Below are 144179 nucleotides of genomic sequence, written 5' to 3' on the forward strand. Positions count from 1 at the left end.
ACTGGAAATCATGTTAGGGATATTAGAATCCTAACAGTGTAACCACTGCACTTCACTCCCATGCAAGGCAGCAAACATTACTGTTGGCTTTCAGCCTCAAATTCTTCCCTCAAGGCATCCCTAATCCTTGTAGCCCTGTGCTGGGCCTCTCTAGTAGCCCTGCTCTCTGGCTGTGCGAATTCAGCCTCCAGGACTTGAACCTCGGTGGTCCATGCCTGACTGAATGTTTCACCCTTCCCTTCACAAATATTATGGAGGGTACAGCACGCGGATATAACCGCGGGGATGCTGCTTTCCCCCAAGTCTAGCTTCCCATACAGGGACCTCCAGCGGGCTTTTAAACACCCAAAAGCACACTCCACAGTCATTCGGCACCGGCTCAGCCTGTAGTTGAACCGGTCCTTGCTCCTGTCAAGCTTCCCTGTATAGGGTTTCATGAGCCAAGGCAGTAACGGGTAAGCGGGGTCTCCAAGGATCACAATGGGCATTTCGACGTCCCCTACTGTGATCTTCCTGTCTAGGAAATAAGTCCCTGCCTGCATCTTCCTGAACAGGCCACTGTTCCGAAAGATGCGTGCATCATGCACCTTTCCAGGCCAGCCTGTGTAAATATCAATGAAACGCCCACGGTGATCCACAAGCGCCTGGAGAACCATTGAGAAATACCCCTTCCGATTAACATACTCTGATGCTAGGTGGGGGGGAGTGCCAGAATAGGAATATGCGTCCCATCTATCGCCCCTCCACAGTTAGGGAAACCCATTTGTGCAAAGCCATCCACAATGTCCTGCACGTTCCCCAGAGTCACGGTCCTTCTTAGCAGGATGCGATTAATTGCCCTGCAAACTTGCATCAACACGATTCCAACGGTCGACTTTCCCACTCCAAACTGGTTCCCGACCGACCGGTAGCTGTCTGGAGTTGCCAGCTTCCAGATTGCAATAGCCACCCGCTTTTCCACCATCAGGGCAGCTCTCAATCTTGTGTCCTTGCGCCGCAGGGTGGGGGCAAGCTCAGCACACAGTCCCATCAAAGTGGCTTTTCTCATACGAAAGTTCTGCAGCCACTGCTCGTCATCCCAGACTTCCATGACGATGTGATCCCACCACTCAGTGCTTGTTTCCCGAGCCCAAAAGCGGCGTTCAACGGTGCTGAGCATTTCCGTGAATGCCACAAGCACTGTAGTGTCACACGCGGCAGGCGACTCGATATCATCGATATCATCGTCGGACTCCTCACTGTCACTTTGGAGCTGAAGGAATAGCTCAACTGCCAAACATCTTGTGCTGACGACACTCATCATCACAGTCCTCAGCAGCTCAGGCTCCATTTCCCACAGAAATCGCGATTCACAGAGAGTAAAAAACAGCAAGCGACTCACAATGGCGCCAAACGTGGCCGGAAAAACTGTGAATGCTGGGATGCGAAGCGATGCACCATGAGGCGTTGGGACAGGAAGCGGAATGACCCGCACCCTTCCGTCCTCTTCCCACAACCCACAGTGCAAAAATGGTACGAGGTGCTCTGTGGGATAGCTGCCCACAATGCAACTCTCAATACAGCGCTGCAAATGCTGCAAGTGTGGCCACACTGCAGCACTGGTAGCTGTCAGTGTGGCCACACTCCAGCGCTGGCCCTGCACAGCTGGACGACCAGCGCTGCAAACTACCAGCGCTGCAACTTGCAAGTGTAGCCAAGCCCTTATTCTGCTATTTTGATTGCCTGAATGGCACGCCCCCTCCTGTAATCTGCAGTAAATGCAGTTTCACGCCTCCATTTATTTATTTTTAGAATGGTATTTTCATTACTCTTTTTTTTCTTGTCATGCCATTATTTACCTTGGTTAACATTATGCCAACTATGCTACTTATATGTACGGTTTTATAGTGAATAATCACAGAAAACAATAACTGATGCTAGTAGCTAAGCAATCGCCTCACATAATGGTTTATAGTACAACATTGCCTATACTTTTATTGTGATTTTGTTTTAATGTACAATTTTGATTTCAAAATGTTTGTTCTTCCAGTAGCAAGTTTTTTTATGACTTCAAGGCTGCCATTAAAAACTTCTTCCATTTCTTTTGACCCACCAAGGAGGACTGCCTTTCTCAGCTATTATTTTGCCTCTCTCTCTCCAGCATCTTAGGGCTTGTCTATGCTAGAAAGTTTTACCAGTTATACGGGTGTATCTATACCAATCTAATTCCCCATATGGGCATTCTTATTACAATATAAGAGTGCCTTTCTTTGGATTAATCTAGGGCTGTCAATTAACTGCAGTTAAGTCACATGATTAACTCAAAAAATTAATCACAATTAATCAGTTTTAATCACACTGTTAAACAATAGAATAGCAATTCAAATTTATTAAATATTTGGGATGTTTTTCTACATTTTCAAATATTTGATTTCAATTTGCAATACAGAATACAAAGTGTATAGTGCTCACTTTATATTTTTTATTACAAATATTTGCACTATAAAAATGATAAACAGAAGAAACAGTATTTTTCAATTCACCTCATACAAGTACGTAATGCAATCTGTATCGTGAAAGTGCAACTTACAAATGTAGATTTTTTTTGTTACGTAACTGCACTCAAAAACAAAACAACAAAACAATATAAAACTTTAGTGCCTACATGTCCACTCAGTACTACTTCTTGTTCAGCCAATCATTAAAACAAACAAGTTTGTTTACATTTGCAGGAGATGCTGCTGCCCATTTATTTACAATGTCACCTGAGAGTGAAAACAGGCATTCGCGTGGCACCGTTGTAGCTGACATTGCTAGGTATTTAAGTGCCAGATATGCTAAACATTTGTATGCACCTTCATGCTTTAGCTACCACTCCAGTGGCAGTCTCGGATGACAACCAAGCACGTTTGATTTAAGAACACTTTCACTGCAGATCTGTCAAAACACAAAGAAGGTACCATCTCACAAAGAAGGTGAGATTTCTAGAGATAGCTACAGCACTTGACCCAAGGTTTAAGAATCTGAAGTGCCTTCCAAAATCTGAGAGAGATGAGAGGTGGAGCATGTTTGCAGCAGTCTTAAAAGAGCAACATTCCAATGTGGAAACTACAGAACTTGAACCACCAAAAAAGAAAATCAACCTTTTGTTGGTGGCATCTGACTCAGATGATGAAAATGAATATGCATCAGTCCGCACTGCTTTGGATTGTGATTGAGCAGAACCCTTCATCAGCATGGAATGGTGGGCAAAGGATGAAGGGACATATGAATCTTTACCATATCTGGCACATAAATATCTTGTGATGCTGGCTACAACAGTACTATGTGAATGCCTGTTCTCACTTTGAGGTGACATTGTAAATAAGAAGTGGGCAGCATTATCTCCTGCAAATGTAAACAAACTTGTTTTTCTGAGTGATTGGCTGAACAAGAAGTAGGACAGTGTGGACTTGTAGGGTCTAAAGTTTTACATTGTTTTTGAGTGTAGTTATTTTTTATACATAATTCTAATTTGTAAGTTCAACTTTCATGATAGAGATTGCACTACAGTACTTAGGTGATTTGAAAAATACTATTTCTTTTTTCTTTTTTAGAGTGCAAATATTTGTAATAAAAATAAATATAAAGTGAGTACTGTACACTTTGTGTTCTGTGTTGTAATTGAAATCAATATATTTGAAAATGTAGAAAACATCCAAAATATTTAAATAAATGGTGTTCTATTATTGTTTAATGGAGCGATTAATCACGATTAATTTTTTTAATTTGACAGTCCTAGTTTAATGCCCTTTCAAAGTGACATAAAGCAAACCAAAGAAAGAAACCCTGATACCAGAATAACACACAGCAAACTATATTGGAATAAAGAACGTTGGCTTCAACCCACACCTTAAGCTCAGTGGTCCTTAACCAGGGGTACGCAGAGATCTTCCATGGGGTACATCAACTCATCTAGATATTTGCCTAGTTTTACAGCAGGCTACATGAAAAGCATTAGCAAAGTGAGTACAAACTAAAATTTCATACAGACAACGACCTGTTTATACTGCTTTATATACTATATGTTGAAATAGAAGTAAAATATTTATATTCCAATTGATTTATTTTATAATTATATGGTAAAAACAAGAAAGTCAGCAATTTTGCAATATCAGTGTGTTGTGACTCTTTTGTACTTTTATGTCTGATTTTGTAAGCAAGTAGTTTTTAAGGCAGATGAAACTTTGGGGTAGGCAAGACAAATCAGACTCCTGAAAGGGGTATAGTATTTTGGAAAGGTTGAGAACTACTGCCTTATCTTATTCTGATATAAATTTCCGTTATAGACTAGCCCTTAAGAGCTTTTTCATATCATCACTTGTGTGTAGAACTTACTTCCCAAATATTCATCAAGGGCACTATATGATCTTGTTTGAAATACTCACACTATAAAGCAGGTTTTCCAGACCTTGAATCATTGTTGTAGCTCTTGTCTGAACTGTTCTGAACAATATCCTTTCGAAGTGTGAACAGAATTGGATGCACTGTTCCTGTATTGGTCTCATTCATGCCATACACACCTCCTCCTTGTTCCTATTCACCTATCCCTTCTTTATACATTCCAGGATCACATTAGACCTTTTGGCCACAGCCACATTTCATACTGGGATCCCATGTTGAGTTACTTTTCAGGAGCACCTGTCTCCAGTGTACAGCCCCCCGTCCCCATTCTGTAGGTAGGGCCTGAATTCTTTGGGGCAGACTTGGGACTTTCAAATGCACCTAAGCTGGTGAAATCAGAGTTAGGCAAATAACCCACTTAGGTGCTTTTGAAAACCATAGAAATGTAAAATTGGATGGGACATTGAGAGGTCCTCTAGTCCATCCCCCCATGCTGAGGCAGGACTTAGCAAACCTAGTCCATCCCTGACAAGTGTTCTTGAAAACCTTCAATGATGGGGTTTTCACAGCCTCCTTTAGAAGCCTCTTCCAGACCTTAACTACCCTTTTAGTTAGAAAGTTATTCATAATATCTAATCTCCTGGGTTGCAGATTAAGCCAATGACTTCTTGTCCTGCCTTCAATGGATATGGAGAACAATTGTTCACCATCCTCTTTATAACACTCTTAACATATTTGAAGATTATCAGGTCCCCACTCAATCTTCTGCTCTCAATACTAAATATTTTGAGGTTTTTTTTTTTAACCTTTCCTCATAGGTCAGAGAAAAAACTAAGGTTTAGAAAATATCTTCCGAACTCTTTCCAATTTGTTTACATATTTCTTGAAGTGTGGTGCCCAGCTCTGGACACAATACTCCAGCTGAAGCCTCACCAGTGCCAAATGGAATGGGAACATTGTCTCCCATGTCTTACATATGACACTCCTGTTTAACGCACCCCAGAATAGTATTAGCCTTTTTTGCAACTGCACCACAGTGTTGGCTCATATTGAATTTTTGATCCACTATAACCCCCAGATCCTTTTCAGGAGTATTACCACTATCCTAACCAGTTAGTCCCCATTTTGTATTTGTGCATTTGATATATTTTTTTTCTTCCTAAGCACTGATTTCAGATCAATTCTCTAATTTTTCAAGGTCATTTTCAATCCTAATCCTGTCCTCCAAAGTGCTTGGGACTCTTCCCAGTTTTGTGTCATCTGCAAATTTAATAAGCACACTCACTCCATTATCCAAGTCATTAAATGCCACTAGGCAACTGAGTCTTTAGGCACCTAAATGGACATTTGAAAATCTGTCCCTTTGTTCTTAGGCATAGGACCTTGTATTTGACTGTATTAAAACACATTTTGGTTTGACTGAGCCCAATCTATCAAGCAATCCAGATCGCTCAGCAGGGCTGCCCTGACCTCATTACTATTTACCACTCCTCCAGCCTTTCTGTCACAACATTATATAATTTGTGGATATTTGCTTCCAGATCACTGATAAATATGAAATAGCATCAGGCCGAGTACCAATCTCAGTGGAACCCACCTAAAAATATGCCCATCTAATGATGATTCCCCATTAACTACTGGATTTCATAAAGCAATTGTCAACGGAGGTTGGTTTTCTGCAGCAGGCAGAGATACACTCAAGGGAGAGCATGGACAAAGGAAACGACATGCAATAGATGATGCTGAACAGGATGCAAAGGCAAACAGCTGTGCTGGAGATCACTGTGGTACTATATTCATGGCCAGCACCCCAACCTTGCCATGTCCTGCAGTCTGTGAACACAGATACTGAGAGCCCCCTAAATCACAGTCCTTGCCCATGTCATTTCACCCACCAAGACAAGAACAGGGAGTGGGGAGCATTCAGATGATAATGGCCACACACTTCTCCAAGCTGATGGGAGCTCTGATGTTGGTGCTGTTGCTGCAGGTCTGGGGTGAGCCCTGCACATCTCTCTAAGAAAGAAACCTTCTGCATCCTGACATTCTGGCCCACCCTCTTCCACCTATAGACATAGGCGCCGACTCCATGGGTGCTCCAAATTGGTGGGTGCTGAGCACCCACCGGCAGCTCCCCATGGCCCCCTCCACCTCCCTGCTCCAGCTCACCTCTGCCTCCTCCACGAGTGCCCCGCCACGTCCTGCTTCTCCCCCCTTCCTCTAAGCGCTTGCGCCGCGACACAGCTGATTCGCGGGGCAGGGAGGGAGGGGGGAGGAGGGGGAACGCTGTGCGCTGGGGAAAGATGCGGGGCCGGGGTGGGGATTTGGGGAAGGGATCCAATAGGGGCAGGGAGGGGGCGGAGTTAGGGCGGGGACTTTGGGGATGGGGTTGGAATGGGGGCAGGGTCAGGGGCGCGGATGGGGTGGAGTCGGGGTGGGGTCAGAGGTGGGGGCGTGCGGGCACCCACCAGCGCCGGAGAAAATTGGCGCCGCTGCCTAAAGATATATCACCATAGCATCCCTGTGGCTATCTCCCAACCCTTTGGATCCTGGCACTTGATAGCGTTTCCTCCATGTTGCTTGACAAACAATTTGAAAAATGTTTCTGACTTGCAAAAATCAGATGAATTATGGGATTCCAGAAGATGGGAGTTTGTTAGTTTGACTAAGTCATAGAATCATAGAATATCAGGGTTAGAAGGGACCTCAGGAGGCCATCTGCTCCAACCCCCTGCTCAAAGCAGGACCAATTCCCAACTAAATCATCCCAGCCAGGGCTTTGTCAGGCCTGACCTTAAAAACCTCTAAGGAAGGAGATTCCACCACCTCCCTAAGTAACCTATTCCAGTGTTTCACCACCCTCCTACTGAAAATTTTTTCCTAATATCCAACCTAAACCTCCCCCACTAAAACTTGAGACCATTACTCCTTGTCCTTGTCCCAGAATTCCTATAGGTTCTGGTAGACATCTCACTATGGGCCACAAGAAAAATACCTCAGTACATAGAGTGTAGCAGCAAATATTGCATCAAGGGATATCTGTCCACAATGCTGTTCTGTTATTTCAAAAAAGTGCAGCACTGTGTGAATGCAACGATTCACAAGGGTCATAGCTTAAACTGGCATAACAAAGCAGTGTACCAGTACTTTTCCCCCCTATAGTTATGCCAGTACAGTTACAGAAGAAACACATGTATCAGAAAATCTTTTCCATGTTCATGGATTCTATCACTTTCCAATTCCAGTTACACAAACTGGATTCCCTTTGCAGCCAGTGGCTTTAATTGCACTGTGATCTCCTTTTCACCCATCCTTACCACTGGTTTGTGCAGATTAACTTTATTATGGAATCTCTTGTTGCTATTGCTTTTGCTCCACACTCAGGCAAACAGAGGTCCCATTTCATTACACAGAGGCCCATCTTCACATTCTTGACATCTCCTGATAAAGGTCTCAGAGTTTGAGAAACTGAGATCCACTCCTCTTCATTCAAAGCAAGAAAGTCACAAATAAACCATCATCCCAACTCAGTGCCCAGAGCCCAGGTATCATTGCATTTCTGACCTGAGTCCATCTCTGCTCCTGAATGTATCAATTAACTAAAACAGTATCAAAAATAGAACAAAGTCACAGCACATAAGATAAAGATGGTTCTAGGTCTGTATCAACAAACTTCAGTAAAGGAGCTGATCAAAGGACGTTCAGAGCTTCTTGAGATGTAATAATCAAATCTCATCACAACATGGAAATCTTATCTCTGCCTCTTGCTTTGCACGACTCTGTTCTAGGAATGTGATTTCATTATCTACTTTATAGCTATTGCATGTCCTCATTAGATGGCCAGTACTGTCTTACCTGACCCTCCGATATTCGTGGGAATCAGCCACGTTGTTGTTCACTTCACCCATCTTCTAGGGTTTCTCTTCTGTGTGGATTCTCTGATGCCTGATGAGGGATGAGCTGTCACGAAAGCTGTTCCCACAGTCCAAGCATTTAAAGGGTCTCTCTCCTGTGTGGATTGTCTGGTGTCTATTAAGGTGTGAGAGACGACCGAAGCTTTTCCTGCACTCAGGGCATTTGTAGGGCTTCTCTCCTGTGTGGATCCTTTGATGCATAATAAGGTTTGAGCTGTCACTGAAGCTTTTCCCACAGTTGGGGCATATATAAGGTTTCTCTCCCTTATGGGTTTTTTTGTGTGAAATAAGGTGGGAGCTCAGACTAAAGCTTTTCCCACACTCATTGCATTTGTAGGGTCTCTCCCCCGTATGGGTTCTCTGGTGTTTAGTGAGGTCTGAGCTCTGGCTAAATATTTTCTCACAGTCAAGACACTTATAGGGCTTCTCTCCAGTGTGCATTTTATGATGTGTCATAAGGACTGAGTTGTAACTGAAGCTTTTCCCACAGTTGGGGCATTTATAGGGCCGCTCTCCTGTGTGGATTCTCTGATGTATAAGAAGATTGGACTGCTGATTGAAGCTTTTTCCACACTCAGAGCATCTATATGGTTTCTCCTCCGTGTGGGTTCTCTGATGTGAAACAAGGTGTGAGCTGCGGCTGAAACTTTTCTCACAGTCTAGACACTTATAGGGTTTCTCTCCTGTGTGGATTCTCTGGTGAGTAATAAGGACTGATTTCCAAAGGAAGCTTCTCCCACAGTCACTGCATAAATTCAGTTCCTCTCCAGAGGCGATTCTCTGTAGTACAGGCTCTTTGGTTTCTTTGAACCCCCTGCTCCTGTTAGTGGATCCACGCTGGATCTCCCCTGCTTGGTTTCCCAGCTGCTCCTCTGGCCTGCGCTGATTCTGACGGGCTTCTCCCTGCTCAGTACTCTGGAAAACTTTCCCTGTGGCTCTACCTGATAATGTCACCTGTGGTCCCACCTGCTCAGGATCTTCCTTCTTTTTCTCACTCACTGTCCCATCACCTGCTGGGATAGAAAGAGAAACCAGACAGGAATCAACCACTGTGCGGAGGGGGAAGGGAACAGCAAAGGGATGGAAAAAACTAACCAATTACTGGGGACTTAAAAGAAATCAGGAAGAAAAAATCCCCACCCACCACAACTCTATTTCAAAGGAGGGAGAGGAAGGGACCAATTCAACCTCCTGAATATAGCTGAGGATTGGTGAAAACTCATCAGTGATGTCTGCCAACGGGATATAAGTAAATTGGTTTTGGGTCAGTTTCACCAATTCCTCTCCTGTATGGGTGTCTTTTAAAATCCCCTTTTCCTTGTAGCCCTGGAGATTGGGAACCACAGGCACCAGCTTCTGATTTTCACTTAGCCCTGGCCCCACCCCCACTCCACTCTTCCCCCAAGGTCCCATCCCTGACCCGCCTCTTCCTGCCCCACCCCAGGCCTTGCCCCCCTCCTTTCCCCAAGGCTCCACCCCCACCATGCCTCTTTATGCCCCCTCCCCTGAGCCCACCTCATCCCCATGCCTCCCCCCTCCCTCCCAGTGCCTCCTGTACACCACAGAACAGCTGTTCCGCAATGTTCAGGAGGCACTGGAAGGGAGGGAGAGGAGTTGGCGGGGCTGCCCGTGGGTTGGCGGGAGTGGGGAGCTTGGCTGCTGGTGGGTACTAAGCACCTGCTAATTTTTCTCCGTGGATGCTCCTGCCCTGAAGCATCCATGGAGTCAGCACCTGTGTCGGGGACCCATGGCTCCTGCCCTCGTTCCAGCTGGGAGATCAGGTCAGGTATGAAAAATGGAAATCCTGCACAGGGGGTCAAGGGAACAAGTGTTTGATCTTGTTCATTAAGCTCAGTGCTGTTACTGCTTCCAGAGCGAGGAGTTGAGTAACCTACCCTGAAAGAATCCTTCCTTTTCCCAATCCCAGTCTACAGGGACTGAGCTATAAATTATACAAGATCACATGACGCACTGATCTGAAGCAAGGGTTCATCCACTCTGTCTAGGAAATGGCCCCAACTTACTCTCTGGGAAGTAGAGCAGAGTTGCTACCCTTTCCGGGTATCTGGCATAGGCACCGACTCCGTTGTTACTCCGGGGCTGGAGCACCCACAAGGAAAAATTGGTAGGTGATCTGCACCCACCGGCAGCTCCCTGCCCTACCTCCCCAACCCCAGCTCACCTCCGCCTCCATCTCCTCCTCTGAGCGCGCTGCGTGCCCACTTTTCCCCCCTAGTTCCCAGTGCTTGCTGCTGCGAAACAGCTGTTTTGCACGACAAACATTGGGAGGAAGCGGGGAGGAGGGGGAACACGGCGCGCTCAGGGGGGGAGGTGGGGCTGGGCTGGGGATTTGGGGGAGGGGTCCAATAGGGGCAGGGAGGGGGCGGAGTAGGGGCAGGGACTTTGGGGAAGGGGTTGGAATGGGGGCAGGGCAGGGGTGGAGTCAGGGCAGGGGGGGGGGGTCGATCACCCACCGGCGCAAGGAAAAGTTGGCACCTATGATCTGAGGTACAACTAAGTCTCCATCACTGCCAATTAACCCCCGTTCTGTTTCAGCATTTTGCTGAGTAGGCGTGGTTTGCTGAACTTGGTCGTGAGTCCAGAGACACGATTAACTGGATATCTGGCTAATGTAGAAACCTGCAAACAAAGATTAACAGATTTCAAGGCCAAAAGGGACCATTATCATCTAGTCTGATCTCCTTCATAAGAGAACCAAGGATTCCTGTATCAACCCATCTCTTGTGGCTGAGTTAGACTGTGGATTTTTTTTAAAAAGGCATCCAGTGTTGATTTAAAGACCTCAAATGATGGAAAGTCCACCATATCGCTGCGAAATATAATGCAGTGATTAATTACCATAATGACTGTTAAACATATTTACAACCTGAATTTATCTAGACAAATTTTCCAGCCACTGGGCATCTTCCTGCTTTTGTTTACTAGATTAAAGAACCTTCTGCTCTCAGAAATCTCCTTGCTATGATCCAGTCACTTAACCTCCTCTTTGATAAGCTAAATAGATTGAGCTTCTTAAGTCTCTCATTACAAAGCAGGATTTCCATCATTCTCTTATCCAAACCCCATCGAATTTGTCAGCATCTCTTTTTTGACACAATATCCAGTAATGGTCTCCTTAATGCTGTATAGTGAAGTACTACCACCTCTCTATTCCTACTCGACATTCCCCTGCTTATACTGCCATGGCTCATGTTAGCTGTCATACCTACAGCATCCTAGTGGGAGATCATGTTCAGTTACTTTCCATCATGACCCCCTAAGTCAGGTTCAGAGTCACTGCAGTCCAAAGTCTCTCCAGAGCGGCAAGTACAGATGCTATCTAATACACAATCAGAAATTTAGGGCTAGATGGAACCTCGAGAGGTCATGAAGTCCAATCCCCTACACTGAGTCAGGACCAAGTTACCAAGACCATCCCTGACAGGTGTTTGTCTAACCTGTTCTTAAGAATCTTAAATTACAGGGAATCCACAACCTACCATGGAAACATTTTTCAATATTTTACTATCCTTTTAGTTAGAAAGTTTCTCCTAATATCTACCTTAAACGTCCATTGTTGCAGATTAAGCCCCTTTCTACTTGTCCTACCTTAAGCGGACATGAAGAACAACTGATCACTGTCCTCTTTAAAACAACCCTTAAAATATTTGAAGACCATTATCAGGCTCTCACTCAATCTCCTTTGCTTAAGATTAAAAATACCCAGTTTTTTTAACCTTTACTCATAATTCAGGTTTTCTAAATCATTTATAATTTTTGTTGCTCTCTTCTGGACTCTTTCCAATTTGTCCACATGGGCCTGGACACACATAAGGAGTTAGGCCATTATTTATCATTCTGTTATCCTCTCAATGATTACCACATGATTGTTTAATAATTTGTTCCACTATCTTTCCAGGTATCAAAGTTAGTCTGGGTGCTCTTTGTTACTGTTTTAAAGATACATTTGCCTTTTTCCTGTTGTCTGGGACATCACCCTTCCTCCATCAATTCTCAAAGATCACTACTGTTTCTGAGATTGCTTCAGCTATTTTCTTATCTACCACAGGGTGAATTTCATCAGGCCTTTCCAACTTGAATACATCTAACTTATCTAAATACACCTCTACCTCGATATAACGCTGTCCTCAGGAGCCAAAAAATCTTACCGTGTTATAGGTGAAACTGCATTATATTGAACTTGCTTTGATCCATCGGAGTGCGCAGCCCCACCCGCCCCGGAGCACTGCTTTAGCGCATTATATCCGAATTCATGTTTTGTCGGGTCCCATTATATCGGGGTAGAGATGTATTCTTTAACCTGATCTTTACTTATTCTAGCTCGTCTTTTTCCCCCTTCTCTTCAATATTAGTTATGTTAAGCATCTGGTCACAATTAACTTTATTTTTTAGTGCAGACTGAAACAAAATAGGCATTAAACACCCTAGCCACATAGCCCTAGTCTACACTATGAGTTTAGGTCGAATTTAGCAGCGTTAGGTCGATTTAACCCTGCACCCATCAACACAACCAAGCCTGTTTTGTCGACTTAAAGGGCTCTTAAAATCGATTTCTGTACTCCTCCCTGGCGAGGGGTTTAGCACTAAAATCGACCTCGCTGGGTCGAATTTGGGGTACTGTGGATGCAATTTGACGGTATTGGTGTCTGGGAGCTATCCCAGAGTGCTCCATTGTGACCGCTCTGGACAGCACTCAACTCAGATGCACAGGATAGGTAGACAGGAAAAGCCCTGGGAACATTTGAATTTCATTTCCTGTTTGGCTTGCATGGCAAGCCGATCAGCACAGGTGACCATGGAGTCCCAGAATAGCAAAAGAGCTCCAACATGGACCGAACGGGAGGTACTGGATCTGATTGCTGTATGGGGAGAAGAATCCATGCAGGCAGAACTCCGTTCCAAAAGACGAAATGAGCAGTGCTGCGTGAAAGTTAAGGATCTGAGGCAAGCCTACCAAAAAACAAAGGATGCAAACAGCCGCTCCGGGTCAGAGCCCCATACATGCCACTTCTATGATGTGCTGCATGCAATTCTAGGGGGGCCCCCTACCACTACCCCATCACTGTCTGTGGACACCTGCAAGGAAGGAGTCTCATGCAACAGGGATGAGGATTTTGTGGATGAGGAAGAAGAGGAGGAGGTTGAGGATAGCGCACAGCAGGCAAGCAGAGAATCCCTGCTCCCTGGCAGCCAGGAACTGTTCATCACCCTGGAGCCAATACCCTCCCAACCTTCCCAAGGCGGGCTCCCGGTCCCATGAAGCCAGAGAAGGCAAAGGTGAGTGTACCTTTGTAAATATAATACAGGGTTTAAAAGCAAGCGTGTTTAATGATTAATTTGCCCTGAAGACTTGGGATGCATTTGCGGCCAGTATAGCTACTGGGAAAGTCTGTTAACATGTCTGGGGATGGAGCAAAAATCCTCCAGGGACATCTCCATGAAGCTCTCCTGGATGTACTCTAAAAGCCTTTGCAGAAGGTTTCTGGGTAGTGCAGCCTTATTCCATCCTCCATGGTAGGACCAAGCCAGTAGGGAGAATCAAGTAGTCTGGAATCATTGCAGAACAAAACATTGCAGCGAATGGGCCCAGGCTTTGGTAGCATTCAAGAAACATCCGGTCTTTATCCCTCTGTGTTAGCCTCAGGAGAGCGATATCATTCATGGTCACCTGGTTGAAATACGGGACATTTGTTTAAAGGGATATTCAGAGGTGCTCAATCCTGCTGGGCTGTTTGCCTTTGGCTGAAAAGAAATCATCCCTGCTGTGTGCCACGCGGTGGGGAGAGGCCCGTTCATGCTGACAGGGATCTTTGGCTGACAGGGATCTTCCCTGATACTAGCCACGTGGGGAGTGGGCGGGGGTGAAGTGATCATCCCAGAGAATTGGGGGGGGTGTTGGATTGTGCTGCACATTCACCCTAAAACCACAGCCCCTCCTTTTAAATGGCCAATGCAATGGGCTTTGCTTGGTATGGGAAAGGAAGGCACTGCTGTTTGAAACCGTTCCCACGTTATGAAGCTTGAAAAAGCCGAAACCCTTTGCCTTACCATGGCTGCCTGCAAGCCAAATTCTATTACCCAGCCGAACATGTGTGATGTCTCAGACCAACCCGGCAGGCACTCAATATAAGAGGCAAAATGTGACCTTGTTCCAAAAGCACGTGCTATGTAATGTGAATCGCTTGACTCAGTGTGAAATAGTCTTCCCTTTGTTCTCTAAAATGTATCTTTTTAAATTACTACTCTCCCTTTTTTACCTCCTGCAGTTGCAAATGTTTCTACGCTCCCCCTATCATCGCCGTCCCAGAGGCTAGAGCAGATTAGAAGACAAAAAAAACGCATTCGCGACAAGATGTTCTCAGAGCTCATGCAGTCCTCCCGCACTGAAAGAGCTCAGCAGAATGCGTAGAGGCAAACAATGGAAGAGTCCAGGAAAGCATTAAATGAACGCGATGAGAGGAGGGAGAAGCGCAACGAGAGGAGGCAGGATGCAATGCTGAGGTTAATGGGGGAGCAAACTGACATGCTTAGGATGGAGCTGCAGGAAAGGCAGCAGGAGCACAGACCGCCACTGCAGCCCCTGTATAACCACCTGCCCTCTTCCCCAAGTTCATTATCCTCCTCACCCAGATGCCCAAGAATGCGGGTGGGGGAGGCTATGGGCACCCAGCCACTCCACCCCAGAGGATTGCCCAAGCAACAGAAGGCTGGCATTCAATAAGTTTTGAACTGTAGCATGGCCTTGTCATTCCCTCCTCCCATCATCCACCAACCCACACGGTGCTTCCCAGCTCACCTACCCCTCCCGGGCTACCTTGCAAGTTTTCCCCCTATTTGTGTGATGAATTAATAAAGAATGCATGATTTTGAAACACTAATGACTTTATTGCCTCTGAAAGTGGTGATCGAAGGGGGAAGGCTGGTTGGCTTACAGGGAAGTAGAGTCAACCAAGGGGGCGGGTTTTCATCAAGGAGAAACAAACAGAACTGTCACACTGTAGCCTGGCCAGTCATGAAACTGGTTTTCAAAGCTTTTCTGATGTGCATGGTGCCCAGCTGTGCTCTTCTAATTGCCTCGGTGTCTGGCTGCGCAAAATCAGCCACCAGGCAATTTGCCTCAACCTCCCACCCTGCCATAAACATCTCCCCCTTACTCTCACAGATATTGTGGAGCACACAGCAAGCAGCAATAACAATGGGAATATTGGTTTCGCTGAGGTCTAACCTAGTCAGTAAACTGTGCCAGCGCACTTTTAAATGTCCAAATGGCACATTCTACCACCATTCTGCACTTGCTCAGCCTATAGTTGAACTGCTTCTTACTACTGTCCAGGGCACCTGCGTATGACATTAATGGGTAGGCTGGGTCCCCAAGGATAACTATAGGCATTTCAACATCCCTAACAGTAATTTTCTGGTCTGGGAAGTAAGTTCCTTCCTGCAGCTGTTCAAACAGACCAGAGTTCCTGAAAATGCGAGCATTATGCACCTTTCCTGGCCACCCCATGTTGATGTCGGTGAAACGTCCCTTGTGATCCACCAGTGCTTGCAGCACCATTGAAAAGTACCCCTTTAGGTCTATGTACTGGCTGCCCTGGTGCTCTAGTGCCAAGATAGGGATATGGGTTCCATCTATCGCCCCACCACAGGTAGGGAACCCCATTGCAGCAAAGCTATCCACTATGACCTGCACATTTCCCAGAGTCACTACCCTTGATAGCAGCAGCTCAGTGATTGTGTTGCCTACTTGGATCACAGCAGCCCCCACAGTAGATTTGCCCACTCCAAATTGATTTCCGACTGACTGGTAGCTGTTTGGCGTTGCAAGCTTCCAGAGGGCTGTCGCTACTCACTTCTCAACTGTGAGGGCTGCTCTCATCTTGGTATTCTTGCACTTCAGGGCAGGGGAAAGCAAGTCACAAAGTACAGAGGATAGAGAGGGACCTAGAAAAATTAGAGGATCGGGCCAAAAGAAACCTGATGAAGTTCACCAAGGACAAGTGCAGAGTCCTGCACTTAGGACGGAAGAATCCCATGCACTGCTACAGACTAGGGACCGAATGGCTAGGCAGAAGTTCTGCAGAAAAGACCTAGGGGCTACAGTGGATGAGAAACTGGATACGAGTCAACAGAGTGCCCTTGTTGCCAGAAGGCTAATGGCATTTTGGGCTGTATAAGTAGGGGCATTTCCAGCAGATCGAGGGATGTGATCATTCCCCTCTATTTGACATTGGTGAGGCCTCATCTGGAGTAGTGTGTCCAGTTTGGGGCCCCACACTACAAGAAGGATGTGGAAAAATTGGAGAGTCCAGCAGAGGGCAACAAAAATGATTAGGGGGCTGGAGCACATGACTTATGAGGAGAGGCTGATGGAACTGGGATTATTTAGTCTGCAGAAGAGAAGAATGAGGGGGGATTTGATATCTGCTTTCAACTACCTGAAAGAGGGTTCCAAAGAGGATGGATCTAGACTGTTCTCAGTGGTAGCAGATGACAGAACAAGGAGTAATGGTCTCAAGTTGCAGTGGGGGAGGTTTAGGTTGGATATTAGGAAAAACTTTTTCACTAGTAGGGTGGTGAAGCACTGGAATGGGTTACCTAGGGAGGTGGTAGAATCTCTTTCCTTAGAGGTTTTTAAGGTCAGGCTTGACAAAGCCCTGGCTGGTATGATTTAGTTGAGGACTGATCCTGCTTTGAGCCGGGGATTGCACTAGATGACCTCCTGAGGTCCCTTCAAACCCTGATATTCTATGAAGTTCCATGAAAGTTCCCTTATGCTTGCAAAAGTTTCTCAGACACTGGGAATCATCTCAGACCTGCAACACTATGCGGTCCCACCAGTCTGTGCTTGTTTCCTGGGCCCAGAATCGGTGTTCCATGGCATGAACCGGCCCCATTACCATCATGATGTCCAAACTGTTATTGCCCATGCTTTGAGAGAAGTCTGTGTACATGTCCTCATCACTATCGTGATCGCGCTGTTGTCACCTCCTTGCCTGCTTTTGCAGATTCTGCACATACTGCAGGACAATGCGTGAGGTGTTTACAATGCTTACAACAGCTGCGGTGAGCTGAGCGGGCTCCATGCTTGCCGTGGTATGGCTTCTGCAGGAGAGCAGAGTTGCAGCAGAAGCAGTGGATGACGACAGATGCCATGAGAATAGATATTTATACAGAACGACGAGAGGATCTGCGAGGTGGATTCATGGCACCAGGAGATCAGAGTTGCAGCGGAAGCGGTGGATGACGACGGTTAGCAGTCCTACTGCAACGTTTGCTGACAGCAGTATGATGTCTGCATGGAAAAAAGGCACAAAACGATTGTCTGCCGTTGCTTTCACGGAGGGAGGGGCGACTGACGACATGTACCCCAAACCACCTGCGACAATGTTTTTGCCCCATCAGGCATTGGGAGCTCAACCCAGAATTCCAATAGGCAGCAGAGACTGCAGGAACTGTGGGATAGCTACCCAGAGTGCAACACTCCGAAAGTCCATGCTAGCCATGGTACTGTGGATGCTCTCCGCCGACTTAATGTGCTTAGTAGGGACACACACAATCGACAGTATAAAATCGCTTCCTAAAAATCGACGTCTATAAATTCAACCTAATTTCGTAGCGTAGACATTCCTTAGTGTCCATTAATTATTAGCTCTCCTTCCCCACTCAGTAGTGGACCTACACTTCCCTTTGTTTTAATTTTGCTCCTAATGTATTTATACAAAACTCTTCTTATTGCCTTTTATGTCTCCTGCTAGATGTAACTCATGTTGTGCCTTAGCCTTTCTGATTTTGTTCCTCCATGCTTGTGCTTATTCTTTTGCATTCACCGTTAGCAATTTATCCATGTTTCCACTTTTTGTAGAATTCTTTTTTGAATTTTTCAGATCATTAAAGAACTCCTGAAACAGCCATATTGGCCTCCTACTTTTCTTCCTATCTTTCATGTTGAGATAGTTTGTTGTGCCTTTAATATTGTCTCATTGGGAAACTGCCAGCTCTCCTAAACTCCTTTTTTCCCTTTGATCTTCTTTCCATGGGACTCTACTTCCCAGTTCTCTGAGTTTGTTAAAGTCTTCTTTATTTTTAAGTCCATTGTCCTTACTCTGCTGCTCACTCCTTCCCTTTCTTAGAGTCATGAAATTTATCATTTCATGATCAGATTCACAACCAAGTTCCTCCCTGTTAAATCCTATCTCAAATGGCTGACCCCTGCTTACTTCCCCCACATTCTAAAACAAGAAGTTGTCCCCAGTGGTGATAAACAAGGCTGACTTTGTTGGGGGTCTACTTCAGGCAGAAATGAGAACTCTCCATTTTGCAAGGATCGCTCAACTCATCCTCTCGTGTTACTCTGTGCAACAAAGACCCATAAAGATAGAGTAACCATTCTTGTCCCTTCTCAGTTCAAACATAGACCCATGAAGAAGGATCAGCAGCCACCATCATATTCCATCCTTGGAAACTCAGGAATGTCATTGTCACAACTACAGGGTTACCTCCATTTTTGTCCCCTTTCTGAGTTCACCCACCTCACATCTTGGGCCTCCAAGGGAAGTTAGGCACCTAAGCACTTATCCACATCTTTAAGCTCCTGAACACCTTTTAAAAATGTGACTAAGTGACTTGTACAACATCACGGAGGAAGTCTTTCGCATACCATGAATCAACAATGTGATGCAGTTGCGCCCCCCAAAAAGTGCTAATTATCATTCTGGGAAGCATTAATTGGAGTGTCATATCAGAAACGGGAGATAATTGTCCCACTCTTCTCAACACTGGTGAGGCCACAGCTGGATAGTGTGTCCAATTCTGGGCATCTCACTTCAGGAAAGATGTGGAAAAATTGAAGAGTCCATAGAAGAGGAAAAAAAATCATAAATGGTTTAGAAAATCTGACCTGTGAGGAAAGATTTAAAAAAAAACTAATCATGTTTAATCTTGAGAAAAGATACCTAATGGGAAACCTGACATCATATGAGAAGACTGTTACGGGCTGTTTACAGAACCATAGAATCTCAGGGTTGGAAGGGACCTCAGGAGGTCATCTAGTCCAACTCCTGCTCAAAGCAGGACCAACCCCAACTAAATCTATAAAGAGGATGGTGACCAATTGTTCTCCGTGTCTACTGAAGGCAGGATGAAAAGTAATCCATCTTAATATGCAGCAAGGGACATTTTGTATTATATATTAGGAAAACTAACTAACTATCAGGATAATTAAGATCTGAAACAGGCTTCCAAGGGAGGCTGTGGAATCCTCATCATTGGAGGTTTTTAAGAACAGGTTGGACAAACACCTGTCAGGGACAGTCTAAGTTTACTTGGTCCTGCCTCAGTGCAGGGGGCTGGACTTGATGACCTTGCAAGATCCTTCTAGCTTTACATTTCTATGATTCTATAGCAGGAAATTGAACTCACATCTCCCAAGTTTCAGTTGAAAGCCCTATCCACTGGATCATCTTTTCTCTTCTACAAGGTACCAGATACTCCTAGTGAGGGAGAGACCCTTCTCAAAAGAGCTTTTAAACTAAGCAGACAAGACAGCAAAGAGTGGATTGTTCTCTCCACTTGACAGAGAGAGAACTAAGGCCTAAATGGCTTAAAACAGGGACTTTTGAAGAAATCCAGACACCCAAGTCACTGCACGATGGGCACCTCACTCATTTGGGACCCTTTGAGAACATAAGCCTACAGTGGCTTACATGAGCTCAGACTGGAGTTCTAGATAGAAGTTTGAGCACAGGTCTCCCACATGACCCAGTGCAGTGCCTGAATCACAAGACCAGCTTTTCTCATTTGTTTTCCTACTGTATTAGTACATCCCACAGAATTCCTCCAGCCCATAAATTACTTCATAAACTCTCCCCCAGAACTCAGCCCCTTTCACTGTGAGGAACTATTTCACAGAGATAAACCACAGCCAGAAAAGGATACCAGGAACAATACCCTCCTTCCAAGAGTTCAGCATCGGGTCACCATATTTCCCAAAGGAAAAATGGGACACTATGTGAGGCTGGCCCAAGCCATCCCACCCACCCCTCTGCATGGGGTTGGCCTGAGCCACTCGCCCAAACCCTGCCAACTCGCACCCCCCATGTGGGGTTGGGGTTGTTGCTTGCCCAAGTCCTGTCTGCCCCCTGCGTGAGGCTGGGGCTGGCATCGCTGCCTGTCCAAGCACTGCCTGTCCGCACGTTCCGCTGCACCCCACTTTTTTTGACAAAAGTGGACATTTGTCCAATTTTCTCTTATCAACTGATCAAGATGGCAAGAGCAAACAGCGCAAATGCCATCTTTTGCCAAAAAAGTTGTGATGGCCGGAACAGGGCTTAAAAAAGGGACTGTCCTGGCCAAAATGGGACATATGGTCACCCTGAGCATACGGGTAGAAGAGATAGTCCTGGAGGAGCTAATGGCAACCAGTCCCAGCCCTGTGACTTTGATCAATGCCCTTCCTGGGTGGTGGAAGAGAGTCGAACATCTGGGGCCTTCCACTAATGCAGCTGGCTGAGGCAGATCACAGATAAGATGAAGGTGAAGAACATTTGACAATCTGGCCACTGGGGACTTAAGCAGAGCTGAGTCATGAGCCATTTGTCCATCTATGAGACAAAAGAGGGGTCAGATGCCCCAGAGGACCTGCTTGGGGAAGTGGTGGTGGGGAAGATGACAAAGGCTTTGACATAGGACAAACTCATCATCAGGAAAAGTAGCACTATCATGATGCCCCTGAATTGACTGTCCCTTGAAGACAGTGTCTTGCACACAGAATCTGATAACTATAGGGGCTGAACCCCCTGACATATGAGGGATGAGTGAAGAACCCTGCACAGAAGCTGACCCAGATGCTTCAGAGACCTCCCAGCTTGTAATGCCCGAGGGGACAGGAATCCTTACCCAGTGAGGTTAAAACCTCATAATTCTCCTGCATAATGATCCTGTAGCGGGCTCTCTGGCTGGGGTCCGGTGAAGTTCGCTCACTCTCTCAGTGAAATACACAGCCACCTCTTCAAAGGTCACCAGCTCCACTTCAGACATTTCCCTTCTCCATCCCCCAGAATGATGGGACAATCTAGAATCAGGCTGCAAAATAACATTCACATTTATCCACGAGAGCAGGGTGACTAGGGAAGTTTCAGAAGAGGCTTTAATCTATTGCACACTCTGATTCCCAATAGGTTCTTTCTCTAAAGACAAGTTCTAGACCGGGGTGGGCAAACTACAGCCCACGGGACCGTCCTGCCTGACCCCCGAGCTCCTGGCCCCTGGAGGATAGCCCCTGGCCCCTCCCCTGCTGTCCTCCCTCCCCCGCAGCCTCAGCTCGCTCACTCCGCTGCCTACACAATACTCTGGGCGGTGGAGCTGTGAGCTCCTGGGGAAGCACAGCTGCAGAGCCCAGCCTGACCTGGTGCTCTGTGCCACGTGGTGGCAGCGGCGGCGGCAGCGTGGCCCGGCTCCAGCCAGGCAACATGGCTGTAGCACCGCCAGCCACCAGTGCTCCAGGCAGCACGGTAAGGGGGCAGAAGGGGTGGGATAGAGGGCAGGGGAGTTTGAGGTGGTGGTCAGGAGGCGGGGGTGATGGTTGTGGGGGGAAACAGGGTTGAATGGGGGCAGAGGTCCCGGGGGCAGTCAGGAAGGAGTGGGGGTTGGATGGGGTGGCAGGGGTCTGGGGGCAGTCAGGGAACAGGGAGCGGGGGTGTGTGGATGGGGCAGGGGTCCCAGAGGGGCCGTCCAGGAACAGGGAGGCTGGGTGGGGCAGAAGTCCTGGGGGGGTGGTCAGACAGGAGGTGGGGGCCAGCCCACGACCCCCTCCCCTAAACGGCCCGCCATACAATTTACGAAACCCGATGCGTCCTTCAGGCCAAAAAGTTTGCCCACCCCTGTTCTAGATTCTGCCAGGCCAAATACTGGAGGCAAGATACTAAAAAAGAGCAACCAAAAGTTAAGCTCTTAAATCCATATTCATTCATCTCAGTAAGTTGCTTGACTTTTAAGACCGTGAGCATGTAACATTGGGGTTTAATTCTGAGTGCCCAGCAATTTTGCAATCAGGTGCCTGAATATAAAAAAACCTTAATTTTAGACTCCTCTATTTAAAGATCTTGGCCTTGGTCTCTTTATTGTGGAATCTCCATCATCGGAGATTTTTTAAGAGCAGGTTAGACAAACACCTGCCCGGGGGGGTCTAGATAATACTTAGTCCTGCCATGCGTGCAGGAGACGGGACTAGATGACCTCTTGAGGTCCCTTCCAGCCCTATGATTCTATTGCAGGGCAGAGCCTGACAGCCCTTCCCAGGAGGATTAAGTCTACTGAGACAATGTTAAATCCTCCCAGTAACAGAAATAAACGAAGCTGGTAATACCACTCACATGTTCAAAGGCAAGCAGGTGTGTAAATGCTGGTAGAAGTGGATCCCAAGTAAGTAAAACAAATTGTATTGAATAAAAATGAAATCAGTGAGTATGCACAATGGAGAGTTATTCAACCCTCCTAAAATACTGACGTCATAACAGATTTTTACCAGACTAGAGATGACAGTGTCTGACCTTAGGAATTCTTTCCAACAACTGTAAAATTTCTAGAAAAACTGTTTAAGATTTTAAAGCTCTTCAAAAAATGATAACGCTTTCAAAAACAAACGTTTTTAATTTCCTCCCACCCCATCCAACAAAAACGGGCTAAGTGGTTCTTCTGAAAGTTCATAAAATAAATTCAGCCCTAAAGATGAAAATAAAAATTTCCAAAATGGATCGGACACGAGGTCCATCTAGCAACTTTGAGCATTTTATAAGAAACCGAAAAGGTCCTTTTAGAATGAAATTGTGCAGCCAACACTGTCAGTGTCAGTGTGCTCCAGCTATACCGAAAGAGCAGAACCAAAGGAGCCGCTTTGGGAATCCCCCGACACTGTCCCCAGGGCAGCGCATCCCCCCAGCAGCGCGGGGACCAGGCAGAGGCAGGAACTGGCTTTTCCTCTCCCTGCCCCTCCCCTTCTCCCCCGGAAAGTCACTGTGCCCCGGGGTGCTGCAGGGAATGGGGCTGGGCAGGGCTGGGAACCGGGAACCTCCCTCCCCACTGATCGCTCCTGCTGCCCCTGCCAGTCTCTGCCCCTGTCTCCCTCCCGCCCCCTCCCCTCGGGCTGGGAGACTCGGTCCCTGTCCCGGCCTGGGGCGTTCGCTCCCCGGAGCTGGCTCGGCTCCTGCGGGCGCTCAGGGGGGCAGAGCCGGGGGGTGGGGAGGGTCAGGGCGGGCAGCAGCTCTGGGACTCGCAGACCCCCGCCCCCCCGGGAGCAGAGCTGGGGCGAGGAGGGGCCGGTGGTGCAGAGTCACTTTCCTGCCCGGCCCCAGCCCTTCCCCCGGGTCTCGCCCCTCACCTGCAGGCTCCGGCTCAGGGGCTGGTGGCGGCAGAGCCCGGGGCTGCCCCCGGTGCTGGCACAGAGCGGGACTAGCGCAGGTTTGCCCCCGGTGTAATGTTACAACCCGTCTAAACCCGTGTGATAGTTTGCTCTTTCTGAGCATGCGCATTAAGGGAAGTAGGCATGCTCAGTAACATCTATTTGAAGGCACTGCCCGCCCGCCCGCGGGATGGGAATTGTGCTCCCTGCATTTGTGTTCACAGCGGGTTAAAAGCGTGCAGGGCAGGAGGCGGGCGAATAGGAGAAGGTGGGCGGAGTCTGTGCAGTGGCTAATCTGACTGCACAGGAGGGTCAAACCGCTGCGGGGGGGGGGAGGCAAAGAGTAAAATCAGGGACAGGGTGCGGAAGCCAGGGTTGAGAATGGGGTAGAGGCTCTGCCAGACAGTGGGAGAGGGGAAAACCCCATGATTGGAGGGGCAGAGGCAGTAAAGGTTACCTCAAATGGGCTGAGCCATCTGCAATGTTTGCAAAAATAACTGAACTGCATTTCTCTTGTAATCCACTATAACTATAGTTTTGTGGTTTTACATTATTTTGTTAATTTTTTTTATTACTCTTAGCACTTCACCAACATTGTGCAGCTAGCGGCCCCAGTGCCACAGAATATATATTTATAATAGCAAATAATCATTTAAAATATTAATAGTTGCTAGCCGCTTCAGCACTCACCTCTCACAGTGTTCTAGGAGAGCACTTCCTGTTTTGAATGGGATTTTTTAATTCAAAAGGGATGTGCTGGCTGCTGCTTCCCACAGCCCACATTGGCCTAGAGCGGCAAACCACGGCTGGCAGGAGCCGTGATTGGCCAAACCTGCGGACGCAGCAGGTAAACAAACCGGCCCGGCCCCCCTGGTGAGCCGCATGCCAAAGGTTGCCGATCCCTGCTTTAGTGCCCGGGACACCTCCACCCCACCGTGTCTTGTGGCAGCTCACTTCTCTCCCCCTGGGCCGTACTCACCATGGCTGGGACTGCAACCGCAGCCTGTGAATACCTGGCCAAAGTGAAAATGTACTGCTTGAAACTTGCATGGACTAACGGGAGTGATTTCAATATAGCAATTTTTCCATATACCTTGACTATGCACTCACAATAGCACCTCTGTGCATTGTCTTTCGCAGCTGAAAATGTGGCCTTCCCCTCTCCCTCCACACCAGTGGAGAAGCTGGCCCCGATAAGGAGGAGAAGGAAAAGAATGCAGGATGACTTGTTTTCAGGGATCATGCAAGCCTCTGGAGCAGTGGACACTGAGTAGAGGGTGTGGAGGATCATGCTCTCACACAAAATGGACAGGGACATTGAGAAAGGAGTTCAAAAGGAGAGTGACGTGCAACAGGAGATGATAGCACTTCTGAAGGAGCAAACAGACATGAGGAGGAGTCTGGTTAACCTTCAGGTGCAACACATTTGAGCTCACCTTGCTCTGCAGCCCCTCAACAACTCCATTCCAGAACCCCCCACTCACACATTCCATGTGTCATCAGGGGCCAGTGCCTTATCCCCACCACTCCTCCCCTGGGAAGAGTACAGACCATCACAGCTACACATACACTTACCTTGTCTGTCACAGATCAGTGTAGGTGTTTTTCAAAGGCAAATGCCTGTGGTTTCCCTTTCCCAAATTCAGTCCCCTGTATTTGCAAAGTTCATGTCAGTTGTAAATATAGCATGTGTTTTCAATAACAGTCTATTTATGGAAACTAGGGCTACTGCTTAAGCGTAGTTAACTCATGCGATTAACTAAAAAAATTAATCGTGATAAAAAAGTGCAGTTAATTGCAGTTTTAATGCACGGTTAAACAGTACAATACTAATTGAAATTTATTAAATATTTTGGATGTTTTTATACATTTTCAAATATATTTATTTCAATTACAACACAATACAAAGTGAACAAGGCTCACTTTATATTATTTTTATTACAAATATTTGCCCTGGAAAAATGATAAATAGTATTTTTCAATTCACCTCATACAACTACTGTAGTGCAATTTCTATCGAGAAAGTGCAACTTACAAATGTAGATTTTTTTTAAATTACTGCACTCAGACAAAACAATGTAAAACTTTAGAGCCTACAAGTCCACTCAGTCCTACTTCTTATTCAGCCAATCTCTAACAGAAGCAAGTTTGTTTACATTTGAAGGAGATAATGCTGGCTGCTTCTTATTTAAAATGTCACTTGAAAGTGAGAATAGGCTTTCACACGGTGCTGTTGTAGCTGGCGTTGCAAGATATTTACATGCCAGATGCGCTAAAGATTCATATGTCCCTTCATTCTTCAGCCACCATTCCAGAGGGCATGCTGATGAATGCTTATTAAAAAATACACATTAATTAACTTTGTGACTGAACTTCTTGGGGGAGAATTGTATGTTTCTCTTTCTGTTTTACCCTCATTCTGCCATATATTTCATGGTATAGCAGTCTTGGATGATGACCCCAGTGCATGTTGTTTGTTTTAAGAACAATTTCACTGCATATTTGACAAAATGCAAAGAAGGTACCCATTTGAGATTTCTAAGGATAGATACAGCCCTTGACCCAAGGTTTAACAATCTGAAGTGCTTTCCAAAAATCTGAGCTGGAGGAGGTGAGGAGCACGCTTTCAGAAGTCATAAAGAGCAACACCCCTATGTGGAAACTACAGAACCTGAACCATCAAAAAAGAAAATCCACCTTCTGCTGGTGGCATCTGAAAATGCACATGCATTGGTCCACACTGCTTTGAATTGTTACTATTGAGCAGAACCCGTCATCAGCATGGACGTATGTCCTCTGGCATGGTGGTTAAGCATGAAGGGACATATGAATCTTTAGCGCATCTGGCACGTAAATATCTTGCAATGCCAGCTACAACTGCACTGTGCGAAAGCCTGTTCTGACTTTTAGGTGACATTGTAAATAAGAAGCAGGCAGCATTATCTCCTGCAAATGTAAACAAACTTGTTTCTCTTAGTGAGTGGCTGAGCAAGAAGTAGGACTGAGTGGACTTGTAGGCTCTGAAGTTTTATATTGTTTTGTTTGAGTGCAGTTATGTAGCAAAAAAACCAAACAAACTATATTTGTAAGTTGCACTTTCACGATAGAGATTGCACTACTATAGCTGTATGAGGTTAATTGAAAAATAAAATCTTTTTTTCAGTACAAGTATTTGTAACAAAAATATAAAATGTGAGCACTGTGCACTTTGTATTCTGTGTTGTAATTGAAATCAATATATTTGAAAATGTAGAAAACATCCAAAATATTTAAATAAATGGTGTTCATTTATTGTTTAAAAAATTAATGGTGATTAATCCTCTGTTAATGGCTTGACAACCCAATGGAAACACAATTCATCTTTATTAGATCAAAATATCTGGGTAATGGCGGTGATATTATCCTGAGAGAATAGCAATAGGTGCATTTGCAAGGTTACATTATTAAACACACACAGCACTTGCAGCAAGGTTCAGACCAGGGTGCTAAAAAACACACTGGCGGACACACCACAGAAAAGCAGCACACATTACTATGGCTCATTATTAAAGTAGTCTTTAAAAGCCTCCCTGAGCCATGTGAAAGTAGAATGAATTATGTTACAAAATAGATAGGATTAAAGAAATGCTGTCTGTACCTTTAAGGAAAGTCGCTGGAATGCTGGAGTCCAGGTGTCAGGAAAACAGACATTAACATAGAACAATTTGCACCGTTTAAGGGCAATTGGTGAAGCATTAGCCTTAGATCGATAGGAGTTAGTAAGGAAGTAGGATATGCATGCTATGCCCCAGGTGAATTTTGCTGTTTTCTCCTTTGTTCTTTTGTTTGATTCCCGCTCTTTTATCTGTATAAATAAGACTGTTTGGATCTTGCATGGCCACTCACATTATCTGAATGTTATTGGCGAAGCGCTTTGCTAATAAAAACAGAGTGGTCTGACAAATTGTGAGTCTTGATTTTAACTTTGACAGCCACATGGTTCCCCATTGAGCTATAACCCTGGTATCAGCCAGCCAATCCACCTTCACCCTCCATGCCAGGGGAAACTTCTCCCGCTTTGCTTCACAGAGATTATGAAGCACACATCAAACAGCTTTAACCAGGGATATTATGTTTTCTATTGAGGGCTAACCTGCTGAGTAGACAGCACCAACAGCCTTTCAAATGGCAAAAGGCACATTCAGCACCTGCTGAGCCTGTTGTTGAAGCACTCCTTGCTGCTGCCCAGGTGGACAGTGTATGGCTTCATGAGCCCTGGGGGCAAAAGGGGTAGGATGGGTCTTCTAGGATCATGATTGGCATTTCAACATTTCCAACTGTGATATGGTCTGGAAGGAAAGTCCCTGTTTGCAGCTGTCTGGACAGACCTGTGTTCTTAAAGATGTATGCATCATGCACCTTCCCAGACCATCCTGTGTAGATGTTGGTAAAATGGCCCTGGTGATGCACTAGTGCATGCAACACCACAGAAAAGTAGCCCTTTCCATTGATGTACTCTGTGGCAAGGTAGTTCGGTGCCAAGATAAGGCCATGCGTACCATTTATCACCCCACTACAGCTCAGGAAGCCCATTGTGGCAAAACCATCCACTATATCCTGCACATTGCCCAGAGTCACAGTCCTTCTTAGCAGATGGTGATTAATGGCATGGACAGCACGTATTGTAGGCCAGGGGAGGCTAAGCCTCCCCAGACAGCCCCGCGTGGCCCTTCCCATGCTCCATCCTGAGGGCCCCTCCTGCTTGCTGCTTCCCCCTTGACCCGAGCCCAGGAAGGCTGCTCCTCTTCCAGGAAGCATGCTGGAGCTGGGGCAGCTGTCCTGTAGCCTGGACTTGGGGTGGCTGGGGCTTTCCAGCACTTGGGGACAGGAGGGCTGGAGGCACTGGGGCTGCCCGCCCTGTGCTGGGGGAGAAACAGGGGGTGATGGGGCTGCTGCCCTGTGCTCAGGGGGCTGGGGCTTTTGGGGCTGTGGTGCCCTGTGCTTGGGGAAGGGCTGCGGGCGCTCAGATGGGGTGGCCTGGGGCATCCCAGGGCTGGGGTGGCAGGACTGGTGGCCTCCCTGCTGGGGGAAGGGAGGGGCAGCAGAAGAGGCAGAGGGGCCTCTGGCAGAAGGGGCGGGGTCAGGGGCTAGCCTCACCCAGTGGGCAGCTCATGTGACACCCATGATTAATGGCCCTGCGTACTTGGATCACAGCAATGCCTACAGTCTAGCATGACAAACTTCCACTCAGTGATTGCCACTCACTTCTCCATCATCAGGGCACCTGCCATTTTGGTGTTGCTGCACTGGAAGTTCTGCAGCCACTGGTGGTCATCCCATACCTGCATGACGATGCAATCCCACCACTCAGTGCTTGTTTCTTGGGCCCAGAACTGGCGCTCCACTGTGTTCAGCTGCTCCAAGACTGCCAAAAGCAACCGGGAATTGTTTCGTTCCATGCCTTCCAGAAAGGCTAGTGCAAAAGGAATTGTCACATTCCACAGGGCGGCTCCTCTGGCAGCTCTGAAAATAGTGCAGGATCAGGCACAAGAGTGCAGAGCTACATGAGATCCATGCATCTCACAGAGATGGCAGGTATGCCATGTTCCCAGTCACCCCTGCACAAATGTTTTGCCCCCATGTGGCATTATGAACCCTTCTCAAAATACCCTGTACCACTGAGTTACACAGTAGAATGGCTATCCACAGTGCATTGCTCTCTGCATTGATGCAAGCACTGCTAGTGAGGCTGTGCACTGCTGACAGAAGGAGCGTACTGTGGCGATGCACAATGTAACAGAGAGAAGACTCACTGTTGCAGCTCCTCCTGCTGGTCATCTGGGAATTTGCTCTTTTCCAGCCTCAGAGTGCCCTCTTCTGGCCAGTGGCTTGCCTACCTCAGGCCCCCTATGTCCCTCCCAGACCCCAGTGCCCTTTACCTCAGGGTTCTGCCCCAGCAGTATCCCCACACTCAGAGTCTCCCCTCCCAGGGGAACCCCTTCCCCCATGCCCACCTTGCCTCTGTGGTTACTGCCAGTCATCATTAGCTCCCTTTCTCTGGGGCAAACTGCAGTCTGTAATGGCCACTCATCATTGGACCAGCTGCTTCTGCCTATTCCCAGGCTGCATCTCCCAGCTACAGTACCTGCTTAGGCCTTTACCAAGGCCTCTGCTTGGGAGTTGCCAGGCTGGAGCTCCCCAGCTCTTTTTCCCTTCCCTAGCAGGACTGGCTCTAACTTTTTTGCTGCCCCAAGCAAAAAAGAAGAGCGTCACCCCGCCGCACACACACCCTCTGCGAGAGCCATGCCGCTGAAACCCTGCTCCCGAGCACCACCCTGCCCGAAACCCCGCCCCCATCAGAGCTCCGCGCCAAGGCCCCACCCCCTGAGAGCCGTGCTATGCCCCCGCCCCCCTCCGAGCACCGCACTGCCCCAAGCGCCCACCCCGCCGAGCGCCGTGCCAGCCCCTGCCCCGAGCGCCACGCTGCCAGAAACCCCGCCCTCAGGCGCCATGCTGCACCAAGGCACCGCGCCCTGAGCACTGCACTGCCCCAAGCCCCCGCTTCCCCGAGCACCACGCCATCCGAAGCCCTGCCGCTGAGCGCCACGCCACCCAAAACCCCGCCCCTCTCAGAGCGCCATGCCAAGGCCCCGCCCCCCCAAGTGCCGCACCGCGCCCCACCTCCCTCCGAGCGCCATGCTGCCCCAAGCCCCCACTCTCCCCTCCAGCGCCGTGCCCTGCCCCCACCCCCCCGAGTGCCGTGCCGCCTAAAGCCTTGCCCCCCCGAGCGCCACGCCGCCAAAACAAAGAAAAACCCCTCCAGTGCTGCCCCGATGAACCAAAAAAAAAACCCTGAGCACCGTCCTGCCCCAAGGTGCTGCTCCAAGCACGTGCTTGGTCGGCTGGTGCCTGGAGCCGGCCCTGGGCAGTTGGTGGTTCCTGAGAGGTACCGCCGCAAACTGTTATACTTGGCCCACGATATCCCCCTTTCAGGGCATCAGGGCATCCGGCGTACCAGGCAAAGGCTGCTGCAGAACTTTTACTGGCCTGGGGTCTTTGATGCTGTCCGACAATATTGCAGGTCCTGTGACCCCTGCCAGAGGCCCAGGACAAGGGTAAAGCACTGCTGAGACCTTTGCGCATCATAGAGGAGCCTTTCCAGAAGGTGGCCCTGGACATAGTGGGGCCTCTCAACAGGGTGACCCGGGCAGGGAAGAAATACATTCTGGTGGTTGTAGATTTCGCTATGCACTACCCCGAGGTGGTGGCCTTGTCCTCTATCGAGGCAGACACCGTGGCAGGCGCACTGCTGACCATCTTCAGCAGAGTGGGGTTCCCCAAGGATGTCCTTACAGACCAAGGGTCTAACTTCATGTCAACCCTTCTCCAGTGCTTGTGGGAGAAGTGTGGGGTCCGACACACCTGGGTCTCAGCCTAACACTCTCAGTCCAATGGGCTGGTGGAGAGGTTCAATGGGACCCTAAAGAGGATGCTGAAAACCTTTATGGACCAGCATCTGCAGGACTGGGACAAGTATTTACCCCACCTGCTGTTCGCATATAGGGAAGTGCCCCAGGAATCCACAGGGTTCTCCCCTTTCGAGTTGCTGTATGGGAGGAGGTGAGGGGACCCCTGGACTTGATGAGGGCCGAGTGGGAGGGAAAGGCCTCTCCCAATGGGGAATCAGTGGTGGAGTATGTACTGACTTTCCGGAAAAAGCTTGTGGAGATCATGGGCTTGGCTAGGGGAAACCTAGCAAGGGCCCAGAGGAAGCAGAAGGTCTGGTATGACCACTCAGCACATGCCCGCTCCTATGCTACCAGGGACCAGGTGATGCTCCTCATCCCCGTCAGGAAGAACAAGCTGCAAGCTGCCTGGGACGGCTCCTTCAAAGACATCAGACAGGTAAACGAGGTGAACTATGTAGTGAAACTGTCCAACCGGGTACACAGCCACCAGGTGTATCATGTCCACATGATGAAACCATACTGGGACAGGAAGGAGTTGGTGCTGGCTGTGTGGGCAGTGAGAGGAGAACGGAGAGGATCCCCTGGTGGGACTCCTCCCTGAGGCTGGGGCTAACCCCTCGCTGGAATCAATTCCCCTCTCAGACCAGCTAACCCCTGCCCAGCAGCAGGCAGAGATCAGAGAGGTGCTGCATTCATACTGGCAGCTGTTTTCCAACAGGCCTGGGCTCACTAACCTGGCTGTCCACCAGGTGGAGACGGGAACCAACCCTCCCATCAGGTGTTCCCCATTCAGGGTCATTGGGAAAACAGCCCAGGACCTGGAGAGAGAGGTTGGGGATATGCTGGCTTTAGGGGTGATCCAGCCATCTGCCAGCCCCTGGGCCTCGCCTGTGGTGCTGGTCCCCAAGAAGGACAGGTCGATCCAGTTCTGTGTGGACTATCAGAAGCTCAGTACTATCACTGTGTCCGATGCCTACCCCATGCCTAGGACCGATGAGATCCTAGACAAGTTGGGGGGCGCCCAGTACCTCACTATCATGGATCTAACCAAAGGCTCCTGGCAGGTGCCTTTGGACCTGGAGGCCAGGGTGGAGTCTGCCTTCACCACCCCAATAGGGCTCTTCGAGTTCCTGGTCCTGCCTTTCGGTCTCAAGGGGGCACCTGCCACCTTCCAGCACCTGGTGGATCAGTTGCTAAGGGGGATGGAGGACTTTGCTCTGGCGTATATTGACGATATCTGTGTCTTTAGCCAGACCTGGGAGGAACATGTGTCCCAGGTGAAGAGGGTGCTGGGTCGCCACTAGGATGCATGACTGACCATAAAAGCTGAAAAGTGCAAGGCGGGGATGGCGGAGATTTCATACCTGGGCCACAAGGTTGGGGGCAGCCACCTGAAGCTGGAGCCACTCTTGCACCTGAAGCCGGAGCCACTCTTGTTGGGGGTGAGGGTGATGGTACCATCTTGGTGAAGAGCAGTGCTGTGTATCCTCCTGGTTTGCCCTGGTTTGAATAAGACTGTACTCTGTCTCTTGGGGCCTCATTTGGGGGAAAAACTTTTTCACTAGGACAGTGGTGAAGCACTGGAATGGCTTACCTAGGGTGGTGGTGGAGGTTTTTAAGGTCAGGCTTGACAAAGCCCTGGCTGGGATGATTTAGTTGGAGATTGGTCCTGCTATGACCTCCTGAGGTCCCTTCCAACCCTGATAGTCTATGATTCTATGACTTCATGGTAACATGCTCCAATGCAAGGACAGCCTGTAGAGGAGCAAATGCAGTTACTTTCCTGTGTTTCCTGATCCATAGATTGTGTATTAATTATACTGATTGCTTAAGAATTCCTGACTAACACTTGGAGGTTTGGTAGGGTCTAGTCCTGAGATCAGGCCCAGTATTATTAGAATTACTGTTTAGTTGTAACACTCACACTCAGGAAAAGCCTTTGGAATTTGCAAAAGTTTTAATAATACAGTTATCAAAGTTACAAACACTCCAACCCAGCAAGGTAGACAGGGATAATACAGAATGTACATCTGAGCATCCATATATCCAGACCATTCCTTTCAGAAAACCCCCAAGGATTAGTCATTTTTCTTATCTTCTTCCTTTTCACCATCCTCAGTAGTTGTCATGCTGGCATCTCCCAAGAGCTAGATCTCTCAAAGCACACAGTCTAGGGTACAACCTTTATAATGTGTTATGCTGATGCTACTACACCTAATGCATATCTAGTAGGGGTTTTATCCCCTTTTCCTGATCTGTATTTCCTCGTTCCACTAATGTAGGGGTGCCTTTCTCTCATAGGTCACTAATCCGGTTACCTCCAGTTCATTAGCATATTCATCCATTAGTTACCATGGCAGTCTTGTGGTTGGACATTGGTTTATGTTCCTAACTTAAAATATCCCAGACATGTATAAACCAGTAGCATAGCTAGGGGGGGAGCAGGGCAGCGGCCACTCCCCCACTGAGCACAAGTGGCACCTTGTCAATTTCTTGGCGCCTCTTTACTCGCCAAGGGGAGCGATCAATAAAAAGGCGCCACTCGCTGTGGCGCTTTTATTTTATTCACCTGGTGGCGCTCCGGGTCTTCAGTGGCACTTCGGCAGCGGGACCTTCACTTGCTCCGCAGGTCTTCGGCAGCATTTCGGCAGTGGGTCCTTCAGTGCCGCCGAAGACAGCCGGAGCGAGTGAAGGGCCTGCCGCAGAAGACCCGGAGTGCCGCCAGGTGAGTAAAAGCGCCAGAGGGTGGCGCCTTTTTTTTGATTGCTCTCCCTGTTCCTGCCACCTGGCTACGCCACTGGTATAAACTAGCATCTTGTGTCACCTCTCGGGAGTTTAGGCATCACAGCAGTCTATCTTGTGCTATCTTATGATCTAGGGTTACTCCTGGTTAACTACTTATGCTCAGGCTTTTGGGGCTAATACCTCAATTAGTTTTCTATGCTACTGTTTTACAGGCTTTGCAGCTTTTTAGGCTCCATGCCTTACTGCCTTAACTTATATCTATTCCTGACCTATAGACTACACCTACCCCCCTGCTCTCAAAGGAGCTCATGGACAAAGGACAGAAGGAAAGGATTCTGGATGTCATGCAGAAGCAAACAGCTCTGCTGGAGAACACTGTGGAGATAAGTTCACAGCCAGCACCTCAACCCAGTCGTCTTCTGCAGCCTGTAGAGAACACAGGGTACAGGGAGTCCCCTTTTGCTCCCCCAAAGGCAGGCCCTGCCTGCACCATTCCACCCACCAAGACAAAGAGAACAATTTCCAACTACACATTTTTGTGAGCCCATAAGCACAGTCATGTGGACACTCAGCACTTTGGGCATGTTTCTCCATAGGTCCATGGGTCTGAAGTTTCATCATGTACAATACAGCTTAAAAAAATAGCTGAGGTACAACTCCACCACAAAACAGTAGTTATTAACTAAATCTTTACTCAAACGCACTGCATCCATTTCATTTGTTTACAGGGCATTCATTTTCTACCACTACACTCTGACATCAGTTTAGAAGCACATCACATCCCCCTTTACATGCCCTCTCTATGGCTTTTCATAACATGGAAATTCTCTCCCGCTCTCCCTGCCAGGCATCGGTGAGGCTCTCCCCCTGGCTTTCACAGATGTTCAAGTGCAAAGCCCCAAGACAAAGATTCCTAAGGCAAGGATGCAGATGGTTTCCCAGAATGACACGAGTGTGGAATAAAAAAGGGTTGAACACCAGATAATACTCCAAGTAAAATAATCAACAGACTGAAACAATTATCGAAACTGATAACTAGGAGAAACAACAATTAGATGCAATTAAGTAATTACTTCTCATCTGAGTGGTTCAGGCAAAGGAAATGAAAACATGGAATTACTGATTATGGTTATTAATGCATTCAGGAAGTAGCCACATAAAAATTTACCAAGGATTCTTTTTCTTGTACACTAAGGGATGTTCCAAAATAAACAGTTGAACTTGGATTTGAAATTGAGAAAGGGTTACTTAAGTAATCAGTTGCTTAACCAATGAGGAAAAAACCAGTAAACCATTACATCAACAAAGCTTATGCAAATGAGATACACCTGATAAAAAAGGTAACTAAAAAGAATACAAAGTAGCAACGCTTAAAACAACCTCTTAACTAAACATGATGTTCTAAAATATAAAGTAAATTAAAACAAAGTAGGTTAACTATATTGAATGGACTAATGGTATAAAACTGGGTACAACATTTTAAAACGTGTGAGCATTATTCACAATTATATTCACTTAAGTATTCACTAGTAGAATCAACAGGTTGTTTGTGCTAAGTAAGATGAACTAGTAGTTAAGTATTATTAAAATAGTTAAACAGATGAACTTATAAAGAAATAGTATTAGGTAACCAAGAATAAACTCAGTGAAGGAACTAGATTAGAAGAACTTGATATTAAAACTTTGAAACTAAAAATGAATTTGGATGAAACTAGGTAGGTTGGCTAAGGCAATAGAACTGAAAGGATGTCAACTACAGAACAAGCAGCAAAGAATCCTGTGGCACCTTATAGACTAACAGACGTTTTGCAGCATGAGCTTTCGTGGGAGAGAGATCTAAGAATGTTTCTCTCCTTGGCAGGTAATTCTCACTCACACATGCAAAGGCAGCAAAGCTGGGGGGTTGAGTGCAAGATATCTGCTGGGAAAGCAATACAGCGGTGCACAGACAATCCAGGAAGTTTTTGGAAAGTGTAGGGGACAATTTCCTGGTGCAAGTGCTAGGGGCAGAGCTCTTCTTGACCTGCTGCTCACAAACCGGGAAGAATTAGTAGGGGAAGCAAAAGTGGATGGGAACCTGGGAGGCAGAGACCATGAGATGGTCGAGTTCAGGATCCTGACACAAAGAAGAAAGAAGAGCAGCAGAATACGGACCCTGGACTTCAGAAAAGCAGACTTTGTCTCCCTCAGGGAACTGATGGGCAGGATCCCCATGGAGAATAACATAAGGTGAAAGGAGTCCAGGAGAGCTGGCTGTATTTTAAAGAATCCTTATTGAGGTTGCAGGAACAAACCATACTGATGTGTAGAAAGAATAGTAAATATGGCAGGTGACCAGCTTGGCTTAACAGTGAAATCCTTGCTGATCTTAAACACAAAAAAGAAGCTTATAAGAAGTGGAAGATTGGACAAATGACCAGGGAGGAGTATAAAAATATTGCTCAGGCATACAGGAGTGAAATCAGGAAGGCCAAATCACACTTGGAGTGGCAGCTAGCAAGAGATGTTAAGAGTAACAAGAAGGGTTTCTTCATGTATGTTAGCAACAAGAAGAAAGTCAAGGAAAATGTGGGCCCCTTACTGAATGAAGGAGGCAACCTAGTGACAGAGGATGTGGAAAAAGCTAATGCACTCAATGATTTTTTTGCCTCTGTCTTCACAAACAAGGTCAGCTCCCAGACTGCTGCACTGGGCAGCACAGCAAGAGGAGGAGGTGACCAGACCTCTGAGGAGAAAGAAGTGGTTCGGGACTATTTAGAAAAGTTGGATGAGCACAAATCCATGGGGCCAGATGCTCTGCATCTGAGAATGCTAAAGGAGTTGGCCGATGAGATTGCAGAGCCATTGGCCATTATCTTTGAAAAATCATGGCGATTGGGGGAGGTCCCGGATGATTGGAAAAAAGCTAATGTAGTGCCCATCTTTAAAAATGGGAAGGAGGAGGATCTGGGGAACTACAGGCCAGTCAGCCTCACCTCAGTCCCTGGAAAAATCATGGAGCAGGTCCCCAAGAAATCAATTGTGAAGCACTTAGAGGAGAGGAAAGTGATCAGGAACAGTCAGCATGGATTCACCAAGGGCAAGTCATGCCTGACTAACCTAATTGCCTTCTATGAGGAGATAACTGGGTCTGTGGATGAGGGGAAATCAGTGGATGTGTTATGCCTTGACTTTAGCAAAGCTTTTGATACAGTCTCCCACAAAGAATCCTGTGGCACCTTATAGACTAACAGACGTTTTGCCTGTTAGTCTATAAGGTGCCACAGGATTCTTTGTTGCTTTTTACAGATCCAGACTAACACGGCTACCCCTCTGATACTAGTCTCCCACAGTATTCTTGCCGGCAAGTTAAAGAAGTATGGGCTGGATGAATGGACTATAAAGTGGATAGAAAGCTGGCTAGATCATCAGGCTCAATGGGTAGTGATCAATTGTCAGCAGCACTTCAGGTTAGGAATTGAATTGAAAGATGACAATAAAACAAAATTAACCATCAAAAGATGAATTATCATAGAGCACTGATAACACAGTAAGTACAGCTGAGATTTAATTATGGCCTCATCAAACCAAAGATTTGAAGAGTAGCTCTTTTAATCAGTAAGCCAAATAATTTAGTAAGCCAAGCAAAGTAGCTCAGGACTACACACACAATGTGTGAACAATAAATGACAATTACAGGTGAATGCATGCTCTTTTAATCAGTACCAAATCAGCTGTAGCCACAGTGATGTCAGATTCAAATCCTAGAACTTCATTTTCCCCATTTTAAACTGCTTGTTGGCGCTATTTTTTAAAACTAGTTCTACTGCAATTCTTTTCTTTTGCATCATTTGAAACTAGGATATTTTTCATAGCTTGATGGACATTGTTAGATAGATACATCTTTGGTATTTTCCAGTTAAGAACTCCAACCAGCCCAAAACTTTGGTGTTATGAAATAGATCTGAACTCCTATGTGTTCATTGTTCTAGGACAACAATAAGTAGGCTTCTGAAGGCCAAATTCTGACTTCCTTCCAAGCACAGACATTACCCATGCAATTTTAGCAATAAGCATTGATTTCCTAAACCTTTCTGAATTTTTAAGCAGGTGGAAGTTCTCATCCTTCCTTCTGTTGTTTGGTGTGCAGTCGTCTTCTTCGGGGTAAGACTTAGCAGTCTGTCTTGTTGCCTGATTTATTGGTTAGATATTATTTAGATTTCCCAGTGCAACAACTGGTGATTTGACTGAGTTCCGCTTCTGTCTTAGGAACAATATCACAGTCCTTTTGATAGTGAGGACCCCTGCAGGTAGGGCAGAGACACAGACACCTAGGAAAGACCTTCTGAATTTGTAACAGCTTTGTTAGTGCAATACTACGGTCACAAGCACTACACTTAGCACAGTAAAGAGAGGCGATATAAGATGTGACAATCTCTGGCATGAGATCATTTGCATACTCACACCATCTTTTGCTAGGAAGCCCCCAACTAGCTTAGAGGACTCACAAGTGGTCCTTTGGCCTGACAGGTTCCAGGAAAACCTCTCTGGAGTGGACAGGCCAAGTTCCACCTTTTCTCATAGGTTAGCTAATGCTGGTCATACCAATGCATTTTCAGTAGTGATTTCTACCTCTTTTCCTGATCTGTATTTCCTCACCCTATCAGTGTTGGGGTGCCCTTCTTCCAAAGCTCACAAAATCCATTACCTCAAACTTATTAGCATATATGTCTGTTAGTTACCATGGGATTCTGGTAAACATCTGCTGATATTCCTAACTTAAAAATATCTGAAGCTGGTATAAACAGGCTGCTTGTGGTCACCTATCAGCAATTTAGCAACACTTACTTATAATATTACTCTAGCTTGTGACATCTTATAATATAAAGTCATTTATGGGTTAGCTGCTTATGTGAAGGCTTTGACCTTAGACCTCAGCTACTGTCTTACAGGCTTAAGACCTGTAGTCTATTGCATTACTGCCTTACTTCACATCTCTGTATATATACTGGCTACAGTCTTCAGGGAAACTTAAAGAGTCATTGGAATATGAGGACTAAACACAAGGTCAACCCACTTTAACAGCGGATCCCCTAACCCCCAGGCTGCAGAGTCAGTCACTCTCTCGCTCTCTATGCCCACGTTACTATTTAAAATATTTACACACAGGGGAAATGCTTCACCAGGAGAGACTGACTCAGTCCCACATCAGAATATTCATTAGCTCAGGGTATGTCTATACAACAACAACAAAATGTGACTGGCAGTGCCAGCTGCCTTGGGCTTGAGGGGCTCAGGCTGGGGGGCTCCTTCCTTGCATGTAGATTTCTGGGATCAGGCTGGAGCAAGGACTCTAGGATTCTGTGAGGTGGGAGGGTCCCAGAGCTCAGGGTCTAGCCCAAACCTGGATATCTACACAGCAATGAAACAGCCCAGCATGCCCAAGTCAGCTAGCACAGGCCAGCTGGGGGTGGCTAGCTGCTCTGTAGACATACCCTTACGGGTTAGGGCACTGTCCTGAAAGGCAGATAACCCTGTTCATATCACTTTGCTTCATCAAGTGGAAGAGGGACTTGAACTGGGGCCGTCCCACATTGTGTGCGAGTACCCCAACCACGGGGTTAAAGGTTATGAGTGAGTTTCTACCAGCACCACCCCCAGTGTTTTGTGGGAAGTTAGCTGGCCTCTGAACAAGCATACTGGGATGGGTTTCACTGGCAGGGAAGTGTCTAATTTCACTAGTTCATAAAGCACAAACAGAGATAGGTGCCTATCTCCGTCAGAGGGGCAGGGTTTAGGACATACCCCTCTTGTTGGCATCTCTTGTTGGCTAGATAAAGTGGCTTCCCACCCACTTGAGGGGGCCATTTAGGGATCTGGGGCAAAAATCTGTCTGGGGATTGGTCCTGCTTTGAGCAGGGGTTTGGACTAGATGATCTCCTGAGGTCCCTTCCAACCCTGATATTCTATTATTCTGATTCTATTGTGAATCCAGTTCTAAGATGCCCATCTCGCCCAATTGATTGTACTGAGAGCCTAGTCACCTGATTTGGGTTTATGGATCTCAGTTTTGTTCCTGTGATCTTCTAGGTGCCTAAAATGTATGTGTTGGAATGTTCAGTGTCCCAGCGCCTAAGTCCTCTGGTGGATCCCAGCCTAAAACACTATCAAGAAGAAATTAGAAGTCCCAGTATATGATAAAAATAGGGTCCTAGGTGTAGAACTCAAAATTTAAATGTAGGACCTGAATAGAGGATGTTCAGAGCTTCTCCAGAAGTAATAAGAGTCCCATGTTGCGATGGGATTTGATTATCTCAGGCCAGCCTCTTGCTGTGCCAGCTCTGTTCCAAAAAAGTGATTCTACTCTCTGCTTTAAGAACAATGACATGTCCTCATTACAGGGCCACTTCAGCCTGGCCTGACCTGCTTAGATATGTGGGAATCGGCAAAGGTTTTACTGACATAGCCCATCCTCAGCCAAGACATTTCTAGGGTTTGTGTCATGTGTGGATTCTCTGGTGTCTGCTGAGGCTTGAGCTATCATAATAGCCTTTCCCACTCTCATGGCACTTATTTGGTTTCTTTTCTGTGTGGGTTCTCTGATGTCCAATAAGCCTTGAGTTCCGACTGAACCTTTTCTCACAGTCATGGCACTTATAGGGTTTCTCTCCTGTGTGGATCCTCTGGTGTCTGCGGAGGCTTGATCTGTCACAGAAGTCTTTCCCACAGTCATGGCACTTATAGGGTTTCTCTCCTGTGTGGATTCTCTGATGCTGAATAAGGCTTGAGCTCTGACTGAAGCTTTTCTGGCAGTCAGGGCATTTGTAGGGCTTCTCTCCCGTGTGGGTTCTCTGATGTTGATTAAGGTGTGACTTCCTAGTGAATCTTTTCTCACATTGGGGGCATTTAAAGGGTTTCTCTCCCGTGTGGGTTCTCTGATGGCAAACAAGGGCTGAGTGCTGTCGATAGCTTTTTTCACAGTCAGGGCATTCATAGGGTTTCTCTCCTGTATGGATTCTCTGATGTGCTAAAAGGTCTGGGCCCAAACGGAAGCTTTTCCCGCACTCATTACATTTGTAGGGTTTCTCTCCTGTGTGGATTCTCTTATGGGAAACAAGGGTTGAGCACCGTCGAAAGCTTTTTCCACAGTCAGGGCATTCATAGGGTTTTTCTCCTGTATGGATTCTCTGATGTACTAGAAGGTCTGAGCCCAAACGGAAGCTTTTCCTGCACTCATTACATTTGTAGGGTTTCTCTCCTGTGTGGATTCTCTGATGTTGAATAAGGGCTGAGCTCTGACTGAAACTTTTTCCACAGTGAGGACATTCATAGGGTTTCTCTCCTGTGTGGAATATCTGATGTGCTAGAAGTTCTGATCTGTACTGGAAGCTTTTCCCACAGTAACTGCACTTGTAGGGTCTCTCTCTAATGGGGATTCTCTGTTGAATAGTTTCTTTGACTTTCTGGACTCCTCTGCTTCTGTGAGTAGATTTACTCCATCTCCTTTCTGAGTGGTTTCCCTGATGCTTCTCTGTGCTGCTCTGACTCTCACAGGCCTTTCTCTCCTCAGGACTCTGGGAAACATCTCCTCCACCTCTTCCCGATACCGTCCCCTGTGGTTCCACTCGCTCAGGACCTTCCTCCTGAGGATTCTCCTCCTCGATCTCATTCACTGTCCCATCACCTGCAGGGATAGAGAAAGAATCCAGACAGGAGTCAGTCCCTGTGCCAGGGCAGGGAACCTCAGAATGGGAAACAGGAAAGGGAGGAACAAACCCATATAACTGCTGGGGAGATTGAAATATCAAGAACTGTATCTTTCTACCCTCAATACCCTTCTCCAAAGGAGTGAGAGGAGGGGACCCATCCTTCCTCCACATCCTCTGAGTATAGATCAAGGCAGAGGCTGAAGGGTCAGAAAGGCTTGATGAAAATGCATCAGAGGCATCAACCATGAGGGTTTAACAATTAGTTTCTAACTCAGATGTTTCATTACCTGTGTGGGCATTGCTTGGGCTCTCCCTTTCCTCGTGGCCCTGGAGATCAGGGACCCACAGCTCCTCCCCTTGTTCCAGCTGGGAGAGGATGTTTGGTTTGGAAACTGGAAATCCTGCTGGGAGGAGTGGGCAAGGAAACAGGCGTTGAACTTATTCATTAATGTTAGTGCTGTTACTCCTTCCAGACCCAGTGTCTGAACAAAAAATCCCAGAGAAGCTCCATCCTCTCCCCAACCCCACCCTACAGGGACTGGGCTATAAATCATACAAGATCCCATGATGCACCGATCTGGAGCAAGGATTACCAGCTTGTTGCCAGTTCACCTATGATAAGTTACATCAGGGGTTCCCAAACATTTTTCCATGAGACCCACTAGTGCACCCGTAATAGGCACTGAGACCCACTATTAACATGCGTCCATCAGAGTGAGGGGCCCCGTGGAACATGCATGACCCCTCATCTCAGCAGGGGCCAGGGCCAGTGAGAGGGCAAAGGGGCCAAGAAGCTGTCACAGCCAGCCCCCATTGTTATGCTATGGCTCAGAAGCCTGCTGAGTGTCTTCAGGTGGTCATCTGGCAGCTCTGCCCCAGTCACCCACCCAGCACCTGGCACGTATCTCAGGCATCCCCTGCCCAGGAACAAGGGAAGGACTTGGGGGCTCCCATGCCAGGCAGGGTTGGCCTTAGGGATGGTCATAATGGGAGAACACCCAGGACACCATGATCAGGGAGGGCACCATAACCCCCCCCCCACACACACACACAGCCAGCCCAAGCCCCCAAGTGCTGGGGTCAGAGCTAGGGATGGGCAGGATTGATGGAATCCTAGCCAGGGGCTTCTACCATGTACCATGATCCATGTGCTAGTCCTGTCCAGATTGAGGAGGGACGGGACTTCTTCTTCAACTGGAGCCGAGTTAGACCCACCTCTGGGAACCTCCCCCACAGCTACAGGAAGCTTTCCTCCCCCCAGCCCACCCAGTCACCATTTTCCCTAAGGCCAGTCCTGTTGCTGGGCAGAGGCAGATGCTGTTACCTTAATGGACTCAATCACCCATCACCAATCCTGAGTTAGGGACAATACTACAGGGGGCCGGACAGCCAGGGATCGCAGGGTATTGAACCTCAGGGTGGGAATGGACGTGAACCGTCCAGCTTCCTCCAGCCGCCGTCTCATGAGGTAGGTCCCTTCTCCTCACCCTCTGCCCATCAGCTGGCAGCTCTGCTTCACCAGCAACCACTCTACCAATGTATAAAGTCTGGGGTTGTCCCCACAAAACTCGACCCATAGCAGACCACCTGGGACTATGTCATGGACAGAGCCCATGGTTTGGGAACCCTTCCCTTATTTGACCCCTTTTAGATACAGATTATGACAGTGGGCTGGGGCAATGAGTGCGTTAGGCCTGATGTGATGTAGGCTATGGTGTGCCCTCTGCCGGCTGGCATTGAGGGGATTGATGCGTCACACCTGGGTCACAATGGATTATCACTAGGGTTTAGCACCACAAAACTAGAATGATACAAAACTAACATGGCACACATTAAAGCGGTTTAAAAAACTGACTAAATCTGATAGGTTAAAAATGTAATTGTAAACAAGGGGTGTGTGTTTCAGGTGGGGCCCCTGCAGGGATCAGTTGTTGGCCCTACTCCATATAACATTTTTATCAATGACCTTCTAAAAAACATAAAGTCAGTAGTGATGAAGTTTACAAAAGACTGTCATGGGGTGTGCACCCCATACCCAGCTCTGATAGAGATAACGAGGGCCTGAGAGATCAGTTGGGTTACCTGGCATCAGCACCTGAGAGAGGGAGGGCCAGGAGTAATTGAGAGCAAAGTAAGCAGTAAGCAGCAAGAAGGCACCTGATGCCAGGAAAGGTACATTCCCTGACCGAGATGCAAGGAGGTGCATCTAGCGGTGAGTGGGAACCCATTACAATGACATACAGATTGGGGGAGTGGTAAATAATGAAGGGGGAGGTCACTGACACAGAGCAACCTAGATCGCTTGCTATGCTGTGGGCAATGCTTTCAGTATTGCCCAATGTAAAATTTCACACATGAGAACAAAGAATGCTGGCCACACGGATAGGAACTCTGTCCTGGGAAGCAGCAACTCTAAAATAAATCTTGGGGGTCACAGTGGATAATGAACTGAACAAAAGTTCCCAGTGCACTGCTGTGAGAAAAGTGACTATTGACATCCTTGGATGCATATCCAGGGCACTTCCAACTAGGAATAGAGAGGTGATATTACTTCTGTATTTAACAATTGTGCGACTGCTGCCGGAATACTGTGTCCAGTTCTGGTGCTCACAATTAAAGAAGGATGTTGAAAAATTAGAAAGGCCTCAGAGAAGAGCCACAAGAATTATAAAAGGATTGGAGGACAGGTCCTATAAAGGAGATCAACCTTTCTTTATTCTTTATGAAAGAATACTAAGGGGTTATTTGATAACAGTCTATAAGTCTCACATACGGAACAGAAATTAAACATAAGATGGCTCTTCAGTCCAGCAGACAAATGTGTAACAAGATCCAATGTCTGAAAGTTGAAGCTAGAGACATTTAAATATAAAACAAGGGTATGTCTACAGTACAAAATTAATTCGAACTTATTCTGTTCAAATTTTCGGAAGCAATTTTATACATTTGGTGTTGTGTGTCCTCGCTAAAGCGTGTGAATTCGGCAGAGTGCATCCACAGTACCAAGGTAGCATCAAAGGTCAGAGTAGTGCACTGTGGTAGCTATCTCACAGTTTCCTCAGTCCCCACCGCCCATTGGAATTGGGGGTTAAGCTCCCAGAGCATGATGGGGCAAAAACCTTCTCGTGGGTGTTTCTGGGTGTGTGCCATCACTCGCTCCTCCCCACGTGAAAGCTATGACAGATGCCATACTGCCAGCAGACGGTGCATTACGGTGCACCGCCTGTCTCCTGGTACTATGAATCCACCTCGCATGTCCCCTCGTCTTTCTATCTACTCTTTTATCTAACCATTTCCCGCCTTTTTTCAGCTATCGTGAACCAAGCAGCACAGCTTCCGCCGCAAATTCTGCTCTCCTGCTCTTGCATCACTAGCTAATCATAGAATCATAGAATTCAAGATCAGAAGGGACCATTATGATCATCTAGTCTGACCTCCTGCAAGATGCAGGCCACATAAGCCGATCCACCCACTCCTGAACTAATTCTCTCCCTTGACTCTGCTGTTGAATGCTCCAAATCATGATTTAAAGACTTAAAGTAGCAGATAATCCACCAGCAAGCGACCCCTGCCCCATGCTTCGGAGGAAGGCGAAAAACCTCCAGGGCCACTGCCAATCTACCCTGGAGGAAAATTCCTTCCCGACCCCAAATATGGCGATCAGTTGAACCCCAAGCATGCGGGCAAGGCTCTCCAGCCAGACCCTCTGGAAAAGGCTAACAATATCCCAACATTGACCCTTTGTACTAATTACCAGTGTGGCACGTTATTGACCTATTGACTAAACCCGTTATCCTATCATACCATCCCCTCCATAAACTTATCCAGCTTAATCTTAAAGTCATGGAGGTCCTTCGCCCCCACTGTTTCCCTCGGTAGGCTGTTCCAGAATTGCACTCCTCTGATGGTTAGAAACCTTCGTCTAATTTCAAGCCTAAATTTCCTGACTGACAATTTATATCCATGTCGTCTGTCCTGGGCTTGCATGCAAGCTACAGAAGGCAACAATTCCCCACCATTTTTGGCCATCATGAACTGAGCCACACAGCTTCAGCTGCTATCAAGGGTAGTGACTTTGGGACATTTGCAGATCATTGTGGATGGCTTTAATGTGCTGGGGTTCCCTAACCGCGGCAGGGCAATAGACAGAACGCATATTCCTATCTTGGCCCTGGCACACCGGAGCGGACAGTACATAAACTGCAAGGGGTACTTTTCCATGGTGCTGCAAGCACTGGTGGATCACAAGGGACGTTTCACCGACATCAACGTGGGATGGAAGGGAAAGGTGCATGATGCTCGCATCTTCAGGAACTCTGGTCTGTTTGAACAGCTGTAGGAAGGGACTTACTTCCCAGCCCAGAAGATTACTGTTGGGGATGTTGAAATGCCTATAGTTATCCTTGGGGACCCAGCCTACCCCTTAATGCCATGGCTCATGAAGCCATACACAGGCAGCCTGGACAGTAATCAGGAGCTGTTCAACTATAGGCCGAGCAAGTGCAGAATGGTGGTAGAATGTGCATTTGGACGTTTAAAAGTGCGCTGGCACAGTTTACTGACTTGGTTAGATCTCAGCACAACCAATATTCCAATTGTAATTGCTGCTTGTTCTGTGCTCCTCAATATCTGTGAGAGTAAGGGGGAGACGTTTATGGCGGGGTGGGAGGTTGAGGCAACTCACCTGGTGGCCAGTTTTGCACAGCCAGACAACAGGGAGATTAGAAGAGCGCAGCAGGGCGCACTGCACATCAGAGAAGCTTTGAAAGCCAGTTTCATGACTGGCCCGGGTATGGTGGGACAGTTGTGTTTGTTTCTCTTGAAGTTATCCGCCCCCTACATATATGAAAGGAAATAAAGTCAAAATTATTTAAAAACTGTTCTTTATTATTTGTTGCACAACACATGGAGAGAAATCAGAAGGTAGACCGGGGATGGGGGGCAGTATTGGATTAGGGGGGTGGAGGAGGAGGAAAGGACAAGTCCAGAAACCAAATCAAAAGTTCGCATATGCCAGCTTTCTGCTGCTTGGGCGATCCTCTGGGGTTGAGTGTGTGGGTCCCTGTAGCCTCTCCCTCATGTTCTTGGGCGAGGAGTCTATGGAAATTGGGGAGGAGGGAGGGCGGTTATACAGGGGCTTCAGCAGCAGTCTGTGGTCTTGCTGCCTTTCCCGCATTGGATCCACCATACAGCGGAGCATGTCAGTTTGCTCCTCCATGAGCTTGACCATAGCGTCCTGCCTGCTCTTATCGTGCGCGTCCCTCCTCTCTTCATGTTCCTGTAATGCTTTATGGGACTCCGCAATTGTTTGTCTCCACGCATTCAGCTGGGCCCTATCAGTGCGGGACGACTGCATGAGCTCGGCAAACATGTCGTCCCGAGTTCATTTTTTCTGCCTTCTAATCTGGACCAGCCTCTGGGACGGAGTAGATAGGGGCCATGTTGAAACATTTGCGCCTGCAGGAGGAGAAAAAGGGAGGGTAGTATTTTAAAAAATACATTTCAGAGAACAAAGGGGACACTTTGGTGTGAGTAAGCCATCACACACGGCCGGGCAACAGAATTCAGCTTGCAGGCAGCCTAGGGGCATGCGGGGTTCTGCCTCTTCTACATTAATTTCAATGCTTTCAAACTGCTGGGCCCCCTTTCCCATAGCAAGCAATGCCTGGTGGGTTTGCCATATAAAAGGAGGGCCTGCAGGCTCTCTGGGATGATTGCTTCATACAACACCTCCCTGCCCCCCACCCACCACGTGGCTCTGATGAGGCTCTGAGCAGGGATGAGCCCTTTAAACTCAATGTGAACAGCCCAGCGCGGCTGTGTTTCTCTCTCCTCTGCCCCCCACCACGTGGCTCCGATCAGGCTCTCACTCACCAGAAGTACCTTCTCCAGGGTAATGGTCCGGAAGCCCGCCCTGGGAGTCGGGGGAGGCTATTAGCTTCAGCGTTAAGAATAGTTCCTGGCTAGGGGGGGAAATGGATTCCCCACTTGCTGCCTGTGCACTGTCCTCCTCCTCCTCCTCCTTCTCTTTGTCCTCCAATGACTCTTCCTCCTCACTCCGTGCAAATCCCCCCTTGCAGGTGTCCACGGACAGTGGTGAGGTAGTGGTGGCGTCACCCCCCATAATTGCATGCAGCTCACGGCAGAAGCGGAATGTATGGGGCTGTGACCCAGAGCGCCCATTCACCTCCCTGGCTTTTTGGTACACTTGCCTGAGCTCCTTGATTTTTGTATGACACCGCTTGTGTCTCTGGAGTAGCCTCTTTCCGTCATGGCCCTGGAGACTTTAGCGTAGGTATTTGTGTTCCTTTTTTTGGAACATAGTTCTGCCATAACAGACTCATCTCCCCAACATGCAATGAGATCCTGTACCTCCCATTCGGACCATGCTGGAGATCGTCTGTGAATCCGGGACTGCATGATCTCTTGTGATGGTAAACTCTGCATGGTCGCCTGTGATGGTGGACTGTGCTGATGGTCATCTGTGCTGATGGTGACCAAACAGGAAATGAAATTCAAAAGTTCCCAGGGCTTTTCCTGCCCACCTGGCTAGTGCATCGGAGTTGAGAGTGTTGTCCAGAGTGGTCACAAGGGAGCATTCTAGGATAGCACCCAGAGGCCAATAATGTCAAATTGTGTCCACAATACCTTTAACCCGAGATTGCGATCTTGATTTAAGTGCTACTCCACTTGCCGAGGTGGAGTAGAAACCAGATTAAAGAGCCCTTTAAATCGAAAAAAACAGCTTAGTCATGCGGATGGAATCTTTTTTTTTTTTTAATTAACTCAGCTAATTCCAAAATAACAGACTAGTGTAGACCAGGCCTAAGTTGTAAAGTTTTAACAGTGAGGCTAACTGACCATTCGACAAAACTTACCCAGGGCTCTAATGGTTTCTCCATCACTGGACATTTTTTATATCAAGAATGAAGGGTTTTTTTCCTAAAAGAAACACAGGAATTAATTGAGGGATCTCCTATGGCTTGTGTTACACAGGAGATCAGACTAGGTGATAACAACAATCCATTAAGGCCTTATAAATTCTGAATCTAGTCCTCTAATCATTCTTGTAGCTCTTTTCTAAATCTGTGCTAATTTGTGAACATCCTTTCTGCAGTGTCAACACCAGGACTGGATACAGTATTCACTAATGGTCTAACTAATGCCACATTAAGAAGCAATGATGTTCTCCTCCTTATCGTTGCTTCATATTCCTCTGTTTAGCTACCATAGGATCATATTAACCCTCTTAGCTACACTATCACACTGGATGCTCATATTCAGGTGGCTTCCACCATGATGCTTTGGCCCTTTCCAGAGTCACTGATTCCCAAAATCTCCCCATAGCAGGGGATAGAGACACCGTCTGACATGGTGATGAACCAGGCTCACGGTGTTGGGGACTTTGACAAACGCAGAGATAATTCCTCAGACCCAGCGGCACAAAACCTCCCCTCAGGTCTGTCCAGCTCATTTTCTCACAGGAAATCTCTGCTCCCACATGCACAGCCATCTACACCCTGGACTGGTGGATACAGATGTCAGAAATGTCAGAATTGTCCCTGTACATCCACTCAAGCTATGCTGTGCACCACAGACCCAGAAACTGGGAGTAACCTCTCTCCTCACAGCTCAACCCAAATGCAGACTGAAAGTCTTACAAATCTGTTCAGTTCCCATCATGCTTCACTGCTGGAAATTCATGAACCTCAAACAATGCCAGCATTTACCCAGCCAGGAGAACAAGGGGCAGAGGAATTAGCCAGGCGTGACAATCATTTCACCACAGCCACTGTTGACCATCTGGCACTGCAGATCCCCTCCAAGCAGACTACCATGGTACTGGGGCCCCTGCAACAGCTCAAGCAGAGATGGAGAACACTGGAGCATTGATGATGGGGAACCCCAGCAGAGACAGAGAGTTTGGCACAAGGAATATCATATATCACGTTGGTAGATGTGCAGGTGTATGAGCCCCTGATGGCGTGTCTGATGTGATTAGGTCCTATGATGGTGTCACTTGAATGTTCCTGTGTTTTCTCAGGGAGTTTTTTGAGCAGATGGTGTAGTTTCTTTTGGTAATCATCAGTGGGATCAGAGGATAATGTCTTGTAGAATATCCACATATCCATTCAAGTGACACCATCATAGGACGTGATATATGCCATCATGTGCCAGCAATGCCCCTCTGCCATGTACATTGGCCAAACCGGACAGTCTCTACGCAAAAGAATAAATGGACACAAATCTGACATCAGGAATCATAACATTCAAAAACCAGTGGGAGAACACTTCAACCTCTCTAACCACTCAGTGACAAACTTGAAGGTGGCAATTTTGCAACAAAAAAACTTCAAAAACAGACTCCAAAGAGAAACTGCTGAACTTGAATTAATATGCAAACTAGATACTATTAACTGTGGCTTAAACAAAGACTGGGAATGGTTGGGTCATTACACCAATTGAATCTATTTCCCTATGTTAAGTTCTCCTCACACCTTCTATGGGCCATCTTAATTATCACTTCAAAAAGTTTTTTTCCTCCTGCTAACGATAGCTCATCTCAATTGATTAGACTCTGCCTGTTGGTATGCATACTTCCACCTTTTCATGTTCTCTGTATGTATAAATATCCCCTGTCTGTGTGTTCCATTCTATGCATCCGAAGAAGTGAGCTGTAGCTCACGAAAGCTCATGCTTAAATAAATTTGTTAGTCTTTAAGGTGCCACAAGTACTCCTGTTTTTTCAACTGAAATAAGGCCCCTTTGTGCTGTCAGTGGTATTTATCTGCCAGTCCCCGTACCATTACCACAGGGACTGAGCGCTAGGAGTCACAAACCCAAACCCCGCTTAGCTGCCACCAAACCATGCAGACCCCTGAGCTTGCTTGGTGCCTAAATTTTTGCAGTGAAATTTCCCTCTATGTCTATGTCTTTGCTTCCGAGCAAGCACATTGCATATTCTCACCAGGCATCCAAACATCTAAGCCCCAGCGTGATGCAAGGGCCAGGAGCAGCTGATGGGCGTTCTGCTGTCTCACTGTCCTGCAGGGCCCAGGCTGGTCAGTGTACTCTGAGCTCCCCTCCCACATTGGTGCCTACAGCTGAACTTCCACTCTAGTGTGGGGGAATCCCATCCTCCTAGCTGATGTTTGATGCCAGGCCCACTAAGGTTAATCCAGCCCTGGTTGTGAATCGCATCCAGAGGCACCATCTCTCCTCACTCACTGTATAGGGAGCACAGATACATAACACAGGCTTTGTGAGTCCCAGCAACTAGGCCTGGGACCACTGTCACCACAACTAAAGTCCTCTCTAAGTTCCTCTGTGAATCTAGAGAGAGACAGGCCCTGCCCCCAAAGGGCTTTCCCTGTCAATAGATGAGCCAGACAAAGGGTGGATCATTATCTTCATTTCGCAGAGGGGAAACTGAGACCCGAGGAGATCACAGCTGGGACTTTCAAACATCATAAGGGGAGAGGTGTGCAAGTCACCTACCTCAGGACCCTTTGAAACCCCAATAGGGAGTCTGTGGCACAACCAGGGATCTCCTGAGTCCCGGGCCAGTTTCTGAAATTCGGCGGCGGGGGGCCCTTCTGTTCCGGGACGTGCCGCCGAAGTGCCCCGAAGACCCGCGGTGGGGGCTGCACTTTGGCGGCGGGTCCCGCTTCGGCGGTAATTCGGCGACGGGGGGTCCCCACCGCGGGTCTTTGTTTGGGGCACTTTGGCGGCGGGTCCCAGAACGGAAGGACCCCCCCGCCGCCGACTTACCGCCGAAGTGGGGGCCCCCCCGCCACCGAAGACCCCGGGGCCCCGGAATCCTCTGGACTGCCCTGAGGAGCAGTGGAGAGATCCTCCAAGCAGGCTAGAGTGACTGCAGGGGAAGCAGCCAATCTGGGCCCAGGAGGGCCATATAAAAGGAGCTGAAAAACAGAACAGTAGTTGGTTGCTCCTGGAAGCTGGAGGAGAAAGGACTGCATACCTGGCGGGCTGAGGGAACTGCAGCACAATGGACAGCTAAGTGGGGGCAGGACCAGGGGAGCGAGAGACTTCTTGTTGGCCGCTAGGACTGAGCCAAAGACAGTTTGCTACCAGGGACCAGGAGAGTAATGAAGGAGCTCCTGTCTGGCTGCAGGGACTGAGCCCAGGGAAGGCTGTAGGAAGATAGTGTCTCCAGGGAGGAAGTCTTGTGGATGCAGCCCCATACTAGGGCTGGACTGGTTTAAAGAACACAGACACACCCAGCTAGAGAGGGCACTCACGAGAGGTGGGTGCTGACCTAATTAGAAGTCCCAACCATGCTGGAATAGGGCATAGCATTTTCAATTAAACAGAACAAGGCTGAGGATGGTATGGTAAAAAATGTGAAGTGTCTAGTGGGGGGATCATTGCAAGCACAGGTATGGCCAAAACTTCAGGAAAGGGGCCAGACATTGCCCTTTCAGATGGGCAGACCTTGGGGACTTTGATAGTTGCTTTAGGAAATTTAATGGCAAGGACTAAATCACAGTTGATGCCGCAACCAGGAGCTAAAATTGTTAAGGCCAAGGAAACAAGTACAGAAAACCTGATGATGGGCCTTTACAGCTTGATGTCCCAATAACGGACTCAGATAGTTGTGGGTGGCCTTCCAGGTGGCTAATAAATTGTGCAGTGTGTACTAACCTATAAAGCCCAGTTAGAAATTGTGTGTTTTTGTTTGCTCATGGTTTTGCAGATTAACCTATGAATTTATGTAAGCAAGAAGTATGCTGTGAAATCTGCTTCATTTTGCTGCTTGTGGGCACACTTATGTGGTTTCTGGACCACTGGTTGTGGGACCTGTCTGTGCTGCAGGACCCCACCCAGTGGATGAGTCAGAAAATTGTGAAGTTACTCAGATTTTAATACAATGGGCACCCTTATTAGGGGCACAAACCAAGCTTACCTTGTGGGTTGGAGGCACTGATACCTGTTGGATAAGATTGTGGGAAAAGGAGTTAAGTAAAGTACGCTAACCACCTCTAGGGGAAAAGTAATCAAGGAACAAAAAAATATTTGGGTATTGAATGTTACTGTGTTGTGGGATAGGGATTCCAACCGCTGGACTTTCCATTGGCCAGGAAGAGCTCACTGCAGAAATGGTCTTCAGCTTAATTGAAAATGTTTTGAAAAATGTAAACGGGTAGTTATTGAACTAGATGTGACATATCAGTATAGGAAAATGAACCTACCAATGGGAGTACTCAATTACTCTGTTTAAACCCTTAAAAGACCGAAGAAATAAAAGGAAAGTAGAAGTGAAATCCTGGAACATGAAAGTAGCCTCCAGGGTTAATTCTCCTAGGGAGGAGGAACTTCTGAAAGAGCCTTTAGAGAGTCTAAATTACAGCATTAAATTAGGTAATGGTACAGATTTGATCAAAGTCCCAGCCGAAGTAAACTTTGCCATGGGAAAGGACTTTGAGCCAGCCCCTGCAAAACTGCTGTATGAAAGGCACATTAAGGTTGTTTACTCAATAGTGCTTGCTCAAGTAGCATTAATTCCTCTCTAAAATGCTGGCAAAAGGATGGCAAGGATCCTCAAAGAAACAAACTTTAATAGTTAAATGGAAACATGACCCACGTAACAAAAGGTGTTTGTGCATTTCAGGGGTGACAAATTGACATGGAGTCTCTCCAAGACAAAAGTGAGAAACTCTGGAACAACTGTCACAATCAGCACATACTGGGGAGCAAAGGAAAATAAAGGATCAAGAAATGAGACATTCTGTGATGGAATTGAGTACACTATTGAAAAAAGGTATTTTGAAAATTGTTAAAGAAATAAAAAACATTTGCACAGAATTGTCCTGGGGAGAGGTGTGTATGAAAGCTCAGGAAACCTTGGAAAAACAGTAAAAAGACATTTTGAAAAAAAGTCAGAGAGGTAATTGGCTGAGGACATTTGATTGGGCATTGAGTTATTATTTCTATATTAATCAATCACTCCAAGAAATGTGGAAGGTGCAAGTGCATACATGTACCATAGGCCAGTGCACCCTTGTCCTTTCTGGTGTAGCTAACAGAAAGGTACAAGAAATCTATCCGATAATACATGCAAGTGCCTGGAAAAATAAAATAGGGAACTATAAAACAGTACCAAAAAGAAATGGGCTATGGTGAATTCCCAGAGAAGGATGGAAAAGTATTTGGGGGGCTGGGGAATAGGAAACTTTAATTAAAAAAGGGAAAGGGAAATATGGAATGGCAAAAAAATTGGAATGGAGAATGAAACAGAGATCATTATAAATTTACAGGGTGAAATGATATTGAATAAAACATGGAACTTCAAACATAGGCAAATACACTAAATAAAATAAAACAAAACAAAACACAGACCTTGTAATAAATGTAAAAGAAGCACTTGCCCATAAGTATAACATCATTAAGGCAAATGTAAAAAATACACATACATGAGATTTTATGTGGTATAATATTGTATTTTAAGTTCCTAAATGGAATAATAATAAATGGACAATTTTAATTTGAATTCTAGGAGGAATCAAAGTATTATCAGTATGCTTTTAGATTTTAAAACTGATGTGCCAATGATGCTGGTGAAGGTGGCAAAGACCTTTTAAAATTAACCTAATAACAAATGAAAGTGCAAGCTATGAGGATGCAGCACAGAGAAAGCATATAGCCTCAATGTAAGTAATTAACTGGTGCAATATCGCAATGACTTTTAATAATTGGTTATCAAGTGGGGGGGACTGTTGAGGTGGTGCTTACACAAGATTGGTAACCTGAACTGGTATCTGCTAGAGGATTCTGGGAGCAGAGTTCTGTTAGCATCAGGCTCGGAAAATTGCTGAATTGTGACTATCACTGGGGTCTCGGGGTAAACTGGTGGCGGCCTTTGGTCAAATCATGTAAAGTTCATATAGAGAGAGTACACAGAGAATGACATGACCTAGGTGTATGTGCCCTGAAACATGGATGTGTCCCAGTGAGAAGTTAATAATTACCAGTGGTGTCAACCTCAGACAGTGGCCTGTTCTCAGTTGTCCTTCACAAAACTATCATAGGAAAATGAGTTATAGAATGCCACTTAGACATAATTGTGGAACATATGACACTTCTGTGCAAGAAAGATATAAGGGCTAAAAAAGAAAGACATAATTCGAAGCAGGGCCGGCTCTAGGTTTTTTGCCGCCCCAAGAAAAATAAAATTTGGCTGCCTCCACCCCAGCCCTGGCCTCCCCCAGCTGCATCCCCCTGCTGCCCCAGCCCTGGGCTCTCCTCCCCCCACCCGCACCCCAGCCTCACACACACCCCATGCTGCACCAGATCTGGGCACCCCCTTCCCCTCCACCAGTGCCCCCCCACGCCCCCTGCTGCCCCAGCCCTGGGCTCTGCCCCTTCCACCTGCACCCCCTGCTGCCCCAGCCCTGGGCGCGGCCCCCTCCACCCGCACCCCCTGCTGCCCCAGCCCTGGGCTCTTCTCCCCCCCTCCTCCCCCACCTGCACCCTCCTTCTGCTCCAGCCCTGGGTCACTGGTGACCTGCTCCCAGGGCAGGTCATTCAGCAGGAATTTTGGATGTGCACAGAACACAGACAGGATTGGTTCCCATATGGTTACAGAACTGCAGTAAAGTGAAACAATTTTCAGCTTGTGTGATTGGAGGATATCTGGATGCATATTATAAGACTGTCCTCCATAAATGAGGAAAAGTCAAGGTGCTTTTATTATTCTTTTGTTCCACTCTTTGTTTCTATGGGGAATTTGCCAATGCAATATCACTGTCTTCCTTTTAAACAAACAACAACAACAAAAAGCAATGGCTGTTGAAAATAGCAATTCCATCCCTAAAAACCACTGAGAAGCATTTCTTGCTCAATTTTATCCTACTTTTTCTACAGCAAATTACAGTGGATCAGTATATTTGATTTGGGAGAAATGAAGTAACAGCTGCCCAAATTGAGCTTGAGCACTCCTGAATTTTGAGGTGTTCAAATCTGGAAGGCAGGTGCTAGATTCCCTTTCTGAATATTAGCTAAATCTGGAAAGGAAAAGTCAATTTCTGCTTCCATGGCTCAGAAGTGGAAATCCTCCTACCTGCCTGGTACTGTATCTAAAGCTGCCCAAGTCCAGCAGAGCCTCCCCTCCCTTACTTTTCATTTTAAATTCTAGTGGGATCCACGTACCTCCCTTGCTAGGCTTCAGATAGAGAGGGGCACTGTCCATTTAGTCCACCCAATTCCTTCTTTGGGGGCTGCAAGGGGAGGTCACACCAGTATCCCTAAGCCAGTCTGGAGATGTCTTCTGAAGGGGCTATCTGGGCCAAAGACTTCTACTCCTTGGGCACACTTGTTCCCCATTCACAGTGCCACCCAGCTCTAGCAGTGAGCTCAAGCTGCAGCATGAGGTTTCAGCTACCATACTCCCTCCCCCACTTTCCTGTTGGTAGTGGCCAAGAGAATGCTGGGAAATGTAGTTCTTTCCCTGCTCCAAGGCTGGTTCTATAGGCAGGGAGCTAACCAAGGAACTACAGCTCCCAGGGCCCTGTTGGTTCTCAGCTCCCAGGCTCGATCCCTGCTAGCTGCCGCCCCTGCAAATGGGCTGCCCCAAGCAGCTGCTTGCTTAGCTAGGGTCTAGAGCCGCCCCTGATTCGAAGAGGAGGGAGAGAAGAGAGAAAAAGATGACTCCTGACCTAAGAAAGAGGACTTCTCTGAACACCTGAGCACCTAGAGGAGACAGCGGGTGTCAAGGTAGCTAAAACCCTGCTCCGTTAGACATCTGATCTCCCCAACGCCTAGCAGTGCCAACAACTGGGGCTTAAAAGATTTTCTTTGATTGGTGTACCCACTTTACTTGCTAATAAGGATACTGTAACAGGCCAATAGAGTTACTGAAGATTATGCTTGGGGAATGGAGGCTTACTAGGAAGACATATGCTTTTGTGATTCTCGCAGATCAATTGCTTTGCATTGAGCAAATTGTATCCAAATTTTCGCTGCTACCGGTAACCATCTGCCCAGCTGTGGGACATTAAAGATCCATTTCTTCAGACAACACCCACTTCCCAAGAGTTCAGCACATTAATACAAGGGATGGCCCTAGAAGAACTAATGGCAACTGGACCTGTGGGGGAGGGATAGCTCAGTGATTTGAGCATTGGCCTGCTAAACCCATGGTTGTGAGCTCAATCCTTGAGGGGGCCATTTAGGGATCTGTGGCATAATTTGCATATTAATTTGAGTTCAGCAGTCTCTCTTTGGAGTCTGTTTTTGAAGTTTTTTTGCTGCATTAATATGCAAATTAGATACAATTAATCATAGAATCATAGAATCTCAGGGTTGGAAGGGACCTCAGGAGGTCATCTAGTCCAACCCCCTGCTCAAAGCAGGACCAAACCCAACTAAATCATCTCAGCCAGGGCTTTGTCAAGCCTGACCTTAAAAACCTCTAAGGAAGGAGATTCCACTACCTCCCTAAGTAACCCATTCCAGTTCTTCACCACCCTACTAGTGAAAAAGTTTTTCCTAATATCCAACCTAAACCTCCCCCTCTGCAACTTGAGACCATTACTCCTTGTTCTGTCATCTTCTACCACTGAGAACAGTCTAGATCCATCCTCTTTGGAACCCCCTTTCAGGTAGTTGAAAGCAGCTATCAAATCCCCCCTCATTCTTCTCTTCTGCAGACTAAATAATCCCAGTTCCCTCAGCCTCTCCTCATAAGTCATGTGCTCCAGCCCCCTAATCATTTTTGTTGCCCTCCGCTGGACTCTCTCCAATTTGTCCATGTCCTTCTTGTAGTGTGGGGCCCAAAACTGGACACAGTACTCCAAATGAGGCCTCACCAGTGCTGAGTAGAGGGGAATGATCACATCCCTCGATCTGCTGGAAATGCCCCTACTAATACAACCCAAAATGCCATTAGCCTTCTTGGCAACAAGGGCACACTGTTGATTCATATTCAGCTTTTCGTCCACCGTAACCCCTAGGTCCTTTTCTGCAGAACTGCTGCCCAGCCATTCGGTCCCTAGTCTGTAGCAGTGCATGGGATTCTTCCGTCCTAAGTGCAGAACTCTGCACTTGTCCTTGTTGAACCTCATCATATTTCTTTTGGCCCAATCCTCTAATTTGTCTAGGTCCCTCTGTATCCTATCCCTACCCTCCAGCGTATCAACCACTCCTCCCAGTTTAGTGTCATCTGCAAACTTGCTAAGGGTGCAGTCCACACCATCCTCCAGATCGTTAATGAAGATATTGAATAAAACCGGCCCCAGCACCGACCCTTGGGGCACTCCACTTGATACTGGCTGCCAACTAGACATGGAACCATTGATCACTACCCGTTGAGCCCGACCATCTAGCCAGTTTTCTATCCACCTTACTGTCCATTCATCCAGCCCATACTTCTTTAACTTGCTGGCAAGAATACTGTGGGAGACTGTATCAAAAGCTTTGCTAAAGTCCAGAATTAACTTAGGTTTAAACAGAGACTGGGAATGGTTGGGTCATTATACTAATTGAATCTATTTCCCTATGTTAAGTTCTCCTCACACCTTCTATTGGTCATCTCAATTATCACTTCAAAAGGTTTTTTTTCTCCTGCTGACATTAGACTCTTCCAATTGGCATGCATACTTCCACCTTTTCATGTTCTCTGTATGTATAAATATCTCCTGTAGGTGTGTTCACTTCTATGCATCCGAAGAAGTGAGCTGTAGCCCACAAAAGCTCATGCTGAAATAAATTTGTTAGTCTCTAAAGTGCCACAAGTACTCCTGTTCTTTTTTTTTCTCCCACTTGAGAGCCTTGATTAGGGGGAGACCCGCACCATCATTACATGCCTGAATCTCCTGTCCTGTGGGATATGATGCACTGGGGGACTGTCTCTTATACACTGGAACTGCAGATTACATGGCCTGATCCCTCTTGAATACAGGGGACCAGTGACTATCCCTGTACAGAATCTGATGCAGATGCTTCAGAAACCTGCCTCTGCCCCCAACTTCTAAAACCGGAGGGGACAGGAATCCTTACCCAGCGAGGTCACAGTTTCATAATTCTCCTGCATGACATCCCTGTACAGAGCTCTCTGACCTGGGTCCAGCAGGGCCCATTCTTCCTCAGTGAAATACACAGCCACCTCCTCGAAGGTCACCAGCTCAGCTGCAGTCATTTCCCTTCTCCGTCACCTGGGAGGATGGGACGATCTCGAGTGAATCTTGGATGTGATTCTGCAGCCTGGAGAGGTTTCAGAAGGGGCTTTAATCCATTTAAATCCTCTATCCATCCCAGATTCTTTCTCTGCAGACAAATGTAGACTCTGCTGTACTAGGGAAATGGTTGAGTCAAGATTTTTGAAAAAGCAACCTACATTTCGGCTCTTAAATCCACATCCAGTTCTCTCAATAAGTGGCCTGATTTTTGTAAGTGCTGAGCCTGCCACATTGGGGTTCAGTTCTGACAGCCCAACACTGCTGATGAGCAGCCCTTTTAACTCAGCTGCTTGTGTATGGGCTGAGAAAATGAACGTTCTGCTCCAGCATCTAATATCCTGGCCATAGTCACCTAATTACAGCAGAGACCCAGGAGCTCCTACATGGGCTAAAAACACTGACACCATTTTAAACCCTCACAGTAACAGTTATTAAATGAAGTCAATGGGAATAATCAGATTCTCAAAGACAAGAATGTACGTAACAATCTTTGGGATTGGATCTTAAATTAGTAACCACATTTTATTGAATACAAACAGCTCAGTCTGTATAGACACATTTTGACAGAGATATTCACCAGACAACAGAGAGCAGCCTGTCTAGTTTAGGAATTGTGTCAAATCTATAGCCAAAAGGCACTAAAATTGCTAGAAAAGAGATTTTTTTTTAATTAGAAATATATTTCTGCCCCCTTCCCCGACCACCAACCCCTACTAAGTGCATCTTTTTTCTCTGGCCCCTTCTCAGAAGCAGACTATTTGTATTTCCCTCTAACGTTCTAAAATATTCACCCCTGGACAGAGAATTTCATCCCTAAAGATGAACATAGGACTTGCCAGAGTGCGTGAGTCCCAAAATGCATATAGTAAAAAATGATGGGGTCTAAATTAGCTATTACCACTCAAGAAAAAGATCTTAGAGTAATCATGGATAGTTCCCTGAAAATATCCACTCAGTGGCAGTCAAAAAAGCTAACAGAATGTTGGGAATCCTTAGAAAAGGGATAGCTAATAAGACAGAAAATATATTGTACACATATTGAATAGTGTGTGCAGAAATGGTCACCCTGTCACAAAAATTATATATATTGGAATTGGAAAAGGTACAGAAAGGGCAACAAAAATGATTAGGTGTATGGAACAGCTTCCATGTGACAAGAGATTAATAACACTTGGATTTTTCAGCTTGGAAAAAAGACGACTAAGGAGGGATATGATAATCCATCATGACTGGTGGGGGAAAGTAAATACGAAAGCATTATTTACTCCTCATATCAGAACAACTAGGGTCAGCATATGAAATTAATAGGTAGCAGGTTTAAAATAAACAAAAGGAAGTACTTCTTCACACAACACACAGTCAACCTCTGGAACTCATTGCCAGAGGATGTTGTGAAGGCTAAGGCTGTAACAGGGTTCAAAAAAGAACTAGATAAGTTCATGAAGGATAGGTCAATCAATGGCTTATTAGCCTGCCTGGGCAGCGATGGTGTCCCTAGCCTCTGTTTGCCAGAAGCTGAGAATTGGTGACAGGATGGATTACTTGATGATTGCCTGTTGTGTTCATTCCCTCTGGAGCACCTGTCATTGGCCATGGTTGGAAGACAGGATAGTGGTCTAGATGGACCATTGGTCTGACCCAGTCTGACCATTCTTATCAGTGTATTATAAGCATCTGAAAAGGTTCCTTTAGACTAAAATTGTGCACCCAACACTAATCATCACTGTGTGCTCCAGCGGTCACAAAAGAGCAGGATAAAAGGAGCCATATTGGGGAATCTTCCCTGGGAAGCGCATCCCCCCCAGCAGTGTGGGACCAGGCAGAGGTAGGAAGTGGCATTTCCTTTTCCTACTCTCCACGTTCTCCCCAGAAAAGTCAATCTGCCCCGGGGTGCTGCAGTGAATGGAGCTGGGCAGGGCTGGGATCCGGGAACTTCCCTCCCCACTTTTGGTTCCTGCTTCCCTTCCAGTTTCTCCCTGTGTCCCTCCTGACCCTCTCCCCTCCCGTTGGGCTGGGAGACTCAGTCCCTGGCCCAGTTGCAGGGTGTTCGCTCTCCCGGAGCTGACATTCAGGGGAGGGAGGGGGAGTGTCAGGGAGGGCAGCAGCACTGTGATTCACAGACCCCCGGGAGCAGAGATGGGGCAAGGAGGGGCTGTTTCTGCAGCATAACTTTCCTGACAGGTGTTATGTGAAAAACTGCTATCTGACTTAATTTGCTAGTTAGGGTGTACTGAGCATGCTCAGTAACATCTGCTGAAGTCACTGCCCCTTCACCATGCCCTTACTTGGCATCAGATTCTGTGGACTGCTTTTTACAGGAGTTAAAAGGAGGAAATCAGAGGAGAGGGGGCCAGGATCTGAGCAAAGGGCAGAAATTCACTGGCCGGGGGGGCTCAAGCAGCTGGAGGCAGGGTTGGGATGGGGCTGAGGGGCAAAATTAGGAATTGGGGGGAGGAGCTGGAGTTAAGCCCAGGGGTGAGGCACTGCCAGAGGGTGACTGAGGGCAAAACCCCAGCAGAGGCGGGGGGGTGGGGGGCTAAGAGTTAGCCAGGTGGACTGAGACACCAGTATTTGCAAAAATAGGGTGGGAGCACACAGAGAAGTTTTCTGATCCCTCCCCCACAGTGCATTTCAGCATGGGCTTCCCAGAGCTGGGTTCTTAAACGTACAGGCATCCCAATGCCTAGTCACCTCAGCTCCTTGCTAGCTGAGGTGCTACATGAGACTTGATTCAATGAAATATTTTACATATGCACTCCCTCAGAAACAAAGAATCCCTTATCAGTTTATATGACCACATAAAGTCTCTGAGCAGTTCACAGATTTTTCTTGTCTGCTGCTGGTATTCCTTGAATTGAGCTCCCCTCCTTGTAATCCATTTTAAATATACTTTGGCTCCTTTAAATTGATTACTTTTAAAATGTTATTTTCATTACTCTTAGCACTTCATCATTTACCTTTGTTACCATTGTGCAGATGTATGTCATTGTGACATTTAATTTATATTTTAATAATAAATACTCAAAAATATGTATAAACTGCATAATAAATGATGTGTAAATGACCTCACTCTATTAAGAGGTAATTGATACATCTGTACACCAGGCAGGGCTGTCTGGAAGCTGAAGGCTTTATGCTTCCATCCCACATCACTGCCAAGTTTTTTCATCAGACACCCGTTGTTGCATAGAAAAGAACGTTAGTGTAGCCACTGATGGCCAAAGGCAACTCACAGAGTCCTACAACCTGAGCGGTAGCAACTTCTGACAGAGGTACCCCCGTGAGTTACAATTTGCTACCCCTGGACCAGAAGATAGGAAAGGGGAGCGGGACCAAACCAGGACTAGCTTCTGCAAATAACCTCGCATATCAGTAATTGCTGCTGCTAGCAAATCGCGTTTTTCACACTACAGGCCCCAGCCCTTCCCCCGGGTCTCGCCCCTCACCTGCAGGCTCCGGCTCAGGGGCTGGTGTCGGCAGAGCCCGGGGCTGGTTCCAGCCACCGGAGAAAGTTGCCCCCGCCCGGCTGATCACAGAGGGGGGTTAATGCAGGTCACAAACCCCACTGGGGAGCAGTAGCGGCTTAGCCCGGGCTCCGGGTCACAATGGAAGAAGCAGCAGCAGCCGCTGAGCCAGGAACTTCAGCCCCGGAGCTCCCCACCCGTAGCAATAACCAGAATCTCGCTCTAGCGCCTGCAGCTCCCTCCCGGGAAACCCCCGTGCCCAGCCCCCAGATCAGCCCGGAGTGGGAACAGAGTAGCCCTGCCCCTTACCAACCCTTCTCCCCGCCTCTCCCCTCGCTGTTCCCCTGCCTCACCGCTGCGGAGCTGGTCACTGAGCTGCTCTCCTTGGGTGGAAACCCCAGCTCGGCCCCGCCAAGCCGAGTGCCAGGCGTGTGGCAGAGAGAGGCGAGCTGGCGTGGCCCCGAGGCCCCAGGCTGCTGCCAGCTGTACGCCCACGGCAGCTGTGCTGATCAGGGGCCAAGGCAGAAGCAGCTGGGGGTGGGGAGAGTCTTTCTAGCTGGGTCCCCAGCAGGGGCTGAGCCGGAATTCCTGCCTTTTAAAACACCCTCGTCTCCTGCTCGGGCTAAAGCTGAGCTGCTCAGCCGCTGCACAGCGTGACTGGCAGGGGGTCAGGGAAGGCACTTGCGGTGCTGGGAGGTGTTGTAATGTTGTTACAATCTGCAGCAAAAAAAATCTCCCCCTCCCCGCACACCCTGACCCTCCATGGCCAAGTCGTCTCTGCCAGCCTCTCCCGTCCCAATGCACACACCGACGCGCTGCACAGGTGTGTCACTGTTAACACTTCTCTTTGTGTTGTACAGATAAGGGGGAGGTGCAAACTTTTCTGATTTTGGAGAAGAGCCATCAACCTGAAGAGGTGGTGACATTCTGGGCTAAAGGACCCAGACCTGGTCCCACCAAGGGCCGGAGGCGTTGTGATGCTCAGGCTTGCTGTGCAATGAACCGGGAGAGGAAGGCACCTAAGAATGGATCCACAACAGCTAGCGCACTGTGCAGGGGGCCATAGGTGCTGACTCCATGGGCGCCCTGGGGCTGGAGCACCTATGGGGAAGAAATGCACCCACCGGCAGCACCCCATCAGCTTCCTCCTTCCCCCTGGTGCCTCCCGCCCACAGACAGGCTTCACTGAGCAGCGCCTCCACCTCCCACCCATCAGCTGTTTTGCAGCATGCAAGCGGCTCTAGGGGGAGGAGCGAGGATGCAGTGCACTCGGGGGAGGGGGTGGGAAGAGATGGGGCAGGGATGGAGTGGGGGCAGGAAGAGGCAGGTCCGTGCGGCTTTGGGGGAAGGGGTGGAGTAGGGGTGGGATCTGGGACGGAGTCAGGAGGTCAATCACCCCCTGGAACATTGGAAAGTCAGAGCCTCTGCAAGGGTAATTTGTGATAAAGAGTCAGGAACCCAGTGGCTCTGGTGCCTCAGCTGTTCCTTGTGAGAATGAGTTTGGAGCCTCCTCACTCCACACAGTCACCAATGGAAAAGAAGGAGGCAAAGGTGAAGTTCACCTTGTAACTTTTTTAGCAATGGTTAGACCACTCAGCTGGGACCTGGGTAGGGTGACCAGATGTCCCATTTTTAAAGGGACAGTCTTGTATTTAAGCCCCTCTGCCGGTGTCCCAACTTTTTCCTAAAAATGGGCAAACTGTCCTGTATTTTCTGTGTCCCCCACATCAGTACTGAGGGGTCCTGCTACTGGCCAGATCCCAACTCACCAGTCGCCCACCCACTAGAAGTGAGTGGGGGGGGTCCAGTGGCCAGTGATGGGAGTGGGTGTGCAAGGCTGGTGGTGTGGCCAAGATGCAGCAGATGGGGCTGGCTGCTCTGGCTGCTGGTCCATCAGCGCAGCCCCCGCTGTGTGCCATCTCTCAGTCAGCAGGGCCCTGCCCCCCATGGGTGGTGAGTTATATTATTTCGTGGTGTCAGGAATTTTCAGGGCTGGGGGCCCTGCTCGAGACTTATCACACATCTGCCCACCTTTATTTGAATGAAGCTCCTTCTGATCTGGCAGCTCAGGCATTGTCAGTTTCATCTAAAACAATTTACAAACTTGGAACCTAATCCTGTAAACCCTTAATCATTTGATCGATCCCATTGAAGACAATGGGACTATTTCCATGACTATGGACCACTTTTGTGGACTGTTAAGAGTTTCAGGAGTCTGTTCCTATAAAGGAAGTTGAATCCCCAATTGAAATGCAATGTTTGGGTACAATACCATAAAGCAGTTTAGGGGACAGTTCTACTTAAAAATTGTCTTTTATTAAATCATACATATGCTGAAATGGCTCCTCACCCCACTCCCATATTCCATATAAACAGACTGAATACTACATATGTGGGAGGGAAGTGAGTAGTTAAGCATGTTGACGTTTGTATATACAAATGGGGATGTTGGAAGGGATGGGGAGGTTGTGGGGGCCCTGGGCTGGGGGCAGGGTGGAGAGGAGTCCCATGGAGGGTCACATGGGGAGGTCATGTGTTCCCCCTTCTGTCTCTCCCATGAGTGCAGTACTGGCAAGAAATTATTTCTACTTGCACCACTGAGAGGGTCTCAAAGATCCCTGATGACAGCGGAGTCAGCGAGAAGGAATGTGGGGCTGGGCTTGGCACGGAAAGGGTTAACGCAGGAGGGGTTGCCCCAGGCAGGGCTGGCTCCAGGCACCAGTGAAGGAAGCAAGTGCCTGGGGTGGCCCATGGAAAGGGCCGGCACTCTGTCCGTTGTTGCGCGGCACGTCCGGGTCTGCGGCGGCAATTCAGTGGGGGGTCCTTCACTCCCTCTCTTCCTCTTTGGCAGCACTTCGGCAGCAGCTCAATTGGGTTTTTCTTTTCTTTTTTTTCCTTCGCCACTTGGTGCGGCAAAAAGGCCCTGGCCCCAGGGCTCTGCTGGGACTGAGCGACAGGGACTGGTCCCCAGGCAGGAGCAGCGCAGGCTGGAGCAGGGCAGAGCACAGGGAGCAGAGGGTGAGAGGAAAGGACCAGCCCTTGGTTTTGCATTCTCCAGGCTGGGTATGGTGCTGGGAGAGACAGATGTGAAACTCCTGCCAGCTGGGGATCCAACAACCAGGATCTAACTCAGGAGTCCTGCAGGGAGAGGGGAGAGAAATCACCCTCTGGCTGTGGGACTAGCGGGATGGACAGGGGGATTTTCTGTGCCAACCTCCAGGATGCCCCCAGTGACTCTGCCTGGCAGCCACAGGGCTGGGCAATGCTCTGCAGGACCCAGGACCCTCTGCCCTTTGGTCTGCTAGACTAAGAAGCTCTAGTATCAAATCTTCCCCACATCCGGTACTTGGAGACATATCAAGCCCCTCTCAGCCATCTCTGGCTAGGCTAACTAGATGTAGCTCCATAGGCAAAGAGGCAGGTTTTTCAGGTCTTTCTTGGCTCATCTTTGGAGCTCCTCTCATAGACTCATAGACTCATAGACTTTAAGGTCAGAAGGGACTATTATGATCATCTAGTCTGACCTCCTGCACAATGCAGGCCACAGAATCTCACCCATCCACTTCTATAACAAACCCCTAACCTATGTCCGAGTTATTGAAGTCCTCAAATTGAAGTCCTCTTCTCTGAGCCCCTCCAGTGTCTCCATGTCCTTTTTGCAGGGCAGAGCCCAGAACTGGACCTGTGAGCCAGCGCCAGTCTCACCAGAGCCATATGTAGAGGTGACATCATTGCGCTGCTCCTGCTTCTGCTCCCTGTCCTCCTGTGCATACAGCCCAGGTTGTGCTCACCCTGTTCACCACACATGGGAGCTCGTCGCCAGCCATGGCCTTGGCATCCTTTTCAGTTTCCTCTTGTCCCCTGCAGCAGTGCTGGTGCTTCCCTGACTCCGGGCGGGGCAGTCGCTTCCTGTGATGTAGGCAGCTTTGTCTTCAACACTGTAGATTCTCTCCTTGGTCATCGCTGCCCTTCCGTGTTATCATCCTTGGCACAAACACCATTGGGAGCCATTTTCACTTTGACAGGCATTTCCCAAGCCTGTCTCCTCCCTACGCTATGTATGGGCCATTTACAGTTTAGATTATAGTGTGCCTAGCACAGGGGTCCTGGGTTCCTCCAACCCTCTGCCAAGGGGAGCCCAGGCCCAGATTTCCCTCAGCCCACCTGACCAGCCCTTTCCCTAAGGAGAAACCCTGGTGCTGCCATCCCCACCCTGAGCCATTCACCTCCCTTATTCTTCAGGTAGATGAGGAGCAGCTTCAAAGATGTTACTGCTCAGATCTGGGGCTGAACTTCCTGGGTCAGAGGCTGCTGCCTCTATTGTGATCTGGGAGCCCAGGCTGAGTCACTGCTTCTCCCCAGAGGAGTCTGTGTGCGGGAGAGACCTGCATTAACTCCCCTTTGTGCCCAGCTGAGGGGGAGGACTTTCTTCAGTGGCTGGAACCAGCCCCTGAGGCAGCCCCGGGCTCTGCCCACACCAGTTCCTGAGCTGGAGCCTTCAGGTGAGGGAAAAGACCCGGGGGAAAGAGCTGGGCAGGAAAATGACTCTGCACAAACAGCCCCTACTCACCCCATCTCTGCTCCTGGGGGTCTGCGAGTCCCAGAGCTGCTGACCTCCCTTACCTCCCCAGGCTCTGCTCCCCTAAGCACCTGCAGTAGCCAAGCCAGCTCCTGGAGAGCAAATGCCCCCAGGGACAGGTGGGTTACGAACTGCATGGACTTCTCAAGCTGAAAAGAAGGGGTATCTGGGGGGGGGCAACTTGGAGCTGTGGGAAAGCAGGTGATGATACTATTATTAATAGTGTAGTGTGAGAAACTGCTATCTGTAGGAATTTGCTATCAGCAGCAGTTACTCATATGTAAGGAGAACAGGAGTACTTGTGGCACCTTAGAGACTAACAAATTTATTTGAGCATAAGCTTTCATGGCCTACAGCCCACATCATCGGATGCATGCAGTGGAAAATACAGTAGGAAGATATATATATCCACAGAGAACATGAAACAATGGGTGTTACCATACACACTCTAATGAGAGTGATCAGTTAAGGTGAGCTATTACCAGCAGGAGAGAAAAACTTTTTGTGGTGGTAATCAAAATGGTCCATTTGCAGCAGTTGACAAGAAGTTGTGAGGAACAGTGTGTGTGTGGGGGGGAATAAACACGGGGAAATAGTTTTACTTTGTGTAATGACCCATCCACTCCCAGTCTTTATTTAATCCTAATTTAATAGTGTCCAAACAGTCAAGAATCTGATGCCAAGTAAGGGCAGGGTGAAGGGCAGTGGCTTCAGCAATGCTCAGTACACCTTCAGTAGCAAATTAAGACAGAGAGCAGTTTTTCACAATACACCTGCCCTGGGCTGAGCCACTGCTGCTCCCCAATGGGGTCTGTGTGGAGAGAGACTTGCAGTAACTCCCACTCTGTGCCCAATCAGGGCAGGACTTTCTCCGGTGGCTGGAACCAGCCCCTAGGGCAGCCCCGGGCTCTGCTGACACCAGCTCCTGAGCCGGAGCCTGCAGGTGAGGGGAGAGACCTGGGGGAAAGGACTGGGGCCAGGCAGGAAAGTGACTGCACCAATGGCCCCTCCTCGCCCCAGCTCTGCTCCCGGGGTGGGGGGGTCTGCGAGTCCCAGAGCAGCTGCCCTCCCTGACCCCTCCAGGCTCTGCCTCCCTGAGCGCCAGCAGGAGCCGAGCCAGCTCCGGGGAGCGAACGCCCCAGGCCGGGATAGGGACTGAGTCTCCCAGCCCGAGGGGAGGGGAGGGGACGGGGCAGGAGGGAGACGGGGAAGAGCCTGGCAGGGGCAGCAGGAGCGATCAGTGGGGAGGGAGGTTCCCGGCTCCCAGCCCTGCCCAGCCCCATTCCCTGCAGCACCCCGGGGCACATTGACTTTCCGGGGGAGGAGCAGGGAGAGGAAGAGCCAGTTCCTGCCTCTGCCTGGTCCCTGTGCTGCTGGGGGGATGCGCTGCCCTGGGGATGGTGTCAGGGGGGTTCCTTCGATCTAGGCACCAGCACCAGCAAGCGGCAACCCAGGTGGGGTGGCCAAATCAGGGGCGGGGGGGGGGGGCGGTGGACCTGGACCTGGCGCCGCGCGGCTGGGGGAGGCCACGCCGGGCGCGGCGGAGACCTCGCGACTCCCGCGGCAGGCGCAGCGCAGCCGGAGCCGCCGCCCGCGAACCGTCCCCGCCAGCCCGCCCGCGGAGGTCCGCTGTTTCCGCGCGCTGTGAGCTCGCGTCATCATGCCTGCGGCAGGTCCGGCTCGAGTCCCCGGTGGACTGGACCTGCCTCAAGCCCAGCGGGAAGAGGGGGGACGGACCCGGGACCCGAGAAGAGCGGCGCAGCACACCGCGCTGCCTGGGGCAGCCTATTTTCTAGAGCCGCCCCTGCCTTCGATTCTACCCTTTTATTGCAGCTGGAGCACACAGTGATAGTTAATGTCAGCTGCACAATTTTAGTCTCTAAAGGGCCCTTTTCAGATGCTTACAACATGTTCAGTGTTACTAGATGGGCCTTGGGTCTGACACAGTCTGACTATTCCTATGTTCATCTTTAGGGTGACAGTTCCTGTCTTGGGTGAATCTATTTTTGAAAGTTGGGGGAAAAAACCCACCTACCCTGGTTTTGAGACGAGTCTGGGGAAAAGAGTAAGTTACAATTTTAACATTTTAAAAAAATGTTTTAATCAACTCTATTTTCTTAACAATATGGACTAGAATGTTTACATTTGACAGAGAAGGATTTCATACATCAGATGCACTTCTCTCTCTAATCTCATAAAAATCAGTTTTGATGTAGATTTTTTTAGAGATTGCAGAAAAGAGCCATAAATATGAATTTAGAGGTCTGGAGAATAATCCTTACAGTGAAAGACTTAAAGTGCTCCATCAATTTAGTTTATTATTTAAAAAAATGTTGAAAGGCTGAAAGGTGATTTGATTATACTGTACAAGTATGTTCACAGAGAGAAAATAGTTGATACCAAATGGCTCTTTAGTTTAGTGCAGTGGTTTTCAACCAGGGGTATTGAGAGAACAGTATATGGATTTGGGACCTAATTTAGGTTGTTGGTTTTTAATATCTTGGTCAAGCATTTCCCTAGGATGACAGAGTCTAGAATGACTGTCTGCAGGAAAAGAACCTGTAGGGAAGTGAGGTGTGAAATGCACTAAAGCCCCTTCTGAATCTTCGCCAATTGCCCTTCTCACCCTGACAGGCGGCAGAATCACATCCATATTTTGCACCAGATCATCTGACTGTCCCTGGGGACAGGGAAAGGAAATGGCTGCAGTAGAGCTGGTGAGCTTCAAGGAGGTGGCTGTGTATTTTGCTGAGGGGGAATGGGCCCTGCTGGACTCAGGTTAGAGATCCCTGTACAGGGACATCATGTGGGAGAATTATGAGACTGTGGCCTCACTGGGTAAGGATTCCTGTCCCATAGGATATTAGAATCTGTGGGTTGTCTGAATCATCTTGGTCAGCTTCTATGCAGTATTGTTCATTGGTCTCCCAGATTTCAGGGGGATCAGCCCCTATAATCCATAGATCCTGTGTGGGTGAAACTGTTCCCTCCCACAGGACAAGAGAGATTCAGGGACATAATGGTGCTGATCTTCCCATAACCAAGGTTTTCATGTGAGACAAACTCATTCTTTTCTTCCCCTTCCCAAGGCAAGCTGCATCCTCTGGGACTGACCCCGATCTCAGAGATGGAGCAATGTCTCATGACTCAGCCTATGTCCCCAACAGCCAGATTTTCAAATGTGCTTCACCTCCATCTTGCTCATGTTCCACCCCAGCTGTGTTAGCAGCAGGCCACAGATGTTCTTGACTCTTCTGGCTGTCAGAAAGGGCATGAACCAGAATCATGGGGCTGGGGCTGGCTGTTGTCAATGTCTCCAGGGCCACCCCTTGTGCCAATGTGCTGAATTCCTGGAAGGAGGGTGTTGCTACTGGTGTCTGTTCCTGGTCTGGTGAAGTGGTGGTTCCTTGCAGTGAGAGGGGCTGAGGGAGTGTGTATGAAGTAAGGTATGGTCTGGGAGTGGTGTGTGCGGCATATTGCTATGGCAGAAAAAAGTGAGGAGGGCTCTGCTCATGTTTTAGGGCCTACTCTGGGACTCAGGAGACCTGGGGTCAGTTCCAGGCTCTGCTGCCAGATCCCTGTCTGAGCTTTTGTCAGCCACTGAGGCTGCAGGCCCCAAAGGGGCCCCAGAGAATTAAACCTCCAACTTCCATTGCCCTGTGTGACTGGGCCCCTTTAAAGGTGCCAGCTTCATTATCTCTGATCCTCAGTCCCCTCTCTGTGAAATAGAGAGAACCGTCCACGGTGTGTCTGTCTTGTCTTTTTACACTGAAATGCCTTGGAGCTGGGACTGTCTCTGCCTCTGTGAATCTCTCATGCCTACTGTCAGAGTCCAGGGAGATTCGGGTTTCGGATTGAAACTCAGGAGAGCTGGGTGAATTCCCTGCTCTGCCTCAGATGTCCCATTTGAATTTGGGCAACTCCCTTAGACTGTCCGTGCCTCAGTCCCCAACCTGTACAATGTGGATAATGGCACCTCCTATTTCACAGGGGGTATAATGATAAATGCCTTCTATACTGTATTGTGTATAGATACTGTGGTCATTGGGGCCATATAAGCTCACTGATAGCACAGTGGGGCCCTGATTTCCCACTGAGAATCCAGGTGCTGCTGTAATAACTATTCTTGGCCTGGTGCTGTGGGAGCACTGAGGTAAGGTTACAAGAGTTACATGTTCTGCATGTACCCTAGCTCAATCTCTCTCTCTCTGCTCATCACCAGCTTTCTCCATGCCTGCTTTAGCTGTTGCAGGGCCGTGACGTGGGAAAGGGGGCTCTCCAGTGCCAGACAGTCAGAAGCAGCAGAGAATTAAGGAATTGGCTATTGTGATTCACTAATATGTCTTTGTGCTCCCTGACCTCTTCACTGGGGAGAATTTTCAGGAGTTCATGGGAATGGAGCATTATGGTAACTGCTGCTGCTGCATGGATTAAGATGACTCTGTGTCTGTGTTTGAGCCCAGGTGGGAATAGAGCGGCTCCTCCATTTCTCTGGGTCTGTGGTGCATGGTGTAGTAGAAGAGCAATCTCTGCAAAGATTTTTTTTGCCTGAAGTAAGGAGTGGGCTGACTGGGCAGGTGATGGAAGCAGGTCAGATGTTTCTGACATCCATGTCCAGTGTCTGGCTGGCTGTGTGTGTGGGAATGGATGTCTGTGAGAAGCTCTGGCTATTGAACCCAGCTGCTTGACAGCAGGGTCTCAGCACAGGTTAGTCTAGCCAGGCTGTGAGCAACCACTCTGCAAAGCCCTGCCCGAGTGACTGTGTCCTCATTGGTGCTGTGCATATTGTGTGTGTTGCTGTAACTTGTGGGGGCCCACCACATGGTTCTTAGCACTTCAGGGAGCTGAGCTGCTCTTTGATTCTTTCCCACTGAATTTTGTGAGAACTTGTATGTCCTTCTGGGCACATGGAGGGTGGGGAGGAATTGTGGGAAGGCTTTGAAAGACTGTTAGTGTTCAAAGGATATTGCCTGTGTAAGCAGAGTCAAGATGAGCTCTACCCTGACATCTGGTGGTGAATTGTGGCAAGTTGTGGAAAAGAACTTCAGGGGCTGGTCTTGTTCGCCTAGGCACACCCACCCTACCTAGCATGAGCCCACAGCTGCCCAAATGGTCACTTTGGCTGCTGTGGGATCCCCAGTTTCTCTGTTATTGGGGCAGGAAGAATGAAGTGTTGTTACCCTGATTATGTGAATCAAGGCCAGTGGAACTGTTTTATGACAGAGGAACTCACCATCAACTAAGTAGCATTCTCTAGACAAGGGACATGGGTTCCAAACCCCCCATGAATTGAGAGAGGTTGGGGACAAGCATGTGTATCTGATGTTATGGGTGTCCTTTGAGGGACTGAAACACCAATTGTGTTGTCTCCACTGTTGACTAGCAGAGCTTGTTTTGATTCTATTAGGAGTTTAGTTACAGGCTGCTGGGCCAATGGTGTACCAGCACTGAGACTCACCCACTTGACACAGAAATCACTAAAAGCTGAGATCACTGACTGCTGTGTTAACTAGTGGGGGAGCCTGAGGATATATTGCTAAGATGCTGGCAGAGCAGAGCAGTTTGTGGGCTGGTTAGAATGGCCCATGGGATGGTGAGTGGAGTGGAGTGAAGTGGAGTGGCTCATGGTGAAGGCTGCAGCAGAACCTCACAGAGAGGTGGGGCAGTCAGCATTGGACCACGTAAGGTGCCCATTAACACCCCCATGTGCCCCTTTCTCCCCCCACCATTTCCACCCAGCTGGGGGGGGAGTAGAACTCTGCAGATAAACTTTTGAACTTGGGGGCTGCACTGACCAGGGACAGAGACTTTTGGGTTGTTGGACTTTTGGGTGGTTTTGGGGTTGCTGGACTCAAGAGACTTTTGGGACTTTGGGGTGATCTTTTGGGTGGTTGGACTTAAGACCCTGAGGGGAAAAGGATACTGCTGAACTTACCTGGGGGTGGGTTTTTTGCTCATGGTTTGTGTTATGAATCCTGGTTGTGGTGTTTCCCCAACATAATGCTGCATTGTTTCCCTCCTTTAAAGGATTTTGCTACACTCAGACTCAGTGCTTGCAAGAGGGGAAGAATTGCCTCCTAGAGGCGCCCAGGGGGTGGTATGTAATTGTCCCAGGTCACTGGGTGGGGGCTCGAGCCGATTTTGAATTGCATTATTGAAACAGAACCCCTAGATACTGAACCCGGCCCTTGTTGCTGCCAACTCAGACAGGCACCTGTATTCTCACTGCAAAGTGAACAGATTACCAGCCTGGGCTGAACTAGCACCCAGACTTTAGCCTGTACCCACACATGAAGACTATATTAAAATTGTGACTGTTAAACATAAGGAGGAGAGCATCAGAAATCAATGAACCAAAACTGGTGTGTCAGAAACTATGACTAATTGGTGCACAAAATAATGAGAGGATGGATTATTCCACCCACCCATTACCTTTTGGGGCCCTTAAAAAGAGGTTTCCTTGGAGAAGAAAGAACTTTTATCATCACTGCAATTGCGGCAGAAGGATTGTTTCTGTGACACCAGACCCTGATACTTTAGTGGGGATGCTTTACCATTATCACTGTGCTAGCAAGGTCCTCAATCTGATACATGTAAGCTCCTGCTCTGTCTTCCCGTCCCTCATGTGCTCCTTTCTGCCCCCACCCCCATCTTGAGTGTCCTATCTCAGTGTCTCAGCTTTCCTCCTTGATGCTGAAAAGAGCTGCACTGCACGTCAGCATAGTGAGATGACACAGTCCATCTAGATCTGCCCATCCTAAGAAGGATCAGCGAAGGGGAGGGAGACAACCAGATCAATCAGACAATGTCCCTGACTGGGGAAGTGAACTGGGGTCCTGAGCAACAGCTGTCATGACCGACTTGCCAGCCCAAAGTATCCATCTATTACCGAGGTATGCTGAGAACACCAAAAAAGCTATATTTTCCCTCATCTTCACTGTCCTATCTCTTCTCTCCCCTCTGTGTCTGCCTCTTCTTGTCCGGCACAGCTTAAACCTCACTATACATAAGAGGATCCTCACAGAACCCTAGCAGTGTCCTGGTTAGTGATGAGATAAGTGAATGACACTTTTGCCAATTCCCACAAATATCAGAGGGTTAGGCCAGGCTAGAGTGGCCATGTAACAAGGATATGCCATAGTTACTAAGGCAGAGGATGAAATCACCTTCCTGGAACAGAGCCGTGCAGAGCAGAGGCTGAGATAAGATTCCCACATTGTGATGGGAATTAATTACTCTGTTCGCATTCTCTGTTCAGTTGCTACATTTAAGCTTGGTGTTACACACCTCGAACCATGTGTATCTTATATGCTGTGACTTCTCATTTCTTCTTGATAGTGTTCTAAACTAGCATTCACCCAGGGACTTAAGTGTGGTGACACCGAGCCTCACAACGCGTACTTTTTAGGTATGTCTAAGCCCTACCCCTCTCACAAAGATAGGCACCTCTCTTTGTCTGCAATTCATGAATCAGGGGAGTTAGTCACTGACCTGCAGATGGGTCCTGGGCCTGTAGGCAGGTGCAGAGGCTACCTAACTCCACCAAAAAAACACTGGGGGAGAAGGTCCTCCCTCAAAACTTTTATGCCAGTGGTTAGGGTACTCACCAAGGATACAGGAGACCACCAGTTCAAGTCCTCCCTCTAGTGGATGAGACAAAGAGATTTGAACAGGGATCTGACCCTTCTCAGGGGACTACCCCAGCCACTGAGCTATGGAATATTCTGCTATGTGACTCCCTCAATCTCTACTAGTGAAGAAGTTCCACTGTATACAAATACTTAGTATCATTGGGCCAGAGACAGAAATGGTGACTGTGACTATAATTTGGTGGTAAGGGTACCCATCTACCAGTAAGAGAAACATCCTTAGACCTTGCTTGCTTGTAACACATTACACTGTGTGAATGGCTAAGAAAATCTACTTTTAACTCCAAAATCTCACCACATTCTTTATTGGGGTGTGTTCTAAACTTTAGAATACTTTTATGCTTACTTCAGTTGTGTTGTGCATTTTAAATTACAGAGTTATCTTATATGTTCACACTTCCACTCCATACTAGCCTTATTCCAACCTTTGTGTGGGAACTTGACTAGCCCCTAAATCCCCAAAGCAGGGTATTTTGTGATAGTTCTTTCTATATTTGGACATTACAGTGTTGACCCATTGGTGTATGGAATCACCTTTAATAAGCTCTCTTTCTTCTGCCATGATATACCATGATCTCCCTGCAATACACTCTCTGCCTATCAGCTCTCTGAGAACAACCACTTAAACTGCTTGATTAACTTTAATTGGAATATCTTTGTTAATCAAACTGCTTTCTGAACTGTCACACTTGTAAAATTGCCTATTAACTCCTCCAGATCAGAGCTAATCTGATCTATTCTGCACTGTGGCATAATGATCACATTGGGTGATTCTTTTCAGGGCCGGCTCTAGGATTTCTGCCGCCCCAAGCAGGGCGGCGCGCCGTGAGGGACGCTCTGGCAGTCGCCGGTCCCGCGGCTCCGATGGACCTCCTGCAGACGCGCCTGCAGAGGGGCCGCTGGTCCCGCGGCTCTGGTGGACCTCCCGCAGGCATGCCTGCGGATGCTCCACCGGAGCCGTGGGACCAGCGGTCCCTCCGCAGGCGCGTCTGCGGGAGGTCCACCAGAGCCGCCTGCCGCCCTCCCGCAGGACGCCGCCCCAAGCGCGCGCTTGGTGTGCTGGGGTCTGGAGCCAGCCCTGATTCTTTTATCCCAGTTATTGTGTGTGTGTGTCTAAACAGTGCTGAATTTCAAGCTGTAGTAATCAGATGACTGTGAATTTGCCTTAAGAATCATGCTTAGCCTCAGACTATCTTATTAAAACAGAAGTATAAGAAGTACTAATGGTTTTGCTATCTTGTGTTAAGCTGACACTACTTTCTGTTCTACTGTCCTATTCAATCTATCTAGTTTTGTCCAAAATTGTTTGTAGTTTAAAAGTTGTAATATCAAGTTGAATTGTAGATGTTATAATTTAGTTACTTCATTGAATGGATCTGAAACTATTTATCCACATTTAGCTGTTCAATTCTACTACTTGTGAATTTTAATTAGGATAAACAACATGTGGCTACTGTTAATATCATACATAATTAAGTGAATACCATAGTGGTTAATGTGCATAGGGTTTTTTTTTCAATGCTATAAAACTGAGTATAACACTCATCCATTCTATATTGTTAACCAGCTCTTTTCATTTATTTTCTAGTTTCTAATTTGATAGTCATAGAATCGTAGGACTGGAAGGGACCTCGAGTAGTCATCTAGTCCAGTCCCCTGCCCATCCTTAAAAATCTACAATGATGAAAATTCCATAACCTTCCTAGGCAATTTATTCTAGTGCTTAACTACCCTGACCATTAGGAAGTTTTTCCTAATGTCCAACCTAAACTGCCCTTGCTGCAATTTAAGCCCATTGCTTCTTGTCCTATCCTCAGATATTAAGGAGAACAATTTTTCTCCCTTCGCCTGGTAACAACCTTTTATGTACTTGTATCAGAGGGGTAGCCGTGTTAGTCTGGTTCTGTAGAAGCAGCAAAGAATCCTGTGGCACCTTATAGACTAACAGATGTTTTGCAGCATGAGCTTTCGTGGGTGAATACCCACTTCTTCGGATGCAAGCAGTGGAAATTTCCAGGGGCAGGTGTGTATATATAAGCAAGCAAGAAGCAAGCTAGAGATAACGAGGTTAGATCAATCAGGGAGGATGGGGCCCTGTTCCAGCAGCTGAGGTGTGAAAACCAAGGGAGGAGAAACTGGTTCTGTAATTGGCAAGCCATTCACAGTCTTTGTTTAGTCCTAAACTGATGGTGTTAAATTTGCAGATGAACTGGAGCTCAGCAGTTTCTCTTTGGAGTCTGGTCCTAAAGTTTTTGCTGTAGGATGGCCACCTTAAGATCTGCTATTGTGTGGCCAGGAGGTTGAAGTGTTCTCCTACAGGTTTTTGTATATTGCCATTCCTAATGTCTGATTTGTGTCCATTTATCCTTTTCCTTAGAGACTGTCCAGTTTGGCCGATGTACATAGCAGAGGGGCATTGCTGGCATATGATGGCATATATTACATTGGTGGACGTGCAGGTGAATGAACCGGTGATGGTGTGGCTGATCTGGTTAGGTCCTGTGATGGTGTTGCTGGTGTAGATATGTGGGCAGAGTTGGCATCGAGGTTTGTTGCATGGGTTGGTTCCTGAGCTAGAGTTACTATGGTGCGGTGTGCGGTTGCTGGTGAGAATATGCTTCAGGTTGGCAGGTTGTCTGTGGGCGAGGACTGGCCTGCCACCCAAGGCCTGTGAAAGTGTGGGATCATTGTCCAGGATGGGTTGTAGATCCCTGATGATGCGTTGGAGGGGTTTGAGCTGGGGACTGTATGTGATGGCCAGTGGAGTCCTGTTGGTTTCTTTCTTGGGCTTGTCTTGCAGTAGGAGGCTTCTGGGTACACATCTGGCTCTGTTGATCTGTTTCCTTATTTCCTCGTGTGGGTACTATAGTCTTGTGTGAGGATAAAGGCACAGAGCTCAGCAACCAGTTGTGCTGTGGCATCATCAGGGATACTGTTCCTGACAGCTTGTATTCCATCAGTGTGTGGGATGTTTGTGTAGAGAGCCTCTACATCCATGGTGGCTAGGATGGTGTTTTCTGGAAGGTCACCAATGCATTGTAGTTTCCTCAGGAAATCAGTGGTGTCACAGAGATAGCTGGGAGTGCTGGTAACATAGGGTCTGAGTAGAGAGTCCACATATCCAGACAGTCCTTCAGTGAGAGTTCCAATGCCAGAGATGATGGGGCGTCCAGGATTTCCAGGTTTGTGGATCTTGGGTAGTAGATAGAATAACCCTGGTCGGGGTTCTAAGGGTATGTTGATTTGTTCCGGTGTTAGTGTAGGGAGTGTCCTGAGTAGATGGTGCAGTTTCTTAGTGTATTCCTCAGTGGGATCTGAGGGAAGTAGCCTGTAAAATTTGGTATTGGAGAGTTGTCTGGCAGCCTCCTTTTGGTAGTCAGACCTGTTCATGATGACAACAGCACCTCCTTTATCAGCCTCTTTGATTATAATGTCAGGATGGTTTCTGAGGCTGTGGATGGCATTGCGTTCTGCACGACTTAGGTTGTGAGGCAAGCGATGTTGTTTTTCCACAATTTCTGCCTGTGCACGTCGGCGGAAGCATTCAATGTATAGGTCCAGACTGTCATTTCGACTCTCAGGAGGAGTCCATGTGGAGTTCTTCTTCTTGTGCTGTTGGTGGGAGGGTAACTGTGTATCAGTGCGCTGTTCAGTGTTGTCCTGGAAGTATTATTTGAGTCGGAGACGGTGAAAGTAGGTTTCCAGATCGCCGCAGAACTGTATCATGTTGGTGGGGGTGGCAGGGCAGAAAGAGAGTCCCCGAGATAGGACAGACTGTTCTTCTGGGCTGAGTGTGTGGCTGGATAGATTGACGATATTGCTGGGTGGGTTAGGGGTATCACGGTTGTGGCCCCAGGTGGCAGGTAGGAGTTTAGACAGCTTACAGTCCTTTTTCCTTTTTAGAGAGGTGAAGTGGGTAATGTAGATCTCCTGTCTTATTTTAGTGAAGTCCGTTTGTATGGAAGTTTGGTTATTGATGAGAGTCTCTAGGTTGGAGAGCTCTTTTTTGATGTTTTCCTGATACAACCGTATCTGCTCTAACCCCGCAGACAGAGACCAACACTTAGAAAATCTCCACCAAGCATTCTCAAGACTACAGTACCCACACGAGGAAATAAGGAAACAGATCAACAGAGCCAGATGTGTACCCAGAAGCCTCCTACTGCAAGACAAGCCCAAGAAAGAAACCAACAGGACTCCACTGGCCATCACATACAGTCCCCAGCTCAAACCCCTCCAACGCATCATCAGGGATCTACAACCCATCCTGGACAATGATCCCACACTTTCACAGGCCTTGGGTGGCAGGCCAGTCCTCGCCCACAGACAACCTGCCAACCTGAAGCATATTCTCACCAGCAACCGCACACCGCACCATAGTAACTCTAGCTCAGGAACCAACCCATGCAACAAACCTCGATGCCAACTCTGCCCACATATCTACACCAGCAACACCATCACAGGACCTAACCAGATCAGCCACACCATCACCGGTTCATTCACCTGCACGTCCACCAATGTAATATATGCCATCATATGCCAGCAATGCCCCTCTGCTATGTACATCGGCCAAACTGGACAGTCTCTAAGGAAAAGGATAAATGGACACAAATCAGACATTAGGAATGGCAATATACAAAAACCTGTAGGAGAACACTTCAACCTCCCTGGCCACACAATAGCAGATCTTAAGGTGGCCATCCTACAGCAAAAAAACTTTAGGACCAGACTCCAAAGAGAAACTGCTGAGCTCCAGTTCATCTGCAAATTTAACACCATCAGTTTAGGACTAAACAAAGACTGTGAATGGCTTGCCAATTACAGAACCAGTTTCTCCTCCCTTGGTTTTCACACCTCAGCTGCTGGAACAGGGCCCCATCCTCCCTGATTGATCTAACCTCGTTATCTCTAGCTTGCTTCTTGCTTGCTTATATATACACACCTGCCCCTGGAAATTTCCACTTCTTGCATCCGAAGAAGTGGGTATTCACCCACGAAAGCTCATGCTGCAAAACATCTGTTAGTCTATAAGGTGCCACAGGATTCTTTGCTACTTTTATGTACTTGAAAACTTTATCATGTCTCCTCTTAATCTTCTCCTCTCCAGAATAAACAAACCTATTTTTTTAATCTTCCCTCATAGGTTGTGTTTTCTAGACCTTGAATAATTTTTGTTGCTCTTCTCTGGACTTTCTCCAATTTGTCCACGTCTTTCCAGAAATGTGATGCCTGGAACTGGACACAATACTCCAGTGGAGGCCTAATCAGCGTGGAGAAGAGCAGAAGAATTACTTCTCATGTCTTGCTTACAACACTCATGCTAATACATCCCAGAATGATGTTCCCTTTTTTTGCAGCAGTGTTACACGGTTGACTCATATTTAGCTTGTGATCCACTATGACTCCCAGATCCCTTTCCGCAGTACTCCTTCCTAGGAAGTCATTTCCTATTTGTTACTTTGTATTACTAGTTTTATTTACCATTTTTATCTAGTGTTTTATCTATTTGCATAATACTCGATTTAATTATTTATTGGCAACTAGTGAAACAGGAGCAGCTAATGGGAGTTTTGGGATGGAGTTTAGTGGCAGAGTGTGTGCGGGGGGGGGGCTAGATGCATTTAACATTCTTTAAACTTAAAGCCAAAAAGGCCCCCCAGATAAAAACAAAACATCAACAAAGGAACAAGCTGTAAGAGTAAAAAGAGAATGCAGGCAGAAGTCCAGCAACAGAGTGGGGGCTATCCAGTTTATTGCACCCAATGTAGCATGTATGATTACCTGCCCTATGGGCAGGTGGCGTATGTGTGCATTCGGTGCAAGGAGCTCCTGGTCCTCAGAGACCATGTACGGCTTTTGGAGACCAGAGTGGCTGAACTTGAGGAGCTAAGGGAGTGTGACATTATTGACATGAACTGGGATCATATCGATCATTGTTGCAACCAAGGTCCTGTAGTGGCACCAAATCTTGTATAAAGGGGATCAAATAAGGTGTCTAAGGCAAGGTTCTGGTTGCTGGTTCTGATTATGCTATCTATATGCAGGTATCATTTTTGTATTTAAAGTTATAAGTATTGGCTCGATACTGCCTGTATTTCAAACTTGTGCTATGCTTCCGGGTGACACCCCAGATAATATGGCATCAGCACTGCCTAGCCTGCTTGATGGCCCATTAAGGACCATCAGATATACAACTGACCCACTGAGACAAGGCAGATACAGCTGGTGACTCAGCAAGGCAGGCAGGGACCTGCCTATGGACAGAACTCTATGGTTTTTCTATGCCATGTGCTGGGTAGTGTGTCTTTGGAACAAAGAAAGAAAGGCCACATGACAAGAGAGTATAAAAGGCTGCTGCAGCTCCTCCATCTTGTCTTCAATCCTGCTTTTTACTTCTGAAAGGACTTTGCTACAAACTGAAGCTGTGAACAAAGGACTGAATGACCCATCCCAGCTGGGGATGTTCTCCAGAGACTTGATTTGAACCTGCAGTTTATTCCACCACTGCTACAAGCCTGAACCAGGAACTTTGCCATTACTGTATGGAATTGATTCCATTTAACCAATTCTAGCTCTCATCTATATTTCTTTCTTTTTATGAATAAACCTTTAGATTTTAGATTTTAAAGGATTGGCAACAGCGTGATTTGTGGGTAAGATCTGATTTGTATATTGACCTGGGTCTGGGGCTTGGTCCTTTGGGATTGGGACAACCTTTTTCCTTTTACTGGGGTATTGGTTTTCATAACCATTCGTCCCCATAATGAGTGGCACTGGCGGTGATACTGGGAAACTGGAGTATCTAAGGGAATTGCTTGTGTGACTTATGGTTAGCCAGTGGATAAAATCGAAGTCTTCTCTGTTTGGCTGGTTCGGTTTGCCTTGGTGTGCAAAGGACCCCAGCCTTGGTCTGTAACTGCTCAGCTTTAAGCAATTTGTCCTGAATTGACACTCTCAGAAGTGTCCCACCAAGGGCAGCATTGTTACAGGGAGACAGAGAGGTATATAGATGAGACTTTTTCTGGGACACAGTATACTGGCCCCTCCCCCAGACTGATAGTCTCTGTGCTGTTGAGGAGGATGAAAGTCTCAGGAAAGGAGAACATCCAACTGGAGCAGAGGGAAACGATCCCATAGTTGGGACCCTCCTTCCAGATAATGTCATGGTATCATCTCACTCTGAGGATACCTCTCCAGGGGAAGGAAGTACAGTTATTAGGAAGAGGCAGGTATTAGTAATGGGCAATTCAATAACTATAAACATAGATAGCTGGGTTTGCAATGACTGGGAGAACCACAGGTGACATGCCTGCCTGGTGCGAAGGTTGCAGATATCTTGAGACATCTAGACAGACTTATGTGTAGCACTGGGGAGGAGCCAGTGGTCATGGTACATGTAGGTACCAAAGACATAGGTAAGGATAGAAGAGAGTTCCTGGAGGCCAAATTTAGGCTGCTAGGTAAGAGATTGAAATCCAGGACCTTCGAGTATTCTCTGAAATGCTTCCAGTTCCATGCGCAGGGCCACTCAGACAGACAGAACTGCACGGTCTCAATGCATGGATGATACAATGGTGTAGGGAGGAGGGGTTTAGATCTATTAGGAACTGGGGAGACTTTTGGGAAAGGGGGAGCCTATAAAGGAAGGATGGGCTCCACCTAAACCAAAATGGAACCAGATTGCTGGCACTTAAAATTAAAAAGGTCATAGAGCAGTTTTTAAACTAAGGGTTGGAGGAAAGCTGACAGGTGTGGAGAAGCATGTGATTTGGACAGAGACATTCCTTAGGGGAGGATCTATTAATGGAGATTCTCTATGTCCTTGTAAGGAGGAGAGGATGGAGGATGATAAAATATGGGTAGGATCTGATCAGAAAAAGTCAAACAAAAATGAGTCCCATTCAATTATATCATGTAATGGCAGACAGCTAAAAGGTGACAAGTTTTTAAAGTCCTTATATACAAATGCTAGAAGTCTAAATGATAAGATAGGTGAACTAGAGTGCCTTGCATTACATGAGGATATTGATATAATAGGCAGCACAGAAACTTGTTGGAATGAGGATAATCAATGGGACACAGTAATACCAGGGTTCAAAATATATTGGAAGGATAGAACAGGTCATGCGGGTTGGGGAGTGGCACTATATTTCTTGAGCAATGGAAATTTATGAAATTTATGAATTGGTTCACCACTTCATCAATGGAAAGTGCATATACACCGGCTAGGCAAACTCACTGGTAAAGATAAACAAGTTTATTGACTACAAAAGATAGATTTTAAGTGACTATAAGTGATAGGCAAAAAGTCAGAGTTAGTTACCAAAAGAAATAAAATATAAGCACACAGACTAAACGCTCAACCTACTAGACTGGGCAACAACTAGATTAAGCAGTTTTTCTCACCCTACTTGATACTGCAGTTCATAATATACAGGTTTCACCCTTGAAACCTGGGCCAGTCTCCTCTGTTGGAGTCTTCAGTCTTCTCAGTGTCCTGGTTGCTTGCATCATAGCTGGGGAAAGGGGAAAGGCCAAGCATGGGGCTCCTGTGTTCTGTTGTATATCTTCAGTCCCTTGTGCTTGGGAGAATACAAGTCCAGGCATGACTGGTGGGTGTTGATGAGTCCCTAGGTAAGGTTGAGCAATTCCCCTAGTGTGGCCTTATGCAGGTAAGTCATTGAATTATAACTCCCTTGCTGGACAATGGCTGTTGATGGTTGTTTGACACCCGCCTGGGCGTTGGTTACTTTCTTTGCTGTTGTCTCTGGGGAGCTAATATCAGGACGATTCCCCAACTTACAGCACATTTTAGTGACAACTATACTACACAATCTCATAACTTCATAAGCACTAAAGATATACATATTTAGATAGAACAGTGACTTTCAGCTGATCATAACCTTTCCCCTGATACCTTACATGACTTGCTTTATATACAATATCACAATTATATACAAATGAGGAATATGAGAGTTACAGAGGGGCTCCCCCAAGGTATAGAATGTTACAGGGGATCCAGGAGGAAGAGAGAAGCAAAGTTTGTGTTGTAAACGGCTTGTCTAGTTTTTGTAAAGTCTACCCTTGCAACAAAGCCCGATGCCAACTCTGTCCATATATCTATTCAGGGGATACCATCATAGGACCTAATCACGTCAGCCACGCCATCATGTGCTCGTTCACCTGCACATCTACCAACGTGATATATGCCATCATGTGCCAGCAATGCCCCTCTGCCATGTACATTGGCCAAATCAGACAGTCTCTACGCAAAATAATAAATGGACACAAATCTGACATCAGGAATCATAATATTCAAAAACCAATGGGAGAACACTTCAACCTCTCTAACCACTCAGTGACAGACCTGAAGGTGGCAATTTTACAACAAAAAAACTTCAAAAATAGACTCCAAAGAGAGACTGCTGAATTTGAATTAATATGCAAATTAGATACAGTTAACTTAGGTTTGAACAGAAACTGGGAATGGTTGGGCCATTACACTAATTGAATCTATTTTCCCATGTTAAGTATCCTCACACCTTCTATGGGTCATCTCAATTATCACTTCAAATGGTTTTTTTTTCTCCTGCTGATGATAGCTCACCTCAATTGATTGGCCTCTTACAGTTGGTATGGCTACTTCCACCTTTAAATGTTCTCTGTATGTATAAATATCTTCTTGTATGTTCCAGTCTATGCATCCAATGAAGTGGGCTGTAGTCCATGAAAGCTTATGCTCAAATAAATTTGTTAGTCTCTGAGGTACCACAAGTACGCCTGTTCTTTTTACAGGGGATCCAGTGGATATCGTATACTTAGATTTTCAGAAACCCTTTGACAAGGTCCCTCACCAAAAGCTCTCAAGCAAAGTAAGTTGTCATGGGATAAGAGGGAAGGTCCTCTCATGGATTGGTAACTGGTTAAAAGACAGGAAACAAAGGGTAGGAATAAATAGTCAATTTTTCAGAATGGAGAAAGGTAAACAGTGGTGTCCCCCAGGGGTCTGTACTGGGACCAGTGCTTTTCAACTTATCATAGGTGCCGACTTCCCCTCTAGCCGGCAGGTCCCAGACACCCTCCCCAGCCCTTCCCCCCTTCTCCAAGTCCCTGCCCTGCCTCTTCACCCCTGTTCCACCCCTGCTCCCACTCTACCCCTCCCCCCAAGCCCCCACATCCACCCCGCCTCTTCCTGCCCCCGCTCCGCCCCCTCCATGCCTCTTTCCACCTCCTCCCCCATGCACTCCCTGTCCCTGTTCTTCCCTCTCTGGGAGCCTCCTGAATGCCACAAAACAGCTGTTCGCAGCAACCGGGAGGTGCTGGGAGGGAGGAGAAGGATTTGATCAGAGGGGCTACTGGCAGGCGAGAGGCACTGGTGTCACAACCCAATGGCCCCCTCCCCTTAGGCAGGGGCGGCTCTAGGCACCAGCAAAACAAGCTGGTGCCTAGGGCGGCCAAATCTAGGGGGCGGCAGGCTGGGCCGGCGGACCTGCCGCAGTCACGCCTGCGGGAGGTCCACCGGAGCCCCGGGACGACTGGACCTGCCGCAGGCATGACTGCGGAGGGGGCGCTCGTCCCACGGCTCGGCTGGACCTCCCGCAGGCATGACTGCGGCAGCTCAAGCGGAGCCGCGGGATCCGCGAACCGTCCGCAGCCGCGGGGGGTACAGCCGAGCCACGCGGGACCAGCGGACCCTCTGCAGTCATGCCCGCGGGAGGTACGCTGCTCCCGCAGTTCGGGGCGCCTCCTGCGCATGACTGCTTGGGGCGGACAAAACGGTAGAGCCGCCCCTGCCCTTAGGGAGTCCCCTAAAAAGGTAAATCAGCACTGTATATTGCTAATGCTGTTACAAGCATCACAAAGCATTCTGGGGAGGGTTAAAGGTGTGTAAATAAAAAGTGGAAAATTCCTTTGCAGGTTTACAAGAGGCTGAAGGCGGGTGTGGGAGAGAGAAGAAAGCAAAAAATGGGTTAACTCAACACTGCAGCTAGCAAGCTCAGTCCAAAAATAAAAAGCTGACTCCAGCCAAAGGGGAAAGTCCAACCCCTCCCCCACCCAGCCATTAAAAAAAAAGTTGTTAAACAAAATGCAGGGGCTGGAAAAAGGAGCAAAACGGCAAAGGCCAGCCAGGAACAAACAGAACTGTCTCATGGCCCTGAAACCGGTGTGTTTTGGGGAAAGTCGAAGAGACCACAGAAAGTTGGTTTGGACTGGCACAAAAAGCACCAAAAGCAAAGTTCCCTAAACAAACCCCCCTCCTCCCCCCAAAAAAGCCCAGGAGTTAAAACCCTTCTAAAAGCTGAAGCAACTTGAAGAGCACAGTGGATCTTAAACAAACTGGGCCCAAAATAGCACTCCCATTCACCTTCCCCCCATCTTCTTCTGATGTTACACTCAGACTTGGCCAGTCTGGTTTGTGTGTGTGTGAGTATAAAAGTGGATTAGGGCTTGGGGCATCAACGCTTTCTTTCTTCCCCTGAGTGACATGGGAGCTTTCCCAGCACTTTCTGGTGTTATTTTATTATTTTATCAATAAAGCTTTAAAATTTAAACTCTTGATGTGCCTCGTCATCTCCTCCCCCAAAAAAATCCTGTGGCCCCAGCCTAATCAACTGTGGCCTCAGGCAAATTGATAACAAAAATCTGTCAGGCTGGGGAGAGGAGGGAGAGGAGAGAGCATGGCTGCTGGTGGGTGCTGAGCACCCATTAATTGCTAGGGCACCCATGGAGTCAGCGCCTATGCAACATATTCATAAATGATCTGGGAAAAGGGGTAAACAGTGAGGTGGCAAAATTTGCAGATGATACAAAATTACGGTACTCAAGATAGTTAAGTCCCAAGCAGACTGTAAAGAGCTACAAAAGGATCTCACAAAAATGGGTGACTGGGCAACAAAAATTCAATGTTGATAAATGCAAAGTAATGCACACTGGAAAACATAATCCCAATTATACATATAAAATTATGGGGTCTAAATTAGCTGTTACCACTCAAGAAAGAGATCTTGGAGTCATTGTGGGTTGTTCTCTGAAAAACATTCACTTAATATGTAGCAGCAGTCAAAAAAGCGAACAGAATGTTGGGAATCATTAGGAAAGGGATAGATAATAAGAAAATATCATATTGCCACTATATAAATCCATGGTACGCCCACATCTTGAAGACTGCATGCAGATGTGGTTGCCCCATCTCAAAAAAGATATATTGGAATTGGAAAAGCGTCAGAAAAGGGCAACAAAAATTATTAGGGGTATGGAACAGCTTCCGTATGAGGAGAGATTAATAAGACTGTGGGACTTTTAGCTTGGAAAAGAGACGACTAAGGGGGAATATGATAGAGGTCTATAAAATCATGACTGGTGTAGAGAAAGTAAATAAGGAAGTGTTATTTATTCCTTCTCATAACACAAGAATTAGAGGTCACCAAATAAAATTAATAGGCAGCAGGTTTAAAACAAAGAAGAGGAACTATTTCTTCACACAATGCATAGTCAACTTGTGGAACTCTTTGCCAGAGGATGTTGTGAAGGCCAAGACTATAACAGGATTCAAAAAATCCTGATCAATTCATAGAGAATAGGATGGGCAGGGATGGTGTCCCTCACCTCTGTTTGCTGGGAATGGGCGACAAGGAATGGATACTGGGTTCATAGAATCATAGAATATCAGGGCTGGAAGGGACCTCAGGAGGTCATCTAGTCCAACCATCTGCTCAAAGCAGGACCAATCCTCAACTAAATCATCCCAGCCAGGGCTTTGTCAAGCCTGACCTTAAAAACCTCTAAGGAAGGAGATTCCACCACCTCCCTAGGTAACCCATTCCAGTGCTTCACCACCCTCCTAGTGAAAAAGGTTTTCCTAATATCCAACCCAAACCTCCCCCACTGCAACTTGAGACCATTACTCCTTGTTCTGTCATCAGGTACCACAGGGAACAGTCTAGACCTTTCAGGTAGTTGAAAGCAGCTATCAAATCCCCCATCATTCTTCTCTTCTGCAGACTAAACAATCCCAGTTCCCTCAGCCTCTCCTCATAAGTCATGTGCTCCAGCTCCCTAATCATTTTTGTTGCCCTCCGCTGGACTCTTTCCAATTTGTCTACATCCTTCTTGTAGTGTGGGGCCCAAAACTGGACACAGTACTCCAGATGAGGCCTCACCAATGTCGAATAGAGGGGAATGATCACATCCCTCGATCTGCTGGCAATGGGTTAGATGGACCTTTGGTCTGACTCAGTATGTTCTTATGTTCTCCTTCATTTTTGTTTACTTAAACAGTTCTTTATTTAAAGTCAAGTTCAATTGTTTATTTTGGAACATCCCAGAATGTATAGGAAAAATAATCCATGGAATATTTTGATGTTATCACTTCTGAGTGCAGTATCTTTAATAAACAAAATGAAGAACTGGAATTAATAATTCCATGTAATTAATTTTCTCCTAGTTATCACTGTTGATAATTATTTGGTATTCTTTTGGTAATTTTACTTTGAAAATTACCTGGTGCCCAACCCCTTTCTACTCCACACTCAGGTGGTTCTGAGAATGTGGTCTACCTCTGTATCCCTGGATAATTAACCATTTCCTTGATATTTGTCCAGTAGAAAGGAGCTGTTTAATTATACCCTGAGATAGCTGCAGATTTGCAGAGGGGCGAGTGTTTGGTAGAGTAAAGGGAATAAGAAGGAGAGACCTGACATTGCTGGAGGTTACTGAGAAATATCTGCCTCAGGTGATAGGTAGGTGCTGTGAATTGTGAAAGCTGGGGGAGAGATCCTCAGTGATGGCTGGGCAGCAAATGTGGACGGACTTTCTGTATGTTATGAACAACCAGAGACAGACCTCTACAAGTAGTCAGGGACAAGGTCAGAGATGTGATGGGCTCCTATTTTGATGGGAGGAGTGGTAGATATGCTGGAGGGTAGGGATAGGATACAGAGGGACCTAGACAAATTAGAGGATTGGGCCAAAAAGAAACCTGATGAGGTTCAACAAGGACAAGTGCAGAGTCCTGCACTTAGGATGGAAGAATCCCATTCACTATTACAGACTAAGGACCGAATGGCTAGGAAGCAGTTCTGCAAAAAAGGACCAAGGGGTTACAGTGGACAAGAAGCTGGATATGAGTCCACGGTGTGCTGTTGTTGCCAAGAAGGCTAAGGCTAACGGCATTTTGGGCTGTATAAGTAGGGGCATTGCCAGCAGATTGAGGGACGTGATCATCATTCCCCTCTATTCAACATTGGTGAGGCCTCATCTGGAGTACTGTGTCCAGTTTTGGGCCCCACACTACAAGAAGAATGTGGACAAATTGGAAAGAGTCCAGCGGAGGGCAACAAAAATGATTAAGGGGCTGGAGCACATGACTTATGAGGAGAGGCTGAGGGAACTGGGATTGTTTAGTCTGCAGAAGAGAAGAATGAGGGGGGATTTGATAGCTGCTTTTAACTACCTGAAAGGGGGTTCCAAAGACGATGGATCTAGACTGTTTTCAGTGGTAGCAGATGACAGAACAAGGAGTAACAGTCTCAAGTTGCAGTGGGGGAGGTTTAAATTGGATATTAGGAAAACCTTTTTCACTAGGAGGGTGGTGAAGCACTGGAATGGGTTACCTAGGGAGGTGGTGGAATCTCCTTCCTTAGAGGTTTTTAAGGTCAGGCTTGACAAAGCCCTGGCTGGGATGATTTAGTTGGGAATTAGTCCTGCTTTGAGCAGATGGTTGGACTAGATGACCTCCTGAGGACCCTTCCAACCCAGATATTCTATGATTCTATGTCAGAGTGTAGTGGTAGAAAAATGAATATCCTGTAACCAAGGAAATGAATGCAGTGTGTTTGTATGAAGATTTTATTAATAATTGACATTATTAGAAAGGTGATGTCCCTCAATGAATCTTTTCCAGCTGATGGTGCATGGTAAAACCTTTATTGATTTCACATTACACAGTGCAACCCTCAGACCAATGGAGCCGTGGAGGAACATGCCCAAAGTGCTGAGTGCATATTTAGCTGTGCTGATAGGCTCACAACAATGTTTGGTGGAAACTCTTCTCCTTGTCTTAGTGGATAGAATGGTGTGGCAGGGCCTGCCATTTGGGGGAGCAAAAGGGGGCTCCCTGTGCCTTGTATTCTCCACAGACTGCAGGACATGGCTAGGCCAGGGTGCTGGCTGTGAAAGCTATTTCCCTCTGTGTCACATCCAGCATCTTTTCCTGCCTGTCTTTTCCTTTGTCCATACTTTCCCTTGGGAGGAGGTGGCAGGATTGTAATTTCACATGGACCTCTACAGGCTGTCCTTACAGTGGAGGATGTTACCCTGAAGTGAGTTCCCAAGAGGCAGGGAAGGGTCTTGGTCACAAAGGCAGTGGGGGAAACCAGGAAGATATGCAGCCCTGCTCTTTAGCAGGATGTCCTCCCTCCACGGCTGGTGCAGGAGAGGAAGGGAAGCACCACTTTTATTGCATCCTAGGGAAGGCTGCAGTGCCTTGCAATGTGCATGCCAAAGTACAACCCTCCTCATGCCTTAAATTCTTTTTCATAACACCTACACATAAGCACCAAAAGCACTGCAAAATAGATTTTGAAACTGGTCTGAACCCACAGTGTTTACATTGTAGCCACAAATACCCTATTTTTATGCATTAAGAAATATATCTATAGCCTCATTTGTGCCATTAGCCTCCTACCATAGTGTGTTTTTGCAAATGTAAAAGCACAGGGTGCTGATCACACTGCGAAACAAAGGAAGTCTCTATTGCTTTTGCTCTTTCTCTGGCTGCTGCTACAATAATTGTGCCTGCCCTGCAACCAGCCTGCATTTTTTAACCAACATAGTACCATTGTTTCGAGCAGGGTCAGAGGAAGGCTGCAGTGCACAGGGAGGGAGGGGGAGCACCAAGCAGCACTAGAAAGTGGGTAGTGGGAGATTCATATTTGCCCAATTTGGGATCTGATACTTCAGGGAAATAAGCCCTCCAGAGTTTGTGTCCAAAGTCAACACCGTTTTGAGCACACTGGGGTCAGGGTAGGGGAAAACAAGGAGAGGCTGACAGCCCACATCCATTGAAAGTGGCAGCACTTGGCCAGTACCCAGAACAATGTTGGTCAAATCCCCCTGTAGAGGTGTATTTCAACCCAGCACATAACACTGAGTGGCGGAGCTCCCCTCCGCAGCAGGCTGGTCCCCTCCTAGGTTTCAGGGGCATCCCCAGCACCTGGGTCTCTGGCTTGGGCATGCTGAAGAGATATTGGCTGTCTGAGAACATCTCCTCCTGGCTGGGGTCAGGACTCAATTGAGTTTCTTCTGTGATTGGCTCCAAACTGCCCAGAGCCTCACGCTGGGGTTTGGTGGGTGCTTCATTTCTAAACTCTAGCATGGCAGGTATGGGGCACATCACCAGAGGTCCTCTTCTCTTCCCTCTGTTCTTGTAGCGCCATTGGAGATACAACATCGGGCTGTTGCCAGGGAGTGATCTGTCTCCTGCATGTGCTCTGCCAGTTGCTCATAGGTCCTGACATTCTGATGACATTTGTTCAGAGGGACTGGAGATGCTTCTCTCCCCAGAGGGCAAGGCAGTCCAGGAGCACCAGATGGGACCACGCAGAAGCAGGGGGAAGAGCTGATCTCATGGGCATGTGACTCTAGCTGAATGAGCTCCCCACGTGTAGGGTCTTGTCTACACTATACAGTTTTGTTGACAAAAACAGCAGAGGTGTACATCCCACAAAGCTACTTTTGGCGGCAAAATTCTACTTGTTTACTGACAAAATAAAGCTACCTCAACAAGGGACATAGAGCTTTTTGTGGCCAAGTTAAAGCAACAAAGCATCAGCATAGCTGCTGCCATTATGTCACCGTAACTGGCCTCCCACAGTATCCCAGAATGCCTACTGTGACTACTCTGCTCACTGTTTTGAACTCCGCTGCCCTGCATTTCAGCGACACAGGCATGCGCCCCTCTCCTTACAAAGCTCCAGGAAGTTCTGAAACTCTGGAGCTCATATAACTACTGCCCAGCTGAGCATGCAGCTCCCGGCAGCAAAACAGCAAACACCCTCCTGCCCGGACTACCAGGGAGGAGAGGGTCATTGGTCTGTGGGTGGAGGAAGCGGTGGGAGAACTTGGAAGGAATCACAGAATCATTAACGTGGAATCCTGCTCTCCCCAGCCCTAGGAGCATAGCGGCTTGCAGATAGGCAGAGTGGGTTGCTGCAGCAGCGGGAGAGACTCGTGTTGTGCTGAGGCAGAGGTTGATGTATGTGGGGGGTCCCCCAGCACCACTTCAGGATTGGTTGCTCAGACTTCTGTCTGAACTTAGAGACAGCATGCCAACACATTCCCCCAACACACACACTGTCTCTGTCTCTTACCCCCCGACACACACACACACACTCAACCCCTCCACCCCACACACTTCAGTTGAAAAGCAAGTGGCAATCTAATAGGATGCCCATGGAATGATGGGACTGAGAAATATGCATCATGTGATGCTGTACCTGCCCTATGAGGCATTGCAAACCCTTCCCAAAGCACCCTGCAGCCAGTTGCGCAGTGGGATAGAAAACAGTGCACTCTGTGTCAATGCAAGAGCTGATAGTGTGGATGCACTCTGATGACACAAGGAGCAGTGTGGACATGCAACTGCAGTTTAAAGCAGTGTAACTTTTTGTCAACAAAACTCTGTAGTGTGTGTAGACAAGGCCTAGGACTCATAAAAGGGTGCACATGGAGATGTGTCATCTGGTCAAGATGACTCCAGAGCAGTAAAGAGCACAGAGGTAAACACAGGCTGACCTGGGTGCGAAGCAATGCACTGGAGAATAGCAGTGAGAGGACTGCCAGAAGCGGTATAGAGGTAATCCAAACAAACCTTATACCGGTAGAACTAATTCCAGAGTATAGTAGCATCACTTCCAAAGAGGATCATTGAAGTGGGACAGCAGATAAATAAAGAACTTCTGCTTGTGAACTCAATACAATTTATGCCAAAATAGCTAAAGTCATAACTAGGTTAGACAGAATTCTATTTTAATTTTTCATCATTTCCACATTCTACCCACCAAGACAACAGAAGAGTTTCCACCTACACATTTGTGTGAGTCCCTTAGTACAGCCATGTGGACACTCAGCACTTTGGGCATGTTCCTCCACAGGCCCACTGGAATTATGTTTACATTATGCTATGTTAAATCAATAGCATTTTATCATGTACAACTCAACTGAAAAATTGCATTGCGCTGCAGCTCCCCTTTCCCTAACATTGATCATCAATACAATCCAAACACAAACACACTGCCTTCATTTAACTGGCTACAGGACATTCATTTTCCACCACTACACTCTGACATCAAAGTAAGAGCACAACAGCTGTTCATAATATACAGGAAATCCCTCTACCTCTCAGCCTTAGTTGAGGATCTTCCCCTGGCTTTCACAAATGTTGTGCAAAACACAGCAACCATCTATCAAGTGAGACAGAGACTGCTCAGCAGCTTCCAGCCTTCTCAGGGGGTTCCACCTCCTTCCCTTCAGTCTTCCAAATGCCCATTTCACTGGAAAGCTGCAGCTGCTCAGAGTATAGTTAAACAGCTCCTTTGTCCTGTCCATGGGGCCAGGAAAATGATTCATAAGCCAGGAAGGCAGTGGATAAACTGGCTCTGAAAATGACAGGAGTGGAGGCAGAAAAGAGTTGGATGGCAGGTGATTGTCAAAGTAAAAGAACTAAATAAGTATAAAAGTTCATAATTGGGAGAAACCATTAATGAGATGGAATTATTAATGAATTGCTTCTTATACAACTATTTCAGGAAAACCAAACCAACAAACAGATTGATTGATTATGGTTATTAATGAGACTGCAGTGGACCAAAATCGGTGATGAATCCTGGTCATGTGCCACCTGAGGCATGTTGCACATATGCAAAGAAGAATGAGACTGCAATCCAGGAGTAACCACTTAAAAATGAACAACGGATTCTGCTTCCTTTACACTAAATTACAGCCCAAAACAAAACAACTGAACTCAAATTTAAAATAGGGAAACATTTATTTAAGTACTCAAAACTGGTTGAAGAAACCAACAAAAAATTAAATCCACAAGGATTATCCAAATGAGACACACCAACTGAAAAAAGGTAAATAAAACAAATGATACAATGTATGAACTCTTAAAATAATCTCTTAACTAACATGACATTCTAAAAAGTATATTATAAATATAATACATAATCTTCAAGAAAACATTTTCTAAAAACATATCAGATAACTAAATATAAGATCAGCAAAAAATAAAAATTACAAAAATAAAATAGCTCATAAAACAAATCAAAAAAATCAAAATAAAATTGGAAGAACTAAATAAATAAAATAGTTACATATAAATAATCTTGATCAAAACAATAGAATCTGATATGTGGACAAAGTGAAAAAACAAAACTAATAAAAAGCTATAAAGCATCAGATAGCATAATAGCAGTTTGGCAGCATAGAAGCAGCTTGAGACTAGCATAGTTGGTCATACATTAACCAGCAGGGCATCCAATGCAGATGTAGCAGCAGCATAAGCAAGCAGCAGCAGGCTAGTTAGAGTTATCAGTATCAGGAGGCAAGGTTCTCAGGCTGAGGATGCAGGTGTGGAAAGCAGAGACTGGAGAAACTGGCAAGGAAGGAAGCCATTCTTCACAGTTGTTGTTTCAGAAAAAACTGGTGTTTTTAAATTTTGAAAATTGGAGCTCAGCAGTCTCTCTCTGAAGTCTGGTCTAAAGTTTTTTTTGGAGCTGATGGCCCCAAAAAATGTGTTTGTGTGTGGCCCAGGAGGTGAAAGTGTTCTCCCACAGGTTTTTGTATATAAACCTGTAGGAGAACACTTCAACCTCCCTGGCCACACAATAGCAGATTTTAAGGTGGCCATCCTCCAGCAAAAAAACTTTAGGACCAGACTCCAGAGAGAAACTGCTGAGCTCCAATTCATTTGCAAATTTAACACCATCAGTTTAGGACTAAACAAAGACTGTGAATGGCTTGCCAATTACAGAACCAGTTTCTCCTCCCTTGGTTTTCACACCTCAGCTGCTGGAACAGGGCCCCATCCTCCCTGATTGATCTAACCTCGTTATCTCTAGCCTGCTTCTTGCTTGCTTATATATACACACCTGCCCCTGGAAATTTCCACTGCTTGCATCCGAAGAAGTGGGTATTCACCCACGAAAGCTCATGCTGCAAAACATCTGTTAGTCTATAAGGTGCCACAGGATTCTTTGCTGCTTCTACTGAAAGTAGTGTAGACAGCACAAAAATCTACCAAAACCATTACTACTTCTTTTATTTCTGTCTTTAAAAGGTGAGGCTAAGCCTGATTTAAGGCAAATTTGCAAGTCATACGATCACCACAGCTCGAAATTCAGCAGTGTTTAGACACACATATCTAGTTGAAAATGGTTACAATGACACATATAATAAACGGGTACAAGAATCACCCAATTTGATTATTATACAGCAATGCAGATTAGAGAGGATTAGCTTTGGTTTGATGGAGGTAATAGGCAATTTTACAAGGGTGAAAGTTCAGAAAGCAGTTTGATTAACTAAAGTATTCAAATTAAAGTTAGTCAAGGAGACTGAGGGAGTTTCCTTAGACAGTTGAAAGGTGCTATTGCAGGGAGATCCTGGTATTTGAGTTAATTGGCAGGGGTGAAAAGAGAGAGTGACATTATTAACGGTAATTCCATACACCAATAGGTAAACATTGTAACATTCAAATATAAAAAGAGAACTATCACAAAGTACCATACCCTGCTACTGGTAAATAAAATTGACAAATGTAAAATAAGAACTAGTTAAATTCCTACTCCAAAATTGGGAAAAGGTTTGTGTGGAGTGTAAGATATAAACATATTAGATCATTCTGGTAGTTAGAAACACACAACACAACTGAAGTTTGTACAAAATTATTCTAAAGTTTAGAATACACACAAATAAAGACTGACGTGAGATTTTTGAAGTTAGAAGATAACTTCTCTCACACACAGTGTAATGTTGCAAGGGTGGCATTTAATTCTCACTCACACAAGCAAAAACTGCACAGCTGGAAGTGCTGAGGGAAAAATCAAGGGAAGAGTACAGCAATGATTAACAAAGTTGCTAGTTCTTAGTAACACTTCAAGATAGGACCTGAAACAAGACAACAAAAGTATTAATTTCCACAACGATACAATAACACAGTCAGCACAGCTGAGATTTAGTTATGTCCTCATCAAACCAAAAATTTGAAGGGTAGCTCTTTTAAGCAGTAAGCCAGATAATTTAGTAAGCAAAGTTAAGAGCATCCAGCACCACACCCCCACAGTGTGAACAATAAGTTTGGCAGCTACAGGTTATAGCATGCAATCTAAAGCAGTCAAAACCTGCAACGTTGTCAGATTCAAACCCTATCTTACTCTAGTTGTGGTCTTTAAGGAACACAACTTTCTTTGAAGCACAGAAAATCCCTATGCAATTGTAGCAGCCAACTTTGATTTCCTAAATCTTTCTGCACTTTCAAGCAGGTACAATTTCTCACCCTTCCTTCTGTTGTTCAGTGTAAAGCCTTCTTTGTAGTGAGACTTGGGATCTTACGATCATTGGAGAAGGGGGATTGGATCCAAAGTCACCCACCTTATAGGTGGATGCCCTGACCCCCAGGCTGTGGAACCATTCTCACACTCACTCTGGCCCAATGATTCCTTAAGTATTTATATACAGTAGAACTGCTTCGCTAGGGGAGACAATGAGATACTCATCAGACTATCCCATACCTTGGTAGCCCAAGATCCCTGTTCAAATCTCTTTGCCTCAGCAGGTGATGGGGGGACATAAACTAGGTGTCTCCCACATCCTGGGTGAATAAAATAACCATGAAGCTAAAGGTTATGAAGGAGCTCCTCCATCTGCTTCCTCCCCAGCTGTGTTGTGTGGAGATAGGTGGCCTCTGAATGTGACTTCTGTATCAAACCCCATTAGCAGAGGAACATCTAAATTCCCCAGTTCCTGACTTGAAGGAAGAGTTGGCATCTATCTCCATAAAAGGGATGCGGCTTAGAAGACTCCTTTGCCAGTGGCATCCTCCACTGGGCAGCTTAGGTGGCTTCCCACCTAGTATGCTGGGTTCTGTGCCAAGATTTCTTTTAAAAAGCAAAGTTGCACTAATGTTTTGGGTTTTCTTTTAAGACTTTTATTGTTGTTGGATTTTTTTTTAACAAAGTTGCAGCCAGCCTGTTTTTTGGCTTAATTCTAAATGACCTGAAAATCAAAAAGGAATCCTACAAAAAGTGGAAACATGGTCAGATTAATAAGGAGTAGTACAAAAGAACAGCACAAGAACATAGGGACAAAAGCAGAAAGGTTAAGGCACAAAATGAGTTACACCTGGCAAGAGACAGAAAAGTCCATAATAGGAGGTTTTTAAATACATTAGGAGCAAGAGAAAGACAACAAAAAGTGTGGGCACTCTACTTAGTAGGAAGGGGAGCATCAATAGGTGCTTAATGCCTATTTTCCTTCAATCTTCACTTAAATGATTAATGATGACTAGATACTCAGCACAATTAATATTGGCAACTTGGGGAAAGAAAGCAAACCAAAATAGGGTAAGACCAGTTAAAGAATATTTAGATAAGTTAGATGTATTCCAGTCAGCAGGCCCTGATTAAATGAATCCCAGGGTAGGTAAAGAACTAGCTGAAGCAATCTCCAAGTCATTAGCAATTCTCTTTGACAATTCCTGGAGGACGGTGAGGCACCAAAAGATTGGCAAAGGGCAAACATGGTACCTACCTTTAAAAAAGGGGAAAAGAAGGACCTGGGGAATTATAGATCAGTCAGCCTATCTTCAGTAGATGTAAATATGCTGGAGCAAAGTATTAATCAATTTGTAAGCACCTGGGGGATAATAGGTTATAAGGCATAGTCACAACAGATTTGTCAAGAACAAATCATGCCAAACCAATTCAATTTCCTTCTTTGATAGGATTATTGACTTAGTGGCTGAGAGGAAGCAGTAGACATGTTATAACCTGATTTTAGTAAGGTTTTTGACATAGTTCCACATGACATTCTCATAGGCAAACTAGGGAAATGTGATCTAAAGGAAATTACTATAAGGTGGATGCACAACACTTTGAAAGACCATACTCAAAGAGTAGTTATCAATGGTTTGCTGTCAAAGGGAGAGATCGTATCTAGTGGATTCCCACCAGGGTCAGTCCTGGGTCTGGTACTATTCAATATTTTAATTAATGACCCGATAATGCAGTAGATTGTATGCTTATAAAATCTACAGATGACAGCATGCTAGAAGGGGTTGCAAGCACTTTGGAGGACAGTTTTAAAATTCAAAATGACCTTGACAAATTGGAGAATTGGTCTGGATTCAACAAGATGAAATTTAATAAAGACAAGTGCATAGTACTTCACTTAGGAAGAAAAAAGCAAATGCAGAACAATAAAATGGGAAACAACTGTGTAGATGGTAATACTACTGAAAAGAACCAGGGGGGAGGGAGAGGGAAGAGGGAGGGTATAGTGGACCGCAAACTGAATATGAGTCTTCAATGTGACAACTGCAAAAAAAGGCTAATATGATTCTGGGGTCTATTAACAGAAGTGTTATATGTAAAACACAGGAAGTAATTGTCCTGCTCTATTCAGCACTGGTGAGGCCCCAGCTGGAATACTGTGGACAAATTGGGGAGAGCTCAGAGGAGAGCAATAACAACGATAAAAGGTTTAGAAAACCTGACCTATGAGTAAAGATTTAAAAAACGGGCATGTTTAGTCTTGAGAACAGAAGACTGAGGGGTGACCTGATAACAGTCTTTCAATATGTTAAGAGCTGTTATAAAGGGGATGGTGAACAATTGTTCTCCATGTCCACTGAAGGTAGGACATGAAGTGATGGGCTTAATCTGCAGCAAGGGAGATTTAGGTGAGATATTAGGAAAAACTTTCTAAATATAAGGGTTGTTAAGCTCTTCAATTGGCTTCCAAGGGAGGTCGAGGAGTCCCCATCATCGGAAGCTTTTAAAAACAAATTGGACAAACACCGGTCAGGGATGGTCGAGGTTTACTTGGTGCACTGGCCACAGAGCAGGAGGCTGGACTTGATGACTTCTCAAGGTCCCTTCCAGCCCTGCAATTCTACAAATCTATGAGAAAGGGTTTTTTTTTTTCTCCAGGTTTTTTTGTTGTGCTTTGACTTTGGCTCCTCCTGCTGCCCAGCATGATTCACGAACACCCGTTCTGCAACTCTCCCTCATTTCTGCCTGACAGCCAGAGGACTCATTATTTCTTTTAAAAGTGAGCAGACGCATTAGATGAGCCATTCCACTTTTTATTTTTTAAGATTATAAATTTCACTGATGGGTTCGTCGTGGCTATTTGAAGAGCAAGATTTTTTTCCTTATTTCAGAATTGATAAGGGTTCGGAGTGGACTTCAGTACAGGTTAGGTTTCAGATGGGTTTAGTTTCCCTTCCTGTAGCTATGCTATTACTATTCCTTCTTGCATATCATTAAAAATCCTTCTGATTAGCTGATGGCCCAGAGAAGAGAGAGGGAGCTTTAAAGTATGGGAAGAACATTTCTTGTCCTGAAGCATGTAGAAAGACAATTTCACTTTCTTTTGGAAGTCAAGGATGTTGTTCCCCTGAGCAAACAGCACCCGCCCCCCACTGGGAATCATAGGTCTAAGGGTGTGGGTCAGATGTATATGGGTGGGGGTGGGGTGTGGATGTAAGGGGTACATGGTGAGGTATGTGTTGGAGTGTGTGGGGGGGGAGGAGTGCAATAAACAAATCTCATCACAACATGGGAATCTTATCTCAGCCTCTTGGCCTACACAGCTTTGTTCCAGGCATGTGATTTCATTCTCTGCTTTAATAACTAACTATTGCAGGTCCTCATTACAGGGCCACTCCAGCCTGGCCTGACCCTTTGAGGTTCATGGTACTCAATAGGTCTTATACACATGACCCATTCCTAGGGGTTGTGTCCTGTGTGGATTCTCTGATGTGTAATGAGGTTTGAGCTCTCACTGAAGCCTTTCCCACATTTAGCTCACTTAGAGAGTCTCTCTCCGCCACATGGGTTCTCTGATGCTTAATTAGGGTTGATTTCCGACTGAAGCTTTTCCCACAGTCGGAGCAGTTATACGGTCTCTCTCCTGTGTGGATTCTCTGATGTTGAATAAGGTTGGAACTTTGACTGAAGCTTTTCCTGCACTCATTGCATTTGTAGGGTCTGTCCTCAAGGTGGGTGCTCTGATGATTACAAAGGGCTGAGCTGCTACAGAAACTTTTCCCACAGTGAAGACACTTATAGGGTCTCTCTCCACTGTGGAGTCTCTGATGTTTCCTAAGGGCTGAGCTCGCATTGAAGCTTTTCCCACATTCGAGGCATTTAAAGGGTTTCTCGGCCATGTGGATTCTCTTGTGAGTAACAAGAGTTGACTTCAGTCTGAAGCTTTCCCCGCAGTCAGGGCAGTTATAGAGTCTCTCTCCCACATGAATTCTCTGATGTGTATAAAGGTTTGAACTTTGACTAAAGCTTTTCCCACATTCACTGCATTTGTAGGGTTTCTCTCCTGTGTGGGTCCTCTGGTGACTAGTAAGATGTGCACTGTGACCAAAGCTTTTCCCACACTCCGCACAGGTATAGGGTTTCTCTTCTGTGTGGATTCTCTGATGTGATAGAAGGGTTGATCTACGACTGAAGCTTTTCCTGCACTCGAGACATTCAAAGGGTTTCTCTCCCGTGTGGATTCTCTGATGTGACAGAAGGTTTGAACTCTGATTGAAGCTTTTCCCGCAGTCGGGACACTTATAGGGTTTTTCTCCTGTATGGATTCTCTGATGTTGAATAAGGTTGGAGCTCACACTGAAACTTTTCCCACACACGGGGCAGTCATAGGGTCTTTCTCCTGTGTGAGTTCTCTGATGTAATAGAAACTTTGAGCTCACACTGAAGCTTTTCCCACACTCATTACATTTGTAGGGTTTCTCCCCCATGTGGATTCTCTGATGGTGAATAAGGGTTAAGCTCTGACTGAAGCTTTTCCCACAGTCACCACATGAGTAGGGACTCTCTCCAGTGGGGATTCTCTGTTGAACAGTTTCTTTGATTTTTTTGATGCCTCTGTTCTTGTGAGTGGATTTACCCAGTCTCTCCTCTGAGTGGTTTCCCTGCTTCCTTTTTGGTCTCCGCTGAATTTCACAGGCTTCTCCCTGCTCAGGACTCTGGGAACCATGCCCTTCAGCTCTTCCTGATACTGTCCCCTGTGGTTCCATTTGCTCAGGACCTTCCTGCTGAGGATTTTCCTCCTCGTTCTCACTCACCATCCCATCACCTGCTGGGACAGAGAGCAAATCCAGACAGGAGTCAGTCCCTGTGCCGGGGACCTCAGAAAGAGGAATAGGAAAGGGGAGAACAAACCCAAATAACAGCTGGGGAGATTGAACTATCAGGAGCTGAATCCTGCTCCCCCCATACCCTTTCCCATAGGAGGGGACCCAACCTTCCTCCACATGCTGTGAGCACAGATGAAGGCAGGGGCTGAAGGGTCAGACAAGCTTGATGAAAATGCATCCATGACATCTACCAGGATGACAGAATAACTGATTTCTGAGTAAGTTTAACTGATTTTTCACCTGTGTGGGGGTCTCTCAGAATCTCCCTTTCCTCATAGTCCCGGAGATTGGAAATGCACAGCCTCTCCCCTTGTTCCAGCTGGGAGATCACGTCAGGTTTGGAAACTGGAAATCCTGCTTGGCAGAGGAGGTGAGGAAACAAGTGTTGATCTTGGTCATTAAGCTCAGGCCTGTTACTACTTCCAAACCAAGGATCTGAGCAGCCCACCCGGAGAGGCTTCTTCCTCTCCCTACCCCCAACCCTACGGGGACTGGGCTATAAATCATTCAAGATCCCATGATGCACTGGTCTGGAGCAAGGGTTCACTCACTCTGCCTAGGGAATGGCCCTGACTTATTCCCCTGAGGAGCTGAGCAGAGTTGCTACACTCTGAAGGTACCTGGGGTACAACTTAGCCTCCATCATTTACAGTCACATCTCCCTCCCACCACCACCACTTCTATATCCCTTCTCAACACAAGGCAGAACAGGAGGATATTACTCAGACCATCAACTGTTTGGTATGGAGACTCTCTCCTAGTCTGCATCCATGCATCACCTAGCTCCACAGGGCTGTGTCACCTGATTGGGGACCCTAGATTCTCCCCCAATGACAACCTGATCAGAAATAAACAGAGGAAACACCACCCAGGGCCTGGAAAAAGATCACTAGACACCTGCTCCCTGTCCAACACAGGGAGCAAAAAGCTCTCTATGAGTCACGATGGACCAGCAAAAGGGCCCCCATACGCTTGCTGATCAACTGTCATTCAGCCCTTCCCCATTATCCATAAGACCCGATCTGCCACTGCTGGGGCCCGGCTGGCTCATACCTCAGGCCCAGAATTTGCTTTTCCTACCCCCTTAGCCTGCTCCATACACCTCAAACCCAGAGAGGACAGCTCTGGCTGTGGAGTAGATGTTCTTCTCCCACCTTGGCTCAAATCATAGAATCATAGAAATGTGCTGCTGAAAAGAACATCAAGAACTCATCTGTCCCAGCCCCCTACCCTGGCAGATGTTTGTCTATCCTGTTCTTCAAAGCAACCAGTGACTGGCTCTTTGTCTACACTGGAGATAGAATGACAAAACTTTTGTCTTTCAGAGGTGTTAAATACCCCCACCACCCGAAAGACAAAAGTTTTGCCATGACAAATGCCAGTGTGAACAGCACGCTGTCGATAGGAGTGCTCTCCTAAAAACCTGTGTAGTGTAGACAAAGCCTGGGATTTCACAACTTCCTTGGTAACCTGTTCCATTACCTAACTGTCCTTACAGATAGAAAGTTTTTCTAATATGAAACCTAAATCTCCCTTGCTGCAGGTTAAACCCATCACTTCATGTCCTACGTTCTGTGGAGAACAATCGATCACCTTCCTCTTCATAACACCCCTTCCCACATTTGAAGACTGGTATCAGGTCTCCCACTCAGTCTTCTTTTCTCAAGACTAAACACGTCCACTTCTTTTTGCCTTTTTGCATAGGTCAGGCTTTCGAAACCTTTAATACTTTTTTTTGCTCTCCTCTATACTCTCTTCAATTTGTCCACATCTTTCCAAAAGTGAGGCACCCAGAAGTGTCCACAGTACTCCAAATGAGTCCTCGTCAGTGCCAAGTAGAGAGGGACAATTACCTATCATGTCATACATATGACTCAGCCTAGCATGATATTAGCCTTTTTTGCAGTTACATCACATTGTTGGCTCACATTCAATTTGTGATCCACTGTAACTCCCAAATGTTTTTCTACAGCACTACTTCCTAGCCAGTTATTGTTGCACATTGTGTATTTCTGCATTTGATTTATCCTTCCTCAGTGTAACACTTTTGGACTTGATTTATTCTTGACAAATCAATGTTGGCTATTACTTATCCACTAGGTGCTTACAAATTGATTGTTTAATAATTTGGTTCAATGTCTATACAGGTATCAAAGTTAGGCTGATTGGCCTATAATTCGCAAGTCGTCTTTGTTCCCCTTTTTAATAATAAGTACTATGTTTGCCCTTCTCCAGTCTCTGGGACCTCACCTGTCCTCCATGAATTCTCAAAGATAATGTTAATAGTTTCGAGATTGCTTCAGCTAGTTCCTTAAGTATCCCAGGGTGAATTTTGTCAGTCCCCATTGACTTAAAGAATATTTAAGTTAGATGTATTCAATCTGTTCTTTCTCTACTCTGGCTTGTGTTCCTTCCCCCATTGTTTTTTATATTAGTTCTATTAAGCATCTGGTCAACATTAACTTTTTGACTAAACACTAAAGGAAAATAGGAATTAACAACTCAGCCTTCTTGATGTTATCATTTTTAGCTCTCTTTCCACTCCAAGTAGTGGGCCTACACTGTCGTTTGTTTTTCTCTTGCTCCTCATGTATTTACAGGACCACTTCTTATTGCCTTTTATGTCCCTTGCTATTTGTAATGTGCCTCAGACTTTTTGATTTTCTCACTACATGCCTCTGCTGTTATTTCATACTCCTCCTTAGCAAGTTGTCCATGTTTCTACTTTTTGCAGGATTCCTTTTCAATGTTCATGTCATTTAAGACCTCCTGATACAGCGATATTGGCCCCTTGCTATTCTTCCTATCTTTCCGTGTTATTGGGATATGCTTTTGGCTTGTAAATATTGTCTCTGAGAAACTGCCAGCTCTCCTGAACTCCTTTTTCCCTTAGATTTCTTCCTATGGGACCATACATACCAAGTTCTCAGAGTTTGTGAAAGTCTGCTTTTTGGAAGAACATTGTTCTTATTCTGCTAATTTCACTCCTTCTTTTCCTTAGATGCAGGACAACTCCATCCAAAGAAATCCCACCAAGCGAATCCCCATAGTCCCCCAGGTTCCTAGTCGAGCATCTCTCTTATAGTTAGTGCTTGAGTCACTTTGGTGCTTGGTGAATAGGGAAGTTTGCTGAATTGGGACTTGACCAAATTTCTAACTAATCTACAGATCTGCAAACACAGATTATCAGATGTAAAGGCCGGAAGGGAGTATTATGATTATCTAGTCTGACCTCTTGTATGTTAGACAGGTCAGACAACCTTACCCAGGATTCCTGCATCAAGCCCATATCTTGTGATTGAGCTAGACTATATTTATTAGAATGAGACATCCAAGCTTAAATCAAAGACGCCCAGTGATGGAGAATCCACCACACCCCAGAGTAAGTAATTCCAGTGGTTAATCCACCTCACTGTTAAACATCTGCACTTTATGACTGGTCTGAATTTATCCAACTTCAGCTTCCAGCCACTGGATCTCCTTCTGATTTTGTCTGCTAGATTAAGCAGCCCTCTGCTGTCAGAAATCTCCCTCTGTAGATACCTAAGGTTTCTGTTTAAAATACCGCTTAATCTTCTCCTGGATAAACTCAATAAACTGAGCTCTTTAAGTCTCACGCTCTAAGGCACATTTTCCAAACTTGAAATCATTCTTGTGGCACTTTTATGAACACCTTGCCAATTTGTGAATATTCTTCTAACCTCCCTGGACAGTCCCCCCGACATTCACACAGTATAGGGACAGACTCACAGAATACTCTCAGACCACCAATTACTTCAGCCCCGAAAACAGCCCCTCTCAGTGCGAGGAACCATCATGGGCAAGAAGAAACACCAGGACCAACATCCTCCTTCCAAGAACTCGGCACCTTGGCAGAAGAAGAAGCTCTAGAGACACTAATGGCAACCAGCCTCATGACTCTGGTCCATGGCCTTCCTGACAGGCAGAAGAGTCTGAAACATCTGGCACCTCCTGCTAACCTATCTGGCTCAGGCAGAATGCAATCAAGATGGAGATAAAGTGCACTTAAAAATCTTGGTTCTGGGAAGAGTAGCACCATCAACATGTCCCTCAATCTTCTATCCTGTGGGAAGGGACAGTCTCACAGACACATGATCTAGGGACTAATAGGACTGATCATCACAGAAATATGGGGGACCAATTAAGAATCCTGAAGAAAAACTGACCCAGATGCTACTGAGACCCCACAGCTTCTAATATCCAAGGGGACAGGAATCCTTACCCAGTGAGGTCACAGTCTCATAATTCTCCTGCATAACCTCCCTATACAGGGCTCTCTGACCCAGGTCCAGCAGGGCCCATTCTTCCTCGCTGAAATACACAGCAACCTCCTCGAAGGTCACTGGCTCCGCTGCAGCCATTTTCCTTCCTTGTCTCTCCATGGATGGGATGAACTGGAGCAAATGTGGATTTTATTTTGCAGCCTGTCAGAGTGAGAAGGGTGATAGGGAAGGTTTCAGAAGGGGGTTAATACATTACACACCCCGATTTCCCCTAGACTCCTTCCCTGCCAATAGATACTCTAGACTCTGTCATCCTGGAGAATGCTTGAGCCAACACACTAAAAAACAAAACAAAACAAAAAAACAGCCCAAAGTTAAGTCCCAAATCCATAGTCAAGTCTCTCAATAAGTGGCCTGCACTTCAAGAATGCTGAGCCTGCCACATTGGGTCTGTTCTGAGTGTCCAGCCTTGCTGATAATCAGGCCAATGACTGAGCTGCCTGAACACATGTTTCTACATTAGTCTCCTGTTTTTTAAGGATCCTGGCTTTCATCATTTTATTTACAGCCCAGCCCCTCCCACAAGGACTAAACCCACAGAGGCTTTTAAAGACTGTTAGTGAAAGAGAGTAAGTGAAGTCAATGGGACCACTGAGATGCTTAATATTAAATATGTGTGAGTGGTTGCAGGATGAGTTCTGAAGATTCATACAGCTTAAGGCCAGAAAGGACTAGGAGATCATCTAGTCTAACCTTCTGTATGTCACAGTCCCTTGCATTTTACCCCATTACCCAGTTCTGACCTGCATTTGTCTAAAGTATATTTGTCAGAAAAGCATCCAATGTTTATTTGAAGACATCAAGAGATGGAGAATCCACCACTTCCTTTGGTCATTTGTTCCAGTGGTTAATCACTTTCACCCTGTGGGGTGGGCAGGTCCAGCCCAAACCAGGAAGTCTAGGTAGCAATGAAAGAACCCTGCTACCAGAGCCCCATGAGCCCATGTTGGCTAGGGTTTTCTTTTGCTGTGTAGACATACCCTCTGTGGCGCAAAAGCTGGTCTCTCTCATGAACAGAAGTTGGTCCAGTAAGATATTACCTCACCCACCTTGTCTCTTGAATAGGAATTCTCAATCAAATGTAAAAATTTTACCCAAATTCTTAAGGGACTAGAATTAGTTTAAAAAATAAAATGGTAAAATCGTAATTTGCTCTTTTCCCAGGCCCCTTCTCAAAAACAAGCTAAGTGTTTTCCCATATCAAACTTTCCAAATAAATTCACCCAGGACAGAGACTCTCTGCCCTAAGATGAACATAGGAATTGTCAGTCTGTGTCATACCTGAGGCCTGTCTAGTAACTCTGTGTGTGTTATAAGGAACTGGAAAGGTTCCTTTAGACTAAAACGGTGCAGCCAACACTGTCAGTGTCACTGTGCTCCAGCTATACTGAAAGAGCAGAATCAAAGGAGCCACTTTGGGGATCCCGCCTGACACTATTCCCAGGGCAGCGCATCCCCCCAGCAGCGCGGGGGACCAGGCAGAGGCAGGAACTGGCTTTTCCTCTCCCTGCTCCTCCCCTTCTCCCCCGGAAAGTCCATGTGCCCCGGGGGCTGCAGGGAATGGGGCTGGGCAGGGCTGGGAGCCGGGACCTCCCTCCCCACTGATCGCTCCTGCTGCCCCTGCCAGGCTCTGCCCCTGTCTCCCTCCCGCCCCCTCCCCTCGGGCTGGGAGACTCGGTCCCTGGCCCGGCCCGGGGCGTTCGCTCCCCGGAGCTGGCTCGGCTCCTGCAGGGGATCAGGGGGCAGAGCCTGGGGGAAGATCAGGGAGGGCAGCAGCTCTGGGACTCGCAGACCCCCGCCCCCCGGGAGCAGAGCTGGGGCGAGGAGGGGCCGTTGGTGCAGAGTCACTTTCCTGCCCGGCCCCAGCCCTTCCCCCGGGTCTCGCCCCTCACCTGCAGGCTCCGGCTCAGGGGCTGGTGTCGGCAGAGCCCGGGGCTGCCCCAGGGGCTGGTTCCAGCCCCCGCAGAAAGTCCCCAGGGCACAGAGGGGGGTTAGCGCAGGTCTGTCCCCGTACAGACCCCGCTGGGGAGCGAGCAGCAGCTCCCGGCTCACAATGGAGCTGGAGGCAGCAGTCAGTGTTTGACCCAGGAAGTCCAACCCCCACCTGTGCAGCAGCAAGAGCCAGAGCAACCTCCCCTCCCAGCACTAAGCAGAGCAGCAGTCTGGCGTTACACTGTTAACCCTCAGCTGCTGGATGCCTTCTCTCCTTCCTGAACCAAGAGAAACCCACAGCGTGTAGACACAGAGTCCTGGAGCAATACACTCCCTGGTGCCGTCCCGGGCTCTGAGAAGGCTCCTGTGTGGCCGCCTCCCTCGGCCACCCTGTGCTATTTATTTTGCTGTCCCAGCAGGAATGTCCCCTCCCCCTCGTCCCGGACAGGGATGCGGCCGAAGAATCAGGTAAGAAACTGCTTCCTGCCGCATTTGCTCCTTTGCGGGACCGAAACGAGGTTGCTCAGCGGCATCTGCTGAAGCCGCTGCTCTCACTCTGCCCTTCCTACCCTCCCAATCTGCTTCCTGCGGCAAGGAAATGGTGCTAAAAGTGGGAGAAAATGAGAGGGGAAAAAAGGGGAGAAATCGTGGAGGGGTAAAAAATGTGTCCGAAGGAGGAGAGAACTGGTGGAGGCAAGAGAAGGAGACGGTCAGATTAGGAAAAGTCAGGGCAAGGAGCAAGTACTGTTCTGATTGCCTGGATTGCACTCCCTTTCCTGTATCAGAGGGGTAGCCCTGTTAGATTGGATCTGTGAAAAGCAACAGAGTCCTGTGGCACCTTACAGACTAACAAATGTATTGGAGCATAAGCTTTCGTGGGTGAATACCGACTTCGTCAGACATGTATTTACCCACGAAAGCTTACTCTCCAATACATTTGTTAGTCTATAACGGGTGGGCAACCTCTGGCACTCGGCTCACCAAGGTAAGCATCCTGGCGGGCCAGGCCAGTTTGTTTACCTGCCACATCAGCAGGTTCGGCCAGTCGCGGCTCCCACTGGCTGTGGTTCACCATCCCAGGCCAATGGGTGCGGCAGGAAGTGGTGCAGGCAAGGGATGTGCTGGCCGCAGCTTCCTGCTGCCCCCATTCGCCTGGGATGGCAAACCGCGGCCAGTGGGAGCCGTAATCATCTGAACCTGCTGATGCAACAGGTAAACAAACTGGCCCAGCCTACCAGCGTGCTTACCCTGGCAAGTCACGTGCCAGAGGTTGCTGACACCTGGTCTATAAGGTGTAACAGGACTCCATGTTGCATTTTACTTTCTTTCGTGTAATCCACAGGTTAATGCAGTTTCACTGCTTTTCATTATTTATTTTAAATGTTCATATGACTCTTGTTGTTCTTAGCCAGTGGTTCTCAAACTTTTGTACTGGTGACCCCTTTCACATAGCCGGGTGGCACGGCTCTGAGCCAGCCCCCAACCCCAACCCCGGCTGGGTGGCGCAGCTCCGGGCAGCACAGTAAGGGGAGCAGGGAGGGGGTGTTGGATAGAGGGCGGGGGGTGGATTAGGGTCGGGACTCAGGGTGGTCAGAGGGCAGGGAACAGGGGAATTGAATGGGGGCAAGGGTCCCGGGGGGGCAGTCAGGAAGGAGCAGGGGTTGGATGGGGCGGTGGGAGGCAGTCGGGGCAGGGGTTCCAGGGGCAGTCGGGACAGAGAGAAGGGGAGGTTGGATGGGGCAGGAGTCCCGGGGGGTGGGGCAGGAGTCCCGGGGGGTGGAGGGGGCACGACCCCCTCATGGGGTGAAGAGGAGGGAACCGGTTAATATTTTGGCAGCTCATCACTGCCCCATGTAATAACCTTATGAACTCCTGAGGGGTCCTGACCCCCAGTTTGAGAACTGCTGTTCTTAGCTCACCAGCAGTTCCCCTGGTTAAGACTGCACAGGGACAGCATTGTGCTACCTCATTCATGATTTACTGACTTCCCCACTGAGGGCAGCCCTGTACTCTTGTTACTGGTTGCCTCACAGCCCCTTGTAATGATGAAGCTGCCCTTCATTCAGGTTAAATGTGAGACATGATAACAATGACACAATAGCAAAGGGCACACCCAAGGCTGAGAGAGAGAGAGAGTCACACACCCGTTGAACAAGTTGACTGAGGGAATATGGAGCTGTGAGCAAAAGGTAGAGTGCTTTGCTCCCTCCTTATTAACATGGAAACAGCCCTTCCTACATACTTGGTAAATAAACAAGATTGTATGAAAGATACCAGACTCATCCTCAAATTCTACTCCCAACTGGAAAAGTGTGCAGGGCCTTGAACATTGGCCATCAACTTGGGTCAACCTAGTAACACTCTCTTGTGTGAAATTCCTCTCAAAGGCAAATTTCTATTGTAATTTTGGCTAAACATAGATATACAGTAGTGATAACCCAACAATTCACATAGCACCTCATGCACCAAAGCATAATGAGTTCAAACCAAAGATGTCTGGGTTTCTTTTTATTTGCATTTTTGTTTCTGAGCCTTTAAGGTACACTAGATTCATATTTTCACTTTTTTCTCCCAAAAGCATAAGTTCGAAAAAAAATTATTATTATACTTAATGGAAGCTGTGATTCTCAAGCAATCTTTTGATTCCAGAAGCTTTTGCTTTCAGAATAAAAACATCAAATACCATTGCCATTGGCTCCCTTCTTAAAATCCTGCTCCAGTCTCTTATCCACCCACCCCATCAACCCTGTGATCTGTACCCTGATCCCGTTTTCCTAGCCCACCACCCATCTGCCCCCCCTGGTCCTAGTGCTCCCCATTTGCCCCATGCTGCATCTGGAACACCACCTCATCTGTCCCCTGGTTTCTCTTCCTATGTCCTGGCCCTCATCCCCACTCTGTGTCCAGACTCCAGTCCTCCTGTAATATCCCCCACATTGGTCAACCTATGTATTGCATGGCACCCCACCCCCCCAGACTCATGAGGGACCCCCTTTCTGCCCTGGTACAGCTGCCCCTGCACACTAGTGTGCCTTTTGGATTGACACCCAGAGGGGTGTGGTCAGGATAGGGCAGTGATTTTCAAACCTTTTTTTCTGGCAACCCAGTTGAAGAAAATTGTTGATGCCTGTGACCCACCGGATCTGGGGTTTGGGGTGTGGGAGGGGCTCAGGGCTGGGGCAGAGGGTTGGGGTGCATGGGTGATGGCTGCAGTGTGGAGCTGGGGATGAGGGCTTTAGGGTGCAGGAGGGGCTCTGGGTTTGTAGGGGGCTCAGGGATGGGGGTTGGGGTGTGGGAGGGGGTCAGGACTCTGGGCTGGGGGTGCAGACTCTGGGGTGGGACTGGGTGTGATGCTCTGTAGCTCGGGAGAACACCCTACACCCCCATGTTCATCCTTATAATATGATGGTGTGGTATCCAATGCAAAGTTTGTCATGTCGGATGTCTTTGAAAGACTCATGATGCACTGAGCATTGTTGTTACAGTAATTTTTGTTATAGTAATATGTTATAGGTTGTAGTTTCATGTATATAGTTATGAGGCTGAAAATGTGTCCTCATGGCTTAAAACAAGCCCAGGCAAAAACTCTCCAAGAGCAGAGGGGCAGTTCACACCTCATCAGGGCATGTATGAGACAAACCCAGCCCAGCCTCACAGGAACAGAGGACACTGGTCTAGGGAGCAACAAAGGATCTGTGAGTCACCCTGCTTCCTTTGGTCACTTTGGGACTATGATGAGGTAATGCTCACATGACTCTGAAGGGGGGGCAAAGCCAAGAGGGAAGAAAGAACATGATAAAAGGGAGAGATGTTTGCCATGCTCTTCCTCTCTCTTCCACCTCCATCTACAGACATCATCACCAAGCGACTGAAGTGCTGATCAAAGGGGCGAGGCAGGCTGAAGGGCAATCAGCCAGTCTGTGGTGAAAAGCATCTAAGTTTGTAAGGGTACTGAAAGTGTTAAGATCAGCTTAGAATGCGTTTTACTTTCATTTAATTTGACCAAATCTGATTTGTTGTGCTTTGACTTATAATCACTTAATAAATGTGTTTGTTTATTCTACCTGAAGCAGTGTGTTTGGTTTGAAGCATGTCAGAGACTCCCCTTGGGATAACAAGCCTGGTACATATCAATTTCTTTGTTAAATTGACGAACTCATATAAGCTTGAAGCGTCCAGTGAGCGTAACTGGATACTGCAAGACAGAGGTTCCTAGGGTTGTGTCTGGGAGTCGTGGTTCTCACAGCAGAGCAGGATAAAGCTGGCTCCCAGAGTCAAGGATTGGAGTGACCTAGCAGATCACCAGTCCACATAACACCAGGGAAACACTTGTGAGTGCTGAAAGTCATCACTTCATCATAGCATCCAGTCCCTGGACCAGTGCTAATGTCTAATGATCTGCAAGACAGAGGCACATAAGATCCTATATTGTTTTCCCTTCCCCATTGTTTTGTTTACTGTCCCCTCCTATCCTACCTCTCATTCCCTTGGCTTAGCATTGAATCCTGAAATAGCCTATAATGCTTCCATCCAAGCCTGCTTTGTCTAAGGAGAAAGGATCCAACTAGATGACGTCCCTGAGCTTGAACCAAGGTCCAAGCAGCAGGTGTCACAGTTGATTTGCCAGCCCCTGCCAAAGCATTCCCTCTGTTCAGCCAGAGACAACCCGTGCCTGCTGATAGTGGGGGTGAGGGGTGGTCAGGGCAGAGAAAGGGCTGCCAGCTTCAGCATGCTCAGTCCATGCTCAGTACAAGCTAGGCAGCAAATCTGGAGAGCACGTGACCCCACTCCCCCCCCCCACACACACACATGGTGTCTCTGGGTGCAGTATTCCAAAAACATCAACACAAGCTGGATTTCACCCACCTTTTCTTTGCTGTCTTTCCTCCAGATTGTGTCCCTGTTTGTTAAAAAAAAAAAAAGGGAGAAGTGAATGCCCTTCACAGATCAGGACTGAGAGTAAAATTAGCCCTTTCCTTTTCATGACAGTAATGAAAATAAGCAACTCTGATAATACCGGAGAGAGACTTAGATAGGGTCTGACTACATTTGTTTTGCATAATCATTCAACCACACTTTCAGTTTAAATGCTTGTTTTAATTCCTTAGTCTGTGTGTGTGTGTGTGTGTGTCTGTGTCTATGTGAAAACAATAAACCCCCCAGGTCCCCTGAATCCTCTGGGCAGCCCTAGTCTCAGAAAACTCATTCCATTGCTATGTCACAGCATTTACACCCATGGGAATACACTGCTTCCAGCTAGCCAATCAATCGGGTTTCCATTAGTGCCTCCTCCACAGCATGGCACAGGGGCTCCAGACGTTGGGTGTCAGACTATTAATAATAGTACCACTGCTCTGCTTTCCCACAGCCCCTAGTCATCCCCCTGCCTCCCAAATATCCCTTTTTTTTCAGCTTGAAAAGTCCATGCAGTTCTTACCCACCTGTCCCTGTTTGCTCTCCTGGAGCTGGCTCAGTTCCTGCAGGCGCTCAGGGGACCAGAGCCTGGGGGGGTCAGGGAGGGCAGCAGCTCTGGGACTCGCAGACCCCTGCCCTCCCAGGAGCAGAGCTGGGGCGAGGAGGGGCCGTTGGTGCAGAGTCACTTTCCTGCCCGGCCCCAGCCCTTTCCCCCATGTCTATCCCCTCACCTGCAGGCTCCAGTAGTATGAAAACTGCTACCTTACATAATTTGCTACCAAGAGCAGTTACTGATATACAGTAACTCCTCGCTTAATGTTGTAGTTATATTCCTGAAAAATGCGACTTTAAGCGAAACGATGTTAAGCGAATCCAATTTCCCCATAAGAATTAATGTAAATGGGGTGGTTAGGTTCCAGGGAAATTTTTTTCACCAGACAAAAGACTATATTATATATATGTATATACAGTATAAGTTTTAAACAAACAATTTACTACTATACACAGCAATGATGATTGTGAAGCTTGGTTGAGGTGGTGGAGTCAGAGGGTGGAAGAGGGTGGGTGGGATATTTCCTAGGGACTGCCTTACTGTTAAATGATGAACTAGCACTCAGCTGAGCCCTCAAGGGTTAACACATTGTTGTTAATGTAGCCTCATACTCTACAAGGCAGCACAAATGGAGGGAGGGGAGACAGCATGGCAAACAGAGACACACACCTTGTGTATGAGAGAGCGATGTGCATTGCCCCTTTAAGTAGGCTGACCCCACTCTAAGTACACTGCCTTTTTAAGTAAATCAGGAAGTTGAGACAGCACCTGCTGCTTGCAAGCTCCCTCAGTCCTGAGCCCAGTCGTGTCCCCCCTCCACTCTATGGAGATAGGGTAAGCGGGTGGCAAGAGCAGAGGGGAGGGGGACACGCTGATATTAGCTCCCCTCTTTCCCCCCTCCCCCTGCACAGCAAGCAGGAGGCTCCCGTGAGCAGCTCCAAGGCAGAGGGCAGGAGCAGCACAGGGCAGTGGGGGAAGGGACAGCTGAACTGTTGGCAACTGATTGCCTGCTGGGCGGCTGCCACACAGGGAACTTATGGGAATGGGGAGCTAATTGTAGGGCTGCCGGTCCACCCTGGTCCCAAGCCCCCACCAGCTAGCTGCAGTGGGCTTCTCTTTCTGCAAACAGTGGACAAAGCAGGCGGCTGCTAAAAGATGTTATAAGGGAGCATTGTACAACTTTAAAAGAGCAACGACGTTAACCAGGACAACTTTAAGTGAGGAGTTACTGTATAAGGTTATTTACTTCATCTTGTCCTAATTTGCTACCTCTTGCCTTTCCTATCTTCTGGTCCAGTGGTGGCAAATTGTAACTAATGGGGGCCTCTGTCACATGTTGCTACCTCTCACGTTGTAGAACTCTATAGTTTGCCTTTGGCCTGTGGGCTCTACTTTGGCCATCAGTGGCTACACTAACCTTCTTTTCTATGCAACAAAGTGTGTCTAAAGAAAAAACTTGGCAGTGGTGTGGGATGGAAGCATAAAGCCTTCAGCTTCCAGACAGCCCTGCCTGGTGCACAAATGTATCAATTACCTCTTAATAGAGTGAAGTCATTTACACATCATTTATTATGCAGCTTAAACATTTTTGATGAGAATTTGTTATTAAAATATAAATTAAATAGCACAATGACATGTATCTGCACAATGATAACAAAGGTAAATGATGAAGTGCTAAGAGTAATGAAAATTACATTTTAAAAGTAATCAATTTAAAGGAGCCAAAGTATATTTAAAATGGATTACAAGGAAGGGAGCTCAATTCAGGGAATCCGAACAGCAGATCAGACAAATTTGTGAACTGCTTGGAGACTTTATATAAACTGATAAGGGATTATTTGTTTCTGAGGGGATGTATGTAAAATATTTAATTGAATCAAGTCTCGTGTAACACCTCAGTAGGTTAAACCAGATAGGAGCTGCAGTGACTATGTGTTGGGATACCTGTGCCTTTAAGAACCCAGCCCTGGGAAGCCCATGCTGAGAGGTACTGTCCGGTGGGAGGGGAAATAAAAAGCCCCTCTCCCCCCCCTTTTGCAAACACTGGTGTCTCAGTTATTCTCCCCCTCCCCGCTGGGCTTTTGCCCTCTGTCATCCTCAGGCAGCGCCTCACCCCTGAGCTTTTCTCTAGCTCCTCCCCCAATTCCTGATTTTGCCCCTCAGGCTTGAACCCCTGAGCCAGTCAATTTCTACCCCCCGGCTCAGACCCTGGCCACCCCTCTGCTCCTGTAAAAAGCAGTCCGCAGAATCTGAGGCCAAGTAAGAGCAGGGTGAAGGGGCATTGGCTTCTGCAGATGTTACTGAGCATGATCAGTACCCCCTAAGTAGTGAATTAAGTCAGATAGCAGTTTTTCACACTACATCTGACAGGAAAGTGACTTTTCAGAAATAGCTGCTCCTCATCCCAGCTCTGCTCCCAGGTGGGGGCCTGTGAGTCCCAGAGCTGCTGCCCTCACTGACACCCCCAGGCTCTGCTTCCCTGAGCGCCTGTAGGAACTGAACAAGCTCTGGGAGAATGAATGTGCTGGGAACCGGGCCAGCAACCGAGTCTCCCAACCTGAGGGTAGGGAAGAGAGGGAAGGAGGGAAACAGAGGGAGAGACGGGAAGGGGCAGCAGGAGCAATCAGTGGGGAGGGAGGTTCCCAGCTCCCAGCCCTGCATAGCTCCATTCCCTGCAGCACACCAGGGCATATTGACTTACTTGGGAAAAAGGTGAGGAACAGAGAGAGGAAAAGCCAGTTCCTGACTTTGCTTATTCCTCATGCTGCTGGGGGAATGTGCTGCCCTGGGGACAGTGTCAGGGGACACCCCCCAAATCCACTCCTTTTATCCTGCTCTTTCATGACAGCTGGAACACAGAGTGACAGTTAGTGTTGGCTGCACAATTTTAGTCTAAAGAACCCTTTTCAGATGCTTATAACACACTCATAAGAACAGCCAGACTGGGTCAGACCAATGGTCCACCTAAGCCAGTATCCAGTCTTCCAACAGTGGCCAATGCCAGGTGCCCCAGAGGGAATGAGCAAAACAGGGAATCATTAAGTGAGCTACCTCTGTGTCCCATTCCCAGCTTCTGGCAAACAGAGGCTAGAGACACCATCGCTGCCCATCCTGACTAATAGCTATTGATGGACCTATCCTCCATGCATTTATCTACTTCTTTTTTTGAACCCCATTATTGTATTGGCCTTCACAACATCCTCTGGCAAAGAGTTCCACGGGTTGACTGTATGTTGTGTGAAGAAATACTTCCTTTTGTTTGTATTAAGCCTGCTACCTATTAATTTAATTTGCTGAACCTAGTTCTTCTGATATGAGAAGGAGTAAATAACGCTTTCTTATTTATTTTCCCCATACCAGTCATGATTGATTATCATATCATACCCCACCCCTCTTTTCCAAGATGAAAAATCAGTCTTATTAATCACATGGATTATTTTTGTTGACCTTTCCGTACCTTTTCCAATTCCAATTAGAGCTGTCAAGCAATTTAAAAAAATAATCACGATTAATCACGTTGTTAAACAACATGGAATACCATTTATTTAAATATTTTGGATGTTTTCTATGTTTCAAATATATTGATTTCAATTACAATACAGAATAGAAGGTGTACAGTGCTCACTTTATAATTTTTTATTTCAAATATTTGCACTGTAAAAAACAAAAGAAATTGTATATTTCAGTTCACCTCATACAAGTACTATAGTGAAATCTCTTATCATGAAAGTTGAACTTACAAATGTAGAATTATGTACAAAAAATAACTTCATTGAAAAATAAAACAATGTAAAACTTTAGAGTCTACAAGTTCACTCAGTCTTACTTCAGCCAATCACTCAGACAACCAAATTTGGGTACAGTTTATAGGAGATAATGCTGCCCGCTTCTTGTTTACAATGTCACCTGAAAGTGAGAACAGGTGTTCTCATGGCACTGTTGTAGCCAGCATCACAAGATATTTACATGCCAGATGCGCTAAAGCAGGGATCGGCAACCTTTGGCACACAGCCTGCCAGGGTAAGCACCTGGCAGGCTGGGCCGGTTTGTTTACCTGCCGCGTCTGCAGATTTGGCCGATCGCAGCTCCCACTGGCCATGGATCGCTGTCCCAGGCCAATGGGGACAGTGGGAGCTGCAATCGGCCGAACTTGCGGACATGGCAGGTAAACAAACTGGCCCGGCCCACTAGGGTGCTTATCCTGGTGGGCTGCGTGCCAAAGGTTGCCGATTCCTGCACTAAAGATTCATATGTCCCTTCATTTTGAACCACCATTCCAGAGGACATGCATCCATACTGATAATGGATTCTGCTCAATAATGATCCAAAGCAGAGTGGACTGATGCATGTTTATTTTCATCATCTGAGTTAGATGCCACAAGCAAAAGGTTGATTTTCTTTTTTGGTGGTTCAGGTTCTGTAGTTTTCACATCTAAGTGTTGCTCTTTTAAGACATCTGAATGCTCCACACCTCGTCCCAATGAGATTTTGGAAGGTACATCTGATTCTTAAACCTTGGGTTGAGTGCTGTAGCTATTTTTAGAAATCTCACATTGGTATCTTCTTTGCATTTTGACAAATCTGCTGTGAAAGTGTTCTTAAAACGAAAATGTGCTGGGTCATCATCCGAGACTGCTATAACATGAAATATATGTCAGAATGCATGTAAAACAGAGCCGGAGACATACAGTTCTCCCCCAAGGAGTTCAGTCACAAATTTAATTAATGCATTATTTTTTAACGAGCATCATCAGCATGGAAGCATATCCGCTGGAATGGTGGTGGAAGCATGAAGGGGCATACAAATGTTTAGCATATCTGGCACATAAATACGTTGCAACGCCAGCTAGAAAAGTGCCATGTGAACACCTGTTCTCACTTTTAGGTGAAATTGTAAATAAGAAGCAGTCAGCAGCATCTCCTGTAAATGTAAACAAACTTGTTTGTCTTAGTGATTGGCTGAACAAGACGTAGGACTGAGTGGACTTGTAGGCGCTAAAGTTTTACATTGTTTTGTTTCTGAGAGCAATTATGTAACAAAAAATCAGCATTTATAAGTTACACTTTCAGGATAAAGAGATTGCACTACACCACTTGTATGAGGTTAATTGAAATATACTATTTATTTTGTTTATCATTTTTACAGTGCAAATATTTGTAATAAAAAATAATACACCTCTCCCCCAACATAATGCGGTCCGATATAACGTGAATTCGGATATAATGGGGTAAAGCAGCACTCCGGGGGACATGTTACCATGTTACCACAGGCAGTTCCTCTGCACCCGCCCGTTACTTGTTGCGGCCCTCCCCGGGCCCCCCTCCCCTCCCCAGCTCACCTCCATTCCGCCTCCTCCCACGAGCACGTCGCTCAGCTCCGCTTCTCCTCCCTCTCAGACTTGCCGCACCAAACAGCTGATTGGTGCGGCAAGCCTGGAAGGGAGGGAGGGAGAAACGGAGTGGTGGTGGCGGCGCGCTCAGGGAGGAGGCGGAGGCAGAGCAGAGGTGAGCTGGGGTGGGGAGTGGTTCCTGCCCCTACCGTGATATAACACGGCCTCACCTATAACACGGTGAGATGTTTTGGCTCCCGAGGACCACGTTATATTGGGGTAATGGTGTAATATAAAGGGAGCACTGTACACTTTGTATTCTGTGTTGTAATAGAAATTAATATATTTGAAAATATAGAAAAACATCCAAAAATGTTTAATAAATTGTAATTGGTATTCTATTGTTTAACATTGCAATTAATCATGATTAATTTTTTTAATCACGATTAATTTTTTTGTGTTTATTGTGTGAGTTAACTGCGATTGACAGCCCTAATTCCAATCTATCATTTTTGTGATGGGATGACCACACCTGCACACAGTATTCAAGATGTGGGTGTGCCCTGGATTTATAGAGGCAATATGATATTTTCTGTCTTATTATCTATCCCTTTCCTAAGGATTCCCAACATTCTGTTTGCTTTTTTGACTGCTGCTTCTGCTCATTGAGTGGATGTTTTCAGAGAACTATCCATGATGACTCCAAGATGCCTTTCTTGAGTGGTAACAGCTAATTTAGACCCGATCATTTTTTACTACATGCATCTTGGGTCTCATGCACTCTGGCAATTCCTATGTTCATCTTTAGAGTTGAAATTCTCTGTCCAGGGGTGAATATTTTAGGAAGTTGGAGGGAAATAGAAGTAGTCTGCTTTTGAAAAGAGGTAAGACAAAAGAGATGCATTTGCCAGGCATTGGTGGGGGGAGAAGGGGACGGAAATATTTTTCTAATTAAAAAACAAATCTTTTTTTTTTTAGCAATTTTAGTGCTTTTTGCTATAAATCTTACTGAGATAATTCCTAGACCAGACAAGCTGCTCTCTGTAGTCTGGTGGATGTCTGTGTCAAAATATGTGTCCATACAGACGTTTTTGTTTGTATTGAATAAAATGTGGTTACTAATTTAAAATCCAATCCCAAAGATGGTTACGTAGTTCTTGTCTTTGAGAATCTGATTGTTCCCATTGACTTCATTGAATGGCTATTACTGTGAGGGTTTTAAATTGTCTCAGTGTTTTTAGCCCTTGTAAGAGCTGCTGTGTCTCTGCTGTAATTAGGTGACTATGGCCAGGAGGACCTTTAAATATTGGAGCCTAAAGTTAATTTTCTCAGGCCATAAACAGGCAGCTGTGTAAAAGGAGTGATCATCAGCAGTACTGGGGTCTCTGAATTGAACCCCAATGTGGCAGGCTCAGCACTTAAGAAAATCAGGCCACTTATTGAGAGAACTAGATGTGGATTTAAGAGCCAAATGGAGGTTGCTTTTTCAAAAATCTTAATCATTCCCTAGTACAGCAGAGTCTAGAACATCTATCTGCAGAGAAAGAATCTGGCATGAATAGGGGTTTAAAATGGATTAAAGCCCCTTCTGAAACCTCTCCAATTTCCCTTCTTACCCTGTCAAGCTGCAGAATCACATCCAAGATTCGCTCAAGATCATCCCATCCTCCCAAGTGACGGGGAAGGAAAATGGAGGTTGCTGTGTATTTCACTAAGGAAGAATGGGCCATGCTGGACCCGGGTCAGAGAGCCTAGTACAGGGATGTGATGCAGGAGAATTATGAGACTGCAACCTCACTGGTTAAGGATTCCTGTACCCTTGGACAATAGAAGCTGGGGGCAGAGGGAGGTCTTTCACAGGGCCACCCAGAGGATTCAAGGGGGCCTGGGGCAAAGCAATTTCTGGGGCCCCTTCCATAAAAAAAAGTTGCAATACTATACAATACTATATTCTCATGGGGTTCCCTGTGGGGCCCGGGCAAATTGCCCCACTTGCCGCTCCTCCCCCCCCCCCCCCCCGCCCCCGGGAAGCCCTGGTTAAAATAAACATTTAAATACCTTCCACATCTCGGCATAAACCCAGTTTTGAGAAAACTTCTTTTCAAGTCACCTTTACAAATATCACTTGTTCTCACTGCTGCCAAGGGGTCTGCCAGCCTGCTGAGACTCCCAGCCCCCCTTAGAATTGCTTACGTGGTAGAGAATCTGATTGTGCGTTTAACTTCTCTATTCACTTAAACTGGGGAGGAGGGCATGGGGAGCGGGAGCGGGAAATTGGAAAGAGGACAGGACTAGGGTGGGGGGAGGAGGAGGGGTTTGGGGGCTGAGGGAGGGTGATGATAGGGATACGCGGGTAGGTGGGGGTGAAGTGGGAGGTGGGTTGGAGGAGGAGGGGAAGGGGGAATTGCGGTAGGGCGCTTGGCAGGGGGAGATGAGGGCTAGTGCTAAAAAGCTAGTGCTAAAAAGCACTAAAGCTCATTAAAAGGGTTGGACAAATATTTTCTGTCAAAACTTTTTTGGATCAAAAACTAGGGGTTTTTAAAAAGCAGAAAAAAATCACGGACAATGTCTGCTTTCCTTCAAAATTTGTTGTGGTTTTTTTAATTGAAAAGCTGAAATTACTCTGCCAAAACCTGAACATGGTTTGGGGTTTCAGAAGTGTGTGGCCAAATATTTGCTGCTTGCTGTGTTTGTTTAAAGAAACAATAAAACAATTCTGCTTAAAAAAAAATCCAAAACTTTTGAACCACCTCAGCTTGTGACCAAATGCCTGAGCCCATCCAGTCAGAGATTTTTCCAGGTTTCTGATACTCTGCTCGCTTCCTTGACTCATATCTGTCTCCATAACTTTGGGTTCATTTAGCTTAGAACATAAGAACATAAGAATGGCCATACTGGGTCAGACCAAAGGTCTGTCCAGCCCAGTATCCTGTCTACTGACAGTGGCCAATGCCAAGTGCCCCAGAGGGAGTGAACCTAACAGGTAATGATCAAGTGATCTCTCTCCTGCCATCCATCTCCACCCTCTGACAAACAGAGGCTAGGGACATCATTCCTTACCCATACTTACTAATAGCCATTAATTGACTCAATGAATGTATCTGTTTCCTAGAGACTGGCTCCATGAGGTCCTTACAAACTGGAGATGGTTACTGTGGGTTTGTCTTTAGTATAGCTTATGTACATACTCCACGAACTGAGCATTTGAGCTTGTTTCTGAATCTGGGATGAGCCTATGTTGTGAAAACTGAAATGCTCAAAATAGCACATGCATGTGAATGGACACAGGGTGCTAAAATTAAATTAACCCAGGGATTCTCAAACTGTGGGTCAGGACCCCTCAGGGGGTCACAAGGCTATTACTGGGGTCGCGAGCTGTCAGCCTCCACTTCAAACCCCATTTTGCCTCCAGCATTTATAATAATGTTAAATATATAAAAAAGTGTTTTTAATTTATAAGTGGGGGTCACACTCAGAGATTTGCTACGTGAAAGGATACAAACGTTTGAGAACCATTGAATTAACCCCTCTGGAGCCTCAGGGAATGCAGGGGACGGGGGGTCTCCCTTGGTAGGGTTGGGAAGGAGGTAAGTGGTGTAGGATATTGCTCTTCTCATGTGATCCCTCCCCCATGGAAAAGATAACAGCTTGACTCTTTGTGTTAAACAGCTGTCTGCAAGCCTCAAAGTGCTGAATGAGCTTTAGGGTAGGGAAGGCTGTGCCTCCCCAAACAGCCTGGCCCTGCCCCCTATCTGACCCCCATCCACTTCCTGCCCCCCAACTGCCCCCCTCACAATCCCTGACCCATCCTGCTCCTTGTCCCCTCACTGCCCCCCATGACCCTTCCCAACCACCACCCCGGGACCCCATCCCCCACCAACCCCCCCTGTTCCCTGTCCTCTGACTGCCCTGACCCCATCCCCCGCACTGAGTCTTGAAGATCCCCAGAATGCCCATGATCCAACCCCATTCCCCATCCCCTGACCACCACCCCAGAACCTCTGCCCCCAAACTGTCCCCCGAACTCCCTGCGCCCCTTATCCAACCCCCCCTCACCGCTCTAGTCCCCTGCCATGCTACTTACCTCTGCCTCCCTCTCTCCCAGAGCTTCAGCGCACCACATCCAGGAGCGGCCCTGGACAGCGCTGCAGTGGCCTGACTCCAGCAGGGCCCCGAAGCTTGCAGCCCCGCCCCCTTACCACGCAGCTCCGAGCGGGGCAGAGCTCAGGCTCCGCTAGAGCCATGCTGCTTTAGCTTTGTCCAGGGCCGCTCCTGTGGGAAGGCAGAGGCAGGGCCTGGGCCAGAGCATTCTCTTGGGGACCCCTGCAGGGCCCAGCGCAATTTGCCCCACTTGCCCCCCCCCGGGCAGCCCTGGTCTCTCAAGCATCTGGGTCACATTCTGTGCAGGGATCTTCACTGGTTCCCCAGATTTCAGGGGGATCAGGCCACATATGCTGCAGCTCCTGTGTGTAAGAGACTGTCCCCCAGTGCACCCCATCCCACAGGACAGGATATTCAGTATCCTGATTAGCAGGCAAAGTGGGTATAGAAACCAATCCTAAAGAAAGTCTTTTAGGCCACAGAATATTAGGGTTATAAGGGACCTCAGGAGGTCATCTAGTTCAACCCCCTGCTCAAAATCAATCCCCAGATTTTTACCCCAGTTCCCCAAATGGCCCCCTCAAGGTTGAACTCACAACCCTGGGTTTAGCAGGCCAATGCTCAAACCACTGAGCTATCCCTCCTCCCCGCCCCACTGTCATTGTCTTCTAGGCACTGGGGAGATCAGATGTTCAACGGTGCAGGGTTTTGGCTACCCCGATGTCCTCTGTTTCCTCTAGGTGTTCAGGATAAGAATCATAGAAGATTAGGGTTGTAAGAGACCTCAGGAGATCATCTAGTTCATCCCCTGCTCAGAGCAGGGCCAACACCAACTAAATCATCCCAGCCAGGGCTTTGTCAAGCTGGACCTTAAAAACCTCTAAGGATGTAGATTCCACCAGCTCTCTAGGTAACCCATTTCAGTGCTTCACCATCCTCCTAGTGAAATAGTGTTACCTAATATCCAACCTAGACCTCTCCCACTGCAACTTGAGACCACTGAGAACAGCCAAGCTCCATCCTCTTTGGAACCCCCCTTCAGGTAGCTGAAGGCTGCTATCAAATCCCCCTTCTCTTCTACAGGCTAAACAAGCCCAGTTCCCTCAGCCTCTCGTCATAAGTCATGTGCCTCAGCCCCTGATCATTTTTGTTGCTCTCCGCTGGACTCTCTCCAATTTGTCCACATCCTTTCTGTAGTGGGGGGCCCAAAACTAGATGCAGTGCTCCAGATGTGGCCTCACCAGTGCCAAATAGAGGGGAATAATCATTTTCCTTGATCTGAAAGAAGTCTTCTTTCTTAGGTCAGCAGTCATCTTTTTCTCACTTCTCCCCCTCCCCTGCTGATGCCTTTCTTTTCTAGCCCTTATATCTTTCTTGCACAAAGGTGTCACATGTCTGCCAATTATGCCTAGCTGGCATTCTATAACTCATTTTTCCTATGATAGTTTTGTGAGGGACAACTGAGAACAGGCCACAGTCTGTCTGAAGTTGACACCACTGGTAATTATTAATTTCTCACCGGGACTCTTGTAGGGACATCTGTGTTTCAGGGCAACCTACACCTAGGTCATGTCATTCTCTGTGTACTTTTCCTTTATGTACTTTAGATAATTTGACCAAAGGCCACTAACAGTTTACCCTGAGTCCCCAGAGATAGTCACAATTCAGCAGTTTTCCCAGCCTGATGCTAACAGAACTCTGCTCCCAGAATCCTCTAGCAGATGATGGCCTTCAGGTTATCCAACTTATGTCAGCACCACCTCAACATTGTCCCAGTGTCCTTCCCTAGTCTCGGCTGATCACTTTCAAATGACAGTGAAAACAGCTTGAGGAGTGGTTTATGAAGTAGCTGGCTGAGGTTGCAGACCTTCCAATCAACTTGAAGGCTTTTCTGTCTCTGTTGGTCTGTCTGTCTGTCTGTAATACAATAACTTTTGAGAGCCATGTCCCATCAACTCCAAAATATCAGGGAATGTTCTAGACATCAGTGGCCATAAGCTTAGAAATGTCTTGGGGGTGGGGGAAATGGGGACAGATGCAGGAAGGCAAGTGGGAGGTGGAGGGGAATGGGAGTTAGGGTGAAACAGAGGATGGGGGGGTGCACACAGAATCCCTGACAGGGGTGATGGGAGCAGAGAGAAACTGAGGGTAGGGGGAGGTGAGGGGCACACAGAACCACTGGAAGGGAAAGAGGGCATGTAGGGAATAGGGGGCAGGGGGAGATGGGGAGAGGGGGAAATGGGGGCACACAGAGACCTTGCCATGGAGGGAGAATGAGGAGCCCTGGTATGGGAGGAGGAGGGAATGGGACACACAACAGACTCCCTGGAGGGGGAAAGGGGGGTTGCAGGGTATCCCAGAAATAGAGGGGGATGGGAGGGTGGCACATAGGGACCATATGGGGCAGCAATGGAGGGATGTAAGGAGCCCCCGATGTGTGCACTGAGCTTGGTCTGCACAAACAGTGAAGTGTGGGACCACAATGATGTGGAAGAATTGTGTGGGTTGTTCTCTGCACAAACACAAGAGAGGAACGCTGCTATCCTGTTTCAGGAATGGGTCTGGGACTCAGGATACCGGGTTAGACCCCTGGTTCTGTTACACACACCCTTTCTGGGCTCTTGTCAGTCACTTGGGCTGGGGTTTCAAAGGATCCCAAGGGAGGTGACTTGCACACTTCTCTCCTTACTCTGCTTTGATCTCACGAGGCATCAGTTTCCCCTCTGTGAAATGGAGATAACGAACCAACCCTTGTCTGACTTGTCTATTGACAGGGAAAGCCTTAGGGGCAGGGACTGTCTCTCACTGTGTAAATGTCAGGAGCCTGCTGTCATGGAAAGGGTGGCTTATTGTTTGAGGCATTGGCCTGAAATTCCAGTTCAATTCCCTGTTCTGCCCCAGACCTGTTGCCTGATCTTATGCCATTTACTTGGGGCTAGATTCAGAGAGGAACTTAGTTGTGGTGACACTGAGTGTTCCCAGGCTTAGCTGCTGGGACTCACAAAGCCCGTGTTATGTGCCTGTGCTCCCTGTATGGCGAGTGGGGAGAGATGGTGTCTCCGGATGAGATTCACAACCAGGGCTGGTTTAACATTTGTGGCCCTGACGCCAACCGCTGATGTGGGAGGGGAACTCTGAGCTTACTAGGCGGCCACCTAGGGCACCAAGATTTGGGGGTGCCAAAAAGCGGTGCCCAAAAATTTTTTTTATGCTATTGCTGGAAAACGAATGAATAAAGAAAAGAGAAACATCATTGAACTTGCATTTTAACTTGCCAGGGACAATACCACAAGGCATCAGCGCTGGCTCAGGAACAGGGGCCAGGTCAGACCCAAGTTCCCCGCCAGTCATCCCCTGCCCAGTCTGCTCTTTACAGCACAGAGAAGTTTTTAGGAGCACATTTCCTCCTGCCTCTTGTGGCTGGGGATCTCCGACGCCTTCTAACAGCCTGGCAGTGCATTGCAAGCTGCAAGCAAATTGCCAGGGGTCCTGCTGTCTGCCAGCCAGCCAGCCAGCACCCTTCCCCTCCCCGCCCCCCACCCCACACAGGAGCTGCTCCAGATGTCCCTCTGGGACCAGCCACTTGGCTCTCCAGGGCTGGGCTCCACCATTGCCTCTGCAGCGTGTGAAAGCAGCAACTCCTCTTCACTCAGCTGATTGATGGGGCCGGGAAAGGCAGCCCCAAGGGTTTGCCGCTCTCACCAGCAAGTGTCCCAAGCCGGCTGCCCGCACGCGGGCATGTTCAAAGCTCCTAGACAAAGTAAGGAAGGAAGGCAAAGCTCCCCTTCCCTAGCCCTCATCTCCCCCTGCCAAGCCCCTAACGCATTCCCCCTTCCCCTCCTCCTCCAACCCCCTCCCCACCTCCCACTTCACCCCCACCTACCCCGTATCCCTATCATCACCCTCCCTCAGCCCCCAAACCCTCCTCCTCCGCCCACCCTAGCCCTGTCCTCTTTCCAATTTCCCTACCCCGCTCCCCATGCCCTCCTCCCCAGTTTAAGTGAATAGAGAAGTTAAACGCACAATCAGATTCTTCACCACGTAAGCAATTCTAAGGGGGGCTGGGAGTCTCAGCAGGCTGGCAGACCCCTTGGCAGCACTTGCCCTACAAACGATCCCTCAGTGGGGGCTAGACTTGAAATATGCTTTTCCTGAAAATGAGCACCCCCCATCCACCTCCACTAATAACTCTCAGAAGAACCCAAAGTTACTCAAACTGCAGTGGTATTGGAGCCACAACCTCAACTCCTTGCTAGGAATACGTCTCCCCCCCTTGACTTCTCTCCCATCACATTTCTCGTGGCAAGAACTCAAAAGTCCCTCCAAACTTTCCAGCCTCCTGCATGTCTATCAAGCACTGTTTGCAGTGTGGAGAGTGGTTCGTTCCCGCTCCCCGCCTAGGAAACAGCAGAGAAATCATTAAGTGTTTTATTTCCCCCCAAAGTCGCATTTTTCATCTGAAGAATTGATTTACAATATCTTTTTCCTTTCCTAATAAACAGCTCCCATAGATTATTTGACGCGCAGAAGAAGGCAGCTGCTTAAAAAACAAAAAGCCATAGCCCTAATGAGTTCAATTACAATGTGGTAAACACATTGCCTGCCTCTATGCTTTAATTAAGCCTGCTGTCTAATTTTAACTCATTAGTAATTCATTAAGAGAACAGCTTTTAGCTGGCTGAAAGGAAAAGCACCACGCAGTCTGTGCAGTTACACACATACCCAAAGGTGTTCTGGTAACATTGCCGTTTGGTGAGTTGATAGGAGGCGAAAGGAAATATTTTGCTATGCAATTGTTCCTGTAATTAGAGAACATTTACCCAAGGAAACTAACTCCAGTGCAGAATTCGACTGGCGCTGCTCCTTGACTACCCTTGGCCATCAAATGAGACGTTTATACCTTTGTCCAAAATTGGATTCACCTGTTGTTGCTTCAAAAGCTTAGCCTCTCTTACATGGCAGGGTAATAATCTCAGCACAGGCAGGGTGTCTTCGACATCAAGGGGGACCGGGAGCTGTGCGTGAATATCCCAGGAGTGGGGGTTCTCACAGCATAGCAGGGTAAGGCTGGTTCCCAGAGTCAAGGATTGGAGAGGCCTAGCAGATCATTGGTCCAGAGAACACCAGAGGGGAACATCACAGTGGCGCAGCGAGCAAGGGTGTATGTATGGCTTGTTCACACTTTAAGCACTGGTATTTTCGATTTTAAGTGAGTCTTAAGTGCAGTGGCTAAGAACAGTCAGGAGGAGGTCACAGTTTTGTTATTTTTTGTTTGCTTATTTTGGGAAAGGGAAGTAAGAACAGGAAAGCAGGAAAATGAGTGAAAGCAGTGAAGCGACTGCAAATTTGGAGCTTTTTAGGCTGCAGTCTGCAGAAAAGGAGAGAGAGCACCAGAGATTATTGCAACAGAAAGAACTGGAGATAAAAGAAAAAAAGGCAGCCAGGGAGGAAGCTGCACACAGAAGGGCCATGGAAGAAAGAGAGAGAGAGAGAGAGAGAGAGAGAGAGAGAGAACATCAACTGGACCTGCTAGAGAAGCAGAACCAGAACCTCCCAACTCCAGCAATTCCCATCACTCCAAAAATCCACAAATAGGAACACTTATGACCTACAGATAGTGAGGGTGATGATATTGCTGAATATCTGACTACCTTCGAAAGGCTGTGTGTAATACATGAAATCCCTGATAAGAGTTCCTACCCTGACTGCCAAATTAGCCGGTAAAGCTCGAAATGTATTCAGTGGAATGCCTATTGAAGATGCTTTAGACTATTGTAAATTTAAAGATACTGTTTTGTGAAGTTTTCAGATTACCACTGACACATACAGAGTTAAATTTAGGAATCTTAAGAGGGATATTGGCATGAGTAATGGGGAATATGTAAACAAAATGAAAGATTTGTTGGGAAAATGGGTGAGGGGCAAAGAGATGGTGAGTTTTGAGGGAATTGTGATGGGTTGGATCACAGAAACTCCCTTGGGGCTGCCAACTGATGTGCCAAGACTACTTCTGCCCCTGTTTTCCTGCCCTGGCAGCTTATGACTTCAGGGCCCTGCCTGGTTTGACCCAGACCCGCTAGCCAGCTGCAAACCCAGACCCAGTGTCTGAACCACATCCCCCAACAGCTGTAGGCTTAACTGAAAGCAACTTACAGAAGTGTTCCTTCTTTAACACTAAGCTGTCCAGCTCCCAATGGGGTCCAAACCCCAAATAAATCCATTTTACCCTGTATATAGCTTATACAGGATAAACTCAAATTGTTCGCCTTCTATAACACTGATAGAGAGATATGCACAGTTGTCCCCCCCCCAGGTATTAATACATACTCTGGGTTAATTAATAAGTAAAAAGTAATTTTATTAAATACAGAAAGTAGGATTTAAGTGGTTCCAAGTAGTAACAGACAGAATAAAGTGAATTACCAAGTAAAATAAAATAGAACATCCAAGTCTATGTCTAAGAAACTGAATACAGATTAAAAACCTCACCAGTTCCAGTAAGCTTCCTTTTACAGACTAGTCTCCTTCTAGTCTGGGTCCAGCCATCACTCACCCCCCCGCCCCGCCCCGCAGTTACTGTCCTGTTCCGGTCTCTTTCAGGTATCTTTGGGGGTGGAGAGGCTATCTCTTGAGCCAGCTAAAGACAAAATGGAGGGGTCTCCCAGGGGTTTAAGTAGACTTTCTCTTGTGGGTGGAGACCCCCTCCTCTCTCCTATGCAAAGTCCAGCTCCAAGAAGGAGTTTTGGAGTCACATGGGCAAGTCACATGTCCATGCATGACTCAGTTTTTACCAGCCAAGCCACATTCCTGGGAAGGCTCAGATGGGGATTGGCATCTTCAAGTTCATTGTTGGCTTATGCAGTTTTTGATTGGGCACTTAATTTGCACTTTTCTCAAGAAGCTGACCAAATGCTCTACTAGGCTAGTTAAAATCAAGCCAGTACACAGCCAATATTAATAACTTCAAAATAAAAAATGATACATGCATACAAATAGGATGAATACATTCAGTAGATTATAACCTTTACATAGATATGTCACATGGCATATGTAGCCTAAAACATATTCCAGTTATGTCACATATACAATCATAAGCATATTCCATAAAGCCTTATGGGGTGGGTACACCATCACAGGAATGTTGGATCTTATTGCTCAAGAGCATTTCCTAAGCATATGTAAGGCTGATGTAAAGCAGTGTCTATGGGACAAAGATGTAAAGTCTGTGGATGAGATGGCTTTTTTTGCTGATACTTTTGAGCAGACTTGGGCGTCTATTAAGGGCAGGCCACAAAAAGAGGAGTTTAAAACTGGTGGGAAGGGAGGATCCCATTTTGCCCCTAGGAGGAGAGAAGGGGGCTGGGAGTCTAAACAGTCTCTTACCCAAAAACATTCCTCTACTGGTAACTCCTACTTTCACAGGAGAGTTGAGATAGAAGAGCCCAAATGGTGCTATCAGTGTAATTCCACTGGTCACCTTAGGAATAAATGCCCTGTGCTAGGAGAAAGCAGGCAAACAATCGCTCATGTTAGTTCTGCTGCCTCAACACAGAAACCTCCCAAGCAATTGAAACCTATCAGTGTGAGGTTAGCCTCTTCAGAACCAGATATGGAGCATGTTAAGGCTGTCCAAATTGATGGCAGGGAATACTTGGGGCAGAGGGATACAGGAGCCCAGATCTCTCTGGTTAAGCAGAGTGTGGTCCCAAAGGCCAGTATGTTGCCTGACCAAATGACAGAGAATGTGGGGGTGGGCGAAAGCAGATTCCTCATACCACTAGCTAAAATCCATGTGGTGTGGGAAGGTTTGGAAAGTTTTTTGACTGTGGGAATAATGGAACACCTCCTATTCAACCTGCTCCCTAGTAATGATTTTTTCCATGTAGCTCAGGTTAAAGTATTTGCCTGCAGCAGGAGGGAGTATAACACTGGGACCCCTGAGGGAAAGGGTAAAATCTCTGGAACTGCTGAGAGAATGTAAGAGATTCTTCTTGATTCTTCTGCAGCAGGGAGAAGCCACATGCTTCCAAGTGAGAGGGTGGTTGAGACAAACTCCTGCACTGCAGCTGGGGGCAGCACCACATCAGGAAGGGATAGGGGTGTAATGCCTTCCAGAGAGAGAACTGTCCAGGTTGTTAGCTGCCAGCAGGTTACAGCTGAACCAGAGGCAAAAACAGCTCTAGGGAGCAGAGAGCAATGTGTCCCAGAGGAGAGCCCAGAGAAGGGACAGGGAATCTCAGAAACCACTGAGGTGGGTGAGGATTCCTGTGACTCTGTAACACAGGGAAGCAGGGTGCTTCCAAGTATGGGAAAGGCTGAGACTAGCTCCTTTCCAGCACAAGACAACACGCCCTCCAGCACAGGGGCAGGAGAGGTGTCGGTGATTAAGGAAACTGTCCCAGTTGTTAGCTGGCAGAGTTCTGCAGCTGAACAAGAGACAAAACTCTAAATCGGGAGCACAGAGAAATGTGTCTTAGAAGGGGGAACAAAGGAGGAAACTGGGGAAGGAATAGTGGGGGGTACAGGAATGTCTCCTCACTAATCACTTGGGGCAGGATGCCCAGGACACTAGGAGGATGGCTGGCTCAGCATCTGTACATCCAGGCACTCAGCCTGTGACCCAGATTTTGGGAAGGAACTGTGTAACTGCCCTCCTGGAGGGAAGCAGTCACACAGCTGACTTCTCAGGGATAGAGAAAGGGGTGATTTAGGGTACTCCAATGCAGGTCCCAATTTTCTAGGATGCTATTTCTGATAAGTTTTTGGAAAGTAACTGTGTCTCTGTAAATCAAGATGCAGCTCCAATGCCTGTGATAACAGCAGAGGAGTTGAGACCAGGAAATTGCCAGGTGGTAGTTTGTGAGATCACAAATGGCCCAACTGACAGAGAGGGGGGTGTCTTCCCCCATGCTGGTGAGACACAAAAAGCAGTTATGGGAGAGCTGCTGGGAAAAGGTGCATCTGATCAAAGGGTAAACAGAGCACAGAGCACAGCCTTCTAGGGGACAGGGAAGGATTCAGTGCTGGGAGGGGGAAACACAGGGTAACTCCAAAAAGAGAGCTGGATTTTCTGTATATGTACAGTCTTGGGGTTGGGAGACCACTCCCCAAAGGACCAGCCAATGTGCAGAATCCCCCTGAACACTTACCTTGCCAGACCCTGAGGAACCAAAATTCCAGACGCATGATTAAATTAAGAGCCCACACACAGGGAAACACGGGAGGGAAGGAAAAGCCAGTGACGGATTACATGGGAGAGAGTCAAAGGACCACCAGGGGTAATGAACAAGCTAACCTCAAACTAAAAATATCTAAACACAGAGTGTGGTATCATAAAGATACTTGTAAATGCACATCTGAGATAAAAATTTTGGTATTAATGTTAAGTTTTGGGATAAGGATTTTGTTACTGATATTAACAGTTATTACCCCCACCACAAGAGCAGAGATGGAAGCAGTCACTCAGTCCTTCAGGAGGCTCCCTCCACAGTGTCCTGCACGGTTCCTGTGCACTCCCCTAGCAGCAAAGGTCTCCTTCTTCCCCCTCTCCCCCCAACCCCCCAAGGCACCAGCAGACTCCCAGGCAGCATGGGCAGCAGCACCAGCAGGAAGTCTGGCAACCAGGTGGGAGGGACTCTTCAGGTGGTGGCAGCAGCAATATTAGAGGTGGGGTCCCTCACTTCCCCTCCAGGGAGCAGGCCAGCAGGTCCCCCCAAGCAGCAGCAGCAACCAGGGAGTCCACCAGCTGGTAAGGTGACGGGCCGGGGTGGTGCCTGGCCCAGATGGAAGCTGAAGCGAAGGAGCCCTAGGCACCAGCAGCAGCTGCACACCCACAAGAGAGTGGTCTGGAAAGCTGATGTGTTAGCCCCAGAATGTTAAAGGCCCCTTTTCCTCCAAAGAGAGAAGGGGTTACCTCAGGTTAATTGGGGACACCTGATACTAATTCAGGGCTGCCTAAGGCCTTTAAAAACCCCTCTTCTGGGCAGAGGAGGGAGGAGAGAGGGACAAGCTGATGACAGGCTAGAGGTCATATTGGATTCTGGGAAATGGGCCGGCATAAGCCCACCTGTGATGGGTTCGGTCACAGAGACCCCCTTGGGACTGTCACCTGATGTGCTGAAACTACCTCTGAGCCCGTTTTCTTTGCCAGCTTGGGACTTTAGAACTCCGTCTTGTTGAGCCAGACATGCCAGCCTGCTACAACACAGACCCAGGGTCTGAACCATGCCCCCAAAGCTACAGACTAAACTGAAAACAGCTCAGCAAGTACTCCTGTCTCCAGCACCCAGACACCCAGCTCCCAATGGGATCCAAACCCCAAATAAATCCATTTTATTCTGTATAAATCTTATACAGGGTAAACTCATAAATTGTCCACCCTCTGTAACACTGATAGAGAGATATGCACAGCTCTTTGCTCACTCGGGTATTAATCACTTACTCTGGGTTAATTAATAAACAACGTGGTTTTATTAAGTATAAAAAGTAGGATTTTAGTGGTTCCAAGTAATAACAGGTATAACGAAGTGAATTACCAAGCAAAATAAAATAAAGCACACAAGCCTAAGCCTAATACAATAAGAAAGTGATTACAGATGAAATCTCACCCTCAGAGATGTTCCAGTAAGCTTCTTTTACAGACTAGCCTCCTTCTAGTCTGGGTCCAGCAATCATTTACACCCCTGTAGTTACTGTCCTTTGTTCCAGTTTCTTTCAGGTATCCTTTGGGGATAGAGAGGCTATCTCTTGAGCCATCTAAAGACAATATGGAGGGGTCTCCCAGGGCTTTATATAGTTTCTAGGAGATATACCAATCTCCTAGAACTGGAAGGGACCTTGAAAGGTCATCAAGTCCAGCCCCCTGCCTTCACTAGCAGGACCAAGTACTGATTTTTGCCCCAGATCACTAAGTAGCCCCTTCAGGGATTGAACTCTCAATGCTGGGTTTAGCAGGCCAATGCTCAAACCACTGAGCTATCCTGCACCCCAGGGCAGCCCTACCCTCACCCTGTCCCCTGCTGACCTGAAACTTCCTGGCAGTCAGCAGCTGGTTTGGCCTCCTGGTTACAAGGTGGAATTCTCTCCTCCCCCGAGCAGATGATCAGGGGACAGGAGCTGGCTTTGTCCAGCCCCTCCCGCAAGGACTTGCCTTGAGCCCTGGGGCTACAGGAACTGGTTAAGACCATTCCTGCCCCAAAGCTGCATTCTTCACTGCTACAGAGGAATTTAAGACACCCTCCTGTTCCCCCAGCAGCTCCTGTTGGACCTCACAGCAATCCATGACCGATCCTGAAGGTCATCAGGGAGTCACAGAAGCCAGGGCCCACTGATAAGCAATAGAGTCGTACCTCCTGGTCCCTTTACCCTCTCCCAAAATGGCCCTCACAACCCAGAGGACTTGATGGAAATCCCCCCAGTGCTGGAGAGCAAGCTGCACCTTATTCCGGGACCCACAAATGTCCCAGAGAAAAATGTGCAGCTCCTCTCGCACCACATTGGAGGATGGAGTCACTGGCCCCCGGCCGTCCTCCAGCAGTAGGGTAACCAGATGTCCTGATTTTATAGGGACAGTCCCGATTTTTGGGTCTTTTTCTTATATAGGCTCCTATTACCCCCCACCCCCGTCCTGATTTTTCACACTTGCCGTCTGGTCACCCTATCCAGCAGGGTCCCCATGACAGCCCCATGGCCTATTGAGATGAGTAGACGGGGGCAGACCCCTAGCATGGCACCCACTGTACCAGCGCCGCACAGCCCATCCCAGACCCCAGCTTAGGAGGGGGCAACAGAGGGAAAAAAGCAGCCCCTAAGGTGTCAGGACAGGGGAACACCCCCTGAGGGCCATCCAACAGGCAGGGGAATGAGATGACCCCAGGGACGGCAGTGGTTTGGGAAGTAGAAGGGGAAAAACAGGATCGGCATCGGGAATAGGACTGGGGCTAGGAACAGGGGCAGGATCAGGAAGTGGGGCAGAACAGGGATCAGGGGCCCTGGCAGACAAGCTACTGAGCTATCCTTCCCCCCCTTCAGGTTTCTATGCACCCCAGGGCAGCCCCACCCTCACCCTGTCCCCTGCTGACCTGAAACTTCCTGGCAGTCAGCAGCTGGGATGGCCTCCTGGTTACAAGTGTGGCATCCCTTGGCCAGGCTCAAGGGTTAGGGGAACAGAAGCATGAGGAGGGCCCTCGGTGATGTCAAGCTTGGGCACCATAGTGGGCATCGCACCCATATCCATGGCATCAGGGGATGGAAGGGCAACAGCGGAGCCCCCACCTGGAGAGGAAATCTGCTGACTCACTCCAACAGGTGGCACCCCCGATGGCTCAAGGCCTGGCCACATGGCACTGGCCGTCGCCTCAGTGGGCTCGAGAGCCACAAGCGGGGTGCCATCCGCGGCCGCGCAGGTAGCTGAGTCCAGGAGCTCCCTGGGAGTAAGAGTAGGAGTGGCAGCTGGGGGAAGGGAAGAGAGGGAAGGGGGGGGCTCGAAGCCACTCATATCGAGGCTCACTGACAGAGGGTCGTCCTCCCCCTGGGTAACTGGGGTCAGACCCAGGGCCTTGATCTCCTAGAAAATGAAGGAGACGTCTCCACCACTACCCTGGGGGCCTCCCTACTGGCATCCGAGGCAACACTTGCCTCGGTGCTGACAGGGGGCACAGATGGCAAGGGGGGGAACTCCATCAGAGGCCCCCATGAGGAGAGACTCCAGTAGAGGGTCAGTACTGCCCCTCGTTGCTGCCATAACATCCCTAGCCAGTTCCAGTGGTCGCAGCGTATTTAGGGTAAGGCAGAAGGCTCGGCCACAGCAGCCCTCCTCCTGGAGGAAGGAGCTGAGCTTGCACCTTTAGCTTTCTCCACATCCCTCAAACAAGGACCCAGCCCTCTAAGGTGTCATCGGAGGGCTGTCTAGCAGGGGCAGAGCCCGGGTGCAAGGGCGATGGGACATGACATGGGGCAGGGGGGTAGTGTGGGGACAGGATAGGGAAGGGAAAGCTCCCCCTGGGGTGGGCCCTCTCTCACGCCCAGCGGTAACCCCACCACACCCTCTGCCATGGGTCCTGCCAGACAACACACAGCAGAGACAGGGCCCGCCCCCCTCAACTGGGTATGCTGGGTGGGGCTGCCCCTGGGGCCTGAGCAGGAGCGGTGGTAGGCTGGGATGCAGGAAGGGCGACTATGGACGCTGGGCAACCAGGGTTGCCGGCGGTGACGGGGTCAGTGCCCTGTCAGGGGTTGGAGGTCCTGGACCCTCCTCCTTGCTGGGCCAAAGGGCAGTCCCTCCGGTGTGCCCCATCACCCAGCAGAGGTAGCACCAGGCCTCCCCTGAGGAATAATGCACCAAGTATCAGGCCCCCTGATAGGGGACCCAAAAGGACCCCTCAAGCGCCTCTCCATCACGCACATGGTACTTGAAGCTGCACCTGCCAGTGGAGCAAGAGGACATGATGGACCCGCACTTCTTTGAGCCTTAGCATGTCTGGCTCTCACCGTGGGCCCCCTCAGGGAGCAGGGCCGGCTTTAGGCTGATTCGCCCGATTCCCTGGAATTGGGCCCTGCGCCGGCGCCTAAGAGAGCCCTGTGCCGGCGCCTTTTTAATTTTTACTCACCCTTTACTCGCTCCAGGTCTTTGGCGGCATTTCAGTGGCGGGTCCTTGAGTGCCGCCAAAGACCCGGAGTGAGTGAAGAACCCGCCGCCGAAGTGCCACCGAAGACCCGGAGCGCCGCCGAGTGAGTACGAATCGGGCCCCACACTTGCTAAAGCCGGCCCTGTCAGGGAGTCCACTTGCCCTGGACCCCCGAGGCCTCCACTCCCAGAGGGAATAATGCAACCTTGTTCTCTAGACCAGAGTGACTCTCAGCCAGCGTAAAACAGGAGGGTTTATTGAGCATCTGATCACAGCACAGGAAACTCTCTGAGTCTGAACTGAGCAGGGTCACTTAGCCAGTGACCTGGGGAAGTTCAGGGGCCCCAATCCATGATAAAGCGTTGGCTATAACATTGGCACTCCTCCTCACATAGACCATTTCCATGTCATAACCCTGGAGGAGCAAGGCCCATCTCAGGAGCTTGGCATTAACCCCTTTCATTTGGTGTAGCCACATTAGGAGCAAATGGTCAGTGTACACGGTGAAGCACTGCCCAAATAGATATGGCTGCAGCTTTTTAAGGGCCCACACCATGGCTAGGCATTCCTTCTCTATGGCCACATAGTGCTGCTCCTGGGGCAGCAGCTTCTTGCTCAGGTACAAAATGGGATGTCTCTCCCTCTTAGTATCAGTTTTCATGAGCACCACACCCAGCCCAGTATCTGAGGTGTCGGTGAACACCAGGAAAGGTTTGTTAAAATCTGGGTTTACCAGCACAGGGCTTTGGATGAGTGCCTCCTTCAGCGCACAGAGAGGCATCTGGCACTGCTTGGTCAGGACCATCCTGTCTGGCTTCCCCTTCCTACAAAGCTCTGTCAGGGGAGCTGTCAGGGTGGTAAAGTGTGGCACAAACCTTCGGTAGTCCTCCGCCATCCCAATGAAAGCCTGGACCTGCTTCTTGGTCTGGGGAGTGGGCCAATCCTTGATTGCCTCCACTTTGGCCAGCTCCGGTTTCAGGTGGCCGCTCCCCATCTTGTGGCCCAGATATGACACCTCTGCCATCCCTACTTTTCAGCTTTTATGGATCATGCCTAAAGCCAGCATGTCTCTGACCTCTCTCTCCAGGTCCTGGGCTGCTTTCCCAGTGACCTTGAATGTGGAACACCTGATGGGAGGGTTGGCACCCATTTCCACTTGGTGAGCAGCCAGGTTAGTGAGCCCAGGTCATTTGGAAAACAGCTTCTGGTTGTTAGAGGGCTTTCTCTCAACCCTACCTGGTTCTTGTCACGCAGACAGCAAGCAGCAAAAGACCAGAAGTCCGAAGCACAGACAATGCGATGTTTATTGGGGTTAGTTTCCAAGCAAGCATATTTCAAAGCCCTTCACACCAGTCTGGCTTACGCTGATAGAGTCTCTTCCCCAGTGTTCTGTTCCCAGCTCTGACACCGCTGCAGAGCGTTTACCCCGTGTCCACTTTCCCAGCTCTGACGCTGCAGAGTGTTTACCCTGTGTCCCCCTTCCCAGCTCTGATGCCACAAAGCCTTGCCTGTGTCCCTGTTCCTCATTTCCCTATTCCTCCCTATTTCCTGTTCCCTTCCCCCCCGCTTAGCAGGCATGATTCCAATTTCCCTTCCCCTCATTTCCTGTTTGACCCCAGTTTATATAGTAATATTCTCAGCTGTACCTTAACCAATCATTTTACTGAAATTTAACTAACCAATCCTAACATATTGTACCATAATTCTCTAACCAATTATATTCCATTACCCTAATTAACTTACACCTGGCAAAATTAATTATACAGCGGACAGAAACAATTAGAGAACCAGACAGATTAACAATAGAAAAGTGGGGGCCATAAAGATAAACCAATTCAGAAATGAGGGTTTCACAACCACAATCATTGAGAAGGGATTTCTTGCCAGACAGGATGCTATCTTAAGATCTGTTTCTTTATCTGGTTGTGATGGGCACTATCAGGACAGGATTGTCTTCCTAACAGCCCAATACCATCTTATTTTAATGTGACTGGTTTGTGACATGAGGAATTAACCATAAGCTTCCCAGCTTATAGCTGCCCCTGCTGCTTAGCCAAAGGCCTTAGCCTCAGAACAAGGCCTCAGACTATCCTAGTGAGAGAAGGTCCATACTCAGGCAGGCTGTGATTTTGATTCTTTGTTTTATATCTCTATGTAACCCTTCTGCCCATCAGAGTTGGCAACAAGGGCCAGGTTCAGTATCTAGGGGTTCCATTTCAATAACAAAAGGCAAAACCGGCTGGAGCCCCCACCCAGTGACCTGGGACAATTACATACCACCTCCCTGTGTGCCTCTAAGAGGCAATACTTCCCCTCTCACAAGCACAGAGTCTGAATGTAGCAAAAGCTTTTTAATAAAGGAGGGAAACAGTGGGGTATTATGTTGGGGAAACACCACAAAAAGGTTTCATGACACAAACCATGAGCAAAAGACCCACCCCCAAGTAAGTTTGGCAGTGTCCTTTTCCCCTCAGGGTCTTAAATCCAGCAACCCTACAGTCACCCCTCCTACAGTTTCTGTCATTGGCCAGTGCAGCCTTCCCCCAGGATTCAGAAGTTCATCTGCAGAGTTTACCTCCCAGCCTGGGTGGAAAGGGGGGGGGGAAGATATTGGTGGGGGCATGCTCTGCTACTCAGGTTGACAGTCAATTGCCACACTTCTCCATGGGGTTCTGCTACTGTCTTCACCCCAGTTGCTCTACTCAACTAGCCAACTCCCCAACACAGCTCTCAGTACTTAGTAACTTCATGTGGTAGCAGGGAAGCATCAATGCTGGTGAACCAGTAGCTCAAAATACATAAACTAATTAGACCCAGATATCAACAATTTCAGCTTTGTAGTATATAGCAAGACCACTAAGAAAATAAAAATTAACTTTATCATTGCACAGTGGAAAGAAAAGGCATAAAAGTAATAAGCATACTCAAAATAGGCCCATATTACTACAAACATATGCCTGAGATCAACTTTTGTCAATTTGCTAGGCTTTGGAACTCATGCCCCTTGCCCAACGAGTGCTACTTAGTTGAGGGCAAGTCCCTTCATCATAAAATGCCAAGTACAGTTCTACTGTCCTTGATTAACATAACCAGGATAACAACCCTTTATTACTCCTGCCCCAACAACAAAGAGACCGGGGATCCCACAGCAGCCAAAGTGACCATTTGGGCAAACCATCCATCATGCTAGTCAGGGTGGGTGTGCCCATGCAAACGAGATCAGCCCCTGAAGACCTGGCCCTGCTCCAGCTTCCGGCTTGGCCAGGGGCAGGGCCTGCCCCCACCCCCCATTTTTGGGAAGGCTCTGGTGCCCTTGAACAGGTACATAAAAAGCACTAGTGAAGTCAGTACAAATTAAAATGTCATACAATGACCTGGGGCCCTACCAAATTCAGAGTCCATTTTGGTCAATTTCATGGTCATAGGATTTTAAAAATCATACATTTCATGATTTCAGCTATTTAAATTTGAAATTTCACGGTGTTGTAATTGGAGGGGTCCTTACCCAAAAAGGAGTGGGGGAGGGGGCTCCAAGGTTATTGTAGTGGGGGGTTGCAGTGGGAGGTTGCTGGCAGTGGCACTGCCTTCAGAGCTGGGCAGCTGGAGAGCAGTGGCTGCTGGCTGGGATCTCAGCTCTGAAGGCAGAGCCTCTATCTGTAGCAGAGCAGAAGTAAGAATGGAATGGTATGCTACTACCACCCTAACTTCTGTGCTGCTGCCTGCACAGCTGGGCCCTCAGTCAGCAGCCACTGCTCTCCAGCCACCCAGCTCTGATGGTAGCAATGCAGAAGTAAGGGTGGCAATACCTGTGACCGCGCTAAAATAAGCTTGCGACACCACCCACCCCACCCCCCTGCAACTCCCTTTTGGGTCAGGAACCCCAATTTGAGAAAACTGGTCTTCCCAGTGAAATCGGTATAGTATAGGGTAAAACCACACAAAAGATCAGATTTCACAGGGGGAGACCAGATTTCATGGTTCGTGATGTGTTTTTCAGGGCTGGGAATTTGGTAGGGCCCTATTTATACTGCTCGATATATACACACACTGAAATGTAAGTACAATATTTATTCCAATTGATTTATTTTTTAATTATATGGTAAAAATGAAAGTCAGCAATTTTTCACTAATTGTGCACTGTGACACGTTTGTATTGCTATGTCTGATTTTGTAAGCAAGTAGTTTCTAAGTGAGGTGAAACTTGGGGTACGTAAGACAAATCAGACTCCAGAAAGGGGTTCAGTAGTCTGGAAAGGTTGAGAGCCTCTGGACTAGAGGATGGAAAGGTAGAGGCAGCATATTGTGATAGGGCAGCCCAGGAGAACCCCCTAAGGATCAGTAATTGCTACTTACAGCAAATAGTGTCAGCGGCAGTTTGTAAAAGTACACCGACCCCCATTAGGATTATTCCAATTTTACAGAAACCGTTTTTTAAAACAGATTGTATAAAGTTGAGTGCACGTGGCCACACTAAGCACATTAATTTGGGGGTGTGCGTCCATGTACCGAGGCTAGTGTCAATTTCTGGAGCGTTGCACTGTGGGTAGCTATCCCATAGCTATCCCATAGTTCCCGCAGTCTCCCCCGCCCATTGGAATTCTGGGTTGAGATCTCAGTGCTTGATGGGGCAAAAAAACATTGTTGCGGGTGGTTTTGGGTACAGCCTCACCCCTCCCTCCATGCAAGTAGCAGACAACTGTTTTGCGCCTTTTTTCCTGGGTGAACTGTGCAGACGCCATAACACGGCAAGCATGGAGCCTGCTCAGCTCAAGACAGCAGTCATGGACGTTGTAAACACCTCGCGCATTCTCGTGCAATCTATGCTGAACCAGGACTTGCAAAACCAGGCGAGGAGAAGGCGGCTACAGCAGTGCGGTGACGAGAGTGATAAGGACATGGACACAGAATTCTCTCAAACCATGGGCCCCTGTGCTTTGGAGATCATGCTGGTAATGGGGCAGGTTCTAGCCATGGAACGCCGATTTTGGGCCCAGGAAACAAGCACAGACTGGTGGGACTGCATAGTGTTGCAGGGGTGGGACAAATCCTAGTGGCTGCGAAACTTTCGCAAGCATAAGGGCACTTTCATGGAACTTTGTGACTTGCTTTCCCCTGCCCTGAAACGCCAGAATACCAAGATGAGAGCAGCCCTCACAGTTGAGAAGCGAGTGGCAATAGTCAGTCGGGAATCAATTTGGAGTGGGCAAATCTACTGTGGGGGCTGCTGTGATCCAAGTAGCCAAAGCAATCACTAAGCTGCTGCTACGAAAGGTAGTGACTCTGGGAAATGTGCAGGTCATAGTGGATGGCTTTGCTGCAATGGGATTCCCTAACTGTGGTGGGGCGATAGATGGAACCCATATCCCTCTCTTGGCACCGGAGCATCAGGGCAGCCAGTACATAAACTGAAAGGGGTACTTTTCCATGGTGCTGCAAGCACTGGTGGATCAGACGTGTCACCAACATCCACGCGGGATGGCCGGGAAGGGTTCATGATGCTCACGTCTTCAGGAACACTACTCTGTTTAAATGGCTGCAGCAAGGGAATTACTTCCCAGACCAGAAAATAACAGTTGGGGATGTTGAAATGCCTGTCGTTATCCTGGGGGACCCAGCCTACCACTTGATGCCATGGCTCATGAAGCCATACACAGGCAGCCTGGACAGTAGTCAGGAGCTGTTCAACTACAGGCTGAGCAAGTGCAGAATGGTGGTAGAATGTGCATTTGGACATTTAAAGGCACGCTGGCGCATATTACTGACTCGCTCAGACCTCAGCCAAACCAATGTCCCCTTTGTTATTGCTGCTTGCTGTGTGCTCCACAATCTCTGTGAGAGTAAGGGGGAGACCTTTATGGCAGGGTGGGAGGCTGAGGCAAATCACCTGGCCGCTGATTATGCGCAGCCAGACACCAGAGCGATTAGAAGAGCACACCAGGAAGTGGTGCACATCAGAAAAGCTTTGAAAACCAGTTTCATCACTGGCCAGGGTACGGTGTGACTGTTGTTTGTTTCTCCTTGATGACCCCCCCCCCCTTGATTGACTCATTCCCTGTAAGCCACCCACCCTCCACCTTCGATTACCGCTTGCTTCCTAAGGAAATAAAGTCACTCTCATTTAAAAATCATGTATTCTTTATTAATTAATTATAAAAAGAGGGAGAGCACTGACAAGGTAGCCCGGGTGGGGTTTGGGAGGAGGATAGGAGGGAAGGAAAAGGCCACTAAAAAAATTTCAAAATAATGACAGCCTTTTGGGTGGGCTGTCCACTGGGGTGGAATGGGTGGGAGCCTCCCCCCACGTGTTCTTAGTCGTCTGGTGGGTGAGGAGGCTAAGGAACATGGTGAGGGGGGAGAGTGGTTATACAGGGGCTACAGCAGCACTCTGTGATCCTGCTGCCATTCCTGAAGCTCCACCAGACGCCAGAGCATGTCAGTTTGATCATGCAGCAGATCCAGAGTTGCATCCCGACACCTCAGATCTTCCTGCTGCCACCTCTCATCTTGAGTGTCCCTCCTGTCCTCACGTTCATCCCTCCTGTCCTCATGGTCACTGGCATCTTTCCTGTACTTTGATACCACGTCCTTCCACTCATTCAGATGAGTTCTTTCATTGCGGGTCACTTCCATGATTTCCGAGAACATTTCATCTCGCGTCTTTTTTTTTCCGCCACCTTATCTGAGATAGCCTCCGGGACGGAGGAGGGAGACTTGAAAAATTTGCAGCTGCAGGAGGGAAGGAAAAAAGGGAGAGAAGTATTTAAAAAGATACATTTTACAGAACAATGGTTATACTCTTTCACGGTGAACAACACTATTCATATTACATACCACATGTGATCTCAGTACAAGGTCGCATTTTGCATCTTAATATTGAGTGCCTGCGGCTTTGGTGTTAGAGATCACAGATGCAGGTCTGGGCAGCAGAATTCGGCTTGCATGCATCCATGGTAAGCCATTGTCTATCGGCTTCTGCAGCCTTCATATATCCAGCGCCCTCCTTTCCTAAATAGCAAGCAAAGCCTGTTGAGTGCTGCTTCTTTCCTGTTAATGTGCAGCACCAGAACCGCCCCCATCCAATTCTCTGGGGTGATCGCTTTACCCTTCCCCCCACCGCATGGCTGGTATCATGGAAAATCGCTGCTAGCCACCACCCCCCCCACCATGTGACTGGTATCAGGGAAGATCCCAGCTAGCCAAAGGCAAAAAAGCTCAGCGCCAATCACCTCCCTCCTCCTCCCCCGCTTGACTAAATGCAGGGAAGGATTTCTTTTAAGCCACAGGCAAACAGCCCAACCATCTCTGTCCCTCTCCTTAATTAAATTCCTGTATTTCAACCAGGTTACCATGAACGATATCACTCTCCTGAGGATAACACAGCGAGATAAAGAACGGATGTTGCTTGAATGCCACCGGGACCATACGCAGCTAGGCTTTGTCATGCAGTGATACCAGATTATTTGCTACATGCATGGTGTGGTCAAGTATCCTACCATGGAGGACGGAATAAGGCTGCCCTGCCCAGAAACCTTCTGCAAAGGCTTCTGGAGTACCTCCAGGAGAGCTTCATGGAGATGTCCCTGGAGGATTTCTGCTCCATCCCCAGACACGTTAACAGACTTTTCCAGTAACTGTACTGGCCGCGAATGCATCCCAAGTCCTCAGGGCAATTTAATCATTAAAAAACGCTTGCTTTTAAACCATGTTTTATATTTACAAAGGTACACTCACCAGAGGTCCCTTCCATGGCTTCATTGTCTGGGATAGTGGCTTGGGAGGGCTAGGAGGGTACTTCTGTCAGGCTGAGAAAAAGGTCCTGGCCGTTGGGGAGAACGGAGTGCTGTGTGCTCTCTGCAAGCTCGTCAGCCTCTTCCTCCTCCTCATCTTCCCTGTCCGCAGAATCCTCAGGCATGGCTGAGATTACCCCCACCTCAGAATCCACGGACAGGGGTGGGGTACTGGTGGCAGACCCCCCTAGAATTGCATGCAGCTCAGCGTAGAAGTGGCATGTTTGCAGCCCTGCCCCGGACCTTCCGTTTGCTTCTTTGGTTTTCTGGTAGGCTTGTCTGAGCTCCTTAACTTTCACACGGCACTGTACTGAGTCCCTGCTGTGGCCTCTCTCCATCATGGCCTCGGAAATTTTTTCAAATGTTTTTTCATTTCATCTTTTGGAACGGAGTTCTGTTAGCACGGAATCCTCTCCCCATATAGCGATTAGATCCAGTACCTCCCGTGCGGTCCATGCTGGAGCTCTTTTTCGATTCTCAGACTGCATAGTTACCTGTGCTGATGAGCTCTACGTGGTCACCTGTGCTGATCAGCTCTCCACACTGGGCAAACAGGAAATGAAATTCAAAAGTTCGTGGGGCTTTTCCTGTCTACCTGGCCAGTGCATCCGACTCCAGATTGCTGTCCAGAGCGGTCACAATGGTGCACTGTGGGATAGCTCCCGGAGGCCAATACTGTTGAATTGTGGCCACACTAACCCTAATCCGAAATGGCAATACCGACTTGAGCACTA

The 144179-nt window shown here is 47.5% G+C and overlaps 1 protein-coding gene and 1 long non-coding RNA gene across 3 annotated transcripts; both read right to left on the bottom strand.

Moving 5' to 3' along the window:
- Positions 1-7426: 7426 nt before the first annotated feature.
- LOC120382987 (zinc finger protein 420-like) lies at positions 7427-107325 on the bottom strand. The gene is made up of 7 exons (XM_039500527.1): positions 107096-107325; positions 105143-105344; positions 101140-101253; positions 99577-100841; positions 60409-60413; positions 40371-41291; positions 7427-8961 (listed from the first exon to the last, which is right to left on the bottom strand). Exons 2-7 carry the CDS (start codon positions 105300-105302, stop codon positions 8274-8276), a joined length of 3153 nt encoding a protein of 1050 aa, XP_039356461.1. The 5' UTR covers positions 105303-105344; positions 107096-107325; the 3' UTR covers positions 7427-8273.
- On the bottom strand, positions 9151-23868 carry LOC120383040. 2 transcript variants are annotated; one of them, XR_005588337.1, is made up of 4 exons: positions 23674-23868; positions 21195-21380; positions 10751-10916; positions 9151-9286 (listed from the first exon to the last, which is right to left on the bottom strand). It is a non-coding gene; the product is annotated as an uncharacterized LOC120383040 (long non-coding RNA). The 2 variants fall into 2 exon arrangements; XR_005588338.1 differs by having other exon boundaries at positions 9153-9289.
- Positions 107326-144179: the final 36854 nt, after the last annotated feature.

The sequence above is a fragment of the Mauremys reevesii genome, linkage group 15 (genome assembly GCF_016161935.1).
Source record: "Mauremys reevesii isolate NIE-2019 linkage group 15, ASM1616193v1, whole genome shotgun sequence".
NCBI lineage: Eukaryota > Metazoa > Chordata > Testudines > Geoemydidae > Mauremys > Mauremys reevesii.

Excerpts from the sequence above, each read along its gene's own strand:
- LOC120382987 (XM_039500527.1), bottom strand. The coding sequence starts at position 105,302 with ATGGAGAGACAAGGAAGGAAAATGGCTGCAGCGGAGCCAGTGACCTTC. Across the intron at positions 100,842-101,139 it reads TCTGAGAGACCCCCACACAG|CAGGTGATGGGATGGTGAGT; the intron begins GTGAAAAATCAG and ends TCTCTGTCCCAG. Across the intron at positions 8,962-40,370 it reads AGACACCAGAGAATCCACAC|AGGAGAGAAACCCTATAAGT; the intron begins ATGACACAAACC and ends GAGAATCCACAC.